General features: G+C 33.2%; 8 protein-coding genes across 16 annotated transcripts; 3 read left to right on the top strand and 5 right to left on the bottom strand.

Moving 5' to 3' along the window:
* Positions 1-5162: 5162 nt before the first annotated feature.
* Positions 5163-20554, top strand: LOC100241709 (uncharacterized). Its single transcript, XM_010658316.3, has 3 exons — positions 5163-5459; positions 5752-6194; positions 19508-20554. Exons 1-3 carry the CDS (start codon positions 5366-5368, stop codon positions 20324-20326), a joined length of 1356 nt encoding a protein of 451 aa, XP_010656618.1. The 5' UTR covers positions 5163-5365; the 3' UTR covers positions 20327-20554.
* Positions 20555-22280: 1726 nt separating this feature from the next.
* Positions 22281-24909, bottom strand: LOC100267212 (uncharacterized). The gene is made up of 4 exons (XM_002277671.5): positions 24046-24909; positions 23277-23347; positions 22785-23112; positions 22281-22681 (listed from the first exon to the last, which is right to left on the bottom strand). The coding sequence occupies exons 1-4, from the start codon at positions 24160-24162 to the stop codon at positions 22487-22489; spliced, it is 711 nt and encodes a 236-aa protein (XP_002277707.1). The 5' UTR covers positions 24163-24909; the 3' UTR covers positions 22281-22486.
* Positions 24910-30293: 5384 nt separating this feature from the next.
* LOC100262039 (homoserine kinase) lies at positions 30294-56871 on the bottom strand. 8 transcript variants are annotated; one of them, XR_009466879.1, is made up of 4 exons: positions 55584-56871; positions 50333-50900; positions 49471-49628; positions 30294-30760 (listed from the first exon to the last, which is right to left on the bottom strand). XR_009466879.1 is itself a non-coding variant. In XM_019223144.2 (2 exons), the coding sequence occupies exon 1, from the start codon at positions 56701-56703 to the stop codon at positions 55597-55599; it is 1107 nt and encodes a 368-aa protein (XP_019078689.1). In that variant the 5' UTR covers positions 56704-56871; the 3' UTR covers positions 47785-48120; positions 55584-55596. The 8 variants fall into 8 exon arrangements, 2 of the variants coding, with proteins under 2 accessions (XP_019078689.1, XP_059596656.1); XR_786894.3 differs by having other exon boundaries at positions 49471-49613; XR_786893.3 differs by lacking the exon at positions 30294-30760 and adding an exon at positions 47785-48120 and having other exon boundaries at positions 49471-49613.
* Positions 30593-34234, bottom strand: LOC109123374 (retrovirus-related Pol polyprotein from transposon RE1). Its single transcript, XM_019222920.1, has 2 exons — positions 33578-34234; positions 30593-30760 (listed from the first exon to the last, which is right to left on the bottom strand). Exons 1-2 carry the CDS (start codon positions 34232-34234, stop codon positions 30593-30595), a joined length of 825 nt encoding a protein of 274 aa, XP_019078465.1.
* A 14841-nt stretch (positions 56872-71712) lies between the features above and the next one.
* Positions 71713-81128, top strand: LOC100243229 (nucleoid-associated protein At4g30620, chloroplastic). Its single transcript, XM_002277871.5, has 7 exons — positions 71713-71877; positions 73152-73306; positions 77445-77545; positions 77643-77682; positions 78173-78244; positions 80601-80657; positions 80753-81128. The coding sequence occupies exons 1-7, from the start codon at positions 71787-71789 to the stop codon at positions 80825-80827; spliced, it is 591 nt and encodes a 196-aa protein (XP_002277907.1). The 5' UTR covers positions 71713-71786; the 3' UTR covers positions 80828-81128.
* Positions 81129-81338: 210 nt separating this feature from the next.
* Positions 81339-88399, bottom strand: LOC100265544 (serine carboxypeptidase 24). Its single transcript, XM_002275648.5, has 9 exons — positions 87797-88399; positions 85224-85331; positions 84943-85038; positions 84751-84843; positions 84559-84644; positions 84064-84467; positions 83858-83953; positions 81783-81888; positions 81339-81681 (listed from the first exon to the last, which is right to left on the bottom strand). Exons 1-9 carry the CDS (start codon positions 88062-88064, stop codon positions 81529-81531), a joined length of 1410 nt encoding a protein of 469 aa, XP_002275684.1. The 5' UTR covers positions 88065-88399; the 3' UTR covers positions 81339-81528.
* Positions 88400-93861: 5462 nt separating this feature from the next.
* LOC100260327 (uncharacterized) lies at positions 93862-95612 on the top strand. Its single transcript, XM_019223142.2, has 4 exons — positions 93862-94181; positions 94491-94589; positions 94706-94857; positions 94947-95612. Exons 1-4 carry the CDS (start codon positions 93996-93998, stop codon positions 95326-95328), a joined length of 819 nt encoding a protein of 272 aa, XP_019078687.1. The 5' UTR covers positions 93862-93995; the 3' UTR covers positions 95329-95612.
* Positions 95605-100602, bottom strand: LOC100256941 (uncharacterized). Of its 2 annotated transcripts, none has more exons than XM_002278020.4 (10): positions 100166-100602; positions 98703-99676; positions 97757-97841; positions 97574-97669; positions 97310-97462; positions 97105-97212; positions 96832-96951; positions 96195-96320; positions 96008-96091; positions 95605-95885 (listed from the first exon to the last, which is right to left on the bottom strand). In XM_002278020.4, exons 2-10 carry the CDS (start codon positions 99653-99655, stop codon positions 95760-95762), a joined length of 1851 nt encoding a protein of 616 aa, XP_002278056.1. In that variant the 5' UTR covers positions 99656-99676; positions 100166-100602; the 3' UTR covers positions 95605-95759. The 2 variants fall into 2 exon arrangements, with proteins under 2 accessions (XP_002278056.1, XP_019078686.1); XM_019223141.2 differs by having other exon boundaries at positions 98703-99712; positions 100166-100309.
* Between the last annotated feature and the right edge of the window lie 19749 nt (positions 100603-120351).

The raw sequence follows: 120351 nt of genomic DNA, 5'->3' as shown, positions 1-120351 counted from the left end.
AGAAATTAAATTTGAAAGTCGGAAATTTTAATGAATTGTTTAAAATTGAATTTTAGAATAAACAAATGAAATAATAATAATAATAATGAAAATAATAAGAATTAAATAAATAAATATGGAAATTGGAATTCCGGAAATTAGAAATTGAATTTAGAAATCGGGATTTTGAAGAATTACTTAATGATGGAATTTTAAATAAATAAATAAACAACAACAATAATGATAATAACAAAAATAATGATTGAATAAATGAATATGGAAATTGGAATTCCAGAAATTAGGAAATTGAGTTCGGAAAACGGGATTTTGAGGAATTGTTTGATGATAGAATTTTAAATAAATAAATAAATAGCTAAAATAATGACGATTAAATAAATTGATGTGAGAATTAAAATTTCAGAAATTGGAGTTTAAATTTAGAAATCAGAATTTTGAGAGATTATTAAAGGTTGAATTTTAAAAACGAACAAATAAATAAAATAATGACGATTAAATAAATTGATGTAAGAATTAAAATTTTGGAAATTGGAATTTAATTTAGAAAACGGAATTTTGAGAGATTATTAAAGGTTGAATTTTAAAAAAATGAACAAATAAATAAATAAATAAAATAATGATGATTAAATAAATTGATGTAAGAATTAAAATTTTGGAAATTAGAATTTAATTTAGAAAACGGAATTTTGAAGATTCTTAAGAGGTTGAATTTTAAAAATGAATAAATAAATAAAATAATAAAGGAGAATTAAATTTTGATATTGAGAATTAAAATTTCGGAAATTGGAGTTTAAATTTAGAAATCGGAATTTCGAGGAGGAGTTTAAAGATTGAATTTTAAAGATAAGCAAGTGAATAAATAATGGTGATTAAATAAATGGATGTGAGAATTAAAATTTCGGAAATTGGGATCAAATTCGGAAGTCAGAAAATTAAGATTGTTTAAAGAAGGAAAACTTGAAATAAATAAATACAATAATAATAACGAATATAATGATTAAATGAATGAACGAGAATTTTGGAATTTCTTCAAATCGGAAATTGAATTTAAAGGTTGGAAAATTGGAATTGTAGAAGGAAGGATATTTTGAAGTAACTAAATGGAATAATATTAATAAGAACGATAGTTGAAGTTTTTGAAAACTAGGTTTTAAAGATTGGAGCTTTGGCAACTAGATTAAAATTTTGAATCTTGACAATTAACTTTGGAAATTAAAAAAAAAAATTATTCTAAAATGGAAACTTCAAAAATTAGATTTAAGAAGAGAACTTTGGACAATTAAACTATGAGAATATGGATTTTGAAAGTTAAACTGGAAAATTGAAACTATGAGAATACGAATTTTGAAAGTTAAACACTGGAAAATTGAAATAATAATAATAATGGTAATAATAACAACTTAATATTAAGAACTTGATATTGAGAATATGGAATTTGGATAAATGAATAAGCATATAAGTGAATAATATAGTGTATGGGCCTGAAAAAGGACAAACAAAAGGAACCAAGGGGCTTTGAAAAGGGGTTTAGGATAAAGGCTATGCAGATTTGGGCCTTTAGGAATGGGCCAAGGGTGATGGCCACCCTGAAAAAAAAACAACACAGGCCAATGACCCATTCCTCACATATCGGAAACGTGATTGAAAAAAACAGGTGGGTCACCACCAGCTCCAAGTTATGGCCCTCTTCATGATGCAGCTAAGAGAGATTTTGCAGGTGGAAGGAGTGATACCCCACTTCGCTGAGGCTGGGAATACCTTCTGTACACCACCTTAAACCTGTTCTCTGAGGCAGAGGAATGAAAACTCACAAAGAGCTTGGCGCAACCAAGCAAGCTGTGTCTCTGAGTAATCTGTGTGCACTTTCAGTGTTTCATCTCAAACAGGGCTCTTGCTCAGAGTGCACCCAGCAGCATAAACTGCTGAGGCAGCAAGCATGGATGGGCAGAAGTTGATGGAGGTGACGAAGAGGGAGGGGCTGCTGGAGTGGCATCACTTGGGGTCGTCAGCGCACTTGACCTCAGAGCAAACGCCGCAGCTGAGCCCACTATTGAACAGCGTGGCGCTCAATGCTGCTGCGTTGATCCCGTAGCCCTGGCTGGAGATTCCTATGCCCACAAGCACCCCCTATAGTACCGAAGGCATCCTTGCCTCCATAGAATGTGTCATGGGCACCCTCCTACGGCTCATTGGTGTAAACATCGGAGATTCGAGCATGAACCAGGGTGAGAAAAGAAATGAGTGAAGCCACGGAAAGAAGAGTGAGAAAAAGCCATTGAGAGAGAGAGAGAGAGAGACGGGGGTGGTTATGGCATGCATGGTTCTTAAGCATGCGTGAGACACGAGCAGGGGGTAGTTGGTGACGTCCATGGGCTAATACGGATGGAGTCATAAGGGAGCAGGAGAGTGGTCCTGATACAATAAGTGATGAGGAAAAACAGAGCATCTGTAATGCTTATTCCATGAGGTAAAAGAAAACGCCCAAAACAAATCCGAAAACGAAGCAAGCATACTCGAAGTCTCACAAAGCAAACTAGTGGCCTACGACATCCACTCCAATCAACAAATGAACTCAAGAAAAAGACAACGAGGACCAAGACAGAACCGTAACGAAACGAGAAAATACTAAAGGAATGCTAGAATCATACCTGAACCGCACAGACGAGCTCCCTTCCCGCTCCTTCCTCTCTGTTTTTCTTTTTCTTCTGTTCGTCTCTTCCTCCGCAAGCCCGCCGTATCCCGTCCCATCTGCAGCCCCCAAAAGCTCTACCTTCTCCCCTGCAGCTTCAGAGCCCCCAAACACAGCTCTCCCATCATGTCGAGCCTCGGGAAATAAAAATTAAAATTCAAAAAAAAGTCCCTGCTTCCGGGGGTCTACAAATGTATTTACGACAAATAATCCATTATTAAATTTAACTATATTATATAGATCAACACGGGATTTACACTTTTTCAACCATTCAAATACTGCTATTTAGATTTATCAAACCCTTTATAAAATATTCAATTTGAACAAACTTAAGATTTAATTAATTGTTATAGATTGTTTCAAATTATAATATCACTCATATTTCAAGTAAAACTTGACTCTAATTGCATTTCCGAGACATAAAAAGGTTCATAAATAAAAATAAAAATATTGCAAATAAATAATTTAAAGTAGTAATAAAAACAAATAAAAGAAAAAAATGCAAATAAATAAATAAAAGAAAAAATAAAATAGATATTGAAAGGAGACTTCAAGGCAGAAAACAAGTTTAATATTTGCATACAACTCTCGTAGATGCCTAGTGTTAAAAAAACATGTGAATAGTGAAAATAAAAAAGCATTGTTCATCAACAGTGAAGAATCCAAACAAAAATCACTATTCATCACCATTCATAGCTCTATTCATAACTATCCAAGATTCCAAATAAGGTGGGTGGAATTCAAATGGTTTGAAGCCCATGAATTTCAATTAAAAAAAAAAAAAGAAAAAAAAAAGAAGCGAAGTTAGAGCTAGAAGAGCAATCCCTAAAAGACCTTCTTAGTTTTTATCCTAAACCTTCTCTCATTTAAAAAACCTTTCATTTGTAATCAATCTTTTCTAGTTATAAAAACTTGTACCAATTTCAGATTCAAACTCTTTATATCAAGATATATTTTCAATTCAAAAATTTATTTCAAATATCAATTTACATCTTTCATCGATTTTAAATTATTTATTTGTATTAATTTTTTTATTTATGAATTGTTTTATGTCTTGTATTTGAAATCTACTTGAAATATGAGTGATATTACGATTTGAAACTGCCTATAATAATTGATTAAGTACTGAATTTGTTTAAATTGAATTTTTTATTTACAATTTAATCAGTCTAGATAACGATGTTTGAATGATAGAAGGAATATAAGTCTCGTGTTAATCCGTTTGTTGTAGTTTATGTTCAGAAAATTATTTGAATTTAGCAAATAATAAAGTCGTGACTATTTTTTATGCCAATGAATAACATTATAAAGAGATTAAGTAGATTTAGTTCTTCTAAATCTCTTAAGTCTAATAGTTTGGGTCTAATAATTCTACATATTGATATATATTTTCATCTTGTTAAAAAATTATTAATAGTCAATAAATAAATGTAGTTCAAATAAAGAATCAATTACATAATTAGTTGATTTCTCACATGAAAATTAATACAATTTATCAATAACGTAAGTTTGAATTAATGCAAAATTGCATAATCAAAACCGAAGAACAAACTATTTTACTTAATCAAAATTTAAAAAGTTTACAATTATTGACTCATTACACTATCAATCAACACAAAAAAAAAAGATTAAATTATATTTGTAAAGGATTAGTTCAATCATCAATCAAACTCTTGTTTCATTTAGATTTAGATATTCCTGCAATAAAATTTACTGATACTTAGTACAATTGAATCAAACTTTACAAATGATCCTGTTTATTTCAATTATTATTCAAAAATTTTAATGAATTTAAATGATTCATATATTTTGTTAAGCTTGGCTTTAAACATTAAAATAAAAAATATGATTTGTGGAAAAAAAACTCAAATATTAACAATAATTTATAAAATATATTATAATCAATCAATAATACAATATAATCTTACTATTTTATTTATTTATTTATTTATTATTAAATTATTATTTGGTATATTATTGTTAGTAACTCGTTATTATTAAAAATAATTTTTTATTGTTAAAAAGTAATGGAAATAATATTTATATCACATTTTAATATTAAAATTATAAATAATAAAGGTAATAAAATAAAATTACAAGAAAAAGGTGAAAGAAAAAAAGAAGAAGAAGAAGATAATTTTCATTTTTTTTTTAACTCAAAGACTAAAATGGTCAAATATACTTTCGATCAATTATATACCCAAAATCACAATTCCTCTTATAAAAAACAAAATTATCTATTTTTATGGAATTAAAGGTATTTTTTATTATGGAGGATATTTACCTAAAAACCTATGGATGCAAGGTAAGACCCACCTGCCTGACTAAATTTATATTACGTGTCAGTACACAAGGCATGGTGCGTGTCGTACGTTTGTGCAGAAACGAACCCGACAACCATGAAACCATACGTGGCAACGTGTGCGGTGAATACTGTGTGACTTCATCAGCACACACTGCACGAGGTGTTTGACACATCTGACAGCAATTCCTATGCTCGAGAGGAAACCCAAGGCCACGCTCTCCCAAGGCGCGTGGCATCTATGTTTCCTCGTTATGCTCCATTCTCCCACTCTATTAAAAAATCTCACCTATTCTCCACTGTAGCCATAGCCAAGCACCGAACCCTAAATTTTTTACTCCAGATCACTCTTCTACTTCTCCTTCTGATATCTCTCTATGGAATTTAAATTTCGAGCGGTCGATGATCGGCCGCCGTATCTGTCCTCTTCGCCGAGCATGATCAACTACTTTACCGAACAAGCACTGAGAGGTTTGTGCAGGGTCGTAGATATTTTTGTTTGTTTTCTGAGAAAATTATGAAATGGACGGGAAGAAATTTTTTTACCTGATGTGGTATGTTCTTTTGGTTTCCGAAAATGAAAAACTGAGTTAGTCGAAGCCAGGTAATTGTATTGGCATTGTGGAGTTGACGTTTGTGATTTCTCATGTTACAAACAATCACGACCTAGGACACTGACTGTAATTTCTTACATTTTCCCTAAGTTTCTGACCAAACAAACAAAGTTTTTTCTTTAATTTGATTTGATGATTTACTGTTTTAGCGGGGTATTCGAACAATGGCATCCTATTAAACGAGCTACTGAGTAATCCCTCTGACATGCGAGAAGCGATCCAGCGGGAACTCGAAAAAGAGCGGATCCGAGAAGAGATCATCGCACGGGAGATCGCGCGGAGACGATTACTCGAAGCTGAAGTTCGAAGAGAACTATTGATGGAGCAAGAATTGATGCTGACCAAAACTGAATTCAAATCGCCGGTTTCTTCGGCAATGCGGTTGGACCGGTTTCCGTTGTTTCACCAATCCGATAGTCGAGCACTTGAGGAACGACTGAGTAGATCTCTTGCGCAACGATTGGCACTGCAGGCTCGCCAGGAAATGCTCGCCGCCCTTGAGACTGGGACGTCTTTTCAGCGGGGTGTAGAAGCTGCAGGGCCTGAGGTTAAGCCTTTTCCAGAGGTTAACAAGGACAGGGTGATTTTACTGGTCAGTTATCGGTCTTAAATGCTCGCATTTTTTCAAAATTAATTTATTTTGACATTTTTTTTATCATTTGGCCCCCTGCAAATTTGATGAATTTTCTTTATTCAGGTTCTAAATTGGGAAGTGATAGATGGTTGTCCTTTTCATATTTTGAGCTTTGGTGATGATGGGTTCTGTCGTTAGGTCTAGAGTATATATGCATTATCGGACTTGTTTATTATCTCTGATTTTGGTTGTACTTGTGTCATTTTCAGTTTCAGAAGCAGTCTGTTGGCTAACAAAAGGTTTCTCTCATTACTATTTATAGCTTGAAAATTATCAACAACTTGTAATGTGTGGAAGGGAAAAAAGAGGATGGTTTTGTGACTATATAGTTTCAAGCATTGATGTCTTGTGTTGAACTTATGCTTGTTACACACGCACATTTATTCATTTGTAGATATGCATTGTCTTCTTTCTTCATACACAAAGCTTATACACATAGGTGCACTGATGCATGTGTATAGATAAGGTAAGTTTACCTTCTACTTTTCCACCTTGCTGGTAACTTGCCTTGTTTTCTATGAATTAACAAATTCATATCTCAAATAACTATAGAAACCTTTCCTTCCCACCCAATAACTGATTCCGCCATAGCAATCTTGTTGTAAGTAAAGCCTTGCCTACGTTCTTTTTGGTCTTCCTCTTGCTTCCTCAACTTGAATCAGGTTTTGGTTGCCTACATTCATTGGTTTTATTTCTACATCGTAGGGTCATTTTATCTGTCTTCCTCTCATCTCATCTGAACCCTACATAACTTTAAGGAATACATCCATTGTTTATTATAATTTTTTTTGTCTTGCCTCTCTTCCATCTTAACATCTTCATTTTAGTTGTGCACATTTCCCTGGCAGATTTATTGATTCAAATTCAATAAGGTCCTACAAATAGAACATTTTCAGCATCCAATATGATAAAGCTTCATAAGATCTATGGTATAGAGTTTGAATTTTCTTTTTGGTATTTTGGATGGATGGAAAATTTATTAAGAAAGCGGTAAGGAAGAAAATACGGGAGGTGACATAAAAGAAGAAGGAAGAAAATGACAGAAAAAATAAAAAAAATAGAAATAAAAAGGCGCAAAAATGAACAAGGAACAACTAACAATTATACCAAAGTGCTCCACTACAACAGTATGAACATGATTGTAAAGGGATCATATCTAGATTGATTCAAAGAACATTTGAAAATGAAAACGTGGAATTGTATATATTAATTTTTTTAGTTTCAAGATATGATAAATGATAGCCATTATATTGGCAATAAGGCATCTTATTGTAGCGGGATACTATTTTAATCTGCAAGGACTTTTTGGAGTCCTTAAGTTTCAATTGGATGACAAATTTAGTTTCAATTCTTAATAGGCATTCCCAAACATACATTTCTCATCAAACTCTGTTTTCTGGCCCAGTCTAACTCTATCTTTGACCCCAATCATAGTCAATGAAATAATTTTTTGCCCATGCTGTGGTTCAATCTTAATGCTTGAGACTATAAAACTATAATATTTATTAATGAAAGCATCATGTTTCACATTGTTTGTTTTGCCTTTTCTAGATAAGAGAATCCTAATTTAGCCCTAGTTTTAATATCAGAAATGGAAAAACTGCTGGCAAATCCATGGTTGTTGAGGTAGACGCTAACTTATATTATTAGGTGATTTTCCCTATGCATAGAACCATAGGCTTGTGACACATGCAGGTGGTTTAGCCTTTTCACTTGTGGACTGCATGTCAGAAGTCAGCCCTAAAGGGGCATCATAGTCATTGATTCATGAGATTATGTGTAGATCATTTTTGCTATAGCATTGTTTGCCATTATAGCAATCTGAGCACAGAATAATCTTACATTAATGGCTTTGCTGCTCCTCTGGTACTGTTTTTTAATTTGCAGAACTACTTGGAGAAGGCTAAGTGTCGTATGTGCAGCAGGCCCATATACTTACCTGTTGTCTGTTTATGTTCTTTCATGTAGAACTGTCCATCACAACGAGTGTGTCATTCTCATGCTAACTTTTTTATATATGCATTCTTGCAAGCATACTGTGCCTACCCACCCTGCCAAACATATATTCTTGCTTATAATGTGACAACAATATGATATTTTGACAAGGCTGCTCATGAGCAGTCTTTATGCCGACTGCTTTTTTGCTACTTGATCAAACTTTTTCAAGTATATTCTTTTGTTGCTGATGTAAGCTTGGACTCTTCATGTCCAAGAAAAGATAAAATATTCCTCGTGTAGTTTTGGTTTTAAAATTAGGAGCTTCCAATGTCTTAATAAGATCATCTGATAAGCTTAGGCAAGTGACAGTTTTCATCAATCTCAAACTTTTTCGAGTGTATACTTTTGTTGCTTATACATCTTGATTTTCATCTTCCAAAAATGATGAAAACACATGACTGAAAGCTTTTATCAATTCAAACTTTGTCAATTATATTTTGTGTTGCTACTATAATCATGATTTTCTTCTCCAAAAAATATGAAGCATTCTTCATGTGGTTATGGTTTTAAAAGATTTTCAATGTCTTAATAAGGTTATCCTGATGTCATCTTGAAGTTGATTAGGAGTGACAGCTGTTATCAATCTCAAAACTTTTTCAAGTTTATTCTTTGTTGCTACTATAATCTTGTTTTCTTGTTCAAAAAATGATGAAACATATGACTGAAAGCTACTATCAACCTCAAGATTTTCCAAGTATATTTTTTGTTACTAATATACTTGATTTTTTTCTCCAAGACATGATGTAGCATTCTTCATATGTGGTTATGATTTTAAAAGAAAGGAATGTCTTGAGAAATCTGATTTGGAATAGTCTTTTACCCCACGGCATAACTTTTAACCATGCATTTCATATTCACTTGCAGTTTGGTCTCAGAAATAGTCACCCCTCCCCCATAGGTCAATCACGAGCCTCCTCTCATACCCATGTATTTCTTGTTCACATGAAATTTGCTCTGACAAATATAGCCATCCCTACCCCTCATGTATATCCCACCAGCCTCCTCTTATATGCATGCATTTCATGTTCACTAGGAGTTTGTTCCTAGAACTATAGTCTACCATTTAAGGTCTTTAAAAAGAGAGGGGGGGGGGGGGGGAGAATTTCTTGATAAGGCTAAGTCTTGAGAGTGAATGTGCTCATCAATAAGGTTATCCAACAGAAGAAAATGTCAAGATAATCTTAGTCAAGATCGATACCATTTAGGCAAGAGAATTCTTGAGAGTGTGTGTGAAAACCTCCTGGTAAGGCTAAGTGAGACACAATCTCATCACTAAGACCAGTAGGAAACTTAGAAAGTCAAGCATTTTTAGGTCTTTGATGTGTTTGATTATCTGAGTTTTTAGGTAAAGATATTTTTGAGAGAGAGACATGGGGAGAATGTCTTAATAAGACCAGGCAAGAGACTGGTCTCATTAATCTTAATCATGATTGGAACCACATTGGCTACTTGGAAGGTTTAAAATTTAAGGTCTTACAGATGTTGCTCACTTTGGTTGCTAGGTATAGAGAGAATTATTGATGTCCACACTGGCAACTTAGAAAGTCTAGCATTTATGGTTTAGTTGCTACGTATAGAGGCATAATCATTGTTGTCCATGAGCAATATGAGAAAAATGATAACGAATAAAAAAGAGTGATGGAGAGTTCAATTTCTGATGTTACATCAATTTACAGAGTGATGCATGATTTTTGTGGCGTGCCTTTCAAAAAAAAGAGTGAATTCAAAGATCTTAGACATTTTATGTTGAGAACGTTTTTTACTATTTAGTTCCAAAGGTAATTCATGTCACTTTGTAAAACTCTGATTTGGCATGTTTGAAGAGTCAATACCTTAGCTATCTACTTACTGGCATTGGTCATTCATTTCTGAATTAATCTTTTGGCTTTCACCTCATTGAATTTAAAAGTTTTATAAAATATTTTCTTCATGAACTTGATCACAATCAGAGCATTCCACTGAAGCATCTTTACTCCTTAAATTGACTTCTATAACTGACAATAAAGCTTAAAAATAAGTTTATAAGGAAATGGGTTAGAATTTTATTCGTGAATTATGGGATTATAATCAACATGATTATTCAACTGAATCTTTACCAAAGCTATTAGAATGGTAGCTATGAATATATATATTTTTTAAGAGAAGATTCCTATTATTCTATTTTGGATTTTGTGATGTATAAATTAGTCATAGGTCATGTCCAGACCTACTATTTTAGTTAAAACCAAGTGTCTGTATTTCAATTGAAATTATGAACCTTTATTCCAGCCTATTTTTAATTTTGGCTTTTGGAATAGTGAGAACTAGCATCATTTGGATTGTGACAAAGATGAAAAATGAATGAAAAGTATGATCACTCAAAAAAAAAAAAAAACAACCCTGGAAATTGATGGCTCCATTGTGTTTTATATAGCATTCCAAGGTAGCAATCAACATCTTGAATGGGGCCACTACAGAAAATGATAGCCATCTCACAAGTGATTATAAAAATTACAGCAATGTCTTTTGAGAAAAACTGAAAAAAGTGTCCTATATCATCAATTGTAGTTATGGCTTCCATTTTCCTCACTGGTCTCATTTTGGGTGATGAATATTTTTTGCCTTTAAATGCTACTAACACGATGGGCACATTGAAATTCTATGGGATCCCAATTAGTCATGGAAACTGGTGTATTTTTACTCCTTTATCCATTGGATCTGTTCCTAATTAAAAGGGCCTGGGTCAAGGACATCTCATTTTGGTTGGTTGGAATCTGGTCTGCTTTAATGAGACAGGTTAATGATTGGGTTTGATTCAGGGATGAATCAGGGAATAAGTGATGTATAGGATATATAACTTTTCCATAATTAAAATTATTTTTAGTTCTGATTTTCTTCTCTTATTTTGGATGCAGAAAAAAAAATTAGCATCACTCAATATCTTTTAATTTAAAGTTTAAAATGAAAATACCCATGCATGTACTGGATCTAGGACTATCTATTTCATACATAGTCTTGTATCCATATCCCAAACCATTTAGGCTCTCAGGTAGGAGTACTTTATTGCCTCTCCTGGACCTGGCTGGCCCTTCAACCACAAGGGTTGCCATAACTGATTTACTCAGATCTTTTTTGTTTGTTTGTTTGTTTGTTTGTTTGTTTGTGCAAATATTTGCAACACTTTAGTTGCTAAAAAAGAATTTTGCTTGTTATTGGGCCTAGCGGGGGTAACTATTTTGATGGTTACCTAGACTACATTCTTCTAGGTGTCTTTGTCAGTAATATTTTTACTCCTCAAGTTCAAGTGTGTGTTTTCTTGGAATTGTGGGATTAGGAGTCAGGAAGTAGCTTAGGGGTTTGGTTTTGGTGAGGTAGGCTCTTGGTGCTTGTTTTTCTTGATTGGTTTGATAGTCTTGTGCTCCTTAGCTTTTTAGGGCTTGGTTTTGTCAGTTTGGGAGCCCTTTGGCTTGGGTTGTGGTTTGTTTATTTTCTCCTTTCACCTACTTTTTGGCACTCTTTGTATACTCCGTGTGTACTTGGTGCGCCTTTCTTTGTGCTTTTAATATACTTGCTTATTTACCTATAAAAAAAAATAGACATTGTGAGTTCAAATTCTAACAACTTAAGCATTTAGGAAATTTGGTTGTCCAACAAGTATGATTACATCAAAAAAATGTTTGACAGTCTTTTTGTCTTAAAAAAAAAGCCAATTATGATAACATCATAAGATGTAATATTCTATGTCAATATTGTCGTGGAGGTACAGTTGTTTGGCAAAGTTTTGTCTTTGTTTGGGAATGCCCACTGAGGGTTTTGAAAGTGAGATTTTGAAACTTCTTAATAGAATGAGGGAAAGAAGAGACCGATTTGAGAGGGTAAGCGGAAAAAAGAGGAGAAGATAGAGACCCTCGAGATTTGACTGCGAGCTGAAGAAACTTGAATGGTTGGTAAATTACGGTGGGTCAGGAGGGGATCGGGGTTATCAGGAGTGTGTTAGATGAGGCTTCGAATCCTTTCGAGGAATGTAAGAGGGGTAAATGATAGAGACAAGAGAAAATTGATAAAGGATGTGATTAAATCCCAGAAGGTGAACTTAGTGTGTCTCTAGGAAACAAAAATTCAGGAGATGACTAGTGGAATTGTGAGAAGTCTTGGGGTAGGAAGATATTTGGAGTGGTGGGCTTTGAATTCAAGGGGTCCCGCGGGGGGGGGGGGGGGGGGGGGGGGTTGTGGTGTTCTGGGATAATAGGATGCTGCGAGATGGAAGTGGGTAAATATTCAATCTCTTGTCGCTTTAAGAATTGTGAGGATGGTTTTTGTTGGATTTTTTTAGGAGTGTATGGACCCACTGTGAAGGTGGAGAGAGAAGATTTTTTGAGTGAGCTGGGGGCCATTAGAGGTTTGTGGAATGAGCCGTGGTGTGTAGCAGGAGATTTCAACATGATAAGATTCCCTTTTGAGCGTAGTAGAGTAGGCTGTTTGTCCCCGACAATGAGGAGATTCTCATAGGTGGCTGAGGATTTAGAACTAAGGGACTTGCCTCTTCAAGGGGGGTTGTTCACGTGGAGTGGAGGTTTTAATAATCGGTTTCGGTTCCTCATTTCTGAAGATTGGGAAGTTCATTTTCAGGGGGCCATTCAAGTTGTTCTGGCTAAGCCGATTTTGGATCACTCTTCGATTCTTCTTGATGGGGGAGGAATGAGGAGAGGGCCTATGCCTTTTAGATCTGAGAATATGTGGCTGAAGGAGGAGGGCTTTAAAGAGGTGTTGAAAAAGTGGTGGGAGGGGATTCAAGTTAGTGGGTCAACCAACTTCATTTTGACTGAAAAATTGAAGGCATTAAAACCGATTATGAGAAGTTAGACTAAAGAGGTTTTTGGGCAGATTGATTCTAAGAAGTAGAGTGCTTGGAATTTAATGGATTTTTGGGATAAGAAAGAGAGTGTTTGCTCTTTGTCTTTGGAAGAAGAAAAAGCTAGGAAGGGGGCAAGAGAGATGTATAAAAAGTGGGTTCTTTTGGAAAAAGTGTCGTGGATTGGTCGTTTTTTTTAGCGGTGTTGGAGAAGATGGGGTTTGAGGAAAGGTGGTGTAGATGGATAAAGTGATGTTTATCCACTGTTAGGTTTTCAGTTATGATAAATGGAAGCCCTACTAGATTTTTCCAGAGCTCAAGGGGTTTAAGGCAAGGAGACCCCCTTTCGCCTTACTTATTCGTAGTTGTGATGGAGACTTTTAGTTGTTTGCTGAAGAGAGCAATTTCTAGAGGTTTTTTGTCGCCTTGTTCGATTCAGGGAAGAAGGGGTCCAGGTCTCTCATTTGTTGTTTGCTAATGACACGTTGATTTTTTGTGAGGCAAAGGAGGAGCAATTGACGTATTTGTGCTGGTTGTTAATGTGGTTTGAGGCAATTTCAGGGTTAAGAGCGAATCTGGAAAAAACTGAACTGATTCCAGTTGGTAAAGTTGAGAATGTGGAAGAGTTGGCTAATGAGTTCGGTTATAAGGTGGGAAAATTGCCCTCCACCTACTTAGGAATGTCGGTGGGTGCTCCTTTTAAATCTGTTGCCACTTGGGATGGAATAGAAGAAAGATTCCAAAAGAGATTGACTATGTGGAAACGTCAGTACATCTCAAAAGGGGGGAGGATTACCTTAATTCGAAGTACCTTGTCTAATTTGCCGATCTATTTTATGTCTATTTTCCAGCTGCCTAGGGTGGTTAGAATGAGATTGGAGCAGATTCAAAGGGATTTTATGTGGGGTGGTGGGGCTTTTGAGCAAAAACCGCATTTAGTAAGGTGGCCAATTGTGTGTGTAGACAAAAGAAAAGGAGGGTTGGGGGTTAAGAGTCTTGGGACTTTCAATGGGGCTCTCCTTGGCAAGTGGGTTTGGCGCTTTGCAATTGAAAGAAAGGTCATTTGGAACCAAGTGATTAGAAGGAAATACGGGGAGGAAAGAGGAGGGTGGAGATCTTGTGAGGCTAGGAGGCTTATGGAGTCGGGTTGTGGAAAACAATAAGTAAGATGGGACATCTAGTAACCCCTTCTTTTGGCTTTGTGGTGGGTGATGGTAAGAAGGTGAGGTTTTGGAAAGACAAGTGGTGTGGAACCACCTCTTTGTGCGAGGTTTTCCCTTCATTATTTGCTCTAGCAACTTCCAAAGAGGCTTGGGTAAATGAAGTTTGGACAACCGAGGAGAAGAGAGGGGGAGGTTGGACTCCTTGTTTCAATAGACCTTTCAATGATTGGGAGTTGGAAGAAGTGGAAAGGTTGCTTTGTTGCTTAGATGGGAAGAAGGTTAGGGTGGATGAGGAGGATAGGGTGAGGTGGATGAACTCAAAGGATGGGGTTTTTTCGGTAAAATCTTTGTATAGGGCTTTGCAGCCGGTGTTTCTTGCTTCTTTCCCTTTGAAGATTATTTGGAACTCTTGTGTGCAGCCCAAATTAAGCTTCTTTGCGTGGGAGGCTTCGTGGGGAAGAGTTCTAACCTTGGATTGTTTGCAAAAGAGGGGTTGGGCATCGGCAAATAGATGCTTTCTGTGCCAAACGTGTGAGGATTCGATTGACCACCTCCTTCTTCATTGTGAAAAAACAAGGGAAGTGTGGATGTTGCTCCTTTATTTTTTTGGAGTATCTTGGGTTTTTCCTTTTTTGGTAAAGGAAACCCTTTTAGGATGGAGGAGCTCTTTTGTGGGTAAGAAAAGGAAGGTGGCGTGGCAAGTGGGACCGTTATGCTTGTTTTGGGTCATTTGGAAGGCTAGGAATACAATTGCTTTTGAGGATTGCGTGTTGTCCATTCAAAGGTTGAAAGCTTTTTTTGTGTATTTACTTTGGTCGGAAACCAAATTGTGGATAAAAGATGGTCCTTCGACCTTAATAGATTTTATAGATTGGGTATGTTTGTGATGAGGGAGAAGGTTTTTTGTTTTTTTCTTGTTGTTTGGGTCCTTTTGTGAGGGGGTGAGTTTCTCTATACTGTAATTCTGTGGATCGCTATTTTAGCGCCTTTTTGCAATACAATTTTTTTTTTATTGATAAAATATATATATATATATATATATATATATATATATATATATATATATATTTTGATGGTAGGAAATGAACCATGTTATGTCTACCTGCCTTTAGATATTTAATGCTTCTCTTCTTTATGTACATTTTTGTATTTTTTATGATAGAATAACAAATTGTGATACATAGAGAATGGAGGAAGTTAGGATTTGAATCCTAATTTAGTCGCAATTACTTTCTCATGTCATTTCTGTTTTATCCATGATATGCACTTCAATGTGTGCGAATTGATCTATCAAAATTGAAAGTCAAATTGTAAGGTAAAAATTCAATTTGTAGATGTAACGACCTATACTCAACCGTGTAGATATTATTCACTCTGGGTCTAAAAGAGTCTTTACAACTTTAAAACGCATCTATAAGGTTAAGAGAAGTTCATACTTATATGGTGTTAGGAACTTTCTCCCTTATCCAATGTGAGACATCATAAACACCCCATCATGCAAACATAACGTCTTTGTTGTGCCCCACAGGATTACGAAGTTAAACAGACAAACATCTCCTACAAGGCCAAACAAACCCCTTCACTGGGGTTGGGGATTGACTCCGATACCTTTTATAACAATCTGCATCCAATCGTATAAATATTGTCCGTTTTGGGTCCAAATGAGCTCTCATAACTTTAAAACGCATCTATAAAGTTAAGAGAAGTCCATACATATATAGCCATAGTAACTTTCTCCCCTATCCGATGTGAGATATCACAAACACCCCCTCATGTAGACACAACGAGGATGTTATGTCTCATGAGATTACGGGGTCAAATAGACAAACATCCCCTATAAGGCCAAACAAACCTTCACACCCTTGTTGGGGATCTGCTTTGATACCATTTATAACGACTCGCATCCTATCGTGTAGATATTATCCGTTTTGGGGGCTCTCACGACTTTAAAACGCGTTTATAAGGTTAAAATGAGTCTATACATATATAGTATAAAAAACTTTCTCCTATTCAATGTGAGATACACAAACACCCTCTCATACACACACAACATCCTTGTTGTGTTCCACAAGATTGTGGGGTCAACCAAACATACACCTTTCATAGGACCAAACAAACTTCCACATTGGGGTGAGGGATTAGCTCTGATGCCATTTATAACGATCTGCATCCAACTGTATAGATATTGTCCGCTTTAGGCCCAAAAGGACCCTCATGGTTTTAAAACACATCTACAGGGTTAAGAGGAACCCATACATATATAGCCCGGTAACTTTCTCCCCTATCTGATGTAGGATATCACAATAGACTTATATGATGTAGGTTATCAGGGTTCTAATCTTGTTATGGTATAGATATTTGTCATTTTTCTTTTCAGAAACATTCAAGTTGGATTTGGTGACTTATCATGTGGGTCCCATATCCCAATTCAATTCTAGCATTACTAAAGATAATTAGGCTAGTATCAATAAACTGGCCACCAGTAGTGAATGTTCTGGTACTGTCTTATGACCTTTGTGTAGGACAGCAGATAGTTTGAAACAAAACAACTCAAGTCTTTGCATATTTCAGTTAAAATTCCAGCACTCTAACATTTGCTTCCCTTATTCTTTCCCCACAAAAAAGGAGGAAGAGAAAAAAGAGTTCTTCCCTTGTTTTAAGGTACGGAAAATCAGTAGTAACAATCCATATCCTTGTTTTTCTTGCATAAAAGCATCCTTATGCTTGATGAACTTAATTGATTAGAGGACCTATGTCTGAAGATTGTCTTTTTTTTTTCCCTTTTCTTCATACGACAGTGTTTTTTCCATTTTTCCTTCTCTTACATGTGTGATTTTTCTTTATATGTATATAGGCAATGCCTTTTATGCTATTACACATTTTAAGGTTTTTTTTTTAAAATTTAAAAATATAGTTTATTTATTTATTTTTCCTGCTTTTACATGTTTGAAGGTTTTTGAGTCTTAAAGTCATCTTCAATTCGTGTGTCTTTCTTCTCTTTTATAAATAAGTTTAAGATATATAAAAGTATGGATTTGAAGTTAACATCATCACTTTATATTTAAACTGAAAATATTGTTTCTGTTTCCCAAAAATAAATGTTCTTTTGTTAATAATTTATTTATTTATATTTTGAACTTATAAAATAAGAATGATATTAATACCCAAGAATAGTGATAATGTGCTGTCACTTGGGTTCTGATGTCAAAACTGACATCACTTAGTTCTAAGTTTTTTATTTTATAAGTTCAATATAAAAACATATAATTGTTTAAAAAATTGAGCATCTTATTTTTTACCAAACAAAAAATGACACTTCCACTTTAATTATAAATTTATGAAGTTAATTTTATGTCATATATATATATCCTAATCTTATTTCAAAAAAAGAAGAAGAGCATACAAACTGAAGATGGCTTGTAAGACTCAAAAACCTTCAAACATGTAGGAGCAGGAAAAAAACAAAAAAAAAAAAAAGTGAAAAGAACCTTTGCACATGTAAGAGCAGAAAGAACATAGTAAATCATACGAGGAAGAGAATGAGAGAGGAATCAACACACATGTACACACACAAAGCTAAGAAGTCTATGTTTTGACGGGTGACATCCTTCTACCCCACAGGGAATCAAACCTGGAACATGTAATCCTGTTTTTCACTCTAAGCTATAGTCTTATGTTAGATGTCCTTTCTGTAAATAAGTGGATGCATTCAAATTTCCTGATATGCTGCCTCATTACTTTGCCTTTTAAAACATTGGTGCAAATTGTATAGGTTTATCTCCAATTCAATGTTAACTTAAAAAATATGAGTAGATAAGGAAAAATCAAGACCTAAGTGATTGATCATAAAACCCACTGCTTCTTTGTTGTTTATGGGGCCCCTAGAAACTGTGAGTTTTAGGACCATGAATGACATACACTTAAAATGGTACTTTTTTTTTCTCTACTGATCAATCCTTTTCCTTTCATGAAAGGCCTTGTAGAAATTTTACATCCAGATCATTCCTTTGCTGTCAATAATATTCTCATTTGCCTATATATATATATATGTATGTCCAGATCATTCCTTGGATGCTATTTAAGATCTAGTGTTGATGATTAACTCACTCTAAATATGAAAATCAATTTTTCTTTGACTGGATTTCAAATGCTTGCGTGCTGAAAGCTCAATACATGGACCATGTGATCAAGGGTTTACAAATGATACATGATTTAGCAGTTCAGAAATGGGAGAATTTCCATGTTTTTTTTTTCTCCTTTTGCATTACTGAATGAATTTCTCTGGTTGATATGGGGAATTTTTACACTTTTTTATCCCTATCTTGGGTATCAAGTCTTGTTAGCAAGGTAGGTTTCCAACATTTTAAACATTCTGAAATGGTTTTTTTTTAATGAATATTTTTTGGGCATGGGTTAGAGTACACATAGATGATCACTCATTGACTACGATGGACTTTGTTGACTGCCTCCTCTCCAAGTAAGGAGGGAGATGGGTTCTCTCTCTCTCTCTTCTTTTTGCTTGCCTGTTGGTGTCTATTGTATATATTGTGTGTACTTCGATACACTCTTTGCTTAATATTCTTATTACATATCCACCTTTTTCCCATAAAAAAAAAAAAAATCTAAAATGGGATTATGTTCTACATGTTAAGGCAAGGAAAATAAATTTAAAAGTTCATTAGGAAGGAGTTGAAAAGATGATATGGTCTCTAAGAGCTCAGTAATTGTGTTAATTTTGTTCAACGCGTGATTGTGCTTATGTAACTCATTGTTTTAATTTTTTCGAAGATGGTGCTGATGATGATGATGATGATTATTATTATAACTAGCTTGTGACACAGCAGTGCCTTTTGGTTTACATGATTCCAGTTCATATGATTTCTTTCAGCTTTGTCCTATTTATATCCATGATTGATTTGTCTATTCTTGAAAAACTATTCCTTGGACCTTGCTTTCCAGTATGTCCATATGAAATTCTGTTAATGGGACATGTATGCATGAAATATATGTCTATTCTTAAAAAACTGGACCTTGGACCTTGTTTGCCAGTACATCAGTATGATATTCTGTTTAGGAACCGTATATGCATGAAAAATATACTGCACTTGTTGTATTCAAACTAATGCTAGTGAATATTATCTTCCTCCATGCTTGTAAAAGCAGAGGGTGGAGTTTACATGGGAAAATACCCTTGAAGCTTTCACAATTTATGAGGTGGTCATTAATTTATTGTTACATGTGTGACTGGTTATGGACTGTGTTTGAGTATTCTGTTGCAGCCTAAACCTGGGCAAAACCTGTCTGGAGCAAAGCGGAAAGCTACAACACCACCCACAGTGGGTGTTAATGAGCTGTCTTCAGTTGGTTCAAAGAAGAAACTTAAAGAGGAATGGAGTTGCGCTCTGTGTCAGGTTACTGCCACAAGTGAGCGAGGTTTGAATGAGCACCTTCAGGGAAAGAAGCACAAGGCCAAGGAGGCAGGACTGGTAGCTCAAAGGGCAGGCAAGAACCCTGCTCCTTTGCAGAAGAAATTCAGAAAGGCTAGTAAGCTAGCGGAGATCACTGATGCTCCAGGTACAGGGCAGGTGGAAAAAATAGTTGGAGAAACACTTCAAACTGATATTGTTGGGGAGGCATCAACATCAATTCTCAAAAAGCACAATGCAGAAGATGGAGATAAGAAAAATGATGAATTACTGTTGCAGAAAAATGAGGTGGGAGAAGATATGACGAAAAATGTGGAGGCAACAAAGCCAAAAGGTCAGAAGCCAGTGGATCCCAAACTCAAGAAGAAGAAATTTAAATTTTGGTGCGAATTGTGTCATGTTGGGGCCTACTGCGAAGTAGTGATGTCTACCCATAAAAATGGAAAGAAGCATGTGGCCCGACTTCAGGAAATTAGTCAGCATGGTTTACCTGTTCCAGTCTCATCCACAACCATGACACCATCACCAGAGGTTATTCAAAATACTGAAACTGCAGAAGTGATAGCTAAAGAAGTAAATGCAGAGGTGATAGCTGTGGAAGCAGATGAGAAACCACTGGAAAATAATGAAGCAAATGAAGATGGATCAGGCCCATCCCCCAGTGTGAAATGACTATAGGGAAGATGCTGAAGGATGAACAAACTCTCTGGTTTTCCACAAAAGGTATTGCCCTCCTCCAGATTTAGACCTAGAGTCGGGTAGACTTCTATGTTCCTAATTTTTGGTTTGGCTTTTATTTAGGACTCTTGGATTTTCCTTGAAAGTTTTTAAATGTTATGGACTGATGCAAAAACCAACCAATCCTCCAAAAATCTATAAGGTAGACTGGTTTCCAGACAATGATTCAATTTGTCTTGTTGATTGGTTTGAAGGACTGATTGATTGCAGGGAATAAGGAGGAAACGGTAGAATAACAAATAACAGAATAAGCCTTAAATTAACAGAAGAATTGGTTGCATAGAAACCATTAAAACCATAGATTATTCTATAAAACAGAATTGCCTTCTAAATTAGGTGTTTGAAACAGAAATTGGAAATGGTTTAATCTAGTTTGAATGTGAATGTATCACAGTTTTGAAAATGAGTACTTTCCGGTTTGACTTCGGAGATGAGGTTGTGATAAAAATAAATAAATAAATAGCATTTTCTAATATGAGCTTATTGGATTCATATTCTAATCTGGAATTACTGTGTTCCCAAATTTTCCGTGTGAGAAACGATGCGCAGGGAGACATAAAAAGGGGTAAAGGTGGTAGCCATGGAATTGAATTCAGAAGGGTGCGGTGTGGGTGGGCGGCATTGAAGCCCGGCAATTGATCTAGTGGTTGTAGTTGTGGTTGAGTGATAATGAAGTGGTGTTCACTGTGAAGGAAAGGTGGAAGTATTGGGCATGGCTAATGATGGGGAAGGTGGTCCAGGTCGAAAATGGAGAGAGCAGAATTGAGCCGGGTTTCATGTATGAGACCCAAAATATTGAGATTTAATATTGGGAATGATGCAGTGAAGGAGATAATATTGGTAACCCCCGCCCATCAAATACAATACCGAAGAGGAATTAGGAAGCGATAAGAGGCCCACTAGGTTGGTTGCAATCTAGAAAATCCTAATGGCTGTTCATTGTTGTTGCTGCCCTGTCCGTGTAAAAGGCTCCACTCACCCACCACAGGCCACAAAATTCTTCTTTTATCATTTCTTCTTCTTTTCTCTTTTGGGTGCGTGGTTTCTGCTCCCAGTCTCAAAAGCTTCATTTTCAAGCTTGTATCATTCATTTGTTGCCATTCTTTTCTTGGGACGGAATTTCCAATTTGGTATGCTCTTCCGCCGGTTAAAATACAAATCCTAACCAACCAATTCTGCCGCACCCCCATTGTTAAATTCACTCCCAGTACCGTAATATGATCCCTTTCATTTAGCTCTCAGAAGGGGTTTGGGTAAAAAACTAAAGGGAAAAAGCGAAAAAGGCTTTATATCTCAGCAATTTTTGTTTCAAAATTCAGATCTCTTACTGTTAGTGCTCATCAACATTTCCTATCAAATGACTTTATTCAATTAAGCATTTCTTTTGAAAAGGTACCTTTTTCCCCAACTAGAACAAGTCCTTAGCCCGAGAAAAGAGAAGAATAATTTTAACACGATGGGTGGGCATTCTCCATGCTCAACAATGGCATAGAAAAGTATGAGACATCAAAAAGACATCTTCACCCATTAGAGACCCCACCCGCCCTCTGCCTCTCTCAATATCAATCCCTTTCACCACATACCTCTCACTCCAATTAAAACAGCATCAACTCCAGCTCCTCCTTCCTGTTACAAGATTCCCCAAGTTTCCCTTTTACCCCCCCACCTCCAGCTGAGTCTTCCTCATTAAACAAACTCTCATCCTTTTCCCTTCTTTCCTCAACTAAAAGTTCAAGGAAAACAAACAAAAATCTAGAATTTTATAACCCGAATTCCAACCCAAAGTGAATGGCAAGATTCCAAATGCCTTCTGCTGTGGTCTCCATGCCCCCCGCCCCAACCACAAAATTTTAAAATTTGAGCGACCATGAGAAAGAAACACCCAGCAGAACCTAATTCCTAAGCATCATTTCCACCATTCCATGTTATATGCAAATATATGAAGCTATTTTTCCTTTACAAAGAAAATTGGAAACAAGAGAAGGGAAAGGAGAAGCTACAAAGAAAGGGGAAGAGAATCAGAATTGACCATAACTTCCAAGCCCCTCCACTGAAATTTGCATCATCCTCCACTCCAATTGTGGTGACAATGACTCAAACCCGCAAAGCTACCTGATCCTGCCATGATATCTTTCTCTTTCCCGCCCGGTTTGGCCCATTCCCAATGTTTCTACAAACAGATAATTTCATATCACTGTGCTGATCATCATTCCCACCTCTAATCACACTCTTCTTCTGCTCCTCTACCCCCGCACTCTCAACATTAACCTGGACTTCCTCTTCCTCTCTCTGCAAAACATCAGCATTGAGGCATAAACAATTAGCCCACTAACACAAAGTAACTCCGAAAATTTTAGGTTTTTAATCCACCAAAGTTCTTCCACTTGCTTACCGAAATCTTGTTCAAGTCAAAAACAGGAACCGGGTTCCTCAAAGCAGCTTCCTTTCCACTGTAACCCCTAGTTTTCTGGTTTAATTCATAACCGGGATCTGGGTTGGGCAAAGCAGCCACTTTCCCCTTGTGAATCCTTTCCTTCATATTCCCGCCAAAAACTGGAGCTGGGTTTCTCATGGCAGCAGCCTGTTTTCCACTGTGATTCTTATCCCTTGTGATGTTCTTGAGTTGAGTTGCTGAATTTTGTGGTTGCTTAAGCTCTGGTTCAGGTGGGGTTTTAGGAGCCATGTTTTTCAATAGGTATTTGTACCTCCGTCTCAAAAATCTGCCAAGACATAATCCAAGTTACAGTTTTCTATTGAAATTTGATCCACCAAATACATGAAGATACAATATTCTACACAATTCTCAATTTGCAACTACTGAGCATTGCAAAAAGATTTCCAAAATATAGAAATTAATCCAATACATGTAGAAAAATTATCATACCTAACTTCAGCCAATAGGGTCAGCTTGTTCTGGTTCACACTCAGCAATTTCTTTTTCATGGCCTCTGTTTCCTGCAAAATGCTTAATGATATAAATCCATCTGTTGCTTTATCTAGAAAATTAGACCCTTATCTTACAAATTGATCAATGATCATTCCATGTAGATCAGAATGAAAAAGAGAAGGAAAAAAAAAAACCCATCTAACATCGCACAATAAGAGTAACAAAAATAAGGGAATTATTTAAAAGGAATATAGCAAGAAAATCATATAGACCATAGGAAGCAGGGGAAAAATAACTATATATTTCTCAAACCCAGCCAAGGAAAAATAAACAAAAACTATTAAGGGCACAGATTAGGAGGAGAAAAAGAGAATTATGTTTATCCAAAAATAGTAATATTCCATTTTAAACCCATGACGACGATTTAATACACAGGCTATCATCGGGATAACTGTTTCTAAAATAAAGAAATTAAAAAAACTTTTGAATCTTGTTTGGGATCCAAGAAAACAAAGACCCCCCCCCCCCCCCCCCTCAACTAAGACTAAATACAACTATTCCGCCTAGTTTATACAAGATTTTTCAATTTGAGGAAACAAAAGCGCGTAGAACATAAGATCCAAAACTTTCTTTTTCTTTTCCTCGGTTTTCTCAGCAACCAAACAAGGGTAGGGAGCAAACAAGAGATATCAGGGAAATCTAGAGAACCCCACAAAGGAAATTCAAAGGAATACCCAGATCTCCCAAACCCACAAAGAGAAATTACCTTCTGCAACTCATGGAAGTCCTGCAGAAGACTCTGGTGCTTAAACCTTGACTTTGCGTCCTCGTACACAGCATGAGGAGAAGACTCCATAACCATCCGCTTCATCTTTTTCGACATGAGATCACAAAGAAGAACCACAACCCACAAGCCAAGATTGATGAATCTCTAGACGGAAGGAGAGGAGATGAGAGATGAGGATAGGGAGAAAAAGGCAGGGGAAGAAACAATAATAAAGGAAGGGTAAGGAAGGTATAGCGATAGAGATAGAGACAGAGATAGAGAGAGATATAGAAGAAGAAAAAGGAGAGGGGGGAGAGAGAGGGAAAGTTCTTGTTTCCTGTTTTCTCTGTGAAAGTCTGACCAAGACAAACCCAAAAAAGCCCACATAAATCGGGAAAAATGGTCTTTAGAGACATTGATGAAGATGTGATTTTTTTTGGGGGGTTGCAGAAGGGCAGTTTGGGCAGAGAGTGGGCTTATTATTTTGGTATTGTGAGGTGGGTTTGGTTGGAGGACATTTGAAGACATCTTCTCTATCTTTCCCTTCTCTTTCTCTTTCCCCCTTTCTCTCTCTCTCGCCCCCTCCCTCTCTCTCCTTTGGTTTTTCTTCTACATAATTCTTGGTCCAGCTGGGCCATTTCTAGAGAGAGAGAAAGAGATGATGTGTGGACTGTTGCCAGTTTTAGAGAGAAGGGGGTTGTGGGAGTAGTTTCTCCGTTTCTTCTACCTTCCCTTTTTATTCTTCTCTGAAGGCGCTGCTGGCAAAAAAAAGGCAGGAGGTAAAATGGCTTCTGTTTTTGCAGCTCTTCTTCTTCTTGGCGGTACCCCCTTATATTTTATGCCCTTCCCCCCAACCCCAACCCCACTCCTCTTAATTAATTTTCCTTTTCTATTTTGGCCTAAAATATCTTAATTTACCTAAACACCCCTCCCTTTATCTTCTCTCCCATCAACCATTTCTTTTCATCTCTTTCCAAACACAACCCATTTTCCCATCCAAAATTATTTATTTTCTTTTTTTTTTTCCCAAGAAAATTATGGTATTTTATGCACGTGTAAGATTGGAGTACTACTTGAAATTGGGTAAGGGTTGGTTGTTTTGTTTTTCAAATAAAAAAAATTAGGCCGAAGTTTGGTTTTGCATGTGATGATATGCATTATGAGCATATCAGCGATGTAACAACGTCTTTTTTGAATTTCTATCATCATATGATACAAAAAGTCGTTATAATATAACTAATCGTGAAAATCACGTAATTTTATCCACAAAGAATCAAGTTTATCGTTATATTATTTTACGTTACTAACAATATTAAAAAAAAAATAACTTTTTTTATATTTAGTTTTATCATAAAAATTATAAAATAATTTATTAATTTTAAATTTATTTTTTATTTTTCTTCAATTTTTTTTAAGTTAGATTTTGGCAATTCTCTTATTCATAAACATTCCCATTCTCTCCTCTTATTTTATTCCTCTAATTTTATTTTTAAAAATTTTTAGCAAAAATTATGAAAAATACATGTGTGAAAAATTATTTCATATCTCTTATATAAAAACTTAAAATTTAAAAAAATTAAAAAATTAAAATTAAACTCAATCAAATTTTACTTTCTCTACGAAAACAATGGGAGTAAGATGAGTAAAGAGAGTTGAAAGAGACATTGTGACTGCCACCGACAATTGCAGCAACTCCAGAATGCAGAGGAAGATTTGAAGGTTGCTTTCACTTACATTTCAATCTCCTGTTGATATGGGTTTGTTTGATTATGTTTTTTAATCAGATTTGGAATAGACAAATATTTTATAATAAAAATTATTATTTTTATTTTTATTTTTATTTTTTAAGAATTATTTTTAAAAAATTGATAAAAATAAAAATATTATATATAAAAATTATTTTTAAAATATTAAAATAAAATTAAAAATATTTTAAGTTTTTAAATAGACTTTTATTATTGCACAAATCATATAATAGTTTCTAAAAATTATTCTTAAAAAATATTATCAAACAACAGTCTTATTATCTTCAAAAGTTTTTAAAAATAATTTTTAAAAAACAATTTAACAATAGTATCATGATATTTTATTAAAATAAAAGTTTATTCGGAATAGAACATTCTTCCCATATTTTTTAGATTTTTAAATATTTTTTAAAATGATTTTTATTTATAATATTTTATTTTCAGTATTTGTATAATTATTTTTAAAAATAATTTATAAAATAAATAAAAACAATTGTTAAAAGCGTTTTTGACTTTAAAAAAATATTTTTTAAAATAATTCCCGTTTATAAATGGTGGAGGAAAACCTTTCTCTCTCTCTTTATTCTTTTTTTAAAATAATAATAATAATAATAATAATATTTTTTAAAAATAAAAATAAAATAAAATTGGGGGTATTGAGTAAAAGAGACTAAGAGAGATGGTGTGTGTCTACTTGACATGGACACGTGATCCAGGTATGCTTCTCTTTCTCTCTCCACGTCTTGCAGCTTGCTAGTACTACCCCTCGCTGTACGTCAATTCCGTACACTCTGCCCCTGTTTTCGATACCTCCCCCACAGTAGACCTAAATGATCTCTATGCCATAAAATTGATTATCCTATATATCAAAATATCTCTTTTGATTTTATCACATTTTAAGTTTTTATTTTTTTAAAAAAATTAAGTTGAAATCATATTTTCAAAATAATTTAAAAAAAAAAAAGAAAAGATAAAATGATTATATATAACTATTTTCCTTTTTGTTTTTTTAATTTGTATTATAATTTTTAAAATTAAATTTTATTTTTACATCTCTCATCTAAGCAAAAAAATAAAAAATAAATTAGAAGCATATGTAGACACTTTTGTATTAATTTTTATTAAAATTTTAAACACATTGGAACATATTTTAACTTATAATATATATAAAAAATAATTAAGGTTTTGTTGGAGGATTGTTTTAAAATACAGTTTTAAAAAATAGTTTTTAATATTTTTTTAAAAATAGTTTTGTAAAGAAGATATTTGTTTGGAAATTTAAAATTTTTTTTAAAAAATAACTTATTTTTAATCATTTTCCACATTGGAATATATTCAAACGTAATATATAAAAAATAAGGTTTTATTTAAGAATTTTTTAGAAAACAGTTTTATAGAATAGTTGTTAAGAACTATTTTTAAAAATTGTTTCTAATATTTTGTAAAGTAAAAATTTATATGAAAATTTAAAATATTCTTAACCCGTTTTTATGGTTTTAAATAATTTTAAAATAAATTATTTTTAATTATATTTCATATGTTTATAATTAATTTTAAAGCTATCCCTTGGAGAGTAGATAAAAATAGTTAAAATATGTTTTCATAAAATATCTTATTTTATGTTTTTAAAAACAAAAAATTATTTGAACATTATCAAATTTATAGTTATAAAAAAAACTAAGATTTTGTTTGGGAATTTTTTTCAAAGATAATTTTAAAAAATAGTTTTTAAAAACTATTTAAAAAAAATCAAATATTTTGTGAAGTAAAAGCTTATTTGATAATTTAAAGCATCATGAATCTTTTTTATGTTTTTAAAAACAACTTTTATCTTAATTTTAATCATTTTCAATATTTATATAATTATTTTTTATAACCGTCCTTAAGAAACAGATAAAAATAGTTAAAATATATTCTCAAAAAGTATTTTATGTTATGTTTTTAATAACAAAAAGTTCTTTATTTATTTATTTATTTTAAACATATTTTCTTATTTTTTTATTTTTAAAAACAAAAAAGTGGCCTTCAAAATAGTTTACAAACACACCCTAATTTATGTGTAGCAAGAATCAAGATCATAAGTCTCATCGCAATGATTTGATCTCTTTCTTCTCCCTCAAATTTCATAACTTTTTACATCTAGAGTGATATTATGATAAAATTATTATTGTTATTTTTTTTTTCTCATTTGTCTGAGAACTCAAACACAACCTTTCATTTATGTCTAGTCAAATAATTTAAACAATACCTAAGATTGGAGCTACATTTTTTGGAAGTTAAATTTCATTCCCTCAAATATTTTGCATAAATTGATGATTTAATATGAAATTAATTTAATTTAATTTTTTTATTATTGTAATAATTATACTTTTGTTTTTTAAAATAATTATGAAAATTGCATTTTCCTAAGGTGATTTTATTTTTGCTTTGAAAATTTGATAGTAATTTTTTTTTAAAATAAAATATTAAAAAATTTATTTCAAAATTTTAAATAAAGACTAAAATAAAAAATTAGTAGGTAGGATGAACCTGCAATTATTTCACCAAACCAACAACATGCGATATGTTTTCATTTTTATATTTCAATTGAAGAAATAAAATTATAACCACCAAACATATTTAATATTTATAAAAATTAAAAGTATAATTGAAAACATTTTTCCCTTTAAAACATAATAAAAATATGTATCCAAATGATATCTTAGAAAGATACATGAAAAAAATATGTTTTCATACACTCATATAAAAATAATCATAAAATATTTATCGATCAAAAGTAGTACTCCTTGAATGGTGAAAGGTAGTACTTATAATGAAATGTGGTATAATTGAACAAAAAATTGTATGAAATGCTAATTAATTTTAAATGATTGCTTAAAATTTGTATTTTATAAATTTAGGTTTTATTTTACAGTTTTTTTTTCATATAAGTGTATGAAAACATACTTTTCCCGAAACATGAAAAAACCCTAAAATTTATAAAATACAAACTTAATATATTTAATTAAAAATAATCAGGATTTTGGGATTATTTTTAAAATATTTCCTTTCCTTTCAAAAATATGTAAACTCTTTCATTTTTTGTTATAAAATTTCTCAATAATTACTTACTTTCATTTCAAAGGATAAAACCCATCATTTATCATAATCAATACCAATGTTTCTTAATCTTATTGATAAATGATATTGCTAAATTTATTTATTAAAAAATAAATCAATAGAAATAAAAAGGGATGTAGGAGGGCAAGGCATCTTGGGAAAGATGGTGGGAAGGAAGATCTCACCATGCCATCACCCTCTTCATTTCAGAGTGCAAAAGGTAAAAACATGTCATGAGGAATTTTGTGGGGGGGTATGTGGAGGGGTTCAGACCTACCCAAATACAGAAAACCATATGAACCATCACATTTCATAAATAAAAGAAATGGAAAGAAGACAAACTTCCCAATGGAGGGTGAAACCTCATTTCAAATGTCTCTCAATACTTGCTTTTTCGTTCTCTTTTTCTTCCTCCTATGTTTCTGTCTTTGCCTCCTGTCTTAATTCTTACGACTCCATCATTTCCCAAGACCAAAGGTTTGTGTGATGAAGATTCATAGAATGTAACTACGTTGTGGGGGTGGGTGTCTAGGGTTTCATGTTTCAGTGGTTTAAGCCTTTTATCAAAGATTTGACCCCAATGCCTAATATGCAGCTGAATCCCACTCCCAACTCCTTTGAAGGGGCCATACCAAAGACTGAAAAAGACGTGAAATAACTCAAAGCCATTTGTAGCCCATGAACATGTGCCATGCCTGCACCCATTCTATCCCATAGAAAAATAGAATTTTGAAAGACAAAAAAGGACTATAATATCAAAGCCCCATACCTTCTGAAAGACCTTGAACAAGCTTAAGATCCCAGAAAAAGCTCCAAAGATGTAGCTATAAGATGTCTTCATCCAAGCTCTCAACAGTTTTGGAAAACATGACAAAATGAAATATCAGCACTTGCTAATAAGGCACTTCTGGATGGAAACTACACATGGTAGATAAGTGCAGGCAGCTCTCTTTCCAAAACAGCAAAGTTCCTTGAAACAAAAGCAACCCTTTGCCCAGAACCCCTTAATCTAAAATGGGTTGTTGAGTTTGCATGCAAGAAATTCTGATATCAGAAGAAAAGTCCAACTTGTATACAATAAATGTCAATCTTTCGTATTGTGATGCTCCTGGATGCATCTTTTGTTGGGAGATTTGGATAGGAAAACCAATGGAATATCCTCCATTCAAATTCTTACTGGCTCTAGAATCTCCAAAGTGATCATTCAGATCACCATAGAAGAAAGTAGATAATCCAACTCAAAGCCCACAATAATAAGCAAAGAATGATACAAAGTTTATGTTGCCTATACAGGTTCAAAGAAACTTGCTACAAGACACGATCAATAAACATCATCAATTTTAATATATGTATTTCGTTGTATACATTCAAAGAGCACTTTGAACATTGTTAAGTCCTTTGAAATAAGATAATCTCCGCATATAATCATCATCCAGTGATTTATGGGTATGTGTATGTATATATGTTTCATTGTATACGCTCAAAAGATCACTTTCAACAGTATCAAGTCCTTCAAAAGAAGCTAATTTCTACATATAATCATCATTCAATAAATTTAAACATTCTGTACAATTAACTCATTTCAAAGAATTTCATAAAGACACCAACAAGGGGGAAATGGATGTGAGCAACACTAGTAGTGTCCAGGTACAAATGAAGTTACTCACCAAAAATGTAAGGGCACAAATAGGTATGCAGGGGCCTCAAACCCAGGTGGTGGAGATCATTGAAAAGAGTATGTCTGACATAATTCCCATGACAAAGAAGCAGAAATTCCCACTTGCAGAACAGCACACATATTCACAACACTTCCAAGGACTAGAATGATGAGGGATATTAACAAGACCCAGATTGTGCTGAGTAGCAGACTCCTGTAATGGGGGAAAAGAGGTAAGCAGTAAGAGAAAAGAACTAAAAAGACAAACGCAAATGAGATAGAAGGCACATGAATTTGCACTTCAAACCCAAACTTCCTTAACCTTAGATTAGCAGAACTAAGTAGACATGCTTTTATTAACATGCCCTTACCTACATATGGTGGTGTTTCACATTTTGACTCTGGGGGAATTAGTGACACAAGGTTGCTGTCAACATTCTTCGCAAAAGGGCATTACTGGGGAATGAAGGTCAATTGATGAAAGGTCGTGGAGGTTACCAATTCAAATACTTAACAAATTATGTCAATATAAAAAATGGTTAAAATATCAATAAAAGAATCAGTCTATAAAAGGCTACTTGCAACTTTTACAATAGAACTGATCAATAGCCACCCACAAAAAACCCTTTTTCAGGAATAAAAAACTTGCTTTATCACCAATATATGCATGCATACATGCACTATTGGGTATGTACTCTTTCACCATATACTACAGTGTCCTAGGTATTTATGGTATCAGACCCATGGGTATGGCTATTAGGTTTGTTTTATAGCTTCATCTATCTCAGGAGAAATGGTTTGCCTAGAGGCAATCCAGAGGAGCCCGTGTTGGCCATTGAAGGAGGTGTTTTAGGGCAGGATTTCCAGTGATTACTCAGTTAGGTTTGTAAACCCATAAATAGGCTTTAGATTAAGACCTAAAATGAATTCAAGCTTCATATCCATGTCTAGGAGATCCACTTATCCCCAAGAAGCTATAGTAAACAGTGAAGAAGCAAATTATCCTAAGATTCAAAATAACTTGGAAAATTGGAAATTACCTAAGGTTTCCAACCAAGAAATTAAGAAGAAAGGATCTTTTAAGTTTTTCTCAAATTACATGGTTAAGACAACTGAAAAAACCATAAGCTTGGAATAAGATGATCAAGTAATAAGACTTCTAGATAGCAAATCCATAAAAAGACATAAGAAAGATTTACACATTTAGGAATGGTGAAGTAGTTGCTAAGGCATTGGTTAGAATAAGCTTAAATACGTCAATTGTTATGTGTCTAAGAGATAATAAGCATCTTGATTACAAAGATTCTACCATCGGAGCAATTCAAGCAAGATTAAATGATGGACCTGTTTATTTTCAGTGTTATCCTAATTTCATGGTAAGATTAAGAGATGCTTACATCTTAGATTTAGTTTTCCATCATGTTAAGACTCGTAGATTTAGATTTAAGAAAGGAAACAGTTCAGTTTCCATAATTACCAAGTTCTCTTATAAGAGCATGACCACCCATGTAAGATCCAGAGTTTTATGCACTAGTCATAGGGGAGAGACAATTCTCTTTCAATCAAATTTAATGAGTAAATCTAACTATATCATTCCTAAGAAAATCTTGTGGAATGAAGTTGAATTTCCTAAATCATGGCATTTCTCCCATGTTGTTCCACCCACAAACCAAAGAACAGAAAAAATTGAACAAATAGTTCAATAATCTTGTGGATGAGGAGATTTGATCTTCTCTAATTCCTTTAGACATTCTAAAACTCTTAGAATTTTAGAATATGAACTTTCTAAAGCATCATGCTCATCTGTTCCAACTAGAACCACTAAGATGAAGGATCCACATCTTCAAACCTTAAGAATATTAAGTTATCAAGAGTTAAAAGTCACACAAATGTAGCAAAAACCTACTATTCCAAAGATAGGGAGTCTACTCAAGAATCATTGGATATGTCACCCACATATTCTTGGATGATTAATATGATAGATCAAGAATTTGTGATTAACAAGGAATTATTAAGACAATATTTTTTCTTAGAAGAAAACAAAGAAAAAGGAATACAGATTTTAGTTATGTGTCCTAAGTGTCTAGGACCATATATCAAGAAGAATTTTATGATTATCTAAGAAAAAACCAAACCCATGTTAAGTTCTAGAAATGGTTTGAAACTTTTAAAGAAAATGAATTCCTTAGTTATCCATTCAGAGATATCAATAATAATTAAAAAAATAATAAACAATGGAAAACTAGTGACAATAGGATCATAAAATTCAATCCTCCAAAAGCTAAGATAGATCAAAATATTAATGGAACATTAGTAAGAGCATCTCCTTTTAAGATTAGGATTGATGATAAAGGAATTGTTAGTGTAACAAATATTAAGAAAATTATGGACAAAATAATTATACTAATGACACGAAATATGGGATGAAAAATAGTAATTTCTGTATATTAGATTGACTATACACACAGTTTATATAGGAGATTACAAGAGGAGAAATAGGAAACAAGAGACATAATAGGAAACTAACTTATTCCTAAATCAGAAAACTATCTAACTGAATCCCTCAATTTAAGGGATTTTAAAATAATTCTCCTATTATTTACAGCTCAATTATAGCCTATTTACAGATCGACACTCCCCCTCAAGCTGAGGAATAGATGTCTTCCATTCCCAGCTTGAATACAAGATCGTGAAACATTGAACTGTTCAGTCCTTTTGTTAGGATATCAGCTAATTGATGTTCTAATGGAACATGGGACATACACACTACTCCTTCCTCCAATTTTTCTTTGATAAAATGCCTATTAATCTCAATATGTTTTGTCCTATCGTGTTGTATAGGGTTATGAGAAATATTGATAGCTAACTTGTTGTCACAATAGAGTTTCATAGGACCATCCTACTTGATTCTCAAATCATCTAGAATAATCTTCAGCCAAAGTAGTTCACACAACTCTTGAGCAATGACCCTAAACTCTGATTCTGCAGACAACTTTGCTACCACATTCTGCTTTTTCCTTCTTCATGTTACCAGATTACCTCCAAGAAAAGTACAATACCCTGTAGTTGATCTTCGATCCACTAGGGAACCTGCATAGTCAGCGTCGGTGTATGCTTCTAGAGCAAGAGTATTGTTCTTCTTGAACAAAATTCCTTTCCCGGGGTTGCCTTTCAAGTAATGTAGCACCCTGTAAGCAGCTTGAAGATGAGGTTCTCTTGGATCATGCATGAATTGACTGATCACGCTCATTGAGTAGGCGATGTCTAGCCAAGTGTGAGCAAGGTATATGAGTCTACCAACCAGCCTTTGGTACATTCTTTTATCCACCACTGGTTCTTCTTTAGCTTCTCCCAACTTGTATTTTGGATCCATTGGGGTAGAGACTGGTTTACACCCAATCTTCCCTGTTTCTGCCAATAAATCAGTCACATACTTTTGTTGAGAGATGAAGATCCTTTGTGAGGAATATGCCACCTCAATACCGAGGAAGTACTTCAGTTTCCCTAGTTCCTTTATCTCAAACTCTGTTGCTAATCTCTGCTTCACTTCATGATTTTCTCTCTCATCACTTCCAGTCACTATGATGTCGTCAACATAGACTAGAAGAGCAATTACTCCCCTTGCAGCCAAGTGCTTAACGAAGAGAGTGTAGTCACCTTGGCTTTGTTTGTACCCAGACTCTTTCATGACTTTTGCAAATCTCCCAAATCAAGCCCTAGGAGATTGTTTTAGCCCATAAAGAGCATTTTTCAGCTTGCACACCTTATTACCTGTGTTTCCCTCAAATCCCGGTGGGATGTTCATGTAAATCTCTTCATCTAAATCACCATGAAGAAATGCATTCTTAACTTCATACTGTAAAAGTTGCCAATTGTAGCGGGCAACCAATGACAGCAGGATTCTTACAGTATTCATTTTTGCAACTGGAGCAAAAGTCTCTTGATAATCAACTCTATAAGTTTGAGTGTACCCTTTAACTACCAATCTTGCTTTATGTCTCTCAAGAGATCCATTAGCCTTATATTTCAGTGTAAAAATCCACTTGCAATCAACAATGTTTTTCCCTTTCAGTCTTTCAACAATCTCCCATGTTTTATTCTTTTCTGATGCACTAATCTCCTCTCTCATAGCATCCTTCCATTCCCTTTTTGTCAATGCCTCAAAAACAGTGTTAGGGATGATGGTGGTGTTTAGACTCACAATGAAATTCTTATGGGTTGGTGATAGGTGCTTAAGAGACACATAGTGTGATAGTGGATAGAGTGGTCGGTTAGTGCATTCTCTGGTGCCTTTTCTGACAGTAATGGGAAGGTCTAGGTCTAGGTCTAGGTTGTCTGTTGAGTCAGTGGAAGTTTCACCAGATTGTGTATATAAAGGTGGGTATGATCTTACCGTGATTTCATTCCCAGGGTCTGAGTTGGATTCTTGGACTTGCTTTTGTTCTGAAATGGCCTTTTCCCTTGAATACACCTTAGAAAACTGTGGAAAATTGCGAGTGACACTGGCTAGAACAGGGGATGACATGGGTTCAATAGTAAAATTGGGTGACTCAAGTGTGATTGGCTCGGATGACTTAGGTTCTTCATCACCATGGGTTGAGACATGAGGAAGGTCAAGGGGTTCAAAGGACTCACAAGGACTATCTTCCATCATTGAAATCTCCCCCTGAAGAGAGGACTTAGGGAAAAAAATTTATTTTCTGTGAAGATGACATCTGCAGAGATGTAAAATTTTCTGGCTGAGGGATTGTAACACTTGTATCCTTTTTGAGTGGATGAGTAACCAAGGAAGAAACATTTTGTGGCTCAAGGGTCTAGTTTGTCTTTATGTTGGTTGTGGACATGAACAAATGCAGTGCACCCAAATACCCTAGGAGTGAGCCCATTTGAGGTTCTAAAGTGTGGATAGAAACTCTTAAGTATCTCTATAGGGCTTTTGTTGTCTAACACTCGTGAGAGAATTCTATTTATCATGTATGTGGCAGTAAGAACAACTTCCCCCCAATAGGACTTAGGAATATTCCCTTGAAAGAGTAAAGCTCAAGTTGTGTTGAGTAAATGCCCATTTTTCCTTTCGGTTACCCCATTTTGTTGAGGTGTGTTAATACATGATGAGTCATGAAGAATCAACTGTGATTGAAAATAGGATGACAAAATCTGGTTGAAGTAATCTCTAGCATTGTCTGTCCTAAAGCTTTTTATTTTAACCCCAAATTGGTTTTGAAAGATTGAATGGAAATTAGGTATAACAATGCTAACATCATATTTTTGTTTAAGAAGAAAGATCCATGTAACCCGAGTGCAGACATCAATTAAGGATACAAACCCCCAGAAACATTAGGTATAGTCGAAGGACCCCATATGTCACTATGAATCAAATGAAAAGAATGAAAACTTCTTTTATTGCTAATAGGAAAAGATACACGAGTATGTTTTGTCAATTCACAAGTTTCTCAATAAAACTTAGAAATATTTAATCCTTGGAACAAATGAGGAAACATGATCTTTAAAACCCTAAAAGATGGATGACCTAGATGTAGGTGATACAACCAAATGGTATTTTTATTTGAGGAACTGAGAAAAGACAACAACAAATTATTACTAGTTTTCTGAGATGATTCAAGGTGGTAAAGACCGCTCCTTTCCTTAGCAAGTCCAATCCTCCTCCCTGAGCCTTGTTCCTGAAAAACACAATAAAAAGGGAAAAGAATAGCATAACATTTAAGATCGTGGGTAAGCTTTTGAATGGAAACAAGGTTGGCTGACAATTTTGGTACATGGAGGACATTTTTAAGAATAAGGGTAGATGTGATGTATAGGTCTCCGAAACTTGCAACGGTAGCTAAAGAGCTATTGGCCACTGCAATTTTCTTGTTACTTGGGTTTGGGGTATAGGTATGGAAAAGATGAGATTTTGAGGTCATATGGTCTGTGGCACCAGAGTCTATTATCCAAGAGTCATCATAAACCCTGTGTGAGACATTTATGCAAAAAGAGAATGAAGGTGTACCTGAAAGAGCCAAAGAATAAGTTCCAGCAGATTTGTCAAGGGATCCTAACAAGCTTCTTAGCTTCTCCATTTCTTCACTATTGAACCCGTTTGTTGCTGAATTTTCCTTAGTTTTGGGCTGCTCTGCCATGTGTGCTTGAGGCCTTTGTTGTCCTCCACGGTTTTCCCATTCATGACTTGGTGGCTTACCATTCAGCTTCCAACACTTCTCTTTTTTGTGTCTTGGTTTCTTGCAATAGGTGCACCAGAGATTGTCCTTATTCTCCTTCCACTGATTGTCTATACCTAAGAGTTTAGGCAGATCATTCTTTCCTTGCTCTCAATATTCTGTTTTTGCAACTAGGGCTGATCCATCCAAGGTTTGTAGTTCAAGCATAACACTCCTTCGGTTTCCTCGCCTTGAATCAGTGCCACCACCTCATTAAAGCACGGAACCTCCTGCTTGCTAAGAATATGGATTCTCACTTGATCAAATTTTGGGTTAAGCCCAACAAGAAAATCATAGACTCTATCTTGTTCAATGAAATCCTTTAGAACAACGAAATCCTCAAGACATTTAGTTTTTATCACCCTATAATGATCAAGTTCTTGCCATAAAGCTTTCAATTGATTGGCATACTCAGTAACTGTTTTACTTCCCTGTTTTGCAGCAATCATCTTCACCTTAACCTCGTATACTTGAGCTGCATCTCTAGCTTTTGAATACGTCTGTTGGATTGCGTCCCAAATATCCTTAGCCGTAGCCAAAAACATACATGTGTCGCTAATCTCAGGAGTCATAGAATTCCACGACCACGCCATAATCATAGAATCTTCTTCATCCCATGCTTCAAAACGGGGATCTCCAGGTTTCGGCCTTATACCTATAAGATAGTTGATCTTCCATTTCCCTTTCAACATAGTGCGAACAAGTTAAGACCATTTAAGGTAATTTTTTCCATCCAGCCTATACGCAGCCTGAATGTTTTGCAATTCCCCGAGTTGTTGAGATCGAACAATCTCCTCCAATTGTGTTGTAGTAGTTGTCTCTGCAACCTCCGACATCTTCCACGAAAAACCTTCTCTTGGGAATTAAGGCAGATTGCGAAACAAAAACCAGCAGCAATAAAGGCTGGTAAAAGAACACGAGAAATACTCTGTTTTGCCTTCAAAAAATAGAGCAAAACAAAGCAAAGAAAGAAAACGTGAATAAAAAAAATCCAGCTATGAAGGCCAGAAAAAATGGCGATGAAGGCCAGAATGATGCCCAAGTTTTAAAAACCTACTGCTCTGCAACCATGACACAAAATATGGGATGAAAAATAGTAAGTTTTGTATATTAGATTGACTATACACACATTTTACATAGGAGATTACAAGAGGAGAAATAGGAAACAAGAGACATAATAGAAAACTAACTTATTCCTAAATCAGAAAACTATTTAACTGAATCCCTCAATTTAAGGGATTTTAAAATAATTCTCCTATTCTATTTACAACTCAATATTAGCTTATTTATAGCTCGACAACTAGTATGTTTCTTAAGATCCTAGGAGATCAACTCAATAGGATAGAAGAAGTCATTTAAAATCAACAACACATTAAGACAACCTTTATTAAAAAAAGATGATAAACCTTTATTTAAAATCTTTGAAAAAAGATGAAAAACTAAGAGTAACTAGTTATGTTTTCAAGCAAAATACCAAGGTTAAAACCCATGGCTATGGACCTAACCTTTAGCCATGAGATTGGCCATCAAAGTGAGCTTCAAGTTCAATTAAAAATATGTTGAAAACAAAAGTTAACAATTAGTTTTGAAATGGAAGCAAAGATTAAGGAAAAGGGGCTATAAAGAGCATTTTCAAGGAAAAATGATTTTGGCAAAACAACAAACACATGTAGCTCTTTATCTTCCTTATCAAAATCAGTTAAAAACGTTTCCAAAAGGCATTGGAACAAGAGAAAATCAGTAAATGACAAGTCATAATGAGCCCCATATCATACTCTTAAACTTAATGGACTCCAAAAAGGTAAATCGATCCAAGAAATGAACAAATCAAGGTCAAGCAAAGCTTGAAGAACATCTAAACATTAATTTAGGCATATAAATCAACATCTAATAAAGTACCCAAAGTGAGAAAAATGAAGAAAATCATATTAGATCCAAAGATGAAGAGAAATAACCCAAAACCAACCATATGATCTTTCAATATCCACAGCCCATATAACCATCATCCAAAGATCCAATATAAAAAATAAAAAAAAACAAACAAACTAAAAGCAAACACAAAAACTCAAAATTAAGGATTTACCAAAGAAACCCATTCCTAAGTATGAGACTTAACTTATAGTATGTAAAAATCTTCTTCTGTAATCCAGGTTCACCTTCAAACTTCAAGCATTCTCTTCTCTTTCTTCTCTATCTCAAAATGGGTAGAGTTCCCCCTTAGAAGTCAAATAGAGTCCTCAAAAATTGAGCTCTAAGGCTCATATTTTTAAGCCAAGGAAAGGTAGGGATTTTGACACATCTCATCATTTACACCCAAGCTCTTTCTCTTTAAAACTCTCTCAAATTTAAACCTAACTAAGGAGACCCAAAGCCCCAAGTTTAGGCTCACAAAAAACTCCCCCAAAACCAACCTAACCCTTTCCTCCCCCAACCGAGAAAAAAATAAATAAATAAAAATAAAAAGAAGGATAAAAAGTGTTGGGCAAGGAAAAGGGGGCTAAAGGGCTTGTTTCATGTAGATGAAGCCCAACTTAAGCTCCAAATGCGCTAAAACTTTGAGGACTCCTAGGGTGTCATTAAAGTCACACTATAGATGCTAAACTCCCTCCAAAAGGTCTCCAAAAATAGCTCAAAAATCAGTACCAAGGCCAAGTATCGTTCAAACCACTAAGGAGTATGAGAACAAACATGCAAAAGGTGGCTTGTATGCATACTATGCAAGGGTGCAAAGCAAGGGGCACCATGTGCGATCAAAACATGTACTACAAGGAAAAAATGGAGGGTTTACAGGTTCACCTCACGAACTTGGAATCAAGCCCAACTAAATTATAACACAATCAAAAAAGAGATTTTAAGCATTGTTTTATGAATTTCAAAATTTCAAGATGATTGTTTAAACCAAAAGTTTTTAGTCTATGTTGATTGCAAATTAGCAAAATCATCATGTAAAAAAATGGTAAAAATATAGCTTCTAAACATATTTTTACCATATGACAAGCTATTTTAAGTATTTTTATTTTCAAAATGAATATATTAAAGGAGAAAACAACCCGATCTCTGATTTTCTCAATCATGAAGTTTTGCAGAATTCATAAGATCATGGCCCCTAAGAAAGCCACTCAACCTTCTAAGTCCTCTTGTCAATCTTCTAAGAAACCTCAAGAACCTAAAGACTCAAAGAATTCCCATGAAATTTCCAGCAGTTTAAGCACTAGAAAACTCCTTTGAAGCATTCAAGTAGAACAAGAAGAAGATGAGAGATAACTTTTTCTTCCTTGTTCCATTCCCACACCATTTAACCCTATTCAAACTCAATTCTTGAATAGGTTTCTATCCCTATATCATGACCCTTTGCATCATTCAAAAACCTTTAAGACTGCCCACTTTCCAATCATCTCAAGGTCTCAAACCTTTAAGAAAGTAACTCGGTTTTCTTCCTCCCAAAAGAGAGTGGTTTCAAATTCTGATTTAAGAAAACAAGTTGTGGAGGTTATCAACCACACACCAATTTTTAAAAAGTCACAATACTGAAAAAGAATCTTAATCAACCTAATATGGTTATGAAGAGAATTTTTCACTGAAAACCCAAGAGCAATTGACAAGAAAACTTTTCATGATAATTTTCATTATCCTTCTGGCAATCTTTTAAAAAAAAGAGAATTTTATGAACTTATTCTTGTGGATATGGGATTTGTCAAGATTAAGCACAATTCGGATAAGTTTAAATAGTCCACTTGCCACATCCTTAAGATCCTCATAGTTGCACAATGGGGAGGTAATCCTAACTTTCGAAGGGAATTTTCTAAACCCTTTAAGCCTAGATTCTTTTATTATTAGAATTATCAAAGGGCATGTTTATGCTTTCCTCTTTTAGAATAAAAATGTTTATCATTCATAGATGTTCTATTTCTAATCTAAGCGCTCCTTTCCATTCTAGTTCCATAGTTGGTGGAATTATTTTGGTCCAACCATCAAGATCCTCCCAAAACCCTTTCTCCAGGGTTTCAAAATTTTTCAAAAACTTTCATTCCTCCCAAGGAACTATCAGTTTTTCACAAACATTAAATTTTCTTTAGTGCGTTTGCATTGGTTTGGATAATCCAATGGGACTACATCATTGTTGAGGATACTTCAACAATCTTTCTCTCTTTAGAAAGGACTTTCAAGACTAAATGGTGGGACGGTTTGAAGAATGATGGTTCATCCCTTGGTGTTCGAAAGTATTTTCAAGATCATCCTCAAGTTCCATCCATATTAGAAGAAATGTCTTAGTTTTTTCTTAAGAAGCAACAACCTCTTCATCCTCTCTCAAGATAATGATGAAGTTGTTGATTCAAAATTTGAAGCTCAGTCAGAGGCTTCATCAACATTCTACCTACAAGAGAATGAAGATGATTACAAAGGAATTCTTCCTTCTATAAGAAGATCAAGATAAAAAATGATAAGCAATGACCTGGTTCAATTATTAAGATTTTAAGATACAAAAAGAAATAAAAAAAACTAAGCTTCATACAAAAGTAGGCAAAAGTTAAAGTATCTGAAATCTTCATATGGCTACTGTAAGTTCACATGCCTTCAGAAAAGTCTCACATGGTGACATTAAGATTCTTCAAACTTCACATAGTTATAGTAAATTCATATGCCTTTAAAAAAAATAAGACCCTCCACAAGACCACATTAAGATTCTTCAGACAAAAACTGAAGACTCCACATGGCTACAAGAAAGACTAAGACTCTTCAAGAAAAAAGTTAAAACCATTTCAAATGGCTACAAAAGACTTTAGGCAAAAGCTAAGACCTCTTCATATGGCTACAAAAGACTTCATACAAAAGTTAAGACCTCTTCACATGGCTACAAAAGACTCTTTAGAAAAACATTTGAAGAGTTCACATGCCTACAAGAAGATTCATTCACAAGGACCCTTAAGTCTTCTATTTAAAGCTATTATAAAGGAAAGAAGAGGCATCTCTTCCTCCCGCTCCTACTTCTCTCATTTCTTTCTACTCCATTTCCTTTGATATAAAACCTCATGAATTTTTAGAATTTCCATTGTAAGTTATTTTTCTTTGTAAGTTTGTTATGCTATATTATGATGTTTTCATGTTCAAGTATTTTCATATTGATGTTTTAAATTTTGTTTTCACTATCCTCGCATGATGTTTTCATTTACCTAGCCACATTTACTCTTTCACTACATATTACAGTGTCTTGAGTATCTTAGACTTAATTAGTCTTTGGAGAAGATCCTTTTTGTTATGAATAGGATATCTAATCTATCTTAATGCACCATTAAGAGGTTTATAGTTAATTACAAGCCTAGGTGTTCCTCTTTTTAGTTCTACTTATCTTTTTAGTTTGGATTTTCTTATCAGTTTCTTATTAAGGAGGTTTTGAATTTCATTTTTACAGTATTTTAATAACTCCTTATTCATTTGAATTGGTCTTGCCTTAGTGGGAATATCTTTTTCCCTAAATTCTAGATTATAAAGTAACTCTACCTCATGCTCATTCCTATGTCAAAATGCATTAGGGAATTCTAAACAAACTTCTTAGACCAATTTTTCTTCAAACCTTTGAATAGCTTCTTAAGTCTTCTTAATATTTAACTGATCTTCAATTCCCTTTTAACTAATTCTTGGATTAGAAAGTTAATATGGTTTTCTTTAGTCTTGATTCTCCTAGAAATAGTTGCGGATCTTAATTCATTTAAGTTTCAGTTTGTCTATATTCCATATGTTCCTCTCTTATTATGGTGTAAGAAACCAACTAAGGAAACCTCCATTTTATCTGGATTGTGCTTAATCTTGACAGATCTTGTATCCACAAGAATAAGTTTGTAAGATTCTCTTGATATATGGTCCTAAACACTTGGGACACCTTACTATAATGCCATATTCTTTTTTCTTTGTTTTATTCTAAGAAGAAATCTTGTCTTAATATTCCCTTATTAATCACAAATTATTAATCTATCACATCAATCATCTAAGAATACATGGGTAACATATCCAATGATTCTTGGGTAGACTCCCTATCTTTAGAATGATGCTACATTTTTGTGACTTTTGACTCTTGAGAACTCAATATTCTTAGGGTTTGAAGACGCAGATCCTTTCTCCATCTTAGTGGTTTTCGATGGAACAATTGAGCATGATGCTCTGTAGGGTTCATATTCTTAAATTCTAGGACTTCTAGAATGTCTAAAGGAATCAAAGAAGATCAAATCTCCTCCACCACAAGGATATTGAACTATTTGTTCAATTTTTTCTACTCTTTGTTCTATGGGTAGAACAGCATGGGAGAAATGCCATGATTTAGGAAAATCAATTTCATCCCACAAGATTTTCTTAGAAATGATTTAGTTAGATTTACTTATTAAATCCAATTGAAAGAGAATAGCCTCTCTCATAGGACAAGTGCATAAAGCTCCAAATCCTACATTGGTGCTGCCCATACTCTTATAAAAAAACCTGGTAATTATGGAAACTGAACTCATTCCTTCTTTAAATCTAAGTCCATGAGTCTTAACATGAAGAACAATTGAATCTAAGATCAACATCTCTTAATCTTAATGTGAAATTAGGATAACACTAAAAATAAATTGGTCCATCATTTAATCGTACCTAACCTGCTTGGATAATAGAATCTTTGTATTCAAGATGTTTATTATCTTTTCGACAAATAACAATTGAGGTATTTAAGCCTAGACCAATGGCTTAGCAACTATTTGAACCATTCCTAAATGTATAAAACTATAATCTTTCTTATGTCTTTCTATGGATTTGTTATCTAAAACAAACCCAATATCCATACCCATGGCTCTGATACCATAAACACCTAAGACATAGTAGTATATGGTGAACGAGTAAAAGTGACTAAGTAAATGAAAACATCATGTAAGGAGAATGAAAACAAAATTTAAAACTTGAATATGAAAATACTTGAACATGAAAACATCTTAATATATCATAACAAACTTACAATGAGAAATAAATTCTTGAGCTTTTATATCAAAGGAAATGGAGAGGAAAGAAATGAGAGAAGTCGAAACGAGAGGAAGAGATGCCTCTTCTTTCCCTTACAAGAGCTTTACAAGGGTCCTTGTGAATGAATCTTCCTATAGGCATGTGAACTCTTCAACTTTTTTATGAAGAGTCCTCTATAGCGATGTGAAAAGGTCTTAACTTTTGTCTGAAGTCTTCTATAGCCATGTGAAGAGGTCTTCTATAGCCATGTGAAGAGGTCTTTTGCCTAAAGGTTTTTGTAACCATGTGAAAAGGTCTTAACTTTTGTCTTGAAGAGTCTTATCTTTCTTTTAGGCATGTGGAATCTTCAGCTTTTGTCTAAAGAATCTCAATGTGACCATATGAAGAGTCTTATTTTTTTGAAGGCATGTGAACTTACCGTAGTCCTATGAAGTTTGAAGAATCTTAATGTGGCCATGTGAAGAGTCTTACTTTTTTGAAGGCATGTGAACTTATTGTAGCCATGTGAAGACTTCGGATACTTTAACTTTTGTTTGCTTTTGTTTGAAGCTTAGCTTTTTTTAATTGTTTTGGTATCTTAAAATCTTAATGGTTGAACCAAGTCATTGCTTATCATTTTTTATTTTGATCTTCTTATAGAAGGAAGAATTCCTTCACAATCATTTTTTTTTTATATCAGAATTCCTTCACAATCATCTTCATTCACTTGCAAGTAAAATATTGATGAATCCTCTAACTTAGCTTCAAATTCTGCATCAACAGCTTCATTGTCATCTTAAGAGAGGATGGAGAGGTCTTTGAGGAGCTTTCAATATTCCTTTATGGTCTTAGCTACAACAAGTTCTGCTTAGATCCGCTGCTTAAGAAGAAATTAAGACATTTCTTCTGATATGGATGGAACTTAAGGATGAACTTGAAAATACTTTTTGAACAACAAGGGCTGAATTATCATTCTTCAAGTCATCCCACCATTTAGTCTTGAAAGTGCTTCCTTCAGAGGGAAAGACCGCTGAAGCATCCTCAACAATGATAGCCAAAATATTTTGTTTTATCACCAAAATACAAAGTTTTCAAAGGCGTATCTCAAGCACGCGAGGCGAGGCAAAAACGCCCTAACGCATAAATAATAAACGCAACGCGAGAAAGGCGTACGCCTTTTCCACTGAGGCATGTTTGAGGCGCACTTTGATCGCGCCTTTTACGCTCCAAGAAGAAGGCGCACGCGTTGTAGAAGCTGATGTGGCCTTGAAGAAATTAAAAAAAAAAAACCCTAACTGATCCCTAAAGCAAAACCCGAGTCCCGATTGAAGGCAAATAGAAATTGGGAGAAAAACTCCAAAAGGAAACCCTACCTAAAGCGGCGACGGAGTGCTCAACCTCAGGCAGCGACCAATCGCAGAGCATCTTCTCCGGCGGCGATCCCTCTCGTTCATCTCCAGGTATGTCACAATCTCCCTTTCTTCATCTCTGATGCTTCCCCCTCTCGGCTTCATCTTTTTCTCCATCTGCCATGGTTTTCTTCATCTTCCATGGCAATCGACAAATTGACACAGAGAGGCTGGCTCTCTCTTGGCAGTCGGGGTCTCCCACTTCATCAAATTTTTTTTTTTTAATCAAATGCCATCCAATATATATGCATATATATATATATATATATATATATATATATATATATATATATATATATATCTATTTAAATCATTTGACCCCTTAGCCAATAATTTTGACCAGCTCTCAGTCTGAGACTTTCAACCAACAGTCGTTTCTCTTTCACCATTTATATTTTGTAAATATTCCAACTTAAAATTATTTTTATATTTCTTGTTTAATTTTATTTTTCACCCAAACCATTTTTATTTTCTAAATATTTCAGTAAATTGGCTACTTTAAATTATTTTTTTATTTTTGGTTTAATTTTATTTTTCACCCAAATTTTCTTTATTTCATTATTAAATTCTAATTAAATTTTATGTGTATAATTTTTAAATTCTTCTAAAACAAATATTGGTTTTTTTTTAAATTAACCAATTAAATTTTGAATTTCATTTTTAAATTCCTTTCAATTATGTCTTGTTATTATTTTTTAGTCAATTATATTGTTATATAGAAATTTGAATATTATTATTGGTGTTTTTTTTTTTAGAATGAGTTCCTCCGATTTGAAAAATTCAAGAAAAGATTTTGTGTGGAAGTATGTTATTGAAGTTGCCGGGAGCAATATTTAAGATGTAAATTTTACAATCAAAGATGCATGGGAGGGGTGACTCAAGCATCACTTAGCCGGAACTCATCATGGTATGAAACCATGCAACAAGGTTAGTGAAGATGTTAGATTGGAATGCAAAGAGGCATTGGCCAATTTTAAGGATCAAAAAACGAAAAGAAATGAATTGCTCCAAGAAATTGCTATGGGTCCAACTTCAATGCATGAGAGTGTCTTGTCTAAAACAATAGGGACATTAGAGAGTGGGAGTGGGAGTGGGAGTGTAAGTGGGAGTGGGGAACCTATTCCTAGGGGACCCATGGATAAATTTACCACTTCACAACCAAGACAAACTACTTTGAATTCAAAGTGGAAGCAAGAAGAAAGGAAGGAAGTATGTAGAAAAATTGGTAGGTTTATGTATTCAAAAGGTCTCCCATTCAACACTGTGAATGATCCTTATTGGTTTCCTATGATAGATGCTATTGCAAATTTTGGGCCCGGGTTTAAGCCTCTATCTATGCATGAATTGAGGACATGGATTCTTAAAAAAGAGGTGAATGACCTAAGTATCATTATGAAAGATCACAAAAAAGCTTGGAAACAATATGGATGTTCAATTATGTTAGATGGTTGGACAGATGGAAAGAGTAGGTGTCTTATCAATTTTTTGGTGAATAGTCCTGCTGGCACTTGGTTTATGAAATCAATTGATGCTTCTGATACAATAAAAAATGGGGAATTGATGTTCAAATATCTTGATGAGGTGGTTGAAGAAATTGGAGAGGAGAATGTTGTGCAAGTCATCACTAATAATGCCTCTAATTATGTGAATGCTGGAATGAGGCTTATGGAAAAAATGAGAAAATTGTGGTGGACTCCTTGTGTTGCTCATTGTATTGATTTGATGTTGGAGGATATTGGAAAGCTAAATGTTCATACTACTACACTATCTCGAGCTAGGCAAGTAGTGAAGTTCATATATGGGCATACTTGGGTTCTTAGCTTGATGAGAACATTTACAAAAAATCATGAACTTCTTCGTCCAGCAATTACAAGGTTTGCTACTGCATTTCTTACTCTCCAAAGTCTTTATAAGCAAAAGCAAACTCTTATAGCAATGTTCTCCTCAGAAAAATGGTGTTCAAGCACATGGGCTAAAAAGGTAAAAGGTGTGAAAACTCAAAGTACAGTGTTGTTTGATCCAAATTTTTGGCCTCATGTTGCTTTTTGCATAAAGACCACTGTTCCATTAGTTAGTGTCTTGAGAGAGGTTGATTCAGAGGAAAGACCAGCCATGGGTTATATTTATGAGTTGATGGATTCAGTTAAGGAGAAGATTGCATTTAATTGTCGGGATGTGGAGAGAAAATATGGCCCAATTTGGAGAAAAATTGATGCAAGATGAACTCCGCAACTTCATCGACCTTTACATGCAGCGGATTATTATCTTAATCCTCAATTGTGGTATGGAGATAAGTTCTCTAATGCTGATGAGGTGAGGAAGGGATTATTTGAATGCATGGATAGGATGTTGGATTATCAAGAACGTTTAAAAGCTGACATTCAGTTGGACTCATATGACTAAGCAATGGGTGAATTTGGGAGTCGTATTGCAATTGATTCTCGAACATTAAGAAGTCCTACAAGTTGGTGGATGCGTTTTGGGGGTTCAACACCGGAGTTGCAAAAGTTTGTTATTCGAGTCCTTAGCCTTACTTGTAGTGCTTCGGGATGTGAAAGAAATTGGAGCACATTTGAGTCGGTAATACTTCTATTTTTGTAAATTTTTATACATATATTTCTATTTCAATGTTAGAGAACCTTATTTCATTTTAACACATAAATTTGATACTTTTATTATTTGTAGATCCATACAAAAAAAAGAAATAGACTTGAACATCAAAGGTTGAATGCTCTAGTGTATGTAAGATACAACACTAGATTGAGAGAGTGAAGTCTACAAAGGAAACAAAATGTTGATCCGATTTTGGTAAAGGAGATTGATTCGGATGATGAATGGATTGCGGAGAAAGAAGATCCCCTCCTCTCCCTTGATCTTTGTTGGCTTCAAGCTAATGAGTTATTCAGTGTTGATGCCATTAGAGCTGTGTCATCCAACTCCCAAGAGACTGAAACATCATCGGATCACATGGTTTCTTCACATTCCTACAAAAGGAAACATAATGAAGTACCAAATAAGTACTCAAAAATTGAAGTCATAAATTTGATTAAATTTAATAAAAAAACTTATAATATTTACACTTAATTAATTCTTTATGCTAGGTACAAGTGGAGGCAAAGGCAAAGAGAAAGAGTTGAATTTGACACCAATTGATGAAGATGAAGATTTACATGAAATGGGGATACATGATAGTGGACATTTTCCTACTATTGATACATTGGATGAGGATGAGGATGACCTTGAGGATGAGGATTTAAGTTGAAACAATTGACTCTAGTTGTTATTTCATGACTTAGTTATGGATTTTTTGTAAAAGTTTAGAACTATTATTATGGTTGACTCTATTTTCTATTTCATGACTTAGTTATGGTTTTTTGTTAAAGTTTGAAACTATTAGTATAGTTGAATCTAGAATCTATTTTATGACTTTGTTATGGTTTTTTTTTTGTGAAAGTAGGGTACTAGTATGCTTTTTTTTTTATGATTCTAATGAATTGTTTTCATGTTTCTATTTATGCTATTTTATTTTATATATTTAAAATTATTAATTAATTATATAATGTGAGGCTCAAAAAGCTTACGCCTCAACACCTCGAGGCTTACGCCTCGCCTTACGCTTTCGCCTTTAAAAACTTTGCCAAAATATAAGACGACTACATCTTCACAACCCCATCAGATGTCAAAAATATTGTCTCATTGGAGTTGAGGTTGGATGGATAAGAGCAGCTTACTTGATTAAGTTGATTAAATATGAATATCCACATAACATTGGTGTCTTGGTCCAGTGTTAAGAGTTGACCACCATAAAACTGATGCTATGGGTTCAACCACACCTAGTGAAAGAAAAAAAAGTTATGAATATCTACATCTAAAATGTATTGAAGAATGTACTTAAGTATTAAATCTGAGGTGAAATTACTAAACAGCACAAGACATCTACCCAAAAACTGACCCAAACACATCTGGGTATCTAAACAGAACATATTCTTGTGTTAAATACAATGAGCCATCAAATCTATACCCCAATCCAAACTTGCTACATGGATCCCAAAACACTCCCAGATTGTGATGGGATGGATAGAGGTCAGTTGCCTGATTAACTCATCTTGCTTGTTATCATTTCTAACCAACTAGGCATGAAAAATCAACAAAAGTCATTATAAAAGGCAGATGGTGCATCTTAAACAAGGGTTGCAAGTATGGTAAGACAGGATATAAAACATAAAATTTAAGATATTGCCCTCTGCTAGAGATATCTATAAACCTCATGGAAACAGAAATTTTCAAACAATAATTATGCCAAGATAGATAAAAGATAGCAGGAAAGAAAATACCTTCAGCTAGAAATGTCCATCAGCCTCATGGCAACAGCTATAAAAGGGCATGTCAACAAGGTTGTCATGGGACTCATGAGCAAAGATGCAGAAGCTGACTAAAGCCCATGTAAACAAGTACTCCAACACCCACCTAGAGAACCCTATTTATGACAGAACTGTATAAACAACCAACAGCTTGAGAAGACAGCTAAACAACAAACATGAAAAAGAAAATGAAGTTTAGCCAACACACTATAGACTCCATTATCTGTCTGGTTAAAAAACAACTGATTCAGTTTGATAGTGCTTTGTTAATAGTTTGGATAAAATTCTTATCAGAAACAGAACCACATCTAATCCTGGCTGTATGAATTGGCTTCATGACTTCAACCCACCAACATCAGAAACATCTTTCAAGTCAAATCTGGTTAATGGAGAAGAAATAAATTAGAAGCAACAGTCCTTAGATGCACAAGGAACTTTCTATGTTACAACAAATCCAAGATGATGCCCACATCACGATAAGAACACACTAGGATGGGCTCCTGCCTTTACTATATAATAGACTTGATCGAGTATCCCAATCAAATCATAATCATATGACATCTACTTGGTAGTCCAGATTTGATGTGAGCATGTGTACAGAAAAGGCACATAGGATACACTGTACCCAGCCAATAGCACATTCAAAATCCCTAGGAATTATTACCAGGAGGGAAATAAGACCTTATTTTAACAAGATAAAATCAAAGGATAACAGGAAACATAAACTGCATGTAATGAGTTAAAAAGGCAGATCAATGGAATGGCTTTTAGTTAATTTAATAAGAGAAAAACAACCAGCAGTGTAGACATTTGTCAATATATTATATTTTTTTACCTGTTTAAGTATCTGAATCCCCAGCCCAACAACCACTTCATGATTGATACCTGGTTCAAAAAGATAACTCCAACTTGACACTTTTCAAAACTTTTAGATGAATGAACCAAAGTCGGCCCAACTGGATGCTGATCAATAAGTTCCCTGGAGTAAAGAGCAGGGCTGCAGGGACCTCACCACTAGGAGCAGAAACTAAAGATGTACACCAAGATCTAGAAACACCTACTTGCGGCTAATAAATTCTTTCAACACCTCCCTGCAGTTTCCATGCCAGCTTCCAACTCTACTAGTGGCTTGCTTTCCACCATTCCCTTGCATAAGACTGTCATGGCCCATGCTTCAAATGCTGCCATGGGAAGGAGGTGGACCAAGTTCTTATCTAAGCTTGCAGTATGATGCAAGATCATTGAATTATGAAAGTTGTCATCAGAATCACCACCAGTAGCATCAAATGTATATATCTTCATCTCTGGCATCATGCTCTTCATCCCCTCTTCATTTTGGGTTTGATGCTCTGACATGCTGAACATGCTGCCAAGGAACTGTCTCAAGGAGCTTGTTGTGAAAACTGTTGAAAAGGATCACAAGAGGATCCATAAGTGGCACAGTCTAGTTTTTTATGCTTCTTGGCAAAACATAGGTCCAAGAACACTCTGGCAAGTCACAGGTAGCAACCCTAGAGGGACCTTCTGCAGGCCTAGAGCAACCAGGCATGGGGAAAGGATGTAACACACACAGCAAAGATAAACAAAACAAGAAAGGAGAAAATGCTATCATGCATGGTGAAATAGTCATGTTTTAAAGTTTGAGGATGATCAGTACTTTCCTGCTATGTATCTGATAATATGCTAACATTTGAAGAATATGCCTTATTTGCATTTAGGTGCTCCTTGATAAGCATGGAACCTAACTTTCTTATTCCAGGAAAATGAGAGGACTAATTAGAAAACAGTTAGTTACAGATCATAGTTATCAGTTCTTTATTACTGGATGTAGATTATAATTACAGTAAGTCAATTAGGAGCCTTACTGGCATCATACTCAGAGAAAAGTTTCTTCAGATCAGGGGATGCTGTGGTAAGTAAACCAATACATGCATACTATATATATATATATACATATATATAAACAAATAATATTTCCAAATATTTTGTTCTTAGTCAGATCAGAATTTTTTTTGATAGAAAACGACAAAGGGATATATTGATAGAAAAAAAAAGTACAAGAGAAGGATGAGGAATCCTCCCACCAAAGAAAACTAAACTATAAGAATACAAAAACAAGAAAATACACAGTAAAAACATACAAACTCTCTAGATTAGACCAACCCTTGGAATTGCACACCGCTATCCAATCAAGTTGTAACACATTAAGGGGAATCCCCTTAAAAACCTCGGAACAGAAAGCCCAAAGAGAAGCAAGGAAATGAATAGAATCCCAAAGATACTCTGAATTCCTTACTTTATCCTCAAAAATCCTCGCATTTCTTTCCCGCCACACAACCCAAATTAAAGCGATGCTCGCAGCTTGCCACAAAACTATCCCTCTCTTAGATAAACCAAAATCATTATAATTGATGGACAACATGTTGAAAATGCTCCTTGGGGGGACCCAATCCATCTTGGCTAGCTGAAATAATTTGTGCCACAACCCCATCGTCAAAGAGCAATGTAGGAAAAAATGATCTGCTGATTCCCATGCTTCATGCACAGTTTACGAATATCAGGACTAAGAGCTAGTCAGATCAGAATTTTGTACATGTTTATATCATTATGGTAATTATGCAGGTTTCTTCAGCTGTTAAGTGGGTTCTTCTAATGTTTAACAGTAGCTGCAAGAAGCATGGATAGTTATATGTTCCAACTAGATGATATATGCTAGTGACACATGCCACCATTAACACAAAAGGTGAACATCTGTCTCTACTTAAGCATGATTATGGCTAGTTGGTAAATTAGGTAGTTCTAGTATCTGTTAATATTTACTATTTTGTGCCTTTACTAAAATGTGAGCAGCATTAGCATTGACTTGAAGCAATATTTTCCTACAATCTCTCAAAGTATCACATCTGTTAATATTAGGTAGTTCCATCATCTGTTAATATTTAATATTTTGTGTCAATACTGTACTGAACATGTGAGCAGCATTAGCATTGACTTGAAGCAATATTTTCCGACAATCTCTCAAAGTATCACATCTTAGATGAACTCTCCAAGTTTTCAAGTTTCCATGTTTTTGATAAACTCTCCAAAAAACCAAGACTTCAAAAAGAAAACATAATTCTAGCATTTTAAACAGGAAACTCTAATGCAAGCACTAGATCACTTCACATAAAAAGTCTGCCAGTCAGGAAGTTCTTCAAAACCTAAATAAAATAAAGCCATTTTAGAATTTCAACACATGACCACCTTTATTTTTTATCAGCATGGTGAACCATAAAAAGGTGCTGCTTCCTCCTTCCCCTTATTCTAATAATCAAATCATGTGGGACCCAGTTCTTCCTCAACTCAAATCTAATCTGATTAAAACCAGTTTCAGCACATGAGTATATCAAGATGGAGGGGCAATGGGTAAATCTATGTCATCCCTCACCCATCATCATGTTGTAGCCTCAAAGCAATCATAATTCATCGATAATAAATTCCCCATCCTACAAATTGACATAAAACAATTACATTCATTTTCTTGGGAGACAACTTTATACAATGATTTAAAAAAGGGACCGGACCGGACTGGCTGGTCACCAATCCGATTCGGTTGGCTGTTTGAGCCAAATAGCCTTTGAACTAGCATCAAACCGGCGGTCGGACCAGTGAACTGGCTAACTCGGTTGGTTTTGGGTGAACCAAATGGTTCAAAAAACCCCTCTCTCCGCCACCCCTTCCAGCTCTTGGCTCAACCACCTTCGCCCCATTCCTTCTTCCTAGCTCTGCAACTACGCCACCCTCCCTTTCTTCCCAATTCCCAGAGGGCCCCCCCCCCCCCCCCCAAAAACTCCCTCCTACTACAACCCATCTTCCCCTTCCTTTTCTCTTCCCAATTCTCAGCGTGCGCCTCCCCATATTCCCAAGTTTTTTATATTTTTTTATTTTTATTTACCTTTTTAGTTCATCTCCATTATTATTTACTTATTTTATATTTGTTATTTTTTTAACTTTATGATTTTTAAAACTTGTGATTTTAATTTAAATTAATAAAAACATTATAATTTTAAATAAATTTATGATTTTAAAATAAGTTTTTGATTTAAAAATAAATTTTAAAATTTTGATTTTAATTTCCAATTTGAAACTAATTTTTTGATTTTCAAATAAAATTTTATTTTTTAAATAATATATAAATTATATATTTATGACGTCATCGGTTGAATCGCCAATCCAACGAGTGAACCGCCGATCCAACGAGTGAACCGGTAACTATTCTAGTTCAATGACCAGTCCAATTCTGAAAACATTAGTTTTATACAACATAAGCAATTTCTCAATCGTATTGTCATCATTCTTTTTTTATTATAGGCAAATAAAATAAATTTATCGATAGTGCCAAAGGAACAACACACACTAAGCACACAAGACATATACAACAAAAACCAAATAGTCATGCCAAAAATGGGAGAACACATGCGGGGCATGTACAAAAAAAAAAAAAAAAAACTCTTCCTCCATCAATAAGATGTCAACCAATCTACAAAATCAATAAACATTATTGGGTCTTTGTCTATGTACAACCTAACCAACAATAAAAGGTTACTTAGGAATGTGCAGTTCAACATTTGGTTAGACTTCACCTCATGTTCAAAGGATTTTCCATAAAAAGAATGCACAAAGGAATGGCTCTACATACCTTCTTATGTTTTCTTTCCATAAAAGAAACACATCAACTTAAAAGAGTCTCTCCAACCCTTTAAGGAAGCACCCAAGCATTTCAAAACAAAGAGAATAGCAACTGCACAAAACCCTAGTTTTGCAACTATAAATAAGAATGTGATTAATTGATTTCTCTTCATCTTTACAAAGGAAGCATCTATTCAACAACAACCACTCTCTCCTCTAAGGTTAATCCAAAGTCAACATCTTTCTTCAACTGGCCTCTCAAGCAAAAAAAAAAAAACCCGGTTTAGATGGAACTATGAATTTCAAATTATGCCAATTGGGGAAGGAATTGAACTCCCTATATCCAAGACAAAATAGAAAGATTTGATAGAAAACTCCATTCCTCAAATCCATCCAAGCCACCTCATTATCCTCTTCACTATTTATCAACTTTTCTTGCAATCTTGAGAAAAAAAAAAAAATCTTTATATTGTTCAACTCCCAATCATTCAAATGTCTAGGGAAACAAGGATTCTAATGACCCCCCAATCCTGTCTCATGTTATAAATTCACCATTCAAACCTCTCTTGACAAGGCTAAGGCATACAATGAGGGGCAGGGCACATACAAAGGCCCTTCCCCACACCACCTAGCTTTCCAAAACTTCACCCTCCTCCCATCATTCACTACATGCTTGATCGTTGAAAAGGTCCAATCACATTATCATCATAAATCATACATCATGCAAAATCTTCAAAAACTTAGAACATGTTAATCCCAATACAGATCATCCATCAGCAATGATACTTATCAAGTAAAACAAATGGTCCCAGAATTTTGTATAGAGGGCTGGAATGATGTAGCTCTAGATAAACTCTTCACATGCCTTACGTGCAAACCAGGAACCAATCTAAAACTAGCAATTTCAGGATCATATTTGGAGAAGATAGATATTACCAAATTATGTGGGAGCCAATTTTCCTTGACTCAAATACAATTTGATTAAAATGCCAATGAATGCTGTTCTTACCAGACTTCTTCTAACTGAGGCACAATTGAATCCCCGTTATTCTTCTACACAAGTTCAGGTAACGATTGTTGAGAAGGTGAGACTTAGGAGAGCATGACTAATATATATATATATATGGAAACAACAGTTGTTATTTGTTTGCCAATCACAAATACCTTTTTCAGGTAAGATACACTAATCTGAGAGGCCAACACTTCATAGAAAACAACAGCAGCACTAAAATCAACAACGTAACAACAAAAGACTAATAGCTTCACTAAACAAAAATGCAACATTAAAGGTGAGGGCATCTTTCAACACAAAGGACCAAACTTAGCTTAAACTATGAGCCAATTTTGATATCAGTCAATAAGCTTTTTGCCATATCTTGGAGCTCAAATGGCACCACAACATCTAAAATAAAACATACCCCTAATTTTTTTTCATCTGAGGTTGCTACTCATAAGCCTAGCACCAACCCTATCGAGTTGCTTCACCATTGCTACAGCCTTCAACTTCCCTTCCTCCAAGAAAGCTTCTACCATCCGTTCTCCAATCTCCCTTCCCTTCTCTTCGTCATCTGTAATTGCAACTGCAGTCGGCCCTGCTCCACTAATTGTACAGCCAAATGCACCAGCCTCAAGAGCAGCCTTTTTCACTCCTTCCATCCCAGGGATCAAGGGTGCCCTCCTTGGCTCCACAATTCTGTCGGAGGACAATGCCTTGCCCAACCCCCTCAAATCTCCTTGCAAAATCGAGGCTACCAATGCAGCGGCCTGGCTACAATTCCACACGTGATCAGACATCCCGATCTCCGACGGCAATGCCGCCCGCATTTTCTTGGTGGGAGCTTCAAATTCCGGATTCACCAACACAAAAAACAACTCCTTGTCGCTCGGAAACGTCAAAGGAATCAACTCCAAAGGATCATAACTCCGAATCAACACGAATCCTCCCATAAGAGCCGGCGCCACATTGTCCGCGTGATAACCCGAAACTTTAGCTTCCGAGTCAAGCCCAGCAAGGACAAGGTCATCAACTCCCAATTTCCGCCCAAAAATCTCATTCACCGCCACAGCAGCCGCGGCGGCACTGGCAGCGCTCGACCCAAGTCCACTTCCCAATGGCAACCCCTTCTCGAGGGAAAGGGACAGCCCCACCGATCGGACTCCGAGCATTTTCATGACGGAGATAGCGGCAATGCCGGCGCAGTTCCAGAGGGGATTTTTACTGAGCTTCTTGGCGCTATTCCCAACACCATCGATATCGACAATCGAAATCTCCCCGGGCCGAACATCAGGATCCACGCGAAGGGAGACGAAATCGCCTATACCATCAACAGCAGCACCGAGGAAATCGAAACCGGGACCGAGGTTAGCAACGGTTGCGGGTGCGAAGGACTTCACAGAGGTGAAAACTGGTTGAGGATCAGCAGTTAATGTTTTAGAGAAGTTGCATCTGAAGGACCGAGCATGAAGATTGGGTCTGTAATGGTTTGATGAGGGAGAAATGCAAGTGGGTTTTGAGGGGGAGTGGAAGCAAATCGCCATTTGAGCTTCTGAGAAAAGAGCATGAGTGCTGGGGTTTAACGGCTTAAGATGGTGGGCTGGTGGCGCCTGCTGCTCCAAGCAGTGATGCCGAAGAAGGACTGCGGCGCAGACAACCTAGTCTCGATTCACTAGGTTTTACTTTTTACCGATTCATTTGATCATTTGTTAATATGTCGATGGCATATTTCATAGACACGAATAAATTTACTTCCAAGAATAAAAATGACTTTAACATATATTTCCCGTTACTAAAGCGGTTCCAAGTTTTTAACAAACTACTGATGGCATGTCACGCATATTATTTTTGTTAGGAATAATATGTTAAAGAATTCTGGTCTTTTAACTTCTACGGCAACTTTCAAAAATATTTCTTAAAAAATGGTAGTTGAGAAAATAGTGACAGATTTATGATACTTTTTATTTCATCGAAAAAACACCTTCCATAAATTTTAAATCTATGATATAAGCTTAAAAGAATTGAATTTAAATTAAAGGTATCTCTTCAAATGACAATTTTTATAATTTCAGAAAATTAAATTTATATTAAAAATGTCTTTTGAAAATACATTTTCCATAATTTCATAAAATATAATATGTACTAAAAGTGTCTATCCAAGAGACACCTTCCACAATTTCACAAATTTTAATTGATACTATAATACAAGTGTTTCTTGAATTTGATTTTATATTCGAGGTGTCCCTTCATACGACACTTTCTAAAATTAAAAAAAAATGGATTTATACCGAAAATGTCTCTTCAACAATTCTACAAAATTCAATATATACTAAAGGTGTCTCTTAAAGAAACACTTTTCACAATTTTAAAAAAAATGGATTTATACTACAAGTGTCTCTTGAATTTGATTTTATTTTGAAGGTATCTCTTCAAGAGACACCTTCCACAATTCCCATGCACGGTGGAAAATTTTGAATTTATGCTACAGGTGTTTCTTCAAGAGACCTTCCACAGAAAAAAAAAAAAAATCTATTTCTTAATTAGTATTACCTTGTCTACAATCGGATGTTTAAAGTTTATCACCTGTATATATTATAATAAATATTTTGACATTTCAATCCAAAACCAATCAAAACAAATAAACTAAATGTCAATTAAATCGTCACATTTCCAAAATAGTAATAATACTATTTTGTGTAAAATAAGTCCACAATAGGTAAAATATTATAGAACTTATGTTAATAAAAAGTCATTCCAAAATATAACAAATATAAATATACATTATGAGTATTTGTCCAAAATAATGATATGCAAAATACTAATAGTATCCAAAATACAAGTCATATGTAGTAACATCCTCAATGTGTACCACACAAATGAGTCTTCCCCTTCCTTTGTGGACGTCCATGATATGCATGTTCCACTATTGGCTCTATAAGGTTGACACATACCCTTCCTCTTCAAACCCTAGAGCTTCACAACCACGTCTTTGACCATGATCATTCTTTTGTCCTCATTAATCATCATTTGCTATATGAACTAACTCCTCATCAACCAATGTAGCCTTTATCAGTTGCGGTAATGATGCAACAAGTGGTACTACAGATGGGGTGGATGGCACCTCCATAGGTGTAATAGGAGTCTGCTCAATAGGTGGCAGGTTGATGTAGTCGATGGTGCATATCTAAGAACAGATGTATGTTTAGTCCCTCTCCTATGAGTCGTTCCTCCTCTAGTCCATACACCTCACAATCGAGGTTGGAGTTGTGTAATAGCAACAACACTAAATGGAGTCTGATCCTACAAAGGTGGAGCAATGGATGATATCGATTATTGATGAGATGGTGGACTAATGTCAATCAATGGTTGCACTTAGACAACAACTGGTGTATGCCTAATCACCCTCATACAAACCCCTCGTCTTGTAGGTTGTACATCTCCTTATCAAGGTTGGAACTGTGTAATAACATTAAACGAAGCATTTAATTGAGCCTTCTCATGTATGGTGTCTAATACAGTAGTACACAATCTACGAATGTGCAAATCATCTGGAGATGCAATGTCATATATTTGATGTATCATGGTAGTCTATAAGTCAAATAGAAGATAAATTAAATTCTCATAAAAATAAAATAAAATTTAATAAAAATATAAGACATGAAAATTACCAATAGCTCATGGAAGGACCCGGTCCGAGTAAGAAACCGAATAGTAATGGAGTAATACCACACCATGTATGGATCATGATACCCCAATGGACCTATAGCCATCTTGCCTCTAATAATATGTTCACACTTAGAGCTCCAACGTCGAATGTAGTCTCCATGTCGAGTAGTCCAATCAACATTATGTCTACCTTTCAAATCACATTTATCTAAGATTTACTCATTATCACATGACTGAGGAATCTCTTGACGAAATCCAAACTACCGCAATACTCAATCAGGTCTATGCCATTCAACTATGTGGAAACATATCAAATGTGAGATAGTGCACCATATTTCTTTCCAGCAGTATAATAATCAGGAAGACTAACATTTATGTCATCAACATAAGGTTTTCATATAATCTGTACTCAAGAAAGGTTAGATATAATTAGTGGTTTGGAATTTGTTTAGAGAAACAAGTATAAGAAATAAACCACACTTCTATCACCTAATTTGTTGTAAGTCGATTAAGATGGTGCCTATACTGAGCTAAGATGTGCATGCTAATTGAAGTAGTACGAAACTCATCTCTTCAACTATAAAAACAAAACAACAAAGCATAAATAAATAAATGTTAAAATTTAAATTTATTCATGTATCCTTATAATAGTAAAATTTGTGGTAATATTATAATATGTACCAAATGGCTAATGGAGTTAAAGGCAGTTGGTCATCATGTGAAGCTATATGTAAACGATAAGGTGCAATAAATGGGAACCTATCCCATACCCATAATTGGAGCAAAATCAATGGGCCAAATATATCATGTGTATCAATTTGAGAGGCTCAACACAACTGTCGATAAAGCCAGGCTAAACAAGCACTACCCTGACAATACCTACCAGCAACCTCAAAATCTTCTAGAAATGGTAAAAACATAAGATGTAAAGATCGCTAGACTTTCCTAAAAATAGAAAACCTCCAATGAGTTGTAAGATATAAGCTCTCGTATAACACCGAATAGACTCCTCATCAACATTTAGTACCAAAGTAGGGAAACTCTAACTCAACCATGTAAGATGAAGATGTTGTCTATCTATGTCTGTATCCCTAGGAGTGAGTCATAATAAAGAATAACATTCACATCCCCTATCTAGACATGTGCTACCAGTAACTACAACTCCATCTATTGGTAGTCCAAGAAGAATAGCAATATCCTATAGTGTAATCATGCACTCTTCCTAAGGTAAGTGGAATGTATGAGTCTCGGGTCGTCATCTTTCAACAAATGCAGTAATAAGGTGTCAATCGAAGGAAATGAATCCTAAGCGTGCAACACCATAGAAACATGTTTGTTGCAATAATGAAATAATACGCCTATTGAGTGCATTGGTGTGATGGAAAATCGCCTCACAACGTCAATAATGAAGCTCCTTAAAGTCAACACTTATCCATGTTGGAGATGACATGTGTGTGCCCTATCCATGTAAAACTGTAGAATCCAATGGTCTTGGCTCCATCATGTGGTAATAACTGCATATAGTAAATAACCATTAATTCTTGTTAACATTAGTATAACTAAAAATTTAAAAACATTACATAAAAATATCATTCTATCAAAAAGGATAATTTTTCATACTTTAATTGTCAGGAGGAAGGGGGTTGGAGGATTGCTCTCCATCTTTTGTGAGATAGTTACAATGATTATGCCCCTCTATTTTACATAAGTCAAATTGAACCCTAACGTTTGGTTCCTTCAAATCCATTTCATTCCTTATATTTGATGATCTAGGATGCTCATTATCTCTCATTGAAGTAGGGTCAAGGTGGAGAATAGGAAAATCAAAAAACGACCAATAAGATTCATGTGGAATGGGATTAAAATTTAGGGGTGTAGCTATTGGCATAGGCATCCATCTTGTAGTATTTTTCAACAATTTGTCAACTATCAATCCTCATATGAGCACAAACAACTAGCACATATGAGCATCAAATTCCAAATGATTGCCACTTATTACAACTACATGTACCTTCATTCAACTTAACAACTTGTTTGTTATGTCCTTTATCCATATGAAACCTATGGAGAACAATAATTACTTTAAATGTTTGATTAATTCGATATAAGATAGTCATAGTATGTCCGCTAGCTTTAGCTTTAACTCTTCTAAATTTATCAACTACATACGTAGTATATACATCACTAGCTACCATTCAAACATGTATCTCTACTCTACAACTCTCAAACTATGACACACATCAATAGAAAGTTAATTAAACAAGTGCAACGATAAGTAACATTTGTGCTCCCTTAAGCACCCCATTTATGCATTCAATAATATTTGTTGTCATTCACCCATACCAATATCCTAGATTATATGCTTGAGTCCATTTTTCAGTGTCTAACTTTGAAAACCAGCCCACACTTTTTTCATTTAATCATTTTAACTTTTCCATGCATCTCTCATACTTTCACAGTTAATGTTGAGATCCAGCTCTATATGTCAACTCTTTTAAGACCTTATTCCTAAATTTGTCATTAAAATTGTCCACTACATGTCCAAGACAATATCGATGTTGCGCATGAGAAGGGCTCCACCCAACTGATGGATTTTTAATAGCAACATTTATTGCATATGCCTTAATGCAATAAGAAACCATGACCAACTATCCTGCGATTCCACCTTGACAATTACAAATGCAAGGGGGAATATATGACCATTTGTATCAATTGAAGTTGCAATTAAAAGCTTCCCCATGTATTTTCCATATAAGAATGTACCATCAATTTGTATAATTGGTCTACAATGCTTGAACTCTTCAACACTTGGCCCAAATGTCCAAAAAACACGCATAAAACGCACGTTCCCAAAAATCCCTCTTAAAGGTACTGTCTTCCAAACAATCTTTGCTCCAAGATTAGTTAGCTTAAGGATGTTTATCCACTTCGGCAATGCTTGATAAGATTCATCTCAATCACCAAATACTCTAAGTATTGTCTTTCTCTTATATTCCTAAATTATTCTATGATGAATATTATATATAAATTTATCATTCACTATCTGATGCAATGTAGCAATAGAGGTGGTGTGATCCATTTGAACTACATTTTGGATCTCTCTTGCAATCAATGTAGAATCCAGTTGAGAGTGACCTTGTGATAATTTAGGATAAATACAAGTATGAGGACCTACATACTTGGTTATCTTGAACATTCCATGGTTTTTACGACGACATGCATGAAACCTCCAATTACACTTTTCCTACCACTTCTTACATCTTATTGCCCACGCCTATGGTTCTGATTCACAAACAACCAAATGTTGATTCCGACATATTGAATAACATTTTACGACATATTGCAAGTTTTTTTTTACTCTCAAATCTCAATTCTTTAAAAAAAAACTCATTGGATTCATTCCACAATGCAGTACGTGATATAAGAGCTCAACAATCATGCTATTTAATGCATCCTAATTCAATTGTTTAAACATTAGGGAATATAGAATATGTTCACTATAATCTAAAGAAGCCTTATTTGTTGGAGGTTCATCACCATAATTCTTATTAATCTCATCTTCATCAAAAAATTCCATGTCATCTTCATTTGTAAATGAGATGTCAACATAGTTGTTTGTTGCGATCATAACCAACCGAGTCACCATTGCCAAATTCTCTCTCTCTCATCCCCAATTTCATCATTGTATACCAAATTCCCCTTCATATCATCAACGTGCACTACTAAATTCCCCTTTGTTGGTATTTCCACATCATGACCCATAATTTCTTGATCAAATGATGGACTTAGCCCAACTGAGTGATCCCTTAGACGTGTTTGTAAGTATATTTCAATAATATTCAATGGTGGGATTTGTATTACAGCCAGAAACATTAACCTTACATCATCATTATCTTTAGTTGGTAATTTTATATAGTCAATGTTCCCATTTCCAATCGACATACGAATTGGATATCGAAATATCATGAATAACATGGTATGCGTGCAGTCACTTAACACAACATGACACAACTTATCCTCCAACTCATCATATTTTGTCAAATTATTCACTAAAACACCTTTTTGAGGAGGACAATTATAACACACCTCATTTGGGCCATTAATTTGTAACACACAATTGTAATCAAATAATCCATTCATGTACCTAAAAATAATTAAATAAAAGATATATAAGATTGAATTGACAATACTAAGAAAAAAGAAAAGAATAATAATGATGATGATGATGATGATAATAATAATAATAGTAGTAATAATTATAATAATAATAATTATAATAATAATAGTAATAATAATAATGATGATGATGATGATAATAATAATAATAATAATAATAATAGTTATAATAATAATAATAGTAGTAGTAGTAATAATAACAATAATAATTGAATCACAATACCTTATTTAGTTAAAATACCAAAAATCTTGTATTTACATAAAAAGAAATTTAACTTTTAAAAGGAATAGAATAGTAATTTTCATATGATCATTTTCAAAAATCAACCAATTGTCAACATTGGATTTGATTATATTATTTTGAAAAAAATTATTCACAATTGCCAAGTAATCAAAATATCTAAACATGTCCTAAAAAGGATGTCTAAAGAATTATTATTATTATTATTATTATTATTATTATTATTATTGTTGTTGTTGTTGTTGTTGTTGTTGTTGTTGTTATTACTAATAAAAACAAATTTAAGCAAATTTAGTTAAATAATTTTATCATTAGTATTAGTAGAAGTAATTTTATTTTTATTAATATTATAACTATTATTATAATTATTGTTAGGGGTGCAATTTAAATGGGTTGGTTTGACCCAACCTAATATTGCAAAGGGTATGAAGAAGTAATTTTTATACTCGGATAGGTTTTAGTGAACTTTTCTTAATGTTAACTCAATTTTGAGTTAAATTTGGCAACTTCAACCTAAACCAAAGTTGGTTTAATATTTTATAATAGTTTTAATTTATTTTATTATACCAATATTTTGTTTATATCATTTAAAGTTAAAAGATGTCAAATTTAATTATGTTATTTATTATTTTATTTTTTTAGATAGATTTTTTTTGTTATTATTTCAAAATGATATGTTATTTTTCATTTAAAGTTTGGTATAAAAGTACGAAAGATAAAGTTAAAAAGACCATTACAAATATGTTTCATCCAACTCGTGTCCTAGCTAATCAAATAAGTTTTATCCAACCTATGCCCAATCTAATCCATCTAAACCTAATCTAAACTTAATTTGTAACTAAAAATGTGGGAATAGGTTAAGTTTGGATTGAGCATGTTTAGGCTTTATCAAACTTGTGTCCAATCTAATCAAATAGGTTTCATCTAACCTGTGTTCAATCTAATCAATCGAACTTAATCTAGACTTAATTTGTGACTAAAAATATGGGAATGGAATTCAAGTTAACTCCAATGCTACAATCACACTCAAGAACATGAAATAAGGCTTCAAGGCTAGCCAGTCCATATGAACCAAACTAAAATCCAAAATTGTTGGATTTATAATAATAATAATAATAATAATAATAATATTATTATTATTATTATTATTATTATTATTAATTTTCTATATGTTCTTTATTGTAAGTATAAACTAGCAAATAAAAAGAGTTCTTCAAATTAGCCTTCTCTGTGTCATTTACTATAATAATAATAATACATTCAAATTAATTTTCTATATGTTCTTTATTGTAAGTATAAACTAGCAAAAAACTCTATGCAAACTACATTCAATTCACTAAAAAAATAAACAACAAAAATTGTGAATTACCACTTTCAACTCCACTAATTCACCACTACCCTGTTATTCCCCTTCTCATTTTCTTTTCCTTAAAATAAAAACTGCAACTTTCTCAACAACCAAACAAAGCCACAATACTAAATAGCAAAAAAAAAAAAACAAAAAACAAAGAAATAAATAACTAAAGCATACAAAAAAAACTCACTCTTGATGGCCTCCCCTACATCTTTGAATCTCTTATCATAGTCTTTATTACATTTTATTATGTATTTGAATGATTAATGTGCCTAGGGGACAACTGAAGGATGGACGCTTCTAGAGTTGTGGGTAAATGGTATTCTAGACTCTCATTTTTTTTTTCTAAGGGAAGAAGAAAATCATGGCGTAGGTGAAATCAAATGAAAGAAATGGGTAAGGGGAAAAGAAAGGTTGTCCATACTCTCATTTTTTCTTAGAGGAAGAAGAAGAGTATGATAAATGGTGAAAATCAAATGAAGGAAATTGGTAAGTTGGGAAGAAAATGACGACTAAGGCTTTTTTGGTTTAGGTAAATAAGGAAATGAAAGAAGAAAAATAAGATTTTTAGGAATATTTATCATACTTGTTAGTTTATTCTCCACATAAGCAGTTGATGTGGTCCAAATTGTTGTAGATTTGGAAATACTTTCCAATCTACCATATTTTAAAAAGACTATACTTTTATAAAAAAAAAAATCCTAAAGAATGCAAGTTTTTTTTTGTTTGACACAATAAGTTAAATTTTGATTTGACGTTAAACCTATTATTTGAAGAATGGGTTACCAAACATGTTTTTGCATATTTTTGTTCTTAAAAATTTAATAAGTGTTATTGAGTAAGAGAATATTTGAAAACAATAGCATAGCCCACAAATGACTTGAGGGGACAACATGTAACTCTTTATTTTAAAGTGACAAAAATTAAATAAAAAACATTATAATTTAGTGGTAACAAAGAAATTCTCCTTCTATCTACGAGAAGGGATTTTAGATCTTGTTTTAAATTAGTAAAATGTATTTCATTAATTGATCAAACTTGATAAATATCTTATAAGATAAAGAATATGTCTTTGGGCATGCGCTGGATGATGTCTGAAAATAGTAGAAAATATTTCATTTTGTGGTCAAACTTGATAAGTGTCTTACAAGATAAAGAATTCTTTATGTGAAAAAAGTTTCTAATGGTGGTAGCTCCTATTTTCTTCAAAGAAATAAAAATTTTCCTTGAATCAATTACTAGGGAGAATAATAGTAGTTACATGATGTTAAAAATTCACAATAAATATATTAAATAAATATTAATTCAAACAATATGGCACCTCAAATCAAACAAATATTAATAATTTCAAATTAAAGTTATAAATTATTCAAATTGAAAGCCAATTACAAAATTTGTCAAATATTTCAAACTTTACTCCAAAAGTTCCTATTTTTTTAGTAAGAATGTACTCATTCCAATAGTCACACTTTCCATGTAAATACCATTAAAAAGCATTATAATTATAAGAAATTTTCTCCTTTTAGTTCCTAATATTGAATGGATTAAACTAGATTATTTATCCCCTTACAACGATACAAAAATATATTACATTAAAACTCTCAAACCTCAAGTTATAAATGTTTTACATAAAAATATATATATATATAAAAACTACATGCAACAAATCAAAGTGATAATTCCCTTTTTCCATTATTTTTCAAATTTAGGAAACTTCTTAAAAGAATTATAACATTAACCAGAACAAGGAATAAAAAATATTCCAAATAATAAACTTTTTAATCAACAAAATTTATCAAATATTTTGTTTGATAAATAAAAATTGAAAAAGTTGAAACAAACAAAAAAGAAAAAGACAAACCAATAGGAGCAAAATCTTTAGAAATCAAAAAAGAAAACCAATAAATAGTAACATAAGAAGAAACAAATAAAATTTTAAACTAATAATAGAAAGAAAACAACAAATAAAATTTGAACTAATAATAGAATGGAAACAATAAATAAAAATCAAAATAAAAACAAAACAATAAATGTGATCTCTTAAAAAATAAATAATCAAATATTTTTTAATGTCACATATAAAATAGATGATACAAAAACACAAAAACAATATTTACAAAACTTAAAAAATTTAATCCTTATAGAATATACAAATAAAGTTCAAGAATATAGATACCCTATATTAATTACAAACTTTTAAATAAAATATTACAATGGATTAAATACCCTATACCTAATAAACAAAATTTACTTAAAAGATTTCATAGTGTAGTAATATATCCAAAATTTGATATAAAATCTAGATTTTGTTAACTACAAATTAAAAAATAAAATATATACAAAATTGTTTTTACTGTCCATTTTGGTCATTATGAATGGAATTTTTTGTCATTTGATCTAAAAAATATCCTATTTGAATTTCAAAATATAATGAATGATAATTTCAATTCTCATTTCAAAATCATTATTGTGTACATTGATGATGTTTTAGTATTTTCTGAATTATTAGAAAAACATTTTGTACATTTAAAAAAGTTTTCAATTTAATCAAAGAAAGTGGAATAACATGCTCTACTCTAAAAATGAAACTATTTCAAACTAAAATTAGATTTCTAAGTCATGAGATTTATCAAGGGATGATAAAACTAATTAAAAAATAAATAAAGTTTGTTGACAAATTTCTTGATGAAATTAAAGATAAAAAACAATTACAAAGATTTTTAAGATGTTTAAATTATGTTTCCGATTACTTCAAAGATTTAAAAATCATTTGTGAACTTTTATATAAAAAATTTAGGAAAAATGCACCTACATGGACTGAGTTGCATACTGAACTAGTCAAAGAAATTAAACAAAGAGTCCAATATCTGCATCCTAATGCCTTACTCGTTGTAAAATCAAATGCATCTAACATAAGTTATGAAGGCATATTGAAACAAGAGTGCAATAATTAAGTGCATATAGTTAGATATCATTTACGGATTAGGTTGGGTGCTCAGATAAATTATTCAACTACTAAAAATGAAGTTTTATTAATAGTTTTGTGTATTTCAAAATTTCAAAGTGATTTGTTAAATAAAAAATTTCTTTTAAAAATTGATTGCAAAGTTACAAAAGATATTTTACAAAAAGATGTTAAAAATTTAGTTTCAAAACAAATTTTTGCAAGATGACAAACTTTACTTTCAAAATTTGATTTTGAAATTGAATTTATCAAAGGAAAATTGAATTCTCTTATTGACTTTCTTACTAGAGAGTTTTTATAAGTTAGGGGTTCTCAACCCTAATAGGTGCTCCCATTAGGCCCCATTTTCATTATTTCTCAAAGAAAACAATGCCCTCATATGCAATGACTTCAAATGTTCGTCTTTCATTTCCATTGACAACTTCAAACTCTTTTCAAGTACCGAGTCCAGATTTTCCTTCTCTACAACATTTAAAATTTTTTATTCAAGCTTCAAAATCAAATTTAAAAAAAAATTCTATTCAAGTTCAATTTTCCAAAAGTTGCAATCAAGTCAAATTTCCTACTTGGTGTTGAAAATGGTGCACCTTCTTTAGTCTAATCAAGTCAATCTTTTCTCCAAAAATTCAAGACAAGTTTAACTTTACAAAAGTAAGACTTCTACAAAGTATATTTCTCAACCAAGACTCCTGATATTTTGTTCTAGATTAAAAATTTCCTGAAATCTTAACTGGAATTAAATAAAAAACCAAGAACAACCACCTTAATTTTTTTTTTCAAGAGAATTCAATGTCAAATGGTAAGACAAATTTAATCAAGATTTTGTTTGTCAACAAAAGATTTTGCACATAATTTCAAGACTCGGATCTTCAACTTCAAAAGCCTCAACAAGCATTTCAACTCAAGCTCCAACTCAAACAGAATTCCTAACCATGAAAAGTAAAAGCTTCTTTAGCTGCTACTTTATATATATAAGGATATTGACAAAGGCTTATTTAATCTCTCAAGTAGATTAGTGATGATCAAGATAATGAAGAAAATGAAGAAATAACCTTTTTTTGATAATTCATATGTAGACCCATAACCATCTTATATGGTGGGCCTATAGACCAATCTAGATAATTTTCCTCCATGACTTGTATAACATTTGCATATATCTAATGTGAGTAAAAAAAAAAAAAGAAAGAAAAAAGTGTAAAATTGAGGATAATAAAAGACAAAATTCACTATTTAGTCACTATTTCAACAGTAATGTATAGTGAAGATTCTAGACGAAAATCACCATTCATAACTATTCAAGTACTATGCTACACTATTCCTAATAAGCTTACATAGAGCTTCAATTTGTAAGAAAAGTTGTCGATGAATTTCAAAATTGTTCAAATTCATGGATTTCAATCAAATTTAAGTACATTAAATTTTCTCATAAATAAAGTCATTTAGTTCATCTCAAGGCAAAGCGAAACACTCTGAGAGCAAAAAGAGCAAGAAAAGCTAAGTTAGTGAAAGAAAAGTGATAAAAAAAAGCCTTCTTACTGTTTCTCTCCTCTCAAATATAGATATATATTTTGTAACTTTCCCTTATAATCAAAATCTTGTATCAAGTTTTAGACTTTCTATACCAAGGTATCATTTTTAAAATAAAATTTCATTTTAGACTCAATTTGTGTGATCTATTTTATGCTTTAAATTATTTATTTATATAATTTATTTTTGATTTATGAACTATTTTAAATTATTTATTGTAGAATTTATCTTTGATTTATTAACTATTTTATGTTTCTAATGATGTTGATGTCTATCCTACCTCTCATGAGTTAGAAGAAAATAAAATTTGATTAAATTTTGTTTCATTTTTGTTAGAATTTATTTCTTCTTGATTAAGATTCGAATTTTGTTAATTAAAAAGTTTATTATTTGAATTATTTGGAGAATTTTATATTCTTTATTATGTGGTTAATGTTATAATTATTTTAAGAAGGTTCCTAAATTTGAAAATCCAATGGAAAAGGGAAATTGTTATTTTGATTTGTTATATGTAGTTTTTATATTATTTATGTAAAATATTTCTAAATTGAAGTTTGAGAGTTTTGAAGTAATTTTTTTTGCATCTTTCTAATTTTCATAAGTCAACTCTATATTTTTTATGTTATTATTTTCAGATAACTCAATCATACTTATCTGTTTAATTTGACTAGATTTTGCAATAATGTTGAATCTTTAAAAGAATGTAAATTACAAAAGAGTTTATATAATCCTAAACCAAGATGAAAATTGTCAATTTAATTTAAATAAGCTAATGCACTAAATATAAAAATATTACTTATTTTTGACGACTTAGGAAGTCATCTATAATACTAATTAATCATTTTAAAAAGTTTTATTTACGAATATATAAACTTAAAGGACAAAAGTGAATATCAACAAAATGACAAGGTCATTTTGGGGAAAAAAAAAGGGTCTACTTTAGATTTTTATACATAATAATAATAATAATAATAATAATTTAATATTTCCCAATAAGATTTGAATTTTGTTTCATTTTTTTAAATGAAATACATAATAAATAAAAAAAACTTTTTCAAAAGGTTTGGTGGTATTTACTTTTTTTTTTCCTGCCTTTTCTTTAAAAAAATAAAATATATAATCTTAACAAATTTGTCATTTTCTTCTTCGTTAAAATAATTGTAGGTGACACTTTGATGATAAAATATGAATTAAACATATAATGACCTATTCGGGATTTAATGAGTCTTAAGGACTTTAAAATATGTCTATATGATTAAAATAAATTCATACGTAAATCATATTATGAACTTTTTTCTTGAGAAATCACAAAACAAATATTTTTTTTTCCTTATTTTATATCAAAATTTATTGAGTCCAATTTTAAGATCACATTTTACAAAACTTTATATGAATTGATGATAATTTTAAAATAAACCATACTTAAATTATTAAAATTAAAATATGCCCACTTATTTTAATTCTTCTCTATAAAGATTAAATAATTATAAGTTTTTAATTAATTTTAATTTTCTTTTCCATTTTTCATATTAAAATCTAATATTTTCCTAAAATCATCTAAGTTGATCAATTATTTTTATATATTATTTCAAATTCGTTTAATTTATTTTAAATATTTCATATAAAAATTAAATAATTTGAAATTACCTAGTTTTTTAACTTTATATATATATATATATATATATATATATATATATATATATATATATATATATATTCATATTTTTCGGAAGGAAAAAATCAGCCAGGAGAAAAACTTTAATACTCCCAGGATTCAAGCATAATAAGTATGCTTTGGGAAACTTAATAAAGTTTTGAATTAAAGTAATCTATTTAAAAAAATTTCCAAAATCATATTTTTTAACAAAATAATTCTCAAATTTGTGTTTCCTCACCATGTGGATATTAGTGAGTATTTGGTAAATCAATTTAATAACTTAAAAGTGACTTAATAACTCAATTTAAATCATTAAGTAAATTAAATATGTTTGTTAAAATAATTTAGTGATATGATTTAAAGTTAAAACACTTTAAGTAATAAATAAAAATAATTAACTTATTCTTAAGTCTACATTTTTATGTTACATTTTTTTCCTCACTATTTATCTTTATTACCTCCACCATGTGTTTTGCTTTTCCATGATCTCTTTTACTATAATTATAATTTATGAGAATAAATATATCAATTTGATGACTTAGAATAAATTTTAAATTATTTTTATTAAATAACATTAATACTTAAAATAAAAATTAAGTAATAAGTTTTAAATCAATAATTTAACTTAAAGTCAAATTAAGTTATTAAGTAATAAGTATTAAGTTTTACCATATACCCTTTAAAATTTTTTGATGTGAAATCTTATATAAAAATTACTATTATTTTTTTAATTTGACAAATGAATAGGAAATGCATATAAATTGATACCTGACGGCATGGATTTTTATTTTTATTTTTTTTAAATGGAGTATTTAGGTTGGAAATTTCAGTTAGGAGTCCTAAATGATTTATTTACAATTATTGTTTGTAAAAGTAAATATTAGAAAACAAGGGGATGATTTTTTTGGCAACGTGTTGCCCGGAGATTGGTCTGTCGAGTGCAATAGTTAAAACCTGAGGTGAGATGAGGCGGCGAAGATTGCAGAATCGATACTCCCCATTATCCTCTCCTTTTTGCTCTCACGGGCTCAAGCTCAGACAATGGCGTCGACGAGTGCTCTGACCACTCAGATTTCGAACTTGTGCGGATTCACTGACTGCAAAAATACTACTTCTTCATCGCTCTTCTTCTGTAATTCTTTTTCTCTCTCTGTTCTTTATCCTATGCTTGGTTTCTAAGAAAACTCAGCGAAAACGCATTTATTGAAATTTCAATTTTGTGCTTTGTTTTGTCAATTGAGTGCAGCTCTTATCTATTAATGAAAAATCCAGCGTTAATTGCTTTCGTTAATCACATTTTCCTCGGCAATGAAACGGAGTGTCTGTGGTCTTCTTGTACTTTGGTTTTTGTGGAGCCAATGATCATCGTAGGGTTGAAATTTAGGGTTTTGGTTGAAAATTGGACCAGTGTATGTGGTTATTAGGATATTTCAAAATTCCGACGTGTATTCAGTGAGAAATTAGACAACTGTGCAATGTTTTGTATTTGGTTACGTTAATGAATTGCTTTTCTTGGAAAACCTTTAGTTTGATTTGCTGTATGAAATTGTTCTCAAGTGAATTTCTGCAGGAACTATATTTCATTTCTTCCCCCCATTTTCTGATAAGTTTTGGTTTGAGAGAATGGTGTTGGTTTTCGTTTATTGTTTTTTCTGATGTATAAGAAAAAGTTGATCCACATGTCTTTGCGAGATACAATGCCAAGAAGCAAAGGAATGTTATTATTTTCTTATCATTTTGTTTTCCCCATCTCTTTGCCATGAAGTAAACGGAGCCTTGGTACATAATTTTGCTTCTGCTCAAAACATCTTCCTTCAGAATATGGAAATATTAACTGGTGGTACTCCCTTCTTACCCTTGAATCAGCACCTTTATATTTTTTATTAAAAAAATAGAAAACTTGTAGATCTGTTAAATTCTTTGTGGAGAAAAACATACTGTTCATTCTTTCAATCCTTGAAAATGCTGCTGAGCATATTGCTTGTTGTTTTGAAAGGACTGTGTATGGATGTGTGAGGCTACTAGGCTCTCCTTTATTGCTCTGACAGATACATTACTTTGACCAATGAATATATAATCAGAATGCTGATCTAATTGATTCTTAATTGATTAAGTGTGATGCTTTCTGTTTTCTCTAGTGTAATCTGGAGCCCAAGATTATAGGGTTCGAAGCAATTGCTAAAAAAAAATAAGGAAAGAAAGAAAGAAAAAGAAGAAGAAGACAAAAAAAAAAAAAAAAAAAAAAAGAGAAATGAGGATCAAGAGATGTTATTTTGGCATATTATTTTCTTATGAAGGTTAATTTTCTTCATTTTTTTGTTGTTATAGGGTTGCCTAGTGGTGGCTTATTTATTTATGTTTTAAAAAGCCTATGTTGAAACTTACCATTCTCCTGATATACTACAGGTAAACTGAGCCCCAACACGAATCTAGTTAGTACACGGATGTTTTGTCAGTATGCTGATAGTAGGATGGGGAATAATCGTAGATCTGTTCGTGTTTATGGTCTATTTGGAGGAAATAAAGAAAATAGTGAGAAAGGTGATGATGCACGTTCGAAGGTGAATGAAACAAACTTATGTTCTGTTCAAGAATATGTTTTATATGCAGGACTGGTTCTTGTTTATCTAGGCAATGTGTGCATCTATCTTTGATATTAAGTAATAATAAAACTTCTCAATGTGTATGCTAATTATCATATTCTCTTATGTCACATTTTTCATATAGATACTTGGGTGTCATTTTAGTGCACTTTTGATATATGTTTTGTTTAAAGAGGCAAATTTTTTTTTTTTCCAAGTGTTTGGTTGCTAAATATTTAACTTTTGTTTTTAAATTTTTCAATAGTATTTCAGACATATATGGAAGCAGAAGAGGTGATTTCTCATATTCCAAAACAGTTCTAAAAAACGTGAACATTGAACTTTAAAAAAGAGGAAGAAAATGTTTATTTGTGCTATGAACTTCCTATTATTTACATTTTTATTTGTAGGAGAGGTTGATGTTTTTTTGATAGGTAAAAGCAGTTGCTTTTTGTGTATCCCTCTTCTTTTTTGGCCTTAGGTGCCTTGTATACATTGTGTATACTTTTGCGCGCCCTTGTATAAAAAACATTTGTTAATGTTTGAAAATAGATGACTTTCCATAATTACTTTTTACTTCCTGCATTCACAAGATATACTCTTTTATTTACTCTCTTTTATCTATAACACATTTTCTTTCATCTATCTATTAAACAAAAAAGAAAAAAAAAAAGAAAGATATACTCTTTTATTTGTTTCTTAGAAACAAGTAAAATCTTACCTTGCCAAGCATGCCTTCTTTTTCGAAAGAATTATAAACGGAGTAGAAAGTGTTTGTATTTCTTGTTTTTGAAAAATTGTAAACAGTATATCTAAGTGGCATCTTAGTTTCTTTGTTTTGGCTGGAGATAGTCTTTTCCTATACATCTCCATCATGTGAAGATAAAACTTAGATCCTGCTTAAGCATGATAGTTTACAGTAGATTTATAGTTGGAGCATTTTAAGGAATTTCATGTGTTGCATGGAGAATTTCTTGAAGAACTCTAAACTAAATATGAGTGGTAGATTCTGGTGCAATAGAAAATAGTTCTAGAACATCCAAATACAAAATTCTTACATAATGGCTTGTCAAGAAATCAAATAATATGTATTGACTAAACCCCAATTATAGTTTCCACTGTTAAAATGTCCATTTTCTAACCAGCACATAGTGTAACATGTGGAACCAAGCAAGGGAGAGTAGAGATTTGTAAGTAAAGCACTAGTAAGGAGTGAGGTCATTTTGTATGCATAACTTGGGAGATAATGATTGTGAATATCATGTGGAGAATACATGATTGAATGACCAAAAAGTTTAATGATCGTGAATGAAAAAATGAGATTTGTTTTTAATATCAATTCTTTACACTCTAAGATGCATCTTTGCTATGCGATTTTATCATGTCATGTTAGTAAAATGAACATTTACAAGTTTCATCATTCTAATATATGTCTTCAAATATTTCTGCTTATTTTGTGATTTTCTGGATGCACACATATTTATTTGTGAAATATCATGGCATGATAGCCATCTATTTTACCAATAAAGGAAAATGAAAGAAAAGAATTGTGGTGTAATAGCTGATGTGAGCCATGACCTAATGTGTCACTTTCACTTTGGAATGTTCTTTAGTGTGTTGAAGATACTTATTCTAGTAATTATAATACTGTCAAGGATTAAATGTGGGCTACTTGTTACCTATCAAAAATGAAAAATAAAAAAATGTAGGCTACTTGTTAATTCATGCCAATGGTTAAATAGAGGGTAATGATGCCAAAGAATCTATAATGAAATTGTGCATCTTCTGGATATTCAGTTGCCAAAGAGGTGTGTGTTTTAGCTCAACTTCCTATCCTATTTATATATGAGTGATTTAAGACTTGTGTGAAGATCTTGCTTACCAAAAAAAAAAAAAAAAAACTTGTTTAATGATCCTGTAGGAAAGAATAGGCATTGTTATGCAGCAGACATGCTATCACATATATAAGAAATTTGTATGTTATGACAGATGATATATTATGAAAAACTGTTGTGAAGAACATCATCTGCCTGCTTTACATGATGTCATATGAGAACCATTTGAAAATTTTAAAGTTTTTATGCACAGAATCATATCTTGCATCATGAGAGTTCAGAATAAGGGGGAGGACTTTGGTGATTCTAGTAAACTTTAGGCTTAAAGAACTCTGGTAGGAAATTAGTCAAATGGCAGAAATAATTTCCTTTCCTAATTGATCATGAATTCTGTTGTTAGTTTTGTCTGCTTACTGGCAGAACTGAACTATGCATCTTCCTGAAGCAGCTGTATCAAAATTGTACTGGATTTTGATGCAACAGCAGAATTTCCAAAGTTTTCTGTCTGTTTATGATTAATATATTTGTTAATTTTTTGGTTAGGAATATAAATATCCCATAGATCAATAGGTGAAGCAGGATGTAGATTTTACAGCAGAGTACTAGCTCATTTAAGAATTTTTATAAATCAGAATGCCGTTTATTTTTCAGTGTTATAATTTCCTGGAGTATGTAAATCAAGGATAAATTTTGAGAATTTTGGCAAAACTTGTTTAGTTACTAATCCTGTGACTTCTCTAGGTTTTTATTCTCCTTTGCTCCAAAATTACATGTATATCGAAGGCACAATCTTGCTGTAAACAGCAGCAGTGCAGGCAAGGAGAGCTGAAGACTGTTTCTCATGCCATAACTATCCCACATTCTACTAAATCTAGTATGTTTCTATACTAAGCATGTGGGATACTTCCAAACATCCAGCATCACCACGTAACATAACTTTTCAACAAAATAAGTGATATGCCACTCTGTAAATAAAGATAGCCAAAAGGTTAATCAATACAACTTGAAATTCAACTATAAAATTCTAACCATACACAAACCAAAACATCTAAAAGCCACAATACTTACAGATAGACAAGTGTTCTTCAAGAGATTTAAACAAATACGTCTAAACATAAAATAAACTCTCTCTAGCAAACATCTTTCTCTAATATGGATTTACAATCATAAAAAGTTATGCCTGAGTCTTCATCACAAGGAATAGAGGAAGAATTTGCATAAGTGAGTCATTGAAGAGCTGCTACAAGCGCTTGTCTTTGTCAATGATCTTCATGTGTAACTGTATACATATCATCAGCAGCAAATATACACATAAGTTGACAATCAAAACAAACTAAGAAGTCTGATGTTGTCCTCTACCTCAAGTTCTGGTGAGGTTCTAGCAGCCTTAAGGTTCTCAGGCAGCCTTCCCTTGCAATTCCTTCTTGTCCTCTCTAGCTCTCAAACTTTGTTAAAAGGTGGGCTTATCATGGAGAAATGAGTTTATAGAATGTAATGTCTGTGAATCGAAATGAGTTATGGGGTATAAGGGCTGTCCTTTAGTATGTAGAACCGATAAGAGAGGAGGAAGTTGCATGGCTGAATTAAAAGAATCTGAAAGTCACAGGTGTAGATGAGTTGTGATCCTACTTATCAAAAAAAAAAAAAGATGAGTTGTGGTCCTGGTCTGTTTTTAACAACATTTCTGGTGTATTATAGATTATTTACATTAAACTCATTTAAGTAAATGGATAATAAATTTTAAATTGATTATGTAATAATGTAAATCTAGGAACAACCCCCATTTGAGATCAACATAAATAGTTGGGCAAATTAATTCCTCCTAGCTAACAATTTTAAATATTCACTTTTAGTTGAAGAACAATTTTCAGGTGCTTGTTAGTAAAATGGGGAGGGGGGACCAATTCAAGGTATTTGTGACTAAAAAGGTCAGTTAGATATTATTAAACTTGAACTTTAAATCCCAACAAAAATGATTTCAAGATTACAAAATTTTGAAAATCACATATGAAAATGCCTGTGTTAGATATTACAGTTTAGTACCCTGCACTTGCAAACTAACGCTATTATGTAAAATAATTGAATAGACAACTGGGGCTTTATTCATTTATAATATCCATTATATCATGATTCATATTGTACTGCAATATAAGTTTCATTTCATCAACATGTACTTGAAAGGAAGCTCTTTATGTTGGATTTGTATTTATTTGCGTGGATGAAGTGGGTTTGTGATTCATATTTTGCACTTTGGGACTAACCTTATTTTCTACTGATTCTAGGCAGGATTTCTTGGCAACATGCAAAATCTATATGAGACTGTGAAGAAGGCACAGATGGTTGTACAAGTTGAGGCAGTGAAGGTTCAAAAAGAACTTGCAGAGTATGCATTATTCAATCAATTCATTTAGTCCAAGCTTATGTTTCTATCCTTTATGCGGTAATATCTTAGTTTGGATTTCTTCTGTCTTTGTTTGTAGGGCTGAATTTGATGGTTACTGTGAAGGTGAGCTAATAAAGGTATGTCATTTTATTACTTTGCTTTGTTCATAATTTAAACACTAGCCAGGTGGTGTTGGTTTTTACAATGTCAAGATTCTGTGTTAGCTTTGGACAGGATATGGTTTGCCTTTGGTTGAACTGGCTTACAAAACCTTGGCCAATTGGTTTATATCGGTTTTCTTAATGGGATTTAAAAGGCACATTTTAATCTTCTCAGCTAGGGATGCTGTAGAAGTAAAAGCGGGTTCACTGCAAAAGGATGGAGTCATCACCAAAAAAGAAAATATCTCTCTCTCTCTTTTTTTTTTTTAGGAAAATGATAAAATCCTGATATGAGTCTATGCATTTTAAAATGTCACATACAACACTGGAATTATTTTGTTTCTCATGGGATTTGTGGGTCCTACAACAGAACCATAATAATATGCTACTTAATTTTTAATATAGTAAACTTTCATGTAATCTTTTTTCAGAACACAAATTTTTTTTTAACTGAAGTTTTCTTTAGGTCACATTATCTGGGAATCAGCAACCTGTGCGAACTGAAATCACTGAGGCTGCAATGGAGTTAGGACCAGAAGTGAGTATCCTCAATTAACTTCATTGAGTTTTTACTAGATCATGCCAAATATATTATTCCATTATGATTTTATCACTCTATGTGTGATAAAGATAAAATGCATGAACAAAATGTATCTTTTCTGTTTGTTATAATGAAAAAACTGGATGCATTGAAAAGTATCACCTTGTAGATGTACTGAAAAAGTTAATTCAGTCCATTGCATTTCACATGTTATGTGATGCACAAGTGGCTTATGTAATATGGACTTTGGGCATATCCCATTAATCACCAAGCTAGCTGTATGTACTATAATTTATTAACACTATGTTCAAAGAATTTGTTCTATAAAAAAAGGTATATTTCAAGAATTCTACTATGATTCTGCTGAAATATTGACTTTAAGGTAAAGTGATGTTTCTTAAAGGAAACAACTACGAAGATTTTGCCAAAATGTTGACTTCACAATAGAAAAGTGATATTTTGTCTAAGGAATTTGTTCTATAAAAAAAGGTATATTTCAAGAATTCTACTATGATTCTGCTGAAATATCGACTTTAAGGTAAAGCGATGTTTCTTAAAGGAAACAACTACGAAGATTTTGCCAAAATGTTGACTTCACAATAGAAAAGTGATATTTTGTCTAAGGAAACTACTAGGAAATAACATACTTACGAGTCTGTTTGGCAATGCTTTTAGAAAACACTTCTAATATAAAAAATGTTTTAAAAAAAATTTTAGACATTTTATGCAAAGTTTTTCCGGCCAAGTTTTTGTGGAAATCAAAAGCCCCTCAAAGGTTAAGGCCCTTACTTGGTTAGTAGCACATAGGAAGGTAAACACCAATGACATGCTATAGTTGAGTAGACCCTACAAATCCCTTAGTCCTCAACGGTGCATTTTATGCAAAGGAAATGGAGAATCAATCGACCACCTTTATCTACATTGTTTAGCTATCTTGGAACAAGCTCTTTAGTCTAGCAAGGATGGATTAGATTCCACCAAGGAGTATTGGAGACATGATGATTATTTCTTTTAGAGGTTTGGAGAATTCAATCAAAGACAAGACTCTTTGGCAAATTGCTTGCCTCACTTTATTGTGGATTCTATGGCAAGAGAGAAAAGTTAGGATTTTTAAGGATAAGGGGAGGTCGGAAGGGATGTTGTGGGATTTACTTTATTTCTACTCCTCTCTTTGGGCCTCTTGTACTGTTTCTTTTAGAGGTGTTCCACTTAGTGTTGTACAACTCAATTGACTTTCGGTTTGTGACTCAAAAGTTTGAGATAGTTGGTGGTTGCTTTGTATATAGTTTTGTATAGAGGGGTGTCTTCTTACTTTGATCAGAATTTGTATTTTGATGGAAGGACCTCTCATCCTTCTCTTATACCTTTATTACTATTAATATAATATATTTCTTGTTTCTGATAAAAAAGAAAAAGAAAAATCAGACATTTGGTAAAATTTAGAAAGCACTTTTAAGAAGTTGAAAAATCACTTGTAGTGTTTCCTAGAAAACACTTTATAGGTGAATCTCCCAAAAACGCTTCCAGAGAAAACATGTCCATTAAAAGCACTTCGAATAAAAACACTCCCAAATGCACTTGAAATCTTTGATCAGGAGTCTCTATAGATGAAGAGTATCAGTCTTATAAGCTAGCTGTGAACACCATGTGTTTCGCCTATCTCATCTGCAATTCATTACTCCCAGTCCGTGATCTAAGGTTTGGCAACTAGTTTGGGTTTGGTCGAAGTGCTGCTCAAAGTCATGGAAGATTTGGGGAAAAACAAAATTGGCCAGCTTTCTGGAACTTCGGACCATTATTTTGCAATTTGGGGCCAAGTCAGAAATTTAAATTGTTTCCTTATCATTTCTTGGGAGGGCAGGGATGGAATTGGATAAAAATGATGGATAATTTTCTGGGAGGGGGTGGGTGCAAATTACTAAGAGAAATTATGAGTAAGTGGTTGTTACCAAAAGATTGGACTATTCAGATTTGGTCCCTGTTGGGTTTGACTTTGCCATTTTTTGATAAGTTTAGCTTCACCCCCAAAGATTATATGCCTGCTAATGCAATCTCTTCATGTGTGCTATAATGACATTTCCTACTGATCCATACCGTTCTCCATAATCTAGATTGTGATCCAGCAATTTATCAACTGCATGTCTTGAAAAATCACGGAAAACTGTTCGGAAAGGATATATAGCCTTGATTATCCTGTTGGGTTGAAGTTGGGCCCTTGTGATCTCCCTTGTGGGGTAATGAATAAATATGCGAATCATGTAAAAATATTTAGTTTCCTCTTATCTTATGGTTTAAGATGCTAGAATGCTGGTTTTTTTGAACGTCAAAGTATAAATGCATTTTCTTTCTGCAGAAACTTTCACTTTTGGTTACTGAGGCGTACAAGGATGCGCACCAGAAAAGTGTGCAGGTGAGAATCTTCCAACATTTTACTTTTATTATAGAAATTACTCTTTTCCCATCACTGTTGTTGAATTGGAAGTTTTGGCCTAATGGTTTTCTCAGGCTATGAAGGAAAGGATGAACGACCTTGCTCAAAGCTTAGGAATGCCTCAAGGCCTCAGTGAGGGATTGAAGTAGTGACATTCCACCAGCATACTGGCATCTCCAACACCGCCCTGTTTTGTATACAGGGCTGGGAGGCATTCCCTCTGAAACTGGCATATCTCTGGACGAAATTTCAGTTTTGTATTCAAGCTTTGGTAGAAATACCCAATTGTAGTATGACCTGGAAATGATGTCTTTTCTAAGCATGGTTTAAGTTACCCTCAACCCCCACAGACAAAAAAGGAAATGTACTTGGAGCTGAGATCTGTCATCTTTATCATCCTTGTCATCCTTGTCAATGTCATGTAATGAAACTGTCCCATTTTCCAGTTCAGTTACGTTTAGTTGTAAGGTTCTAACTCTTTTTTCCCTTATTTTCTCAACAACCAAATACAATGCATGAACATAATGCATTTGTTAAATAGTTGTTGCAGACTGAAAAGCTCAGAAAAGATTCTCCTCCTGCAGAGCATTGTACTCCTCCCGGAAAGGAGCAGCCAACGAGGAAAATTTGAAACTTGGTGGGCACTTTTGCATTCGGGAATTGAATAACAATGTAACATTCAATTTATTTCCTCTTGAAATCAGTGTCTACAATATGAGATAAAGCACACTTGTCTCAATAATTTTCATGCTAAGACTAAATGGAATGAATGATGACTAGTGTAACTGCTCCTCCCACTATTTGGTCTAGGTGCTCAAACCTAATCAATTTCTGTGAAATGGGTTTCCTGCTAATTTTCTGAGGAACTTGGTAGTTGCTTTCCACCCAAGAATGATCTGAAGAGAAGGAAAGCTCGCATCGGCTGAAACAGAGGAACCTCATGCCCGGCACCTCTCACAGTGGCAAAGGTTAGCCCTTCATACACCTCTGTCCACCCCCCTACCTGTTCAATTAATTGACTTTTAAGCTCATATATAGTCCTTAGAAAAATCACATTTACCTTTTTATTTTTAATAAATAAATAACAACAATAAAATGGTGTACCTGGCCACCCGAGTACCATGGATACCATGGAGTCTTGACGGTGAGATTGAGATGGTTGAGGGAGAATCTAGTTGCAGTCACTGGGACTACAGCATCTGTGTCCCCGCTGTATTTGATGCATCACAAGAATAACAGAAAATTGTTTTGTCAATTAATTAATAAAGTAGTGTATTAGCGTATGAAATGAAGATAAAGCCAATGATCATAATATAGGCTGTTGAAGGGATTTAATTAAATCTGGTATCCACTACCATAAAATTTTCCGGTAAGAAGTTAAATCACGACACTTGTTTTCAGATTTCCAGTGGAGTATCAACCATGGAATATCAACTCTTTCGAGAATTGAGATTGCCATACAATTCCAGTGGAGTCAAATACTTCAATTTGTCACAAACGCAATCTCTTTGAAGCAAAACATTCTAAATCTATATCTCTTTTAAAATATTTATCAAATTAGTGGTTCTGTCCTTCACTGTGTTTACAAATAGAAAGGATATTGGATATGGGTTGGGTTTGAAAAGTCCAATCACAGCCGAAAGGGTGAGTGGAAGAATGAATGGTTTTGGTTAAGAGTGCAGTGAAAAATGATAGATGAGGTGACCCATCAATCATCATAACGGGAGACCGGCTCTTCCTATCAAAATCCAATGTCTTCTGCAACTCCCCTTTGTTAGGGTAAGTGCACAAAACTCCATGAAAATTCCCCCGCTCATGCCAAATAGCCCTACTGTTGAAACAAATTCAATCTTAACTGGGTACGTTGAAAACTAACGTTCAAGGCTTACACAAATAAATATTCAAAGTAGCCCCTTCAACCATGTAAAAGTCATTTCATTAATTTTTTATTTTTATTTATTTATTTATTTTTATTTTTATTTTTTAAGATTGAAACCGTATTTATAAAATGCAGTTATATTTTAAAATTGAAATCACAATTATTCACAATTACATGTTTTATTTTAAATTGAAATTTCATTTTTGAATTTTTTGTATTTTTAACATTACAATTTTAGATTTTTTTTCTTGTTTATTTATATAATTTTATTATTTTTAGATTATTAATTTATTTATAAATAAACTATTTATTGATTATTATTTAAAAAAAAATTATTTTAATTAAAGTAATACTAGACTCTTAATTTTAAATATGTAATTTTTTTATATTATTAAGTAATAATATTTAATATATAACTTTATATACTTTACTTATTTTTATAATTTTAATAATATTATTTGTGTATACGCAATATATAAATTTATGTTCAAGATATATATGTTACATGTATACAAATAATACCGTCATTTATTTAAAATTATAAAATAAATAAAACACACAAAGTTATATATTAAATATTATTATTTATCAATTGACATTCTTTTTTATATGAAATTAAAAATATATGTTTTAATAATAAAAAATTCTATATATTTAAACTTAAAAATATAGTATTATTTCAATAAAAATAATTTTTAAAATAATAATAAATTACTATTTTATTTCTCAATAAATTAATAATTTTAAAATAAAAAATCTATATGAATAAATAAGACAAAATAAAAAAAATAAAATCATAAAAAACATTTAAAATTGTGAAGTTAAAAGTGCAAAAAAATTTAAAAATGAAACTATATTTGCTAAATACTAAAAAAATAAAAATTAATGAGATGACTCTTAATTAACAATTACATAACTTCAACATTGGTTTGTCAACATGCCTTGGTAGATTTTTTTTTTTTTTAATAAAAGGGCTATTTTATCCCAAAACTCTCAAGCCTCCACCTTTTGGACTCTATTGGATTCACTCTATCCTTGTGCTCTTATGGTGGTACAGGCCTGTAGCAAGTGGCAGCTCACCATTGTTGCAATTTGGGTCTCTTTAGGGGCATATTGGTTTTTTTTTTTTTTTTTTTTTCTCCTCTTTTAAATTGAAGAATATTTTTGTTAAATAAATTTTTAGAACACTTAGAAAAGACACGTACCTATAACATATGTTAGATAAAATTATGAATAATTTCTTAAGAATTACTTTGGAGAGACTGTTTTGAATCTTCTTACTTTGTAGTTGGAAATGTACCTGAAAACCCAGATCCTGAGACCAGCTTCAATTAGTTCCTTGTAAATAGGTAGCATGGAGGCTTCAGAGTCATTCCAGTACTTTATAAGAACACCACTGCCCAACACAAAAAGATCACCAAACCCTCTTTTATGAACACATCATATCTGCTAAGATCTCTCGTATATGATAAATTCAAAAAGATCAAATTAAATTGTGAAAACAACCTGCAAGCAGTCCATTTGTAAGGAATTCCAGTAGAATTTGCATGCATGGCCTTCTGCACATCAGGTCGATTATAGTATTTCTCTGCATAATTCTCAGTACATGGATCGTATCCCGAAACCCGTCTACGTACAAGACTGTTCTTGAAGCGTGGAGACCGTATGGTACTACTATTTGGCAATGCCATGCAAGATGGTGTGTAAATGCTGTATTGATCAATGTCTCCGAACTCATGGTTTATAGCATAACTCACTGCCTCATCACACTTCTCAGAAGTTCTCTCTGCAATGAAATCGCAATGATCCATGATTGATCGATAGCTTCTATCTGAAATCATGGAATGGCTCCACCAGAATGCGACAGTCCCAATGCTGTCATAGTAGTTATCTGTTACTGCATTGCCCACCTGCATAATTTCAACTTCATATATATATATATATATACCAAGTTCAAATGCATTTGAATTCTATACGTATATATATATCATGAGTACTTACCATGAATCCTTTAAGATTAATGATGGGATGGGACGATGCTTTGTTGTAATCGTGGATTTTCTTCGCTAATTGGGGGACGTAATGACCTAAATTGCAATAAAATTTTGTGGGTTAAACTTGTGATCATTAAGTAAACAATTAGGGTTAGAGAGTGATTAATTAATTAACTGCATGTGTTCTAGTTTTGGTTACCAGCATAGCTCTCTCCAGCAATGTAGAATTCTCTGTGTTTGTATTTTGGGAATCTTGACATCCATCTCACCAAAAAAATTAAAGCATCCTGAGCTGTGTACATCATGGAATTGGTGATTCTATAAAGATCAGGCACACAAGGCTGAATGCAGCTAGCTACTAATGAAAAATTAATCTGCTCAATCCATATACCTGTTCGTCGATCACCGGAGTTTTTGAGATCGGAGCTTGTATTTGTGTAGGAGAAGCCGACACCAGCAGGTGATTCCAGGAAGAGAATATTTGCTACTGCAAACATAGAGAAGAAAAGATCGAAAAGAAGTAGAGGGGTTTAAGTGGACTGTTAATTCATCAATTAGACCTATGTTTTATACAAGGGCATGATACACTATTTTGTCTGGTAATATGTGGATCATCAACTAGCATTGTGTCATGTAATTTAAATAAATATTGAATTATGGAATTTTTGGTACCTCTATTCCATGAATACTTGTTGAGATAAAGAGATGAACCAGTTCTGTAAAGCCGAAATGGCCCAATTTCCTCTGATGCTCCATATGCCACTGATGAACAACCCGGTCCTGCAGATACCATTTTTTTTTACCAGGAAACATGATAATTTAGTGTAGAGTGGTCTGTAAGTCACAATCCAACCTTCTTACTGATGAAAAAACTAAGTAGAAAAATGCAAATGAGAAGATACCCATAAGGAAGCTAGCAGTTAATTAATAAGTGCTTTTATATAAGGAGGGATACTTATATCAGTTGTTGGCTCATTATCTAATGGATTAAAACTTTGAGTCAAATTGGTAGCTATTAGATCTAAAGCTAGCTCTAAGGCCTTAAGATGGAATTTTGAATGAGCAATCCAACTGCACCCATATCTTCTCAACTAAAACATGGTCACATGCATCTTTTTCACACCCTCAGATCCTTAAAAGTTAAGAAAGTGTCCTCAAACTCATAGAATGTGATGATTCATATAAGATTCAAGAAAAAGATAACAATAAGTAAAACAGGCTTAAAAAAGAAGGGTTAAAGAATCATGGTTGTCATCTAAAAAGAAGACAACTAACTACTTGTAGTCTTTTCTCTTTTCTGAATTCTAGGTCGCCATCAAAACTCTGGGGACAAAAGTGAAGGGGTGAATGGAAGTCCACTCACTTTTTAGTCTTTAGTTTTGTGGTGGGCCTAACAAACGAACAAGCGAGCTGTTATGAAAAACACAGGCTTGGTGGAATATTCACTGTGTTTCAATTTTCAACCTAAGGGGAACTATATACGTCCATGACCAATTCAGGTGGGTCTCTTGCATCTTAACACTAGAAAGAAAGAACTCTCACCTAACCCTTTCATTATATAAAGATAAAGCTCATCAAAACAAGTCACTGAAAGCTCAAAGCAGTACTGGTTCATTGCTATATCTATATATATATATGCTACAATGATCAATAATTCGTTGTCTTTGTTTTGCATATGCCCAGCTAAATTACAAGAACAAAAAAGGAAACTCTACTCTAGTTCCATTGCTTGGTGCTCTAGATAGGTCCCTTTGGTAAGAAAGGACCAACATACAGTGGAATATATGGGGGCAGAACAGCTATATTCATAATGATTCAAATAAAGTGGGTATTGGAATACACCACATTATTTGATTGCTGGAGCCAAAACAAAACAACTACACTGATTATCATTTCTAGTAAATTAATGAAAGCAACAAAAAGAAACTGCAGGAAAACACCTACCCATCTAGTGTGGTAATAAATATTTTCATTTACTTTCTTAGGAGTTGTCAGCTTCCACTATAAATACACAAGAAAGAGACACTACTATTTGATCTACTTGTACCATTCCCATATATATGAGTATATGTTGTCTTCTCAACATTAACAAATCACAAGACTAGATTCTGTTGTGTTTCATTTATGGGTGGTCAGAAGAGAAGCAAGTGGAACTCAGGAACCCCACCCCACCCAACATTGCCATCATCATATCACCACATTTGAGCTCTGAATGCGCGTGCTTCAGAGAGGGAACTTAACATTGAGATGCCTATAGACTATAAACCATAAACTTTCTCACTCCTATATGTGTGTATATATTCCCTCTTTCTCAAGTCAACTCAGGAAAAAAAAGAAAAGAAAAGGGCATCTTTTGGTGCGACAATTTGGAAAATTGTGGACAGTTCCTTCTGGAAAAGTAGGTTCACTTTGTGGTTTCATTGCGTTCTTCTGATGTGAATCATCGAAAACCCAAAGGAATGCGCGAAAATTCAGAGCTTTTGTGGAATAAAAGTCAGTAATGGAAGGGAATAAAACCATAAAACGATGGAGACAAAGAGATCACGAGGACACAAAGTGGGCGTTTTTCTCCGGTTGTACTGATGCTGATGTTGACGCATTTTAGTGTGGGTTAGTACCGACCAGTTTGCTAATATGCGCCTCCGGATTCTAAGTTTCTTTTCTATGTGTGTGGAGGACTTGGATAGGGGTGGGGTACTGCAAGAGATGAGGATGGGAGTGGGAATAACCACCGGCCATTGCCCAAATTTGTTTTGTGCCTAAGAGTCTAAGACCGAGAGAGAGAGAGAGAGAGAGAGAGAGAGAGTTAAGAGTTGAGGTGTCTGCTTTTCATTTTGGAATCAGTGCCATTTATAAAACAAAACCCTAATTATTAATCAAATTATTATAACAAAGATGAAAATTTTGGTGGAAAATGATCCATGGGTTCCTCCTAGTTTGAAGGGCAAGATTCAACAAAGCATTGAATGAGGATGCCAAAGTGTAGTTGAGCACTGCAGGAGTTGATCTATATATGGTCAAATCACATGCAGAAGTAAATAATGTAGGCTATGTAGCAAGATATTAATGCTAGTTATGATTAAGTTGATGATGTAACTCCATGCTTTGGGTATCAACGTTGCAGATTCTATGATTTGGAAGATTAGTTCCTTAGTAAATGGTGTTATATGTGTATCTTTTCACTGAAAGCTCAGTTTCAACCACCAATTTTAATGAAGAAAGGACTAGTTGATGGTGGAACTGACCTCCATTGAGCCAAAGAACAAGAGGTTTTTTCTCCGGATATGTGGTGGCTTCGGTTAGCCAGTAGAAGAGAGCTCGGCCGTGGTGCTCATTGACGGTAACGTAGCCGGAAAACTGGGAGAAGGTGACCGGTGGTTGTCCGGGAAGTGCTGAGATTCGATCGAGGGATTGTTGTTTAGGGGCAGCATCAGCATCGCTGGTGATTGAAGAGAGTAGTAATAAGGACAACAAGAGTAGGGTCCTCCTTCGGGCTGCCATGGCACTCTCCATGTGGGTGAAGGCTCCTCTCTCTCTCTCCCTCTGTATGTTATTGTGGATATGACACACTAGTATATATCTCTACTACTCTCTTGAGCTAGCAGATATTAATGCAGTGATGAAGTTAATGAAGTGGATGAAAATATTGATGCACCAATAATGGGTTTAAGTAGGGTGCCTTACAAGTTCAATGTAGCTGCATTGCTCCAGCCTTGCAGGTTGGGCAGCTGATAGCTATGTGGCCCTCCTTCCCCTCTCTCTCTCTCTCTCTCCCCCTCTTTGAGATTTTAGAATAGAGAAACAGATTGTAGGAACCCACTAGAGCTTCATAAATGCACCACAAGAGTGTCCACCTCTCTTGGGAGCTCGGTGGTCCTAGACTTATATGAAGATGGAGAGGCACATAGAGAGAGAGAGAGAGAGAGAGAGTAGATGTGGGGTTGAGACTCTTGTGAGCCTTGTGATCTATACACCTCATAAGGCAAAGGGTTGCTCCTCTTATCATGTAAGTTGTGCCCATATTCCAACCTTCATCAAATCCCTATCCACCTCATCCTATAGCGAAATCATATGATGCAAATCATAACAAGCCCCTAGATTCTTCCAAGATAGAAATATCCAATGATTAAGAGAGTTGACCAACCTTTAAATGTGATTAGTTCATAAGTTACATTACCACTTTCTAATTGTCAATGAAGTGGGTAGAACTTGTTCACCCAATATCATCCAAGATCTTTAAACCAACCTAAAGATGTCTAATAATTAAGCCCATATTTTTCTATAACAACACATTTAGTCAGCTTTTATCAATATGTATAAGGGATCACATGAACCATAAGAGAAACAAGTAATTCATTAATCCATATAATTCTTTTTCAGACATTGCAATTTGTCTTTTTCTTTTGAAATGGAATAACAATGGACACTAGAATACAAGCCTATGGTACAATCTTCAACCAGACCACTGTAGCATTGCGTGTAAACATTCAGTGTAGCTATATATTTTCAAGTAACAACACTTCATTATGGGATCTACCACTAATAATAAGACATCCAAGCCCCTTAAAAGAAATGAAGAAAAATGTTGGCAATAATCATTTCCTCGTGCACACGAGGAAAGGTTGTAAGTACTATTTCCATTTCCATCAGCATGACAATTCATCCCAAGTGCGCATGCAATGTGTATAAAAAAGTCTAACTATGATACAAAAATATATATTTGTTTCTCTATTTATCGAAAAGATACCATTAATCAGGCGATTATTTGTACCCAAATCTTATTTATCCATAACCTTATACCTTGAGTTAATTGGTTTGTACAATCATGTAACGGGTTAGATTTCATTATGGTAACTTAGCAAATTATCTGATTAAATAGGATACTAAATCTCATGAGTCAGTCAGTCAGCTTGAATAATCACTGCACTTGAGGTATAAACCTTTGCAAAGACTTGAGTGAGATCTGCCCATGATTTCCGAGATGTGTTTCCTCTCTTACTCTTCAATTTTCATTAATGTTTTCGAGATATGTTCACAAATTAATTGAAACCCCCCATGTGAACGAATGCTTGCAATCAAACCTCACTCCCTCCATCACCCTCTTACTTCTCATTACAACAACTGCACTCTCCTGGAATCTTCTCCTTCCTTGTTAATTTATATAATATATATATATATATACTTATTTATGTATAGAAGAGGATGTTCCCATCACCCATAGAGGCAGGGCATACACTCAGCATAGTCAAAGCTGAAATCATATGTACATATATAAAAGCTTTCCGCACTGGGAAGATGTGCAAACTCATCACCAGTCAGATCCATTTACCAATTGATGCTAGGCATCGGATAATATTAATTACACTTCAATAAATGAATCAAAATATTCATCATCTTGGTGTCGTCCGCAAAAGGCTAATATTTAAAGGATGTTTGATGAAGTCTGCTAAGTTAATGTTATAACTTAAAGTTCAAAATGATTTTGATAAATTAATCGACCTAATTTAATTTAAAATTTACTAAAATGCCCTCTTTCACTTGGTTGGATGCCATTTTTTTCATTGTCTAAAAATCTTTTTGGTGGTAAATTAAAGTATTTTATAAGCACTTTAATTATTAAGCCTGATAAAATAAGTTAAAAGGTAAAAATGATAGGGGAAAGGAGAAAAAACGATCGGGGAAAGGAGAAAAAACAGCATGCTTTCTTTAAAAATAAAAATAGTTGATAGAGAAACTAGGTTTTATTTGATAATTGTTTTTTACTGAAAACAATTTTTGATAATAGTTTTTTAAAATTAATTTATGATGTTTTGTAAAACAAAGGTCTGTTTGGGAACTGAAAATTTTTTAACCTGTTTTTAATATTTTTAAGCATGTTTTAAAAATAATTTTTGTATCAAATATCTTATTTTTAATCATTTTACATGTTTTTATAATTATTTTTTAAAACAATCTTAAAAAACCAAGAAAAAAATAATAAAAAATGTTTTATGAAAACACTTAGTTTTTTATTTTTAAGAACTTGTCAAATATGTTTTTTTATTTTATTATTTTAAAAAATAGAAAATTGTTCTCGGAAACAATTACCAAACTAATCCTAAGTTTCTAACCTAAGAATTATACAAACAGATCTTACCCAAACCATTATATTATTTAATCTAAAACTGCACCAATAAATAAATAAATGAATGAATGAATTCCACGGAAGTCATAGAAGAATATGACAAGTGAGAAATGAGAATTGAGTGCGACTGCCCAACGGCTACGGCATCGGATCACTTTGACTCCATGCATGCATGCTTTCGACATGTATTAATTTTTTTTTGTGACTTGTCCACATTCAAAGAGTAGATAGGTAGATGAGCATCAGCAGTCGGCCAGTTATATTATAAAGTTTTTTTTCTTTCTTTTTTCTTTAATTTAATTACGGCCCTATCGCATTGCTCTTGTCTCAATAAATACTACATGCTAATTAATTAAGCGATGTGGGATAGTGGGATGGTGGGATGGTGGGATGGTGGGATTGTTTGATGGATTTTCTGATTTGGATTGGCTTCAAATTTCCACATGGTCAAATCTGGCTTGCCAACTTATTTGGTCCACCCGAGTATCAGCATTTACAAACTACCTACAAAATGTGGTTCATAAATTATTCAAATTTATTTGTGATGGGGTTCCACTTTGATTAAGACTATGATTTTTTCTTCATTGATTTCAATGTCCATTGATGTAATTTTTAGTCAAATAAAAAATAACTTATATTATGAATATAACTCAAGAAATATAAGATTGTCCATTTTGTAAAATCCACAAATATTTTACTTAATATTTGTAATTTTAAAAAGTATTTATACCATTTCTAATAAAAATGAAATTTAAGTGTTAAAAAGATTAGGTCACTCTTTATAGAATTACAGTTAAATGTACTCTTAATTGATAAACGAAGCTAGCTTCGAATGAGTTTTATTGGAACAAAGAAATATAGGTATGTCTGTCATCCACACCAAAATAAATGGAATTTTTTGAAAAAACCTGCTAGTGGAGATAGATCTCCTAAGGATAAAAGACATAGGCTAAAGAGATAGTTAAAAAATGATCTTTCATGTATGATCCTGCATAATCTCGAATATTATCAGTTCTATTACATAGATCAAATTATACAATGCAAGCAAAAATGAGGAGATTCATTTTCACTTAGAATGGAGTAAGGGAGCATTCACATTTGAAAAGTCCTAGTAATCAAGCTAAAAGTTTGAGTGAGTAATTTAAAAAGGATTGGAAGCACTTTTAAATATTTGAAAGTGCTTTATTTATTAAAATTAAAGTTTCATAAAATACTTTTATTAGAATTGATTATTTTATTAATTGATACGATATATAATTGATTTTTGACATATAATTGCCACAAAACCAGAGAGGAAAAAAAAAAAAAAAAACCAAAAAGATGGGTTCAAATCTAGAAAATGCCCCAGTAGAATGGAAGAACCCATCCTTTCACGGGTCACAAAAAAAAAAAAGAAAGAAAAAAAAGAGCCCTTTGGTCCAAAGTAAAATATTAGTTCAAGTAGTGGGTGGAGACTTTAGCCTCCTACAAAAATCCATATTAAAATAGTGAAGAAAATTTGAGCTTTCGGGTTGGTATTTGCTGACATATGATTAGGTTTTATTATGAAGTTTAGTCAATGGATTTTGGACCAACAATAAAGACTCTAAAGTATCTTCTTATAGTTCCAATGACAAAATTACAGATTGATGTATATGTGTAGTATTAAAATATTTGGGTGGGAATAGAGCAACAATTTGGGCGGGTTGGTCGGGTTGATAATTAACCCAAACCCAACCCAAGCTCAATCCAACTCGATCTCTAACCCGAGGTACTTAATCTAAGTCCAACCCAACCTCATTTTTTAAAATTTGGGTTGAACTCGGGTTGGTCAAATTATATTCGAGTTGATTAGGTCAAACTAAGATTAATCGAATTACAGTTAGCTTGGTTGAATTGATTGAGTTGCTTGATTCTAAATTCAGTGGTTTTTAATTTTTTTTAATATATTTATACTAAAATTTAAATAATAGATAACACATAAGTTCAAGATAATGATAAAAAAAATAAAAATGTGTATGATATAAAAATAAAATAGACTTATGTCTTTTTAAAAAATAAAAAAATATATGATATAATTATAATTTGATATTTTTTTTATAAAAAATTTTAAAAGAAAATGAATATTATCACATAGGATAATAAACATCATAAATATTATAAAAATATTAAATTGGGTTCGAGTTAGACTCGGGTTATTCGAATCTTGATTCGAGCCCAACCCAAATTAAGATCGGGTTGAGAAAACCTAGCTCAAGTTTAACCAAGCCCAAACTTGCCCAAATTTCGGGTTAGATTTGGGTTGGGTTGGCCCAACCCATCCAAGTAGGTGGGAAAGAGAAGGAATATTTAATTCTTGAATTTCTAGCAATATTTTTTTGCTTAAAATTTTATTTTCTTGTTCATTTTATACAACCCCCCACGTTCCAAAAAGAAAAAAAAAAAAAAACCCTAAAACAACTCTTCAATATCAATTTCAATACGTAATTGATGAGATTGGTACTCCGAAAAGGGAAAAAATGATTGTTTTTGTCACGTGGGTTTGGCTCCTTTTCTAATTATTTGACTTTAACATCCTACAAGTACAATTATTTCTATTTTTTTCAATGGAAAATAAATTATGTTATATGTGGGTCTCAGGTATAGAAGTTCTTCATTCAAACATTTTTGAAAAGTATTTTTAAAATTCATATTTTTTGACGTTTTAAGAAACTTTCCCAAACACATCTTATTGATTCCCTACCCACAACTAGAGCAGGCTTCTGATTCATACTTGGGCTTTGGATTCAATCCATATCAAAGTTTTAAGCCACCTATGCTCCCAAGTAAAGCCCAATGATGGAGGCCCATTCTAAATCTATCTTTTACTAAAGCTTAAATTCACGAATCACAATGAAGTAGACATAGGCCCATTCCACACTATGACACCTGATCAAAGAAAACTTTAATTTCTTAGGTTACTGCCATTTGTTGGGAATTGGGATCCTCTGGATTTATTGGGCTCATATTCTGGACGCTTGGGCCCTACTTACAGATTGCGACCCAACATTGCTTGCCTTAAACAACGGAATAACGGTAACGGCGGTTCCTACCCTTAGGTAACAAGTTCCAGGAAGGCCCAATCAGAAACATCCACAACAGTGCTGAGGAGGATGAAGGTGAAATAGGAAAGATTTCATAGGGTAGTGGGAGTGATAGAGGCAAAATTAGTAGCTCCAAAGACCAAGTATCATAGTCTGTATTCCTTCACTAGCCAATTTCAATATGTTGAATTTTGTGTGCATGAGTTCTGGTTTTTCCTATGTGATTTTTCATACTAGTTCTTTTATGATGCTTCAGCAATGTATGAGAAGGTGTGCGTGCCCCAATCATGTCAACACACAAACACATTTGGTGGGATGTCCATACCCCAAGCATCTCCATTTGGAGAGGCACTGTCTGGAGCTGGATCGCATCTCTTGAAAACTGAACTGGGTGCTTGTGGTGAGAGGATATTAGGCTCTGGCTCTGCATATATGCAAACCAATGTAAGACACTTTCTTATTCATCTCCCATGAAGATTGGATGCCCTCTGATATGTCTAAATTCTGGGAAACTTTTGAATGTCACCAACTTCAACTGAATTCTTCCTTCAGAATACCAATATTTATGGTTTTTCTCTTCGTTTCTCCTAAAACCCCAGTTGAACCTACCTAGTATTTTGTGTTACTTTTTGATTGAATTTATTTTTCAGACGTAAAAGGGTTGATGAAAACTTTGCTACTGGGGTTACTTGTAGCTTGAACCGAAGTGTGCCTGTTACCAGTTGTTGAACACTAATATTGAATTTGTAACAGATTGGCAGGTATTTCTCAAACCCCCATTACTATTTTCAGGTGAATGATGAGTACGTGAAAAACAAATTGAAAGTCATCCTCTTCCCATTTCTACACAGAGTATGTAACAACTTAGCTTGAATCGTGCTATTTTTTTTTTTTCTTCAATTCAGTTGTTATAAGCTTTTATTTTTCGGGTTCCATGCTACTACAACTGCTCTCTCACACATGTCCAGGGGCATTGGATGAGAACAAATGAGGCATCAGGGGGTGAATTCTCCTTCAAACCTCCAATTTATGATATAAATGCACCAGACTTGTACATCCCTTTGATGGCATTTGGCACCAACTTAGTTCTTGCTGGCTTCTTTTTGGGCATCAATGGGAAGTAAGTCTAATTTAGTTAAAAAGCAAGGAGATTCTTTATAGAGAGTAACCCTGAAATTTTCTTTTCATGCTTTTGAGACAAATTTGTAGGTTTAGCCCGGAAGCTTTGGGAATGCAATTTTCTGATGGGCTTTTGGGTTGGTTTTTGGAAGTCCTCCTCCTTGAAGCTACATTACACTCCTTAGGAGGGGGAGATGTACCGATCCTGGATGTGGTTGCCTATGGTGGATATACTTTCACACCCTTATCCGTGGTCCTGCTGGCTAAAATTGTGTCAAGTTACTGTTTTTATGCGGTCACGTTATGGGGGTGCTTCTGTACTGGAGTGTTCTTGGTGAAGACCATCAAGAGGATTTTGATTGCTGAGGTTACAAGTTATGAGAAGAACTCGAGCAAGCGAAACTACCTCTTGCTTTTAGTGGCCATGACTCAGCTGCCTCTACTATTTTGGCTTGGAAATATTCGAGTCTAAGCTTTACTAAGCCTAGGAACTCTATTCAAAATGTTTAGCATCCTGGTGTGGAATTTCAAACCAGAACACCAATTGCATATTTGATACCATAGCAAGCAGGCTGGCCTGCTAGTCTTTGGTCCTGGCCTTACCAAAAATCAGGTGTCCCATTTGGGATTATTCAAGTCTTCAAGAGACAATTTCCAATTGCCATGTTCACATATTGTTATAAGTTTGAAAATATTTCATCCTTCCGCGTGCAATTTGGGAGAATTTAAATTTTTGAACAAATGAAAATAACTTAATGTTACAGCCGCATGCGGCTGATTCGCCTTCATCATTATCAAAATAACCAAGTCATAACGCCAACACAGAAATGTAGCACAAGCAGAGATATAGTGTGACAGACAAAGGATAACAACCCAATAACAAACTCAACCTGCAAACCACACTTATTTCAGAAGCGTCTTCACAATGGATTTCACGTTCAGTTTCTTCAGGTCTGTATATGACTGCCCACATCCAACGAACATCACTGGTGCTCCTGATATATACACCATCGACAGTGCTGCTCCAACCTACAATACCCCAATTCCAGTTATACCACCCCGGTATGCAAGTCATGATCAACATAATTTAAAATGCGGATATCAAAATTGTTTGATTTCAAGTTTCCTTCCAATTCATGAGGGTTGCCTACCTTATCATCAATTGTATCAAACTTAGTGAGCAGGATTCCATCTATCAATTGAGGTTTTGGTGAGGTTGAGAGATCAGCTAATTTCTGCAGAACACCATGTCGCTTAGTAAACTCAAAAGTTTTGAGAAGGCAAAAATGACATATAATAGGACAATAATGGATCAAAAGCCTGAATATCAAGAGTTACCTGATTGAATTTTGATAGTTGATCCACAGCATCATTCCCAACCAGTGCCTCTCCAACAAACAGGACCAGGTCTGGATTGTTGAGGTTGACAAGTTTTGAAAGTGCTCGCATCAAAGGTTCATTATCCTGACAAGCACAAAACACATTTGAACACCCATTGACAGTAAAGATAATGTTCAAGGCAAATCTGTAGCCCTAATCAATAAACATTTAGGGTGCATTTGATACGCAGGGATAAGAATAGGAGTAGGAATTCGAATGGAAGCAAATCACAATGTCATGTGGAAGGGATAAATCAACATTTCCAGACAAGTGCATTTCAATTTCCATGGCAATGATTTTTTGTTCATATTCTCATTTCTAATAAATAATTCAAACACAGTAATGAATTAGTTTCCTATTCTCATTCCCTATTCCAGCAGGCAAATTTATATCCCTAATCTATAAAACATTTATGAATAGGTCCTGATCTTATATTGTCATCCTCAATGCGCGCCACCGCATAATTATAAGAGAACAATTATCATCTTTACCACCAACAAAATATTTCTGCATACATGCTGCAATTTAACCAATCAACCTTACAACCTTTGAGATATGGCATATAAATATATATATACATACACATATATATTACCTGCATTCGACCAGCTGTGTCAACAAGAACCACATCAGAACCATTGCGAGTGGCCTCCTGGATTGCTTCCTTTGCTACAATAGCAGGATCTTTCTCGTATCCCTTCTCAAATATAGGGATCTGACAAAGATGGAGAGTTACTCATCAGTTAAAATTGTACATATTCATATTCATATTCGTTTTTATTCTCTTCCTTGGGTGACAATCATCCCTCAATAAAGAAGCCTGGTTGAGAACCCTGAAGAAATCAATCATTTGGCGGTCCAATGATACCTGGAGTCTGCGTGCATGTGTTCGCAACTGCTCAACAGCTCCTGACCGGAATGTATCACAAGCAGCCATCATAACACTTACATTGTGCTGCAGAAGCCAGTAGGCAACCTGTAGAATTTTACATTTTAGAGCAGAGAGCTGATCAAGAGGCACGCCCTTCAAATACCAAACTTCTTAAAGTATAAAAACAGAATTTTAGCTCTACCTTGGCAAGATTGGTGGACTTTCCAACTCCATTGACACCAACAAAAACCACGACATATGGTTTCCTCTGTTCCTTGGCAGCATGCACATCCCTCAGTATGTCAATGGAGCGTCTAGGAGTCAGAATACGAACAAGAGCCTCTTCCATGGCTGCCTGTAGTCATTATTTCATCCTATTATAATGATCTTTTCCAAATAAACTAAGAACAATTGGGTGACAATAAGATGGGTTGAAAAGAAAGAAAATATGATCAAGCACACAAACCTGTACTGTTGAGGACACCCTTGTAAATGAGGCTAGCTTCTTCCCTTCAAGACTTGCTGCTACAGATTCACAAAGCTTCTCAGCTATCTCCTCAGCCTGCAAGTGGCACAAGGAATCCCATAAGCAGGGTTTCATAAAAAAATCAAACTTAAGCAGAAAGAAGTACTGGATAGCAAGACATACCACATTCTTGGTCATGAGTCTATCCTTCAGAGCCTTCAAAGCTGGTTCAAGGTCTGCCTTCTCCAGATTTGCCTTCCCTGCAATACTGAGCCCAAGGAAAGTGCAAAAACATCAATACAGGTATCTAATAACTTCAATGACACAGAAATGGAGAGTCAAACACAGCCACACTGCAAGTAAAAGCAGAGTGAAATGCCTATTAATCCATTAGTAGCACTAAATAGATTCCTTTTATGCAGGGAAATCAAAAGGTGCTTCAGACAAAATAAAAAATAGGACAGAGTCGATTAATCAGGTCCAACACAACTCAACTTGTTGATAGCCTACGGTTATTTCAGCTGATTTAAATGACAGCTTATAAACCAACTTCATGGAACCAAACAGCCATTGCTTGGTCTAAGTTCCTGCCTAAAACTCAGGACTTCCCTCAGAAAAGTCTTAATATTACCCAACATTCAAATTCTCAAAATAAGCTACAAATATATAAGAGTGCAACATCACGGAATCAGAACAAAAATTACAGCTTCCTGATGACCAAAGCTTTAGCCAAAACTGGAGTGCAACACCTAACTAATATGCTCCTTAGATACTCCCAAAATATTAAGTGTTGAAGCATGCTCCCTCCATGGTGTGTCTAAAAGAACATTAACTAATACTCCCATTGAAGGAGAATCAAAGGTAGCAATTAAAATTCTCAGGAAAAACCCACTACAGATGGTGACACTTTATCATCTTAAATGATATCAAGGGGTATAAGATAGTTTAGTACTATGTTGAGTAGCATAAACACTTTCAGGATTAGCTGAATTAATTTTATCTTCGATAAAACCTTGCTTAAGGGACTAAAAGTCTCATTAGTGAACAAGATATTAGCAACCCAAAAAAAATCACTACTACTCTGAGCAGTGAATGCAATAAAAATAAGGACAAAGAAAAACATTTTTACCTTTGGAACATAGCGGAAAACCACCCCTTCTTTTTGGTCTCCATCTTGCTGTCTTTCTCCATTTCCTCATCTTCCTCTGTCTCACTTTCACTGCTGACAATCTCTTCTTTATCCATCATACTCTCACCTTCATCTGCTGCCACAATCACTGCATTCTCATCCCCATTCTGATCTGCTGGATCAGTGAAATCCAATTTTGACTCCGTAGGCGAAACATCCCAAACTCTATTCTTCTTTGTTATCTTTTTATTGGGATCCACTTTGGATCCCTTGTTAACAACAGTATCTGTTTTTTTTCCACCTTTAGCTCTTAACTTCTGAAGTTTATTTACATCAAAAGCCCCAATATTTGAACTAGCATTCTCTTTACCATTAGCAACAAGTGCAACCTTAGTTTCGTCAGTATTACCATTAGCATGTCCATTTTCCATTTTCCGACCATTGCCGTCCCCACCATCACTTCCTGGACCACTGCCACCCTTTTTTTTATTCCCCCCTTCAAATCCTACCTTCTGCACTTGCCCTTGCTTCTTACTATTGTTCACAGGCTTAGCCACCGGCTTTGATTTCTTCAATTCCTCTGCCCTCGCCTCTGCCTCCATCCTAAGCTGCCTAAAAGTCTCATCAAAATCATCATAGGCTGTCCGCTTTGGATCATAAATCACTGAAAACTCCCGCTTTAGCATAGCAAGCAAATCATCCACATACAACAAATGGAGGATCCGTTGATACACGGCAACAAACACGAGGCCGAGTTCATTGTGGAAGGTCCATTTGAGGGTGTAGGCCGCACCGGGAGCATCATAGTTGTATGATGCTGCACCGGATCGCTCCTCCAAGAGGCAGGATCGGATCAAGGTGTCAATCGGCGATCCCTTAAGAGCATTTCCAAGCTCCTTACAAGTCCAGAGGATCAATCCTCCTCTTGTAAATATCAGTAACTGCTCTAACATCTTCAAGTCCTATATGACTTCCTGCAATCAAATTCATTCAATCTCAAATCCCAAACCCTAAAATTAAAAAAAAAAGAAAAAAAAAGTGGATTCAATAAAAACGAATTCAAATTCTTCTATAATCAAGAGAAGAAAGGATCCTTTAGCAAAAATCACAATCTACCATTAACGCAAGAAAGCAACGAGAAAGATAGGTAAGATCAGATTATTACAACAGCCATCTGGATTTAACCCTAAGTCACATGATCCGTACAAAAGAGCACCACTTTCTCGCGATCAAAATGCTCGCAACAGAAAATATTTTCCATAAAAAACACGAATCTTCGTGAAAATGAAAACCTCCTTTTCACAATAAAAATTATACCTCCTTTTCACAGAGAAAAATAAATAAATAAATAAAATTAAAAAAAGAAAAAATCTTTCCCATAAATTTTTTTCTGCGAAACAAACAGAACCCCAAGAAAATTTGGCGATCAGAGGAAGAAGAAAGAGGGTTAGGGTTAGCCTTACCTGGCTGTGACTGATTGATTCGTTCCCCTTTCTGTCTTCAAACCAACGGAACGCAGAGAGAAGGAAAAAGGGTAAGAAAAAATAAAAGAAAAAAAACTAAAACAATGAGAGAATTGGGAATGAGGCCACATATATATAGAATTTTGACTGGTCTGCGAACGCCGCGTTGACCTCCTTCCATTCTTGAATGGTCAGACAAGGTAAAAAAAATGTGGAATATTCACCCAAAATATCAAAGCAAAAAGCAATTCATTCATTTAGATTTGCGAACAGGAGAAAATTGTGATGAAATTGGATCTTGGATTTGATTTTCTTTTTGATATATTTATGAATGCAAATTTCGCAGCCGAAATGGAATCATATTAACTTCCATTTGGATTTCATTTATGATATTTACATTTTGTTAGAGAAATATTACTAAAGACGGTTTTAAAAAATAATTTTTTATTTTATACCATATTTTATAAAATAAAAACCTGTTTGGAATTCTAAATATTTTTAATATTTTTTAAGAAAAATAATTTATATATGTAATGTTTTATTTTAATTATTTTTTATATTTATATAATAAAAAAATTAAAACAAATAAAATATTATAAAATGAAAGAATAAAAAGAAGAAAAGATGAGAAAATAAATGAGAATATTTAAAAAAATATAAAATACTATCAAAGAAATTGAATCCATAATTTTCGATAAATTATCTCATATGTTATAACATAAAATATATTATTAAAAGAAATCGTATCCTATATTTTTTAATGGAATAATTTTTATTTTTATTTTTCAATTATCAAATACATTTTCTTATTTTTTGTTTTTAAAAATAAAAAATTATTTTTGAAAACCTTTTCAAAAAGACCCTAATATTTTGATGGGGTTGATGGTGGGAGTATACAAAATATTACTTAATTAATTTTACATATTTTTAAAATTTATGGAAAATTTAAGATAATTTTATCATAATAATTATATTTACTTTTATTTTAAATATTAAAACAACTTGCTTTAAGATTTTTGTGGATAATCTGGCATAGAAATTAATGCACGGGAAATCTTAGGTGTTTGGACTAAATGGTGCCTTCAAGTAAGGAATCACCAACCCCAAACTGTCTTTTTCTAGGAATATAAGGTCACCGCCTCCCAATTTTGTGATTTATTCTACCTATTCAGAAAAAGAATGTGGTATTTATTGGCAAAGAATATAATAACTCCTTTGTAGAGATGGTATAAGTATAACCACCTATAAAAGAGAAGTTATTTATATTTACATATGATGGAGATTTTGCATTAATGGAATAATTTAGGTTTGCTTGGTAATTGTTTTAAAAAATAGGTCGTGTTTTGTAGGACAACAATGTTTGGAAACCTAAAATATTTTTAATCTCTTTTTAATATTTTTAAAAATAAATTTTATATCTAGGGTTTTATTTTTAATTGTTCTACATGTTTGTATTATTATTTTTTAAAACAGTCTTTAAAAAACAAGTGAAAATATCATAAAACAATTAAATGATGTTTTCTAAAAACACCATGTTTTTTGTTTTTAAGATTAGAAAATAGAAAATAGTTTTTGATTGTCAAATGTGTTTTTTATATTTTTTGTTTTAGAGAACAAAAAACTGTTCTAAAAAACAATTACCAAACAGACCCTTACTCTCTAATTTATTTTCACAAGTTTTATTCTCCTCAATTAGTTCTCTTAATGAATTAGTCAAATTACATCAACATGCTAACATGGTAAAATATTTTATCATAATTGTATTACAAGAGTACTTTTGTAAAGCTTTAAATTAGACTAGTGAAAACAAGAATTTGCTCATCTCTCAATTTGAGTAAATTTAGATAATAGTTAAACGAAGATAACCAACACTCTCTTAATGCATTTATTTGGATGTCCATAATACTCGACAAAATATTTCTCATTAAAACTTTTTTAAAAATCCTTGTAAAGAAAAATATATTAGGATTGTTTCATTAACACTTGTAAGAAAAAAATCACAAGAAGAAAAAAAGCTAAGAGAAAAAGAGTAGGATATACTAGCATTCTTTAATAAATATGTTTTTCATCATGATAATACGAGTATAATTTCTTTGAAAATTGATCATGGAATAGCTTTGAATTGACTTATTTGGGATATAGATATAGTAACATTATCAAGATGCATTGTTTTGATTAAGTGATAAGGGAATTAAGCCCATCATTGGATTATTTGAGCAAAAAAAAATCTACCAAAGGTAATGTCACAAGTAGAAAGTAATCAAATTAACGTGTGACCACCTAGTTGAGATATCTATTAAAACCATGAAATAACAAAATAACTCACAATTGGGGGGCCCTATGCATTCTTTGTAAAAAGATGGGGATGTCTAGAAGACTCTAAAGCATACCTTGGATGTCTCTTTCCACCGTTAAAATCTACAAGTTTCAACAACATGAATATACATACTATTTTGGATTTTCCTTTCCACTAAATTGTTGAAACAAAGGGGCTTAATTGCTTACAAGCTTGTGTATAAGTTATCAATAGTCTAGCATAGCGTCTAAAGTAGATGGATGTAATATGTGATAGACCAACAAACTAAGATATGATTGTACTTGTTACATGTTTAAGATAATGGGGCTATTGAAATGGGTTCAATGTTTTGACTTCCAATTACTTTGTAGTAAGATTAGGAGATTTGGTAAGTTATTTGCTTAACATTGCAATGTTTTACACTTAGAGACTTGCTTATGAGGAAGGTGATTTGTAAGTCCCCCTCAACAATCTATAGGTTTGGTTATGGGTCATTTTGGCCAATTGTATCTTTCACCAAAATTGTGATACTTGTCCTCACTAGCATAAGCCATAGAGTATGAAGAAGTGAAGGAGTTCAAATTTTTTTTAAGAGGTTCACCCTCTTAGTACATTCTTGTTGGTAATTTAGAACAATCCAATATTCAAAGTTAGCATTAGATATAGGATGAGAATACTTATCCCATGAGCCATTTAGAAACAATGGATATAGAGCTCTACTATAGGCAACTTGGCATTTGTCTCGAAAAGAAACTATCTTAGAGTAGGGATATATAGATTAGTACTTTTTTGAAAATTTCCCTAATATTTCTATATTTTGGGGAGATTGTCATGATATTATGATTGATTCATTAAAATTTCAACAATTTATCATAATCCCAAGTGTAGGGAAAGGTGGATCGTTTGCTACTTACGCTACTTGTCCTTATTGTTTACCCTTGAATATCCTATATTTAAGATGACAAGAAGAGATTTTCCTTTGATTCCTTTGATATTGGTGAGGATTTCCCTACTTCCATCTTTTCCCTCAAAGAAGCCGTTCTTGAGTTTATCTTAGATAGGGAATAAAAGGAATTGTCCGTTAAATTCTTCACCCTCATGCATATCTCTCTACATGAAGGCAAACCCTTTTTTTTTTTCATCACAAGAGAGGCCAATGTGTTGGAGCTTGCTTTAAAGATAAAATGAAGGGATTTGTTCATTGATTCTCTCAATGTTAAATATCTTTCCATATGAGAGACAATGTGCTTCTTTGACCCTAAATAGGCTAATTGTTGCTCTCTATTTTTCCATTAGTTTTGCTAGTGTTGAAGGCAAAACAATGATCTTTGATTTACATTTGAGTCATATGGCATGTAAAGGCGTTAAGAGTCAATAAGGTAGTTGTGATCTTTATATCATACTTGTTAATGTATGTAGTTTGAATCTTGGAAACCACTGACTTGCCTGTAACTTTAGATAGGCAAAGAGAGTTCCATCGAACAATGCTTGAAATTTTAATGAATAAATTTTACTTCTTGCCAAATCAAGTAGACAAGAATAAACAGCAAATAAAATCAATTTTATTAACTTCAATAAAAATGCTTGTGAATACCGATTTGATTTTTAACCAAGGGCACATAGTTGTACACTTGAACTTAGCATTCTTTCCCATGCTTATTGAGCTTTTGACATGGATAAACCCTTTTTGGATGTGCATTTTTTTTTTTTCGAGTTTTGTATTAAAAGAGGAAAATATATTTAGAACTAGAGTCAGGAGATTTAATTTAATTTAATTTAATTTTCCTAGTTCAAATAATTTGACCCATCAACTTTAGAATTTTAGTGCAATCCTCTATAAACTTAGCTATTAAAATAATATATTTTTAATTTTAATTTTACTTTATCTTGAAAGATGCAATTTTGATCTTTTAAGAATGTGTTTAATAGTATTTTTATTCAAAGTATTTTTAATGAAAGTATTTTCAAGAGAATCATCTTTTAAGTATTTTTTTTTTAAAAAAAAAAATATTATAAGTGATTTTTTAGATTTTCAAAAGTGTTTCCTAAAATTTACCAAACATCTAATTATTTTTTTTTCAAAAACACTTTTATTTATTAATACTTGAATGATAAAAATTTTTAAGTATTAAAAATATTAGGAACACTTCCTAAAATTACTACCAAACAAACTCTAAATGTCTTATCCATGTGATTTTGATACCAAGATTTTGAGCTATCAAAAATTTGATATTAGTAATATCTCTTATGTAAGAAATACAACAAAAAACCTAGTATAATTTTGCATACAATTCTTAATTAATTTTTGTTTCTAAAATTAAAATGTAGTAAAGAAACTAAAATTTTTTTATACAAAAAGTGAAGATTTACCTTAAAATTTTAAACTTACACTTACAAAAATTTAAAATATGAGGTAATAAAATTTTTTGAGTTAAATATATTTAACCTCCTCAACTTTTGTCATATTTTACGCTTACAATCTCACATTCGAAACTCAATATTTTACCCCCAAAATTTGTTGAAGAAAGATACTAAGCTCCCCAATTACAAACTTTTGTAAAATCATAAAAAAAATAAAAAAATAAAAAAACTTTTTTTTTTGTTTTGCATTTTGATTCGAACATGGTTTGAATTTGAGTATAATCGACTTTAAATTAGTAGTTTTAAAATGAAAATTTCTAAATGCCTTCAAAATATGATAATTTTAAGTTTGAATAATAAGTGTTTTTCTTTATATTTCAACTTTATATCTAATATATTATTCATTGACTTTTTAATAAGTTCGAGGGATAAAATATTGTTTGCTAACAAATCTGAAAGAAAAAACGTTGAGTTTTAAATACGATGGAATAAAATATAAAACACAGAAACTAAAATTTTTTGATAATCAACTTTTTAAAATAATTTATCTTATATAAAAGTTAGTACTATTTTTCAATTTTAAAATCAGAAAACAAAAATGTATGAACGGTGCACCTAAATATAGACTTTTCGTTTGCCAAGAATCATAAAATGGCCAAACATTTGCCTTGTGGAGTTGTGATCTTATTGTATAATTCCCTCCTCATGCAACCAAAAACTTCAAATTTATGAAAATGAAATCCACCAGTCCAGTTGCCTTCCACCTGGAAAAGATGTATCAACCTCTCCCACTAGCCTTTTGTAGCAGTGAAAGCATTATCATCTCTGATTGCAATACTCTGCTACTTGCCTATTATTTATATATAGAATATGTTATCCCTTTATTTGATGGGTATGAGTTGAGGTCTAGTCCTTTTTGGTAAATAATCTTTTACCACAGTTCTCTGATCTCCGTAAATATATTTCACGAAAAAAAAAAAAAAAAATTGTTCTAAAAAAAAAAAAGAAGATATTTTTAAAGAATATCTTTAAATTATTTTTAAAAATTTTTAAAAATAGACTAGAAATGAAATATTATATAAAAATTATTTTTAAAAACATAAAAAATAAGTTAAAGATATTTTAAGTTTTCAAACTGAATTTTATTTTACAGTTTTAAAAAATTATTCTTAAAAATGATCTGTTATTGCAAACACTTCTCAAGTAAAACAACAAACCTAATTTCCTTTTCTTGTACACTTTCTTGACCTTTCTTCAAGGCACAGGTTGGAAATTTTCAAACCTAATGGGATGATGACACTAATGGCAATTGGTGTTGGAAAGTGGACTCATGACTCATATTCTTCCACTACATATCCTATGTAATGCTTCATAGTTCAAATGGATCTATGACATGTGCATTACGAGTGGAGTTTCTTATCACCTGGATTTTTTTTTTTAAATAAAATATTTGCAAAAGTGGTAGTTGTAAAAACAATTTAAAATTTGTAATAGTTGAAAAAAAAAATTTTAACTGATAATAATTTGTAAAAAGTTTTTTTTTTCAAAGATTTTTTTTTTCCAAAGATAAATTCCTATTTGACTCCTAAAAGATTATGCTTAAATTTGGAAAAAAAAAGTACAATAACTTTAAAATTATTTTTTCAAAAGAAAAGTTTAATACAATGTAACTATAATGCAAATAATGTCATCTTTGCTTAGTTTAATGGTGTTTATATCTTCGTTCGGACATATTTGATCTACAATGAACCTTGCTAACATTCGAGTTGTGTCATTGATTTTGGTAATCTTTGTGAGGAAAATATATGCCTTCCATGGCAGTATATCAATCCTTTATAAAATATATTATTCATGCCTTCTTGAAACATCGTATTGACTAAATTAGAGAGTAAGATTTATTTTCTTTTTTACTTTGTTAGAAAGTGAATATTGTACCTATTTTTTGATGTGATAAAGTTAGTTATATGACACCCAATGAATTTTCAACAACATCAAACAAGGTTAAGATAGTTTGGTAGGTCCCATTAACGATGGTAATTCTTAGCATATACCTATATTAATGTTCATAAGAAATGTACTAAAAGAAAGATTGTCCTAAGCTACAAAAGAAGAATAAAGGCAAGATGATGTTCAATGCTTGTGTGGCCAATTTTGGAGATGATGAGTCAAACTTTGCTTTGGTTCTTAGTTTGTAATTGAGACAAATGGATTTTGGATACTAGATTCACTTATCACATATGTCCTTACAAGGAGTTATTTTCTTGCTTTGAAGAATTATGAGGTGAAGTTGTTTACATGGGAAATAATAATTCTTATGAGACAAAAAGAATAGGTACCATCTAGTTGAAGACTTATGATGGATCAACTAAAACTTTTACACATGTTTGGTATGCTCTCAGTATGAAGAAGTGCTTCATCTTATTGGGAGTACTAGAATCCATGGGGTTCGCTATTATTGTGAAATATGGGATTTTGAAAGTTATGTCAAGTAAACTTGTAGTGATGAAAGGAATAAGAAAGGTTAATTTTTACGATTTTCAAGGGAGTACAATTGTTGGATTAGCAACCACAACCATTGACGATGATGAAGAATTAGAAACTAAAGGCTATTGCATATGCATTTGGGACATGTAGGTGAAAATGCTTTACAAAATATGATGAAGCCAAAGTTATTAATGTTAGGATAGAGCCCTTAAAGACATGGCATAATGTAATAAACTTTTGGATTTTATTATTTATTAATAAATTTCCAGTTCACTTTTATTTATACTAATTTCATTCATAATACCTTGTAAAAATACTAATTTATTTATACTACATTTCTTATATTGTATGTGGCTTGGGTGTATTAGGAGTTACACGGAAGATCCAAGTCATAGATTTCTTGCAAGAAGATGTCATGTTCACAACTAGTTCATGGGCTTAGATAACCTATTAGAGGTTGTAATGTACTACCTCTTAATTGGAGGGATGATTGGCCTTGACCATTAGAATGAGTTTCTCATGATGAATGCACTAGTGTACGTATATGGTTATACATTGGATAAGATCTACGATAAGTCATGACCTAAGACTATCAAGTAGTCATGACTTCACCAAGTTGTTTTATTGTGTTGTCTCTCAACCTTGAGAGAATATTGAGCTTATGCTAAAGTTAACAATGACTTTGATATACAGGTGAAATCGTAAGTTGATCATATACTCTCTATGGATTGAGTCACTGTTGATGAAAACTAGTAGTAATATGTATTCTTAATAGAAGCACTATGATATCTTATGAGATTAAGATAAACTGTCTCATTGGATGATCATAAGGGGGTGTGTTCATGTAAATTCTAGTCATATTGGTTATGTAAGTGAAACTTGAAATAAGCTCTTGGAGAGTTAAGATATATTAGTTCAACATACATTAGGAGGATCTATAACTCAACGATAATAGAGGTAGGCTTCAAAGGTTGATAACTTTCACCTTATTAGACTATAGACACCAATTCATGGGGAAATTGAACGCAATGGATAACAGGTCATGGACTCGACCTTTTAGTGTCTCATTGTTATTTATAAGTGACAAAACTGAGCACTTAGTGTCTCATTGTTATTTACATAAGGTATTAGAGTGTAATTGATTTTTCTATATACGATTGTTGAATCAACCTCAAAATTAGATTATAAGGGAGTCAATATTGTCTTATAGGTCCCAGTGGTTCTCGCTTGAGCTCATATACCTTGATGACACAACACATTAGGGTTGAATTGGCTCTAAGTTCACTTTTGTACATAAGGACATTTTGGTAATTATGTAAGGTTGCATATAGTTTATTGAACAAAGTCTTTGAATTGGGCTAATTGATTTATTAGTAAGCCTTGTTAGATTAATTAATCTATTATGACCCATTTTGGGCTAGATTAATTAGCTCAAGCCCTTAGTGGGTGTGGACCCGTATTTTTCACGTGTGTCCCCACTCGATCGGCGAGACTCGCTTTTTATTTGTGAAAAATTAATTTTGGAAAAAGTCGGAGTCGCCACTTATTTTATTTTTATTTTAAAGGGAAAATAAAATAAGAAAGAAAAACCCTAAAATGTGACTCCATAATTTTTGGAAAAAGCATGTCTTTGAAAAACCCGAGTCTAGATCCGGGGATCAGGTTACTTATTGGGAAGGTACTTTTAGGATATAGCACCCCTTTAAGCCCTACAAAGGTCTCTACTAACTACGTTGAAGGAAATGTGGCAATCAACTGATTAATTGAGGATACCTAGGTAGGCTAAGGTGATTTCAAAACGAGCATGCCAAACAAGAAAAACCAATCACGCCCATAAAGGAAAGTTAGTATGCGTACTTGGACCACTTCTTAAGCGCTATCATAAAACATCAATGGTTAGTTTAGATAATATATCGCTCAACATGTGTTTTATCATGAATGATCAAACAATATAGCAAATATCAAGACATCCCAAGCGTTCTCAAACATAGGTATAATTCATAATGACAATCATATTTACAGAATTTAGAAGGTAGGTGACAAGAGACGTACTTGGATAGCATAGATAACTTGTAACGTGCTTCCACAAAACACGAGAGGTTAGATAACAAACAATAAAATAAGAAGTCCTAGCATGCTTGTTATCTAATTAGCATAGAAAAAAAAATTATCACAGTATACAAAACCATCAATTATCACTAATATCTTCTATATAATTTCTAAAAAATAAATAGACATGAGTTCATCAAATAGCAAAGGGGGCAACAAAGATGAGTTTTGAAAAATTTCCTTATGTAGGGGTTTCACCAATTCCCTGATTGATATACACAAATCTAGCCTGGAATTATCCCATTTGTTTAGGACCACAAGCTTTGATTCGTGTTTTGTTCAAAACCAAAATTTTCATTGAAAATTGAGAAGGATGCAAACTGATCAAAAAAAGATTGCATATTATTTTAAGAAAATGAGATTTCAATTCTAAGGACTCTAAATGAGTTTTTGAAATGGGTTTTTAAAGGGATCTTTTGAAAAAAGTGTTATATATTAAAATAAGAGAAATTAATTTGAGAACCATGAAACATATGAGAAACAGAATACCAAGCAAAACAAACGGAAACAAAATCATGAAATAAAATTTTTGGCAATCAAGCAAACAGAAATGGTGTGAGTGGAGGCCAATCTCCATTATTTTCTGTTAGCCTCCGAAAATCAAAGTAAAGATAAGATTATTATAGCAACTGACCAAAGATATTTAGATCAAGTAAACTAACATTTTAACAAATCCAACTTTCAATTTGACACCAAAAATTACATGATAATACCTTAAAAATTTTTTTGACTTTCATTCTATTATTAAGAACTATGGAAAACAAGTGTCTAAAAAAAATTCTATCTTTAAAATGATCACCAAGAGTAATAATAATAAAAAAAAATAAAGACTTCAAGAAAATCTTAAACTAGCATAGATAATCAAGAACTAATTGTTGGAATTTCTAATGCGTCTAAACTTAAGATAAATTAATCAAGCGCTTATAAATGAGTTTTAAAATGAAACTAATAATACGAGATTATCACAAATTATCAACTTAGTTTCAAAGAAATAATAAACATCATTGGGATCACCTAAACAACATCTATTAATTTAAAGAACAACATATAATAGCATAGATCATCAAAAATCAATAACTTATTGCTCAAAGACGAATATAAATTAACATGGAATTTTAAAATTAACTACTAAGGATTCTAGAAAAATAAAAATCAACATGGATCGATAAAAATTAACAATTTTAAAAACAACTCAAATTTACGGATCAATCAAGACTGAAGTTAAAAAATTTAAAATATGGATTTAATCAAATGGTCCAATAAGGATAATAACCTATAATCCTAAAAATGTAACCTAAAAAAAATCAAAACTTGGAATCCCTACAATGGTAATCCATACAATTAAATAATTCTTAAATTTAAACTCAATCAATTGAAAACAGAAACTTAGAATCGAGTCGATAATAATTAATTTATTTAGTTAAAGTTCTCAATAAAAATCAAAACTCGAAACCAGCAAATTAATCAATCAAGAATTCTCAAGTATGCCATGTCGTTATACAACTAGATGGATGCCAAAATTTGAAATCATAGAATTCCAAAGCAAGTCATTAACTAAAATATACATGAAATAATCAATTTGTAATAAAAAATTAATCATGAACCGTACCTTCAATATGCAAACCAAGGTGCTGTCCTGTTCCTACTGGTGGCGTAGGCTGATGACTCACAACTGATGACACACAATACGCAAATTAAAGAGATGATTGACCTGAGACTGCAACTCTTCAAGTTGTTTTTTCCTGCGTTGGCGCGATTATTCTGGCAGAGTCTTTGTTGGGTTGCAGCCGCTTATGCTTATTCTCATCCGCAGCACTTAGTTGGCACCCTTTCTCTAGCTGGTTATGCTCGCTACCAAGCGACCCGAATGGTGCGTGGTTGCTGTGATGATTGGGGCTGGAAGTGCTGCCCGTGGAGGCTCCATTTATGCTTGTGCGGGTTCATGTGTGCATGGCAGCTTTAATGTATCGCCCACTTAAGGTGGCCTTGTGGGCTACCATCAATGGAGGAAAGAAGGTGGCTATGAGGCATCAACCCTCCTCATGCAGTCCGCACAACCACCTCTTAATCAATATAAAAAAAATTGCCTCAAGAATTCCTTCACCAAAACTGTTGAATCTCTCCCGAAAATCCTCAAAAATCCTCACCAAAAACCCTACCTGTGTGGACCTTCCCTCTCCAAAGAAATGATGCCTCTCTCCCCTCCCCAGAATGGTGCGGCTGCACCTTCCTTTTTCTCTTTTTATGAGATGCATGCCTTCCTTTTAGTGCCTGATCTCAGTATCGAATCCCCTTGCTATTCGTGCCTCTAATTAGAAAATCATAAAATCTCGCCTTTCTTCCCATGTATCTGTCCGTTCATGGAGATTGCGTCTCTCCAAAAATTCCTTTTTGTATGGAAGTTTCCATATATTCTTCTATGGGCAGGAACTTCTTCCTCTTCCTTGTGGCCATGTCTTCCTTATATGCATGGTGGAGGTAACTTTATAAAATAATGCAGCTGTCACTTTCCTTTGTCTAAAATTTTGGTGATCTTCCTTCCAAATAGATGGCAGCCCGTTTTTTAGAAAAATAAAAAAAATCTTCTTTCCATCCTTCATTCAGCCGTGATATGCTTTCCTTTCTTTAAGGATATAAATCTCTTTTCCATGTTGCATAGAATATCCCCACATATATGAAGTCGTGTACATCAAGGATCTTCTCCAATGTGTGCATTGGAATCTCATGCCAAAATAAAATAAGAATTAAAATTAGTAAAGGTCATGAAATCGAAAATTAAAACTAATTTAAAATTATGCAATTAAAAACATTATGTCTATCATAGGTATACCAAAATAATTAAGACATCGGTTTACGGAATTAATCATCAATCTCATGCAATATTCTATAAAATAAATAAAATAAAAGCAAATAACTAACCAAATAATAATAAATAAGTAAGTAAATAAATAAAATAAATAGATGAATAAATAGAAATAAGAAATCAAGTACACGCAAGCGTTAAAAATGCAAATCATGTAAATTATGCAAGTCATGTAGGAATTACCTAAAAGGTAACATAGGTGGGCCAGGATGCCTAAGTAGACCTAGTGAACCAAAGTGGGTCTAGATGTGCTTAAATGAGCCTAGGTGAATTTAAGTGGGTCAAGGTGGACCTGAGTGGGCTAAGTGTATCTAAATGGGCCTAGAGTGCCTAAGTGGGCCTAAGTCTAAGTGAGCCTAAGTCTAAATCAAGACTGCCAAGGATCATAATAAGGGGTTAGGCAATCCCTCAACCAAAGTCTCCGAGGTGGCTCAGAAAAAGCAAGTAGTATGAGTAGCTATGGACCACCAAGGAACTACTGTAGAGCACTGGAAATGAACTTAAAGGCATGTGCTAAAGGGACAAAATTGAGGGTCTACAGTGGACTTAAGTCACTTAAGCTTAGTTGAGGAACTCAATAAATACCCCTTAAGGGTTAGAGTTTCCATCACTTTTTGAAGTGAGTCGTCTTCTACCATCCATAAAGAGATAACCAAAGCCTCCACCCTTCATTCTTCTCCATTGGTTGAGTGTCAAGATCAAGGAAGAGTCATCAGATGAAAGATTTTGGGTATTCGAGACCTTTGACAACATCAATCTTCAACTTCACCACGTGGAATAAATTTGGGAACATCCAAATCCAATGTATTGTTTTCTATAACACTTTCTAAATCCTGTTTATGACTAAAAATGCAATTTTTTATTTTATTTTATTTTATTTTATTGTTGTGCATAGGATTTAGAAAAGCCTAGGGAGATTCACATGTACCTAACCTAATTTTGGGATAAGGAATGAAGAAATCCGAGTATACCTACAATTAAAAAGCATAAAAACTTGTAAACTAAGATTTTGTGAACATTGTGCTTTTGGAAAACAAATCAGAGTGAAATTTGATATTGCAATTGATCATAAATCTATGTTGTAAATAAAATATTAAAGCCTAAATACATGATAACACTGACCAAGAAAAACCAGAGATAGAGTTACCATGACTTTGTAGTATTCCGGGTTGTCGTCCTTTGAGATCAGCTCTAATCTGTTTATTTGTTCTTATATTCAAAAAATTAATTATTTACTAAAGGTCAAAAAACATCTAATTCAAATAAATCAGAATAAAATATGGATGAAATTTTTCCAAATAAACCTATTTAAATTATAGAAATAATTATTGATTTTTAATTCAATTAATCAAGATTATGGGTCCACAATCCAACTTTGAGTATAAACCTTTAGGCGAAACAAGAGTATATAATTTATTAGTCTTAGGATAATCAAAATGCATGGTCTAACGAGATTAACCTAAGTTCCACACCTTAGAGTTCATTCATATCCTAACTTTTAATATTTTATTCCATTGAATTACCTAATAGATGAATGGACGTGGAATCTAGATTTAGGTCTAAGGTTTTTAGGCTTTTACCATTCTGTGTAGATTTTCCTTAGGGTAGATAAAAATGACAAAACCTTTGATAACTAGAAATCAAGAATTACCAAGAATCCCTAGTATCAAGGAATATGTGATTGTATCATTTCCTAAGTCAAACTAACTTTAGAGGGTATTTTGATCTCAATATTAGTGTCCTAACCTTTCATTCATTATATTATTAATTTGATTTCACCCATTATTTCCCTTTTGATCCCATTATAGTTTTCATGTTTCACCCCAGGATGGCTTTTTAGCCTCTTATGGGCATGTCCTCACATACATAGGCCATAAAAGAATAAGAAAGAACCATTCTTGATTTCAAAGAAGTTAAAAATAATAATTTATTGAATAATAAAAAGAAGAAAAAAACAAACCAAAAAAAACCTTCAACAAAAAACTAAAAAAAATCAAGAATTGTCAAGCCATCTCTACTCCTAAAAAAAATCAAGAACTCCCTAGAAAACCTAAATATCGAGTGTTTATAGTTTCCAACAAAAAACCTAACACACAGCATGTTCCTATTGGCCACTTATTTTACAAATAATTACCTAAAATGACGAAAAAAAATAATTAAACCATGATTTCTAGTCATGTGGGGCCCACTTAGGGTGGATGAAGTGCCCAAGAAGCAATTCCTGAAGTAGAGAAGGCGAAATATCAATGTGTTAGTGTATGAATTCGAAATTGGGGTCATTTCGAATTGGATTTTGAATTCATAAGTTGAATTTTGAAATCATTTGGAAATGGTCCTTTAACTCTACACAGTTATCTTCAAATAGTCATAATTTATTTGTTTCAACTCTGATTTGTACACTATTTGAAACGTTGGATTTTTTACTTCCATAGATTCGAAACGATATATAGCTTGCCTAAAATGGACTTCAGAAAGTACTCCAAATTTCACTTCAAAGTCAAAGTACATGTTACCACCAAATTTTACATTCCAAATTTCCATTCAACTTGATGAATTTGCTTCATGCCTCATTATCCGTGTTCACTTGCCTTTCCTCATAGTCCATGAGTCTTGACTCACCCATTTCCTCGTTTAAACCCTTTCTTGATCTTTTAAAATTTAAAGTGATTCAACTTGCACATTTTTCTTTCCTTAAACATGAGATAAATCTCCAAAATGCAAGTTAAACTCATGGCTAAGGCCTTAGCAACAATTTTGATCAAGTCGGATGATTTGAGTGTCTTATGGTGCATAAATCATATCAAATATGTGTCATTAGAGCATATATTTTGGTTCCAATCATCAACCCATTGTGCTAAAGGCATTTTAGATTTCTTATGTTATATCCATACGGATTTTTAACGACTGACTAAAGTAGCTTCTTAAATAGTGGTAGAATGGGATTAAATAACGGAAATCAAATAATGGTGATGAATACAAAAGTAATCCATTTTTGCAAGTATGTCAAGATGAGGACATTTTTCAACACTTCACAGTTAGAGATATAACATAGTAGAATGGAGTTACAGAGAGTATGAATCAAACTTTATTGGAAAAGGTTTGATGTATGTCGTCAAATGTTGGATTAAGTAAAGAATTTTAGGTTGAGGTGTTTGTTTACACATGTTATCTCATGAATAGTATTACATCAATTTCACTTGATGACAAAACTCTTATTAAGGTATGGTTTGGAAAACCTAGAAATGATTATGATTCCTTACACATGTTTTGTTCCATTACTTTCTTTCATGTGAAGGAATTTGAAGAGCAAAAAAGCATTATTCATGGGGATCATTGTAGGTGTAAAAGGATAATACATAACTTTTAATGAATTTGATCTCTAAGACATATGAATAATAATTGTTCTCAAAAGGCGAAGATTGTGAGTACTTCACAATAGGTGGAACTTAAGATGACAACATTTGATCTAACAGACATAAATGAGACAAATAATAACCTTTGAATGATAGAATGAAGATGTTTCCACACAAGTACATCCATAACAACAAGATTGTAGTTAGTAAACCAAGAAGATAAATTCAAATGCCGATCCGATTTTTTAATAAGGTGGCATATGCACTTCTAATGATTGATAATAATGTACCTTTTTATAAAAAGTCAATAACAAATACATTTAATGAACATTGGAAGCAAGTAATGGATGAAGATATAGAGTCAATTCAAAAGAATAAGATTGGGAAGTTATCTCAACTAGCTAGATTGGTGGCTAAGGGTCATGCTCAAGAATAAGGCATTGGATATAATGAGTTGTTTTCTTCAATGGTGAAACATTCTTTCATTTGGATTTTATTAGACTTGGTTGCATTATTAGACCTTGTATTAGTTCAACTGGATGTAAAAACAACATTACTACTTAGTGATATGGAAGAGGAGATTTATACGACTCAACCAGATGGTTTCAAAGTTATTGAAAAAGAAAATTGAGTATGCAAATTAAGAAAGTCACTATATGAATTGAATCAATCTCCAAGTCAGTGGTACAAGTGATTTGATTAATTTATGAGATAACAAAGCTACACAAAAATCAATTTGATCATTATGTGTATTTTTTCAAGCTACTTGATGGATCTTTCATAGACATGCTCTTAGTGTTGATAGTATCTAAGAGCAAAATGGAAATTAAAATGTTGAAAACTCAACTAAATCAACAATCTAAAATGAAAAATCTAGGTGAAGCCAGAAAGACTCCTAGTATGGAAATTTGTAGAGATAAGGTTAAAAGTAAGACTAGTTTGACAAAGAAGCTATATTTGAAGAAACCAATACAAAGATTTGGCTTTACTAAGAAATCAAAACCTATAAGTACTCTACTTACTTCTCATTTCAAACTTAGTGTAACTTTGTCTCATAGAACAAATGTAGAACATGAGTATATGCCGCAAGTTTTTTTTTCTAATGTAGTAGGTAGCTTGATGTATGATATGGTGTGTATAGGTCTTGATATTTCATAAGTTGTTAGTTTGGTAAGCAAGTATATGCATGATCTTGATAAAGAACATTAGCAAGTAGTGAAATGGATTTTAAGAAACATTATACATACTTTGGATGTTAGTTTGGTTGTTTAGCGGGATGATGATCTTGGTAATCTTGTGATTGGTTATGTTGATTATGATTATGAAAAATATTTTTAGCTTTTGCATTTGAATTTTTTTAAGAACCATTTCTTAAAGGGCATGTACTACTAATGTGCCTTTCCCTTCCACAAAAGTTGCAAGTAGTGGAAGGACTTGCACTTGTGGATTCCTTTACAAAATAGTTTTTAAAATACTTTTGATTTTTTGAAGATTTAAATCCTAGCCCTTGTTTGTCAAAAACACATTTTTGGCTAGCTAGAATCATTTCAAAAGATTGTTGTTCACAAGAAAAGATTGAAAGAGAGGGGGTCAACCATTCATTTTTCTTTCTTAGAATCTCATTTTTTTTTCAAGATGAGTTTTAGAAACTTCAACATTTGAGAATTTTTCTTTTACTTCTCCAAGTTCTTTTTCAAGTTGTTGAACTTCTTTTTAAGACAAAATATTTTTCAAACTAGGTTTTTCAAAATCCACATACAATTCTTCAAATGCGTCATGCATATATTCATCACTAAGGTTAGAGTTTACCTCATCAAGTTCATCTATTGTCATGAAGCACATGTTTGCCACTTCTTTCTTCTTTTCTTATTCGGAGGATTCATCTTCACTTTCACTCTAAGTGGCCATCATTGTTTTCTTATTTCTCCTCTTGACTTCACTTTTGTAGAGAGAACAATCATATTTAATGTGTCCCGGTTTCTTGCACTTGAAACACACTAAGTCTCTTTTCTCTTTCCATCTATCCTTGTCACCATGAGATGAAGATTTCTTTTTAGAAAAGTCTTTTCTATAAGTGAACTTTCTTCCTCTAAATCTTTCACTTCTCATGAATTTGTTGAACTTTCTTGTAATGAGGGCTAAATTTTCATCTTCTTTACTTTGTTTTTCTTCTTCAACTTCTTCTTCTTCCTTAGTTGTAGCTTTGAGAGCTATGCTCTTCTTCTTTTTGCCTTCACCTTGTTGTTGCTTCTTTGCCAAATTGATCTCATATGTCATCAATGACCATATGAGCTCCTTCAAAGGTAGTTTGGTCAATTATTTGGCTTCTTGAATTGTGGTGACCTTTGTATGCCATTTTGATGGAAGTGACCTCAAGATCTTCATCACCTTTTTGGATTCCTTGTAGGTCTTTCCCAAGGCTTCAAGACCATTGACAATGTCGATGAACCTAGTGATCATCTCAACAATAGTTTCATTATCTTTCATAAAAAACAATTCATAGTCATGAACAAGTAAATTTATTTTTGACTCTTTAACTTGATTTGTTCTTTCATGAGTTATTATAAGTAATCTCCAAATTTCTTTAGTCGATTTGTATTGACATATTCTATCATATTCATTTTTATCCATAGAGCATTACAAAGTATAAACGGATTTAACATTTAATTGAAAATTTCTTCTATCACGTTCATCCCATTCTTGCTTGGGTTTTGGAACCATGACTCCATTAACTAGTTTTGAAGGAAAAGTTGGGCCATCTTTAATGACGTCCCATATGTCTAAATCGGTTGATTGTAAAAGCCAAGTCATTTTAGTTTTCCAATAGGGATAATCGGTTCCCGCAAAAAATGGAGGTCTATTGGTTGCAAAACTTTCAATATGAGATGAGCTTGATGGATTAGCCATTTCCTCTAAGACAATTAAGTCTTAAACAAGAGGCCTAACTCTAATACCAATTGAGAAAACAAAGGTTAATCTTAAAAGAGAAGAACACCCAAGAGAAGAAGTGAATTGGGTTTTTAAAAATTCTTTTTAAACACAAGAGAAGCAAATATAAAAAGATAAGATTAGAAAAATCAAACTCGGATTTTATAGTGGTTTGGTACTTCATTTCCTACGTCCACTCTCTTTAAGCTCCTAACCGAGTGAGGGTTCCACTAACTTGAAGCTTCAACCAAGCTTCTAATCGGCTTTACACTTGGATTTCAACTCCAATAGGCTCTTACACAATCTCTTCAAGTTTCAACTCACTTCAAGGCTTTAACACTCAATTGACAAGTATGAATGTCTCAACCTAGCTCAACAGTGGCTCAAATACAACTCAAGGCTAGGATGAATCACAAAGGTGCATTAAAAAGTATGCAAATGGAGATTTAATACACCAAGAAAAGAATGAGAGCTTTTAAGGCAAGAACAAGTAGGTAAAAAAATAAATGCAGGTGTTCTCTTACTCATAAATGAAGTGGAGCTCTCTATTTATAGGTTTCTAACTGATTACTACTCAAAAACCACACATTTTAGATACTAATTCTCATGAGTTTCATACCTTTTGAGTAGTAATTATGCCTAATATGCCTAAGTAATACATTGCTACCCTTGCAAGAGATACTAATGGTTTTTTGTTAAGTTTTGGAGATATTTTAAGGTGATTTTTGAAGCATTGAGTGACAAATGAAAAATGGAATGGAGGAGGGACACAATGTGGATGATGAGGAAGAGGAAATGCACTTGGACTAAGCTTTAGAGCTAAATTGAAGGTGGTGGAGGTGAATTAAAAATGTAGAAATGGGAGAAATTGCAAAGAGCAGTTGAAAAAAAAAAACATGTTTTTTCAATTTCGCATGACCATGTGAAATTTTTGCACAGTCATGCGAAATGAAACGGAATGGGCTTTGGCTGCAGCACACCAAGGGAAAAGTGAAAACTGATTTCGCATGACCATACGAAATTTTCGCACAGTCATGCGAAATGCTCCAAGAAGACAAAATTAGTGTTGATGCATTCTCCACTTCGCACAATTGTGCGAACTTGTTGGGGCTCGTGCGAAACCGTATTTTTTTTCTCTCCAGATTCCTAGGTGAATAAGCCTCCGGAAGAGCTCTTAGATGATGCCAAGTGTCCACTTGACCTTGGCCTATAAATAGAAACTTGATTAACTCATTTAAAGACTTTTTTATTTTTCCTAATTGTAAAACTTTCCAGATTTCTTCTTTTCATATAATTCTCTAATTTCCTTCATTTTCTCTCATTTTCTAGGTAGCCAAACATGTCTTGTGAGATCAAATCTCCAAGCATGAGTGGCTAAATCTCGTTTTTCTCGGAGGAGTGAGGATCTAGAGGCAAGATCTATGGTGAATTAGAGAATTGAGCTTGAATTGAAAAGGTAATTTGATCCAATTGATTGATTAATTGAAATTTGAGGATTTTTCTCTTCAAATTGTCTTGGATGATTACTACAATGCAAGTTAGGTAGATTCATCAAATTCTTAATGCTAGATTTGATGAGATTGAATAGTTGCATTATGTGAATCATTGGAAGATAATTTAAGATGAATTGAATATATTATTTGAATTGATCTCTTGGATTAAATAACCTAATTTGAAGATAAATTAGATCTAAACCTAAAGCTAAATCAAAAATCGGTTTAGATGAAAATTTAGGTTTTCAATCTAACTTGATGAAAATTAGATCTCAACATCCATTCACCATGGAAATTGC

The sequence above is a fragment of the Vitis vinifera genome, chromosome 11, assembly GCF_030704535.1.
Source record: "Vitis vinifera cultivar Pinot Noir 40024 chromosome 11, ASM3070453v1".
Lineage (NCBI taxonomy): Eukaryota > Viridiplantae > Streptophyta > Magnoliopsida > Vitales > Vitaceae > Vitis > Vitis vinifera.
This window is presented reverse-complemented; position numbering and strand designations above follow the sequence as displayed.

What these genes read in the sequence shown, in the direction of transcription:
- LOC100256941 (XM_002278020.4), bottom strand. Translation starts at nt 99,655, where the DNA reads ATGTTAGAGCAGTTACTGATATTTACAAGAGGAGGATTGATCCTCTGG. An exon ending in GGGTGTCCTCAACAGTACAG is followed by an intron (nt 97,463 to 97,573) that starts GTTTGTGTGCTT and finishes TAATGACTACAG; the next exon opens with GCAGCCATGGAAGAGGCTCT. An exon ending in ACACAGCTGGTCGAATGCAG is followed by an intron (nt 96,321 to 96,831) that starts GTAATATATATG and finishes TGTGCTTGTCAG; the next exon opens with GATAATGAACCTTTGATGCG.
- LOC100267212 (XM_002277671.5), bottom strand. Translation starts at nt 24,162, where the DNA reads ATGTCGAAAAAGATGAAGCGGATGGTTATGGAGTCTTCTCCTCATGCT. An exon ending in ACCCTATTGGCTGAAGTTAG is followed by an intron (nt 23,113 to 23,276) that starts GTATGATAATTT and finishes ATGTCTTGGCAG; the next exon opens with ATTTTTGAGACGGAGGTACA. An exon ending in TTGACTTGAACAAGATTTCG is followed by an intron (nt 22,682 to 22,784) that starts GTAAGCAAGTGG and finishes GATGTTTTGCAG; the next exon opens with AGAGAGGAAGAGGAAGTCCA.
- LOC109123374 (XM_019222920.1), bottom strand. Translation starts at nt 34,234, where the DNA reads ATGAAAGAGTCTGGGTACAAACAAAGCCAAGGTGACTACACTCTCTTC. An exon ending in CTTTTCTTGGAGGTAATCTG is followed by an intron (nt 30,761 to 33,577) that starts GTAACATGAAGA and finishes CCCCCATTACAG; the next exon opens with GAGTCTGCTACTCAGCACAA.
- LOC100260327 (XM_019223142.2), top strand. Translation starts at nt 93,996, where the DNA reads ATGTATGAGAAGGTGTGCGTGCCCCAATCATGTCAACACACAAACACA. An exon ending in TCTTCCCATTTCTACACAGA is followed by an intron (nt 94,590 to 94,705) that starts GTATGTAACAAC and finishes ACACATGTCCAG; the next exon opens with GGGCATTGGATGAGAACAAA. An exon ending in TTTTTGGGCATCAATGGGAA is followed by an intron (nt 94,858 to 94,946) that starts GTAAGTCTAATT and finishes ACAAATTTGTAG; the next exon opens with GTTTAGCCCGGAAGCTTTGG.
- LOC100262039 (XM_019223144.2), bottom strand. Translation starts at nt 56,703, where the DNA reads ATGGCGATTTGCTTCCACTCCCCCTCAAAACCCACTTGCATTTCTCCC.
- LOC100243229 (XM_002277871.5), top strand. Translation starts at nt 71,787, where the DNA reads ATGGCGTCGACGAGTGCTCTGACCACTCAGATTTCGAACTTGTGCGGA. An exon ending in GTGAAGGTGAGCTAATAAAG is followed by an intron (nt 77,683 to 78,172) that starts GTATGTCATTTT and finishes AGTTTTCTTTAG; the next exon opens with GTCACATTATCTGGGAATCA. An exon ending in CAATGGAGTTAGGACCAGAA is followed by an intron (nt 78,245 to 80,600) that starts GTGAGTATCCTC and finishes TTCTTTCTGCAG; the next exon opens with AAACTTTCACTTTTGGTTAC.
- LOC100265544 (XM_002275648.5), bottom strand. Translation starts at nt 88,064, where the DNA reads ATGGAGAGTGCCATGGCAGCCCGAAGGAGGACCCTACTCTTGTTGTCC. An exon ending in TTAATCTTAAAGGATTCATG is followed by an intron (nt 84,468 to 84,558) that starts GTAAGTACTCAT and finishes GAAATTATGCAG; the next exon opens with GTGGGCAATGCAGTAACAGA. An exon ending in CTCAGGATCTGGGTTTTCAG is followed by an intron (nt 81,889 to 83,857) that starts GTACATTTCCAA and finishes CATCAAATACAG; the next exon opens with CGGGGACACAGATGCTGTAG.
- LOC100241709 (XM_010658316.3), top strand. Translation starts at nt 5,366, where the DNA reads ATGGAATTTAAATTTCGAGCGGTCGATGATCGGCCGCCGTATCTGTCC. An exon ending in TACCGAACAAGCACTGAGAG is followed by an intron (nt 5,460 to 5,751) that starts GTTTGTGCAGGG and finishes TTACTGTTTTAG; the next exon opens with CGGGGTATTCGAACAATGGC. An exon ending in AGGACAGGGTGATTTTACTG is followed by an intron (nt 6,195 to 19,507) that starts GTCAGTTATCGG and finishes ATTCTGTTGCAG; the next exon opens with CCTAAACCTGGGCAAAACCT.